Source organism: Rutidosis leptorrhynchoides, chromosome 1, assembly GCF_046630445.1.
Source record: "Rutidosis leptorrhynchoides isolate AG116_Rl617_1_P2 chromosome 1, CSIRO_AGI_Rlap_v1, whole genome shotgun sequence".
Lineage (NCBI taxonomy): Eukaryota > Viridiplantae > Streptophyta > Magnoliopsida > Asterales > Asteraceae > Rutidosis > Rutidosis leptorrhynchoides.
In genome coordinates, this window is record NC_092333.1 from 119,715,450 (window position 1) to 119,859,628 (window position 144,179).

The following is a 144,179-nucleotide window of genomic DNA, read 5'->3' on the forward strand; positions in this document are numbered from 1 at the left end:
CCTATAATCGAATCGTTTTATACATATTATTAAATAGTGATAAAACTTTATTTTTCAACTCATATTCATCATTAAGATATTCTTGTTGTAAACAATGATAATCTCTATCAAATTTCATGAATATGATTTCACGAACTCCTCTCTGTCTTATCTGCCCCAATATTCATTGAGTATACGTATATAATATATCATATTAACAATAATCATTCAATAATTAACCAGCATCACTACCAGTACCAACAACATCACCACCAACAGCATCAGCTTCACCAACAACAAACACCATAATCTGTACCTCGGATATCAACATCATACGCCCCATAGATACCAAGGAATATTAGTAATAATGAGTTAAGATGTATTGACTCATTCTTCCTGAAAATTATATATGTATACTTTATATATATATATGGTTTGGAACAATAATAAATCTTTTCGTATTAAGCTATTACGTGTGAATCTTAACTAGTATGTACAACTTGGTTAATTCATATCACTAATATGCTTTGATGTACATCCCTCGTTAATGACTTAACAATCGTTAATCACTGTTTCATCACAATAAACTCCATTTCATAATAAACTAAGTGTATTATTCAAATACATGTTTGGTTTTACACTTTCATTTTCGATGTACTCAAAACTCTTTAGAAAACATCATTCGTGCCTTGTGAATTTCACAAGAATTCCACGAGCATCAACATCATATACCGAGATATATCAATAATAATGAACGATGAAGTATTGATTCATAACTTCATTAGAGAAATATTTCGCGACAATTATTAAATCTCTAAGGTTTTGGAGATTATTAATTCTCATTTCAACCGTAAATCAAATGAGTTTAATATTATATTAACTCATTAAATCCATGATTACATCTGAAAGAAAATATATATGTACGTATATTTTCATAAAGATTGTAACTAAATATTCTGTTGTACAAACTGTTGACGGTGAAAATATTTTAACGGGTAGGTAATACCCGAGAAATATTTATATCTCACATTAATATGTTACACCGTACATTCTTCAATTCTGATTCAACAGTCATTAACTATACTACTTACATCCACATATGTATCCGTTCACTAAAGAACAACCATTTTCATACAAATTTAATTACCTATTCTGATTTGGACATATCGGAATCCAAGTAAAGCTTTAGCAAGTGTAATCTTCCTAAAGATCACTACATTCATGAATTATATTCATTCGTATTCTATGATGAATTATCACATCAAACCACCGAAATTATCGTTCATTACTTTTGAAATCAACAACGCCTATTCGTCAACCATTAGATCCGTTGACGATTACAATCAGCGTTCAATCATCTAAAAATGAAATTTATTGAAACCATCTTGGATTGATAACCGATGAATCAAATATGGCTGCATTAAATGCAGAGGAAACAGCAAAATTGTAGATGGTCTCAATGGCCAAAAGTTTGATAATAAAGAATGGTACGTTGGAAAAGCTCAAAAGAAAATTTGGAACTGAAAAACGGATTGAGCTAACCTTGGAGGAGACCAAGGACAAATACAAGGACCAAACCCTATATTCAAAGAATCCAAGTAATTCTGGATCCGATGAAATCTTTAGAGAATATCTTGCTCCGAAGTTATGTTAAAAGCTTGCGGAAAATTTTTCTTCATCAACCTTCGAACTTAGAAATTCCAAAATGTCGTTATAAATATCCTCTATATTTCTGAAGATATTTTCATAACGATTCTTGTCCACAATTAAGTATCTCTTTGCGATATCTTTATAAAGGAAACTATTTTAGTTTCTATATTCAGTAAAATTCAAGTTTAAATTATAAATGTTTTGAAGAAATGTTGGAAATTGAAGCATGAGTTAGTATAATAAAATGACGTCAGGCCAACGTGATTATATTACAGTAAGTCATGCTAAATTTTTAATGGAAGATGATGATTCATAGACTTTATAATCATCATTTGCCATGTACCGACTCTTACATTCTACTTAATCTCTGAACATATCAAGAACATATATTCTTGATAGTTCTATCCTCAGTAATTCTGGTAATTTACCAAATCAAATCGTGATATTACACTTAGAACATTAGGTTCATTCGAAAATTCATACCTACAAATTCTAGACCATTACTCGCTTAACTTAGAGTCGAGAGCAGAATAAAAAGGTAAAGAGCTCCGACATATAAGGGAAAATACAAAGCCCGATAACAACACAGAAATTACAAATCGTGTATATCAATGCGTATAGCAACATAAAGACACGGGAGAATTAAAAATACTATAACCCCAAGAGCATAGCAGAAGTAAACAGATTCCTCTGGTGGTAAAAGAAAAAGAAGCATGACTGCATATATGGTCAATATAATAACAAGTATCAATACGGGATTGAGCATATTAACAAATCTTTTGGAAGTATGAATCTAGGAAGAAAGTATAGAAGTGGTGAAGATAATGAAACGGAAGAAGCTAATTTATAGCAAAATTTCTAAACACAGCAATCGAGGCAATTCACCGCATTTAATCAAAGAAATCCCAAAATTCCATAAATACCGGAGAATCAAATCTTATAGATTACGAAGATTTCCTTTAATCCCTTGAATTCCGGAAATCAATCGTGACTACATCAAAAGTTAAGGCGAACATTTAATTTACTCATTCACTCTTTTACGATAGCTTCGTTTATACTCTTCCTATAATCGAATCGTTTTATCCATATTATTCAATAGTGATAAAACTTTATTCTTTAACTTATATTCATCATTACAATATTCTTGTTGTAAACAATGATGATCTCTATCAAACTTCATGACTATAATTTTCATGAACTACTCTCTGCTTTGTCTACCCTAATATTGTGGCATAACCACTCAAGGTTTTAAATGAGCTCGATATTATTCATAACACATTTTATATATTCAATTTACTGAAATGACTTGTATAACATCATCATTTTGAATTATCTCCGCATTAATAATAAAATGCACTTCGTAGATGAACTTGTAGAAATTATGGTTTGTATGATTTTAATTCTTGAAACAGAACAATATTCTATCCGTTGGAATTCACGCAAGGCCACGAGCATACCTGGGAACGTGAAAACCAAATAAAACGTAGATATCCTCGTCTATGTACGAACAACGCCGATTAATGGCAACAACTAAATTTCGGGACGAAATTTCTTTTAACGGGTAGGTACTATAACAACCCTCATATTTCCATGCCTGAATTGACTAATTTGACTATAGGGTTGTTATCCATACGTAATATATAATTAAATTCGACGTTGATCAAATATTAATTTTTAGTCGACACTTTTTGTTAACTAAAGTTTACACTAATTATATAAAATAACTTTAGTTAATATTAATGCGTATTATATTTAAAACTATATGTAACATAATTATTAATTAAATGATAAGTTATTTTAATCATTATATATATTTTTAGCTTATAAAAAATAAAAATAAAAAGAAATAAGATTTTTTTTTATAAATTAAATAATGAGCCCATGAATTTTGACTAAATATTTTCAAAAACAAAAACTTATTAAAAACATTTTTAACATGTTTTTATTATTTTGTCAAAATTGGCACCTTTATTTTATTATTATTTTTTTCTTTTCACCAACCATTTTTTACCTATAAATACATGGATCCTCATTCATTTTTTCTTGCCAAACATAGAAACTTAAGTTATTCTCTCAAAACCTTGAAGAAAATTTGAGGTACTTTCTATTTTTATTAATTTTTTTCAATATTGTAATTTATATTTATATTTATTGTATATTCTTTGTAAAATTCGAAATTAATTATGTTTATATGTTAGAATTAGTATTATAAGTGTTATAATGCATAAAAATAATTTTGATAATTTATGGAATATTATTTATAATTAAATACGAATTATGTAGTGTTTAAAAGTAAAAACAATGTAAAATTCGTAATAAATACTTTTAACCAAAAATAAAATATATATAATTTTTTCTGAGTTTTTAAAACTTATATAGATCTGAAAAAATTATAAAAATAATTATTTGGGTTGAATTGGTATTTATTATATAATTAAACTCTATTATTATGTAATTCGAAGGTAAATTAAGAATAAATATAAAATAATAAAAAAATATTTTTTTAAATATTTTTCTACAGGTTATTAGACTGACAGAAACTTATCAAAATTATAAAAATAATTATTTGGGTTTATTTAGTAATTATGTAGAATTAAAATTGTTTTGTGAATACATTAATGGTAAAAACAAAAATAAATACAAAAATATAATAAAAACATTTTCTTAAATTTTTCTACTAATCTATATGATTAACTAAGACTATAAAAATTATGTATGTAATTTTTAGATATTTAATTTATTATTTAGACATTTTTGAATAATGTTCGATTAATAAAACACTATTATTTTTGAAGTAATTTAGGTATTTATTTAAAGGTAATTATATTTAATATATATAAGACATACTAAGGTATAATAACTAAATATTAAATAAAACTTAGGTTATATTATCACATATATAATTATTAAGTACATTAATAATTCGTTGTGTGTATACACCTAAAGTGAAGGTTAATCAAAGATAATGTATAATTCATGTGAACTTCATCGCTACTCATGGTCGTAAGTGAATGATGTCTAGGTTTCCATTTATGGGTAAGCTTGTGGATCTCGAATGCCATGACTTAGATTCTGGCCAAGAATCCTGGGCCCCCGGTTACATCTGGTCATTCCTGACTTATTTGATAGCAACGAAGTTTGAGTAAAGTTATACAACGTCTTGCTAAAGATTAACCCGAACTTTCTAAAATTAGAAAATTACTATAAGTGAAAACTTTCTATAAATAGTAACCTTCCGAAAATGGAAATTCTTTAGTGAACCACTACTATCAATATAGTACTATATACTATTGTCTGTTAGGCAATGTCTGATCATACGTTCTATCTCTAGGTTGAGATCTCGGTCACATCCTTCCGTTCAATTCTTTCGTGGAATACTCTTTTGTGCTACTAAGGTGAACTTCATAGCCCCACTTTTTACTGTTTCATAACTGTTTTATAACTTTAGGGGTGAGATACATTCTTGTTTTATAACTATTTTACGCTTAGACACAAGTACTAAATTGTTAACTATGCTGTCATGCTTTGATTCATGCTAAATCCCTACCGTAATATCGTTAATTGCTACGTTTAAATGCAAACTTAATTATTGTGAGTAGGCCTATTGAGAGTAACGTCTCTAACCATTCGACCGTTGGTCTTTGGTTACATAATAATGATTCCACGACACTGACAGTACAAGGTGTCATAGGGTAAACTTGTTTAGTAGCGATATTACAAAATGCAGCAACACTTTTAGATTGATATTTCTATATTAATCAACTTTAAACTAAATCTTGTGGTCTAAAACTTTGGATATTATTTATAAACCTATGAATTTCACTCAACCTTTTTGGTTGACACTTTAAGCGTGTTTTGTCTCCGGTGATGATTGAGCTAGCTGCTACTTGCTACTAGATGATTGATGTATGCTTTGCTGCTTGCATGGAGTCCATCATTCATATTTATCATTTTGTTTAAAACATTTTCCATTTACTGTACTCTTATGATGTAAAACTTTGAATAATGCTTCCGTTGTTTATTTAATAAATAAAACGTCTCATTAAGAGTCGTTCTCGCTTATACAACGATACCAATCTGTCACACCCCCAAATATGGACCAGGGGTAATTATGACCAATCATATCATAACACAGTTGTATAAGCGAGAACGACTCTAAATGAGACGTTTTATTTATTAAATAAACAACGAAAGCATTATTCAAAGTTTTACATCATAAGAGTACAGTAAATGGAAAATGTTTTAAACAAAATGATAAATATGAATGATGGACTTCATGCAAGCAGCAAAGCATACATCAATCATCTAGTAGCAAGTAGCAGCTAGCTCAATCATCACCTGAGACAAAACACGCTTAAAGTGTCAACCAAAAAGGTTGAGTGAAATTCATAGGTTTATAAATAATATCCAAAGTTTTAGACCATAAGATTTAGTTTAAAGTTGATTGATATAGAAATATCAATCTAAAAGTGTTGCTGCATTTTGTAATATCGCTACTAAACAAGTTTACCCTATGACACCTTGTACTATCAGTGTCGTGGAATCATTATTATGTAACCAAAGACCAACGGTCGAATGGTTAGAGACGTTACTCTCAATAGGCCTACTCACAATAATTAAGTTTGCATTTAAACGTAGCAATTATCGATATTACGGTAGGGATTTAGCATGAATCAAAGCATGACAGCATAGTTAACAATTTAGTACTTGTGTCTAAGCGTAAAACAGTTATAAAACAAGCATGTATCTCACCCCAAAAGTTATAAAACAGTTATGAAACAGTAAAAAGTGGGGCTATGAAGTTCACCTTTGTAGCACACGAAAGAATTGAACGGAAGGACGTGACCGAGATCTCAACCTAGAGATAGAATGTATGATCAGACATTGCCTAACAGACAATAGTATATAGTACTATATTGATAGTAATGGTTCACTAAAGAATTTCCATTTTCGGAAGGTTATTATTTATGAAAAGTTTCCACTTATAGTAATTTTCCAATTTTAGAAAGTTCGGGTTATTCTTTAGCAAGATGTTGTACAACTCTACTCAAACTTATAACACAGTTGTATAAACGAGAACGACTCTATATGAGACTTTTTAAATAAAACCTTTGTTAATAAAATAGCGGAAGCAGTAATATATGTTTACATTATTATTAAAACGTAAAATAAATGTTTATGAACTAAAATATAATATGCGATGTGGACTCCATGCAAGCATCAAATCTATCATCACAAAGTTGCAAACAGCTAGCTCAATCATCACCTGAGACAAAACACGCTTAAAGTGTCAACCAAAAAGGTTGAGTGAAATTCACAGGTTTATAAATAATATCCAAAGTTTTAGACCACAAGATTTAGTTTAAAGTTTATTGATATAGAAATATCAATCTAAAAGTGTTGCTGCATTTTGTAATATCGCTACTAAACAAGTTTACCCTATGACACCTTGTACTGTCAGTGTCGTGGAATCATTATTATGTAACCAAAGACCAACGGTCGAATGGTTAGAGACGTTACTCTCAATAGGCCTACTCACAATAATTAAGTTTGCATTTAAACGTAGCAATTGACGATATTATGGTAGGGATTTAGCATGAATCAAAGCATGACAGCACAGTTCACAATTTAGTACTTGTGTCTAAGTGTAAAACAGTTACAAAGCAAGCATGTGTCTCACCCCAAAAGTTGTAAAACAGTTATGAAATAGTAAAAAGTGGGGCTATGAAGTTATTTAGTTTAAAGTTGATTGATATAGAAATATCAATCTAAAAGTGTTCCTGCATTTTATAATATCGCTACTAAACAAGTTTACCCTATGACACCTTGTACTGTCAGTGTCGTGGAATCATTATTATGTAACCAAAGACCAACGGTCGAATGGTTAGAGACGTTACTCTCAATAGATCTACTCACAATAATTAAGTTTGCATTTAAACGTAGCAATTAACGATATTACGGTCGGGATTTAGCATGAATCAAAGCATGACAGCATAGTTAACAATTTAGTACTTGTGTCTAAGCGTAAAACAGTTATAAAGCAAGCATGTGTCTCACCCCAAAAGTTATAAAACAGTTATGAAACAGTAAAAAGTGGGGCTATGAAGTTCACCTTAGTAGCACACGAAAGAATTGAACGGAAGGACGTGACCGAGATCTCAACCTAGAGATAGAACGTATGATCAGACATTGCCTAACAGACAATAGTATATAGTACTATATTGATGGTAATGGTTCACTAAAGAATTTCCATATTCGGAAGGTTACTATTGGCCGTGTCTCTGATATAATGCCAGCGAAGCGGAAAATTGCGATTCTCCATTGGTAGGGATTTAGCATGAATCAAAGCATGATAGCATAGTTAACAATTTAGTACTTGTGTCTAAGCGTAAAACAGTTATAAAGCAAGCATGTGTCTCACCCCAAAAGTTATAAAACAGTTATGAAACAATAAAAAGTGGGGCTATGAAGTTCACCTTTATAGCACACGAAAGAATTGAACGGAAGGACGTGACCGAGATCTCAACCTAGAGATATAACGTATGATCAGACATTGCCTAACAGACAATAGTATATAGTACTATATTGATAGTAATGGTTCACTAAAGAATTTCCATTTTCGGAAGGTTACTATTTATGGAAAGTTTACACTTATAGTAATTTTCCAAATTTAGAAAGTTCGGGTTAATCTTTAGCAAGACGTTGTATAACTTTACTCAATCTTCGTTGCTATCAAATAAGTCAGGAATGACCAGATGTAACCGGGGGCCCAGGATTCTTGACCAGAATCTAAGTCATGGCATTCGAGATCCACAAGCTTACCCATAAATGGAAACCTAGACATCATTCACTTACGACCGTGAGTAGCGATGAAGTTCACATGAATTATACATTATCTTTGATTAACCTTCACTTTAGGTGTATACACATAACGAATTATTAATGTACTTAATAATTATATATGTGATAATATAACCTAAGTTTTATTTAATATTTAGTTATTATACCTTAGTATGTCTTATATATATTAAATATAATTACCTTTAAATAAATACCTAAATTACTTCAAAAATAATAGTGTTTTATTAATCGAACATTATTCAAAAATGTCTAAATAATAAATTAAATATCTAAAAATTACATACATAATTTTTATAGTCTTAGTTAATCATATAGATTAGTAGAAAAATTTAAGAAAACATTTTTATTATATTTTTGTATTTATTTTTGTTTTTACCCTTAATGTATTCACAAAACAATTTTAATTCTACATAATTACTAAATAAACCCAAATAATTATTTTTATAATTTTTATAAGTTTCTATCAGTCTAATAACCTGTAGAAAAATATTTAAAAAAATATTTTTTTATTATTTTATATTTATTCTTAATTTACCTTCTAATTACATAATAATAGAGTTTAATTATATAATAAATACCAATTCGACCCAGGTAATTATTTTTATAATTTTTTCAGATCTATATAAGTTTTAAAAACTTAGAAAAAATTATATATATTTTATTTTTGGTAAAAAGTATTTATTACGAATTTTACATTGTTTTTACTTTTAAACACTACATAATTCGTATTTAATTATAAATAATATTCCATAAATTATCAAAATTATTTTTATGCATCATAACACTTATAATACTAATTATAACATATAAACATAATTAATTTCGAATTTTACAAAGAATATACAATAAATATAAATATAAATGACAATATTGAAAAAAATTAATAAAAATAGAAAGTACCTCAAATTTTCTTCAAGGTTTTGAGAGAATAACTTAAATTTTTGTGTTTGGCAAGAAAAAATGAATGAGGAGCCATGTATTTATAGGTAAAAAATGGTTGGTGAAAAGAAAAAAAAATAATAAAATAAAGGTGCCAATTTTGACAAAATAATAAAAACATGTTAAAAATGTTTTTAATAAGTTTTTGTTTTTGAAAATATTTAGTCAAAATTCATGGGCTCATTATTTAATTTATAAAAAAAATCTTATTTCATTTTATTTTTATTTTTTTTTATAAGCTAAAAATATATATAATGATTAAAATAACTTATCATTTAATTAATAATTATGTTACATATAGTTTTAAATATAATACTCATTAATATTAACTAAAGTTATTTTATATAATTAGTGTAAACTTTAGCTAACAGAACATGTCGACTAAAAATAAATATTTGATCAACGTCGAATTTAATTACGTATGGATAACAGCCCTATAGTCAAATTAGTCAATTCAGGTATGAAAATATGAGGGTTGTTATAGTACCTACCCGTTAAAAGAAATTTCGTCCCGAAATTTAGTTGTTGCCATTAATCGGTGTTGTTCGTACATAGACGAGGATATTTACGTTTTATTTGGTTTTCACGTTCCCAGGTATGCTCGGGGCCTTGCGTGAATTCCAACGGATAGAATATTGTTCTGTTTCAGGAATTAAAATCATGCATACCATAATTTCTACAAGTTCTTCTACGAAGTGCATTTTATTATTAATGCGAAGATCATTCAAAATGATGATGTTATACAAGTCATTTCAGTAAATTGGATATATAAAATGTGTTATGAATAATATTGAGCTCATTTAAACGTTGAGCGTTTATGCCACAATGTTAGGGTAGACAAAACAGAGAGTAGTCCATGAAAATTATGAAGTTTGATAGAGATCATCATTGTTTACAACAAGAATATTGTAATGATGAATATAAGTTGAAGAATAGAGTTTTATCACTATTGAATAATATGGATAGAACGATTCGATTATAGAAAGAGTATAAACGAAGCTATCGTAAAAGAGTGAATGAGTAAATTAAATGTTCGCCTTAACTTTTGACGTAGTCACGATTGATTTCCGGAATTCAAGGGATTAAAGGAAATCTTCGTAATCTATAAGATTTAATTATCCGGTATTTACATAATTTTGGGATTTCTTTGATTAAATGCGGTGAATTGCCTCGATTGCTGTGTTTGGAAATTTTACTATAAATTAGCTTCTTCCGTTTCATTATCTTCACCACTTCTATACTTTCTTCCTAGATTCATACTTCTAAAAGATTTATTAATATGCTCAATCCCGTATTGATATTTGTTATTATATTGACCATATATGCAGTCATGCTTCTTTTTCTTTTACCACCAGATGAATCTGTTTACTTCTACTATGCTCTTGGGGTTATAGTGTTTTTAATTCTCCCGTGTCTTTATGTTGCTATACGCATTAATATACACGATTTGTAATTTTCGTGTTGTTATCGGGCTTTGTATTTTCCCTTATATGTCGGAGCTCTTTACCTTTTTATTCTGCTCTCGACTCTAAGTTAAGCGAGTAATGGTCCAGAATTTGTAGGTATGAAGTTTCGAATGAACCTAATGTTCTAAGCGTAATATCATGATTTGATTTGGTAAATTACCAGAATTACTGAGGATAGAACTATCAAGAATATATGTTCTTGATATGTTCAGAGATTAAGTAGAATGTAAGAGTCGTGTAACATGGCAAATAATGATTATAAAGTCTATGAATCATCATCTTCCATTAAAAATTTAGCATGACTTACTGTAATATAATCATGTTGGCCTGACGTCATTATATTATACTAACTCATGCTTCAATTTCCAACATTTCTTCAAAACATTTATAATTTAAACTTGAATTTTACTGAATATAGAAACTAAAATAGTTTCCTTTATAAAGATATCGCAAAGAGATACTTAATTGTGGACACATCATATCTTTATATACTATAATCTTTATGTATGTACATTAGTATATGGATATGAGTAACATAAGATTTACTCATATCAATAATAATTATGTAATATATATTATTATTTAGATATTTTTGAATAATGTTAGATTAATAAAACACTATTATTTTTGAAGAAATTTAGGTATTTATTTAAAGGTAATTATATTTAATATATATAAGACATACTAAGGTATAATAACTAAATATTAAATAAAACTTAGGTTATATTATCACATATATAATTATTAAGTACATTAATAATTCGTTGTGTGTATACACCTAAAGTGAAGGTTAATCAAAGATAATGTATAATTCATGTGAACTTCATCGCTACTCACGGTCGTAAGTGAATGATGTCTAGGTTGCCATTTATGGGTAAGCTTGTGGATCTCGAATGCCATGACTTAGATTCTGGTCAAGAATCCTGGGCCCCCGGTTACATCTGGTCATTCCTGACTTATTTGATAGCAACGAAGTTTGAGTAGAGTTGTACAACATCTTGCTAAAGATTAACCCAAACTTTCTAAAATTGGAAAATTACTATAAGTGGAAACTTTCCATAAATAGTAACCTTCCGAAAATGGAAATTCTTTAGTGAACCATTACCATCAATATAGTACTATATACTATTGTCTGTTAGGCAATGTCTGATCATACGTTCTATCTCTAGGTTGAGATCTCGGTCACGTCCTTCCGTTCAATTCTTTCGTGTGCTACTAAGGTGAACTTCATAGCCCCACTTTTTACTGTTTCATAACTGTTTTATAACTTTTGGGGTGAGACACATGCTTGCTTTATAACTGTTTTACGCTTAGACACAAGTACTAAATTGTTAACTATGCTGTCATGCTTTGATTCATGCTAAATCCCTACCGTAATATCGTCAATTGCTACGTTTAAATGCAAACTTAATTATTGTGAGTAGGCCTATTGAGAGTAACGACTCTAACCATTCGACCATTGGTCTTTGGTTACATAATAATGATTCCACGACACTGACAGTACAAGATGTCATAGGGTAAATTGTTTAGTAGCGATATTACAAACTGCAGCAACACTTTTAGATTGATATATCTATATTGATCAACTTTAAACTAAATCTTGCGGTCTAAAACTTAAGTTATATTATCACATATATAATTATTAAGTACATTAATAATTCGTTGTGTGTATACACCTAAAGTGAAGGTTAATCAAAGATAATGTATAATTTATGTGAACTTCATCGCTACTCACGGTCGTAAGTGAATGATGTCTAGGTTGCCATTTATGGGTAAGCTTGTGGATCTCGAATGCCATGATTTAGATTCTGGTCAAGAATCCTGGGCCCCCGGTTACATCTGGTCATTCCTAACTTATTTGATAGCAACGAAGTTTGAGTAGAGTTGTACAACATCTTGCTAAAGATTAACCCGAACTTTCTAAAATTGGAAAATTACTATAAGTGGAAACTTTTCATAAATAGTAACCTTCCGAAAATGGAAATTCTTTAGTGAACCATTACTATCAATATAGTACTATATACTATTGTCTATTAGGCAATGTTTGATCATACGTTCTATCTCTAGGTTGAGATTTCGGTCACGTCCTTCCGTTCAATTCTTTCGTGTGCTACTAAGGTGAACTTCATAGCCCCACTTTTTACTGTTTCATAACTGTTTTATAACTTTTGGGGTGAGACACATGCTTGCTTTATAACAGTTTTACGCTTAGACACAAGTACTAAATTGTTAACTATGCTGTCATGCTTTGATTCATGCTAAATCCCTACCGTAATATCGTTAATTGCTACGTTTAAATGCAAACTTAATTATTGTGAGTAGGCCTATTGAGAGTAACGTCTCTAACCATTCGACCGTTGGTCTTTGGTTACATAATAATGATTTCACGACACTGACAGTACAAGGTGTCATAGGGTAAACTTGTTTAGTAGCGATATTACAAAATGCAGCAACACTTTTAGATTGATATTTCTATATCAATCAACTTTAAACTAAATCTTGTGGTCTAAAACTTTGGATATTATTTATAAACCTATGAATTTCACTCAACCTTTTTGGTTGACACTTTAAGCGTGTTTTGTCTCAGGTGATGATTGAGCTAGCTGCTACTTGCTACTAGATGATTGATGTATGCTTTGCTGCTTGCATGGAGTCCATCATTCATATTTATCATTTTGTTTAAGACATTTTCCATTTACTGTACTCTTATGATGTAAAACTTTGAATAATGCTTCCGCTGTTTATTTAATAAATAAAACGTCTCATTTAGAGTCGTTCTCGCTTATACAACTGTGTTATGATATGATTGGTCACAATTACCCCTGGTCCATTTTGGGGGTGTGACAGATCTATCACACCCCCCAAAAAAGATCAGGGGTAATTGTGACCAATCATATCATAACACAGTTGTATAAACGAGAACGACTCTATATGAGACTTTTTAAATAAAACTTTTGTTAATAAAACAGCGGAAGCAGTAATACATGTTTACATTATTATTAAAACGTAAAATAAATGTTTATGAACTAAAATATAATATGCGATGTGGACTCCATGCAAGCATCAAATCTATCATCACAAAGTTGCAAACAGCTAGCTCAATCATCACCTGAGACAAAACATGCTTAAAGTGTCAACTAAAAAGGTTGAGTGAAATTCACAGGTTTATAAATAATATCCAAAGTTTTAGACCACAAGATTTAGTTTAAAGTTGATTGATATAGAAATATCAATCTAAAAGTGTTGTTGCATTTTGTAATATCGCTACTAAACAAGTTTACCCTATGACACCTTGTACTGTCAGTGTCGTGGAATCATTATTATGTAACCAAAGACCAACGGTCGAATGGTTAGAGACATTACTCTCAATAGGCCTACTCACAATAATTAAGTTTGCATTTAAACGTAGCAATTGACGATATTACGGTAGGGATTTAGCATGAATCAAAGCATGACAGCATAGTTAACAATTTAGTACTTGTGTCTAAGTGTCAAACAGTTATAAAGCAAGCATGTGTCTCACCCCAAAAGTTGTAAAACAGTTATGAAACAGTAAAAAGTGGGGCTATGAAGTTCACCTTAGTAGCACACGAAAGAATTGAACGGAAGGACGTGACCGAGATCTCAACCTAGAGATAGAACGTATGATCAGACATTGCCTAACAGACAATAGTATATAGTACTATATTGATAGTAATGGTTCACTAAAGAATTTCCATTTTGGAAGGTTACTATTTATGGAAAGTTTTCACTTATATTAATTTTTCAATTTTAGAAAGTTCGGGTTAATCTTTAGCAAGATGTTGTACAACTCTACTCAAACTTCGTTGCTATCAAATAAGTCAGGAATGACCAGATGTAACCGGGGGCCCAGGATTCTTGACCAGAATCTAAGTCATGGCATTCGAGATCCACAAGCTTACCCATAAATGGCAACCTAGACATCATTCACTTACGACCGTGAGTAGCGATGAAGTTCACATGAATTATACATTATCTTTGATTAACCTTCACTTTAGGTGTATACACACAACGAATTATTAATGTACTTAATAATTATATATGTGATAATATAACCTAAGTTTTATTTAATATTTAGTTACTATACCTTAGTATGTCTTATATATATTAAATATAATTACCTTTAAATAAATACCTAAATTACTTCAAAAATAATAGTGTTTTATTAATCGAACATTATTCAAAAATGTCTAAATAATAAATTAAATATCTAAAAATTACATACATAATTTTTATAGTCTTAGTTAATTATATAGATTAGTAGAAAAATTTAAGAAAATGTTTTTATTATATTTTTGTATTTATTTTTCTTTTTACCCTTAATGTATTCACAAAACAATTTTAATTCTACGTAATTATTAAATAAAATCAAATAATTATTTTTATAATTTTTATAAGTTTCTATCAGTCTAATAACCTGTAAAAAATATTTAAAAAAATATTTTTTATTATTTTTGTATTTATTCTTAATTTACCTTCGAATTACATAATAATAGAGTTTATTTATATAATAAATACCAATTCGACCCAAGTAATTATTTTTATAATTTTTTCAGATCTATATAAGTTTTAAAAACTTAGAAAAAAATTATATATATTTTATTTTTGGTTAAAAGTATTTATTACGAATTTTACATTATTTTTACGTTTAAACACTACATAATTCGTATTTAATTATAAATAATATTCCATAAATTATCAAAATTATTTTTATGCATCGTAACACTTATAATACTAATTATAACATATAAATATAATTAATTTCAAATTTTACAAAGAATATACAATAATACAGGTTATTAGACTGATAGAAACTTATAAAAATTATAAAAATAATTATTTGGGTTTATTTAGTAATTATGTAGAATTAAAATTGTTTTGTGAATACATTAAGGGTAAAAATAAAAATAAATATAAAAATATAATACAAACATTTTCTTAAATTTTTCTACTAATCTATATGATTAACTAAGACTATAAAAATTATGTATGTAATTTTTAGATATTTAATTTATTATTTAGACATTTTTGAATAATGTTTGATTAATAAAACACTATTATTTTTGAAGTAATTTAGGTATTTATTTAAAGGTAATTATATTTAATATATATAAGACATACTAAGGTATAATAACTAAATATTAAATAAAACTTAGGTTATATTATCACATATATATTTATTAAGTACATTAATAATTTGTTGTGTGTATACACCTAAAGTGAAGATTAATCAAAGATAATGTATAATTCATGTGAACTTCATCGCTACTCACGGTCGTAAATGAATGATGTCTAGGTTGCCATTTATGGGTAAGCTTGTGGATCTCGAATGCCATGACTTAGATTCTGGTCAAGAATCCTGGGCCCCCGGGTACATCTGGTCATTCCTGACTTATTTGATAGCAACGAAGTTTGAGTAGAGTTGTACAACATCTTGCTAAAGATTAACCCGAACTTTCTAAAATTAAAAAATTACTATAAGTGGAAACTTTCCATAAATAGTAACCTTCCGAAAATAGAAATTCTTTAGTGAACCATTACTATCAATATAGTACTATATACTATTGTCTGTTAGGCAATGTCTGATCATACGTTCTATCTCTAGGTTGAGATCTTGGTCACGTCCTTCCGTTCAATTCTTTCGTGTGCTACTAAGGTGAACTTCATAGCCCCACTTTTTACTATTTCATAACTGTTTTATAACTTTTGGGGTGAGACACATGCTTGCTTTATAACTGTTTTACGCTTAGACACAAGTACTAAATTGTTAACTATGCTGTCATGCTTTAATTCATGCTAAATCCCTATCGTAATATCATTAATTGCTACATTTAAATGCAAACTTAATTATTGTGAGTAGGCCTATTGAGAGTAACGTCTCTAACCATTCGACCGTTGGTCTTTGGTTACATAATAATGATTCCACGACACTGACAGTACAAGGTGTCATAGGGTAAACTTGTTTAGTAGCGATATTACAAAATGCAGCAACACTTTTAGATTGATATTTCTATATCAATCAATTTTAAACTAAATCTTGTGGTCTAAAACTTTGGATATTATTTATAAACCTATGAATTTCACTCAACCTTTTTGGTTGACACTTTAAGCGTGTTTTGTCTCAGGTGATGATTGAGCTAGCTGCTACTTGCTACTAGATAATTGATGTATGCTTTGCTGCTTGCATGGAGTCCATCATTCATATTTATCATTTTGTTTAAAACATTTTCCATTTATTGTACTCTTATGATGTAAAACTTTGAATAATGCTTCCGTTGTTTATTTAATAAATAAAACGTCTCATTTAGAGTCGTTCTGGCTTCTTGACCAGAATCTAAGTCATGGCATTCGAGATCCACAAGCTTACCCATAAATGGCAACCTAGACATCATTCACTTACGACCGTGAGTAGCGATGAAGTTCACATGAATTATACATTTTCTTTGATTAACCTTCACTTTAGGTGTATACACACAACGAATTTTTAATGTACTTAATAATTATATATGTGATAATATAACCTAAGTTTTATTTAATATTTAGTTATTATACCTTAGTATGTCTTATATATATTAAATATAATTACCTTTAAATAAATACCAAAATTACTTCAAAAATAATAGTGTTTTATTAATCGAACATTATTCAAAAAATGTCTAAATAATAAATTAAATATCTAAAAATTACATACATAATTTTTATAGTCTTAGTTAATCATATAGATTAGTAGAAAAATTTAAGAAAATGTTTTTATTATATTTTTGTATTTATTTTTGTTTTTACCCTTAATGTATTCACAAAACAATTTTAATTCTACATAATTACTAAATAAACCCAAATAATTATTTTTATAATTTTTATAAGTTTCTATCAGTCTAATAACCTGTAGAAAAATATTTAATTTTTTTTATTATTTTATATTTATTCTTAATTTACCTTCGAATTACACAATAATAGAGTTTAATTATATAATAAATACCAATTCGACCCAAGTAATTATTTTTATAATTTTTTCAGATCTATATAAGTTTTAAAAACTCAGAAAAAATTATATATATTTTATTTTTGGATAAAAGTATTTATTACGAATTTTACATTGTTTTTACGTTTAAACACTACATAATTCGTATTTAATTATAAATAATATTCCATTAATTATCAAAATTATTTTTATGTATCATAACACTTATAATACTAATTATAACATATAAACATAATTAATTTCGAATTTTACAAAGAATATACAATAAATATAAATATAAATGACAATATTGAAAAAAATTAATAAAAATAGAAAGTATATAAATAATATCCAAAGTTTTAGACCGCAAGATTTAGTTTAAAGCTGATCAATATAGATATATCAATCTAAAAGTATTGCTGCAGTTTGTAATATCGCTACTAAACAATTTACCCTATGACACCTTGTACTGTCAGTGTCATGGAATCATTATTATGTAACCAAAGACCAACGGTCGAATGGTTAGAGACGTTACTCTCAATAGGCCTACTCACAATAATTAAGTTTGCATTTAAACGAAGCAATTGACGATATTACGGTAGGGATTTAGCATGAATCAAAGCATGACAGCATAGTTAACAATTTAGTACTTGTGTCTAAGCGTAAAACAGTTATAAAGCAAGCATGTGTCTCACCCCAAAAGTTATAAAACAGTTATGAAACAGTAAAAATTGGGGCTATGAAGTTCACCTTAGTAGCACACTAAAGAATTGAACGGAAGGTCGTGACCGAGATCTCAACCTAGAGATAGAACGTATGATCGGACATTGCCTAACAGACAATAGTATATAGTACTATATTGATAGTAATGGTTCACTAAAGAATTTCCATTTTCGGAAGGTTACTATTTATGGAAAGTTTCCACTTATAGTAATTTTTCAATTTTAGAAAGTTCGGGTTAATCTTTAGCAAGACGTTGTATAACTCTACTCAAACTTCGTTGCTATCAAATAAGTCAGGAATGACCAGATGTAACCGGGGGCCCAGGATTCTTGACCAGAATCTAAGTCATGGCATTCGAGATCCACAAGCTTACCCATAAATGGCAACCTAGACATCATTCACTTACGACCGTGAGTAGCGATGAAGTTCACATGAATTATACATTATCTTTGATTAACCTTCACTTTAGGTGTATACACACAACGAATTATTAATGTACTTAATAATTATATATGTGATGATATAACCAAAGTTTTATTTAATATTTAGTTATTATACCTTAGTATGTCTTATATATATTAAATATAATTACCTTTAAATAAATACCTAAATTACTTCAAAAATAATAGTGTTTTATTAATCGAACATTATTCAAAAATGTCTAAATAATAAATTAAATATCTAAAAATTACATACATAATTTTTATAGTCTTAGTTAATCATATAGATTAGTAGAAAAATTGTAATTCGAAGGTAAATTAAGAATAAATATAAAATAATAAAAAATATGTTTTTATATATTTTTCTACAGGTTATTAGACTGATAGAAACTTATAAAAATTATAAAAATAATTATTTGGGTTTATTTAGTAATTACGTAGAATTAAAATTGTTTTGTGAATACATTAAGGGTAAAAACAAAAATAAATACAAAAATATAATAAAAACATTTTCTTAAATTTTTCTACTAATCTATATGATTAACTAAGACTATAAAAATTATGTATGTAATTTTTAGATATTTAATTTATTATTTAGACATTTTTGAATAATGTTCGATTAATAAAACACTATTATTTTTGAAGTAATTTAGGTATTTATTTAAAGGTAATTATATTTAATATATATAAGACATACTAAGGTATAATAACTAAATATTAAATAAAACTTAGGTTATATTATCACATATATAATTATTAAGTACATTAATAATTCGTTGTGTGTATACACCTAAAGTGAAGGTTAATCAAAGATAATGTATAATTCATGTGAACTTCATCGCTACTCACGGTCGTAAGTGAATGATGTCTAGGTTGCCATTTATGGGTAAGCTTGTGGATCTCGAATGCCATGACTTAGATTCTGGTCAAGAATCCTGGGCCCCCGGTTACATCTGGTCATTCCTGACTTATTTGATAGCAACGAAGTTTGAGTAGAGTTGTACAACATCTTGCTAAAGATTAACCCGAACTTTCTAAAATTGAAAAATTACTATAAGTGGAAACTTTCCATAAATAGTAACCTTCCGAAAATGGAAATTCTTTAGTGAACCATTACTATCAATATAGTACTATATATACTGTTGTCTGTTAGACAATGTCTGATCATACGTTCTATCTCTAGGTTGAGATCCCGGTCACGTCCTTCCGTTCAATTCTTTCGTGTGCTACTAAGGCAAACTTCATAGCCCCACTTTTTACTGTTTCATAACTGTTTTACAACTTTTGGGGTGAGACGCATGCTTGCTTTATAACTGTTTTACACTTAGACACAAGAACTAAATTGTTAACTATGCTGTCATGCTTTGATTCATGCTAAATCCCTAGCGTAATATCGTCAATTGCTACGTTTAAATGCAAACTTAATTATTGTGAGTAGGCCTATTGAGAGTAACGTCTCTAACCATTCGACCGTTGGTATTTGGTTACATAATAATGATTCCACGAGACTGACAGTACAAGGTGTCATAGGGTAAACTTGTTTAGTAGCGATATTACAAAATGCAGCAACACTTTTAGATTGATATTTCTATATCAATCAACTTTAAACTAAATCTTGTGGTCTAAAACTTTGGATATTATTTATAAACCTATGAATTTCACTCAACCTTTTTGGTTGGCACTCTAAACGTGTTTTGTCTCAGGTGATGATTAAGCTAGCTGCTACTTGCTACTAGATGATTGATGTATGCCTTGCTGCTTGCATGGAGTCCATCATTCATATTTATCATTTTGTTTAAGAAATTTTCCATTTACTGTACTCTTATGATGTAAAACTTTGAATAATGCTTCCGCTGTTTATTTAATAAATAAAACGTCTCATTTAGAGTCGTTCTCGCTTATACAACTGTTATGATATGATTGGTCACAATTACCCCTGGGTCATTTTGGGGACACTTAAAATGCAATCCTGGTTCTCTACAACAGCACTGCTCTGATACCAATCTGTCACACCTCCCAAAATGGACCAGGGATAATTGTGACCAATCATATCATAACACAGTTGTATAAGCGAGAATGACTCTAAATGAGAAGTTTTATTTATTAAATAAACAGCGGAAGCATTATTCAAAGTTTTACATCATAAGAGTACACACAGTTGTATAAACGAGAACGACTCTATATGAGACTTTTTAAATAAAACCTTTGTTAATAAAACAGCGGAAGCAGTAATACATGTTTACATTATTATTAAAACGTAAAATAAATGTTTATGAACTAAAATATAATATGCGATGTGGACTCCATGCAAGCATCAAATCTATCATCACAAAGTTGTAAACAGCTAGCTCAATCATCACCTGAGACAAAACATGCTTAAAGTGTCAACCAAAAAGGTTGAGTGAAATTCACAGGTTTATAAATAATATCCAAAGTTTTAGACCACAAGATTTAGTTTAAAGTTGATTGATATAGAAATATCAATCTAAAAGTGTTGCTGCATTTTGTAATATCGCTACTAAACAAGTTTACCCTATGACACCTTGTACTGTCAGTCTCGTGGAATCATTATTATGTAACCAAATACCAACGGTCGAATGGTTAGAGACGTTACTCTCAATAGGCCTACTCACAATAATTAAGTTTGCATTTAAACGTAGCAATTGACGATATTACGGTAGGGATTTAGCATGAATCAAAGGATGACAGCATAGTTAACAATTTAGTACTTGTGTCTAAGTGTAAAACAGTTATAAAGCAAGCATGTGTCTCACCCCAAAAGTTGTAAAACAGTTATGAAACAGTAAAAAGTGGGGCTATGAAGTTCACCTTAGTAGCACACGAAAGAATTGAACGGAAGGACGTGACCAAGATCTCAACCTAGAGATAGAACGTATGATCAGACATTGCCTAACAGACAATAGTATATAGTACTATATTGATAGTAATGGTTCACTAAAGAATTTCCATTTTCGGAAGGTTACTATTTATGGAAAGTTTCCACTTATAGTAATTTTCCAATTTTAGAAAGTTCGGGTTAATCTTTAGCAAGACGTTGTATAACTTTACTCAAACTTCGTTGCTATCAAATAAGTCAGGAATGACCAGATGTAACCGGGGGCCCAGGATTCTTGACCAGAATCTAAGTCATGGCATTCGAGATCCACAATCTTACCCATAAATGGCAACCTAGACATCATTCACTTACGACCGTGAGTAGCGATGAAGTTTACATGAATTATACATTATCTTTGATTAACCTTCACTTTAGGTGTATATGTTATTATATATGTTATATTTTATTTATTAATGTATTAACAATTTGATTATCTTATATTATATACTATAAGTTATTATTATTAAATTAGTATAGTTATAAAATAAGTGTTTATTAATAATGTATTGTTATTAACTTACATTATAAGCATTATACTTTATTATATAGTATACTTAGTTATTAACCGTAAGTTATAATAATAATATTAATTTAGTATATGTAATATACTTTTGTTAATCAAAAATCATACTAATATATGTTAATTCGAATATTAATTCATTAAATATTATATTTATAATTTTTATAAACTTAGTTAATTATACAATTCAGTAGGATACTTTATAAAAATAATTTTATCAAGTTTTTGTATTTATTTCCCACTTTTCTTTATATATATATACTCGGTTTATATTAATCAAATTTAATTAGGTAATAAATATTAAATCGACCTAAATAAATAATTTTATATTTTTACAGGTTCTATATTATGTAAAAATGTTATAAAAATTATTAAATCAAATTTTATATCAAAATATTATTTATTTAATGTTTTCTAATTATTTAACCATTGTAATCAGCCTATAATTAAATAAATAGGAAAAATAATTTAAAATTAATTTTTATATTTTTTATAAAGTATATAGTAATGCTACTAATCATATAAAAATTTTATAAAAATATTTAATACATGTTTGTATTTATTTTGTATTTTCTTTATTATTTCTCTCGGTTTAGAATAATGCAAAAGTAAATTCTTTTTAAATACTAATCATCCCATTTATTTAATTTTTATAATTTTCGCTTGTTTATAAAAGTATAATAATCTCAAAAAATTTATTTTTATTACTGTTTAATATTTTATTACGAATTTTGTATTGTTTTTATATTTAAATACTACATAATTCGTATTTAATTATAAATAATATTCCATAAATTATCAAAATTATTTTTATACATCATAATACTTATAATACTAATTATAACATGTAAAAATAATTTATATATGTTAAATTCGAATTTTTAAAGAATATACCAAAAAATAAAAGCAATTCGATAAAAAATATAGAAAATACCTCAAGTACTTTCCCAAGTTTATGAGAGAGTTTTTCCAAAGATTTGATACAAGTTTTTATGAAATGGAAGTGGGTATTTATAGGAAAAAATGGTTGGTGAAAAGAAAAAAATATAAATAAAATAAAGGTGCCAATTTTGACAAAAAAATAAAAACATGTTAAAAATGTTTTTAATAAGTTTTTGTTTTTGAAAATATTTAGTCAAAATTCATGGGCTCATTATTTAATTTATAAAAAAAATCTCTTTTTTTATAAGATAAAAATATATATATAATGATTAAAATAACTTATCATTTAATTAATAATTATGTTTCATATAGTTTTAAATATAATACGCATTAATATTAATATTAACTAAAGTTATTTTATATAATTAGGGTAAACTTTAGTTAACAAAAAGTGTCACTAAAAATAAATATTTAATCAATGTCAAATTTAATTATATATTACGTATGGATAACAACCCTATAGGCAAATTGTAGTGACCCGAACTTTTCCATGTTTATATATATTAATTGATATTGATATTTACATGATTAAATGTTTCCAACATGTTAAGCAATCAAACTTGTTAAGACTTGATTAATTGAAATATGTTTCATATAGACAATTGACCACCCAAGTTGATCGGTGATTCACGAACGTTAAAACTTGTAAAAACTATATGATGACATATATATGGATATATATATATATAGTTAACATGATACTATGATAATAAAACATATCATAAAGTATATTAACAATGAACTACATATGTAAAAACAAGACTACTAACTTAATGATTTTTAAACGAGACATATATGTAACGATTATCGTTGTAAAGACATTTAATGTATATATATATCATATTAAAAGATATTCATACATGATAATATCATGATAATATAATATTTTAAAATCTCATTTGATATTATAAACATTGGGTTAACAACATTTAACAAGATCGTTAACCTAAAGGTTTCAAAACAACACTTACATGTAACGACTAACGATGACTTAACGACTCAGTTAAAATGTATATACATGTAGTGTTTTAATATGCATTTATACACTTTTGAAAGACTTCAATACACTTATCAAAATACTTCTACTTAACAAAAATGCTTACAATTACATCCTCGTTCAGTTTCATCAACAATTCTACTCGTATGCACCCGTATTCGTACTCGTACAATACACAGCTTTTAGATGTATGTACTATTGGTATATACACTCCAATGATCAGCTCTTAGCAGCCCATGTGAGTCACCTAACACATGTGGGAACCATCATTTGGCAACTAGCATGAAATATCTCATAAAATTACAAAAATATGAGTAATCATTCATGACTTATTTAAATGAAAACAAAATTACATATCCTTTATATCTAATCCATACACCAACGACCAAAAACACCTACAAACACTTTCATTCTTCAATTTTCTTCATCTAATTGATCTCTCTCAAGTTCTATCTTCAAGTTCTAAGTGTTCTTCATAAATTCCAAAAGTTCTAGTTTCATAAAATCAAGAATACTTTCAAGTTTGCTAGCTCACTTCCAATCTTGTAAGGTGATCATCCAACCTCAAGAAATCTTTGTTTCTTACAGTAGGTTATCATTCTAATACAAGGTAATAATCATATTCAAACTTTGGTTCAACTTCTATAACTATAACAATCTTATTTCAAGTGATGATCTTACTTGAACTTGTTTTCGTGTCATGATTCTGCTTCAAGAACTTCGAGCCATCCAAGGATCCATTGAAGCTAGATCCATTTTTCTCTTTTCCAGTAGGTTTATCCAAGGAAATTAAGGTAGTAATGATGTTCATAACATCATTCGGTTCATACATATAAAACTATCTTATTCGAAGGTTTAAACTTGTAATCACTAGAACATAGTTTAGTTAATTCTAAACTTGTTTGCAAACAAAAGTTAATCCTTCTAACTTGACTTTTAAAATCAACTAAACACATGTTCTATATCTATATGATATGCTAACTTAATGATTTAAAACCTGGAAACACGAAAAACACCGTAAAACCGGATTTACGCCGTCGTAGTAACACCGCGGGCTGTTTTGGGTTAGTTAATTAAAAACTATGATAAACTTTGATTTAAAAGTTGTTATTCTGAGAAAATGATTTTTATTATGAACATGAAACTATATCCAAAAATTATGGTTAAACTCAAAGTGGAAGTATGTTTTCTAAAATGGTCATCTAGACGTCGTTCTTTCGACTGAAATGACTACCTTTACAAAAACGACTTGTAACTTATTTTTCCGACTATAAACCTATACTTTTTCTGTTTAGATTCATAAAATAGAGTTCAATATGTAACCATAGCAATTTGATTCACTCAAAACGGATTTAAAATGAAGAAGTTATGGGTAAAACAAGATTGGATAATTTTTCTCATTTTAGCTACGTGAAAATTGGTAACAAATCTATTCCAACCATAACTTAATCAACTTGTATTGTATATTATGTAATCTTGAGATACCATAGACACGTATACAATGTTTCGACCTATCATGTCGACACATCTATATATATTTCGGAACAACCATAGACACTCTATATGTGAATGTTGGAGTTAGCTATACAGGGTTGAGGTTGATTCCAAAATATATATAGTTTGAGTTGTGATCAATACTGAGATACGTATACACTGGGTCGTGGATTGATTCAAGATAATATTTATCGATTTATTTCTGTACATCTAACTGTGGACAACTAGTTATAGGTTACTAACGAGGACATCTGACTTAATAAACTTAAAACATCAAAATATATTAAAAGTGTTGTAAATATATTTTGAACATACTTTGATATATATGTATATATTGTTATAGGTTCGTGAATCAACCAGTGGCCAAGTCTTACTTCCCGACGAAGTAAAAATCTGTGAAAGTGAGTTATAGTCCCACTTTTAAAATCTAATATTTTGGGATGAGAATACATGCAGGTTTTATAAATGATTTACAAAATAGACACAAGTACGTGAAACTACATTCTATGGTTGAATTATCGAAATCGAATATGCCCCTTTTTATTAAGTCTGGTAATCTAAGAATTAGGGAACAGACACCCTAATTGACGCGAATCCTAAAGATAGATCTATTGGGTCTAACAAACCCCATCCAAAGTACCGGATGCTTTAGTACTTCGAAATTTATATCATATCCGAAGGGTGTCCCGGAATGATGGGGATATTCTTATATATGCAACTTGTTAATGTCGGTTACCAGGTGTTCACCATATGAATGATTTTTATCTCTATGTATGGGATGTGTATTGAAATATGAAATCTTGTGGTCTATTATTATGATTTGATATATATAGGTTAAACCTATAACTCACCAACATTTTTGTTGACATTTTAAGCATGTTTATTCTCAGGTGATTATTAAGAGCTTCCGCTGTCGCATACTTAAATAAGGACGAGATTTGGAGTCCATGCTTGTATGATATTGTGTAAAAACTGCATTCAAGAAACTTATTTTGTTGTAACATATTTGTATTGTAAACCATTATGTAATGGTCGTGTGTAAACAGGATATTTTAGATTATCATTATTTGATAATCTACGTAAAGCTTTTTAAACCTTTATTGATGAAATAAAGGTTATGGTTTGTTTTAAAAATGAATGCAGTCTTTGAAAAATGTCTCATATAGAGGTCAAAACCTCGCAACGAAATCAATTAATATGGAACGTTTTTAATCAATAAGAACGGGACATTTCAGTTGGTATCCGAGCGTTGGTCTTAGAGAACCAGAAAATTTGCATTAGTGTGTCTTATCGAGTTTGTTAGGATGCATTAGTGAGTCTGGACTTCGACCGTGTTTTCTTTAAAAATGATTGCTTAACATTTTTGTTGGAAACTATATATTTTTAACATATGAATATTATGTGATATATTAATCTCTTAACGTGTTTGATATTATGTGATAGATGTCTACCTCTAGAACAAGTCCCATTGACTCACCTAATAATAATGAAGAGTCAAATGTAAATTGGAATGATTTGTGGACTGATTCACAAGTTCCCGAAGAGGAACCGGAAGAAGAGTCGGAACCGGAAGAAGAATCGGAACCGGAAGAAGAATCGGAACCGGATGAAGAAATAGAACCGGTGGGGGAAATAATAAAACAGTTAAGTAAAAGAAAATCCTCAACCAACCGACCAAAGTTAATTATGGTCAATGGTGTTTCCGCCAAGGAAGCAAAATATTGGGAGGATTACCAATCCTCCGATGAATCGGATTCCGACGAGAATTCCGATGATGTTATAGAAATTACCCCAACTGAATTTAAAAAGGCAAAAGAAAATAATAAGGGAAAGGGCATAAAAATAGAGAAATCTAATTCCAACCCCGATGAACTTTATATGTATCGTCAACCCCCGAAGTCCTTAAGTTGTAACAATGACCCGGGAACCTCTAAACCACCAGGTTTTTCTAAACCAATGTGGACAACGACGGCTTGTATTAGGGGAACATCATATATCCCTAGAAACTTGGCAAAACGAACCAAAACCGAAGAAGAAGAAACGAGCAAGTCGGAATAAGATATTTGTATTCGTGTGGTGTAATATATGTAATATAGTGTTCTTATGCTTTATGATATATGTAAAAATTGCTTGTATTAATAAGTATTTTTTTTATGAATCTAACTCTTGTCTATTTTACAGTTTAAAAACACAAAATGGATAGACAACCCAATATTTTAAGAGACCTACCCGGAGACATGATTGATGAAATCTTGTCTAGAGTCGGCCAGAATTCTTCGGCACAACTATTTAAGGCGAGATCAGTTTGTAATACATTCGAAGAACGTTCCAAGAATGTCTTGGTTTATAAGAGACTTTCGTTTGAAAGATGGGGGATATCACATTGGGAAACCCATAAGTTACGATGTGTTTACTTTGACGCATATATTGCTGGGAACCCAAATGCTATTTTACGCAACGGGTTAAGAAATTATTTTGACTCAATATATCCGAATATTGGACTTCGTGATTTAGAAAAAGCGGCTAACATGCAACATAAAGAAGCATGTTATGCTTACGGATTAGTAATGTTCGCTTCTCACCAAAGTGAGAACAAGAACATCGGGCTACAACTATTAAACAAAACGTTTCCACAAGTGACGGAGTCGGTAATTGGGGTAAGAAATGAGGTTTTTAGATTATTACGGGACTGTTGGACATTACGTAACCCTCGTTCCTTTGATGACGTTACAACACGCTGTCTTATCAACGGCCATAACGGTTATGTTGCACAAGACCAAGGATGGGAAGTAGTCCTAGTAAAACCAGAATGCATGACTTGTTTCTGGACGTATGAATTACGTGTCTTTATTGCCTTTGCTGAACGACTTGTGTACTAGCTAGAATTGTCTTCACAACTATCTTGTATCAAAGTTATTGTGTGCTATATTTCATGCTTTATGTAAAATAAGCGGTATTGTAAGTTTGTAAAATATTGTATAAAAGTTTGAACGCGAAATATTATTATAATCAGTTTTTCATATAGAATTGTAGTAGTTGAATTGTATATTAGCTACTAAGTATGAACTTAACGGGTAGGTACTACCCGAATTTAAACTTATAAAACGCTAATATGAAGAAAAAGCTTTTATAAATGAGTTCATATTATGCTACGAAATACTTTTAACTACTCTTAATATTCTGTATGATTAACTTGTTCCATTTAACTATTTTGAAGGAAATGGCACCGACTACTCGACACACCGTGAATATGAATGAAGAGGAATTCTGTACTTTTCTAGCTTCAAACATAGCCGCAGTACAGGCTGCGCTACATACCAACAATAACCTTGGATCTAGCAGTACAGGAAATCGTGTAGGATGCACCTACAAAGAATTCACTGCCTGCAAACCTTTGGAATTTGATGGAACCAAAGGACCGATCGGATTGAAACGGTGGACCGAGAAGGTTGAATCGGTGTTTGCCATAAGTAAGTGTACTGAAGAGGACAAAGTGAAGTACGCTACGCATACCTTCACAGGTTCTGCGTTAACATGGTGGAATACCTATCTAGAGCAAGTGGGACAAGATGATGCGTACGCACTACCGTGGTCAGCATTCAAGCACTTGATGAACGAGAAGTACCATCCCAGAACCGAGGTCAATAAGCTCAAGACAGAACTTAGAGGGTTACGAACCCAAGGATTTGATATTACCACGTACGAAAGACGATTCACAGAATTGTGCCTATTGTGTCCGGGAGCATTCGAAGATGAGGAAGAGAAGATCGACGCGTTTGTGAAAGGATTACCAGAAAGAATCCAAGAAGATATAAGTTCACACGAGCGCGCCTCCATACAACAGGCATGTAGAATGGCTCACAAACTAGTGAACCAAATTGAAGAAAGAATTAAAGAACAGACTGCTGAAGAGGCCAATGTGAAGCAAGTCAAAAGAAAGTGGGAGGAAAACGGTGATAAGAATCACCAATACAACAACAACAGCAATTACAACAATAATCGTAACAATTATCCCAACAATCGCAACATCAATCGCAACTACAACAAACGGCTCAACAACAACAACAACAACAACAACAGCAACTACAACAATCATCCCAACAACAATAATAACCGCAACAACAACAACAATCAGAAGCAGCTATGCCAAAGGTGTGAAAAGAATCACTCGGGGTTCTGCACCAAATTTTGCAACAAGTGTAAAAGAAATGGTCATAGCGCGGCGAAGTGTGAGGTCTACGGACCAGGGGTTAATAGAACGAAAGGAACAAATGGTGTCGGAACGAGTAATGGCGGAGCAAGTAGTGTCGGAGCAAGTTATGCCAATGTAGTTTGTTATAAATGTGGAAAACCAGGCCACATTATTAGAAATTGCCCGAACCAGGAGAACACGAATGGACAAGGCCGTGGAAGAGTTTTCAATATTAATGCGGTAGAGGCACAGGAAGACCCGGAGCTTGTTACGGGTACGTTTCTTATTGACAATAAATCTGCTTACGTTTTATTTGATTCGGGTGCAGATAGAAGCTATATGAGTAGAGATTTTTGTGCTAAATTAAGTTGTCCATTGACGCCTTTGGATAGTAAATTTTTACTCGAATTAGCAAATGGTAAATTAATTTCAGCAGATAATATATGTCGGAATCGAGAAATTAAACTGGTTAGCGAAACATTTAAGATTGATTTGATACCAGTAGAGTTAGGGAGTTTTGATGTGATAATCGGTATGGACTGGTTGAAAGAAGTGAAAGCGGAGATCGTTTGTTACAAAAATGCAATTCGCATTATACGAGAAAAAGGAAAACCCTTAATGGTGTACAGAGAAAAGGGCAACACGAAGCTACATCTTATTAGTAATTTGAAGGCACAAAAACTAATAAGAAAAGGTTTCTATGCTGTTCTAGCACACGTCGAGAAAGTACAAACTGAAGAAAAGAGCATCAATGATGTTCCCATTGCAAAAGAATTTCCCGATGTATTTCCGAAAGAATTACCGGGATTACCCCCACATCGATCCGTTGAATTTCAAATAGATCTTGTACCAGGAGCTGCACCAATAGCTCGTGCTCCTTACAGACTCGCACCCAGCGAGATGAAAGAACTGCAAAGCCAATTACAAGAACTTTTAGAGCGTGGTTTCATTCGACCAAGCACATCACCGTGGGGAGCTCCTGTTTTGTTTGTCAAGAAGAAAGATGGTACATTCAGGTTGTGTATCGACTACCGAGAGTTGAACAAACTTACCATCAAGAACCGCTACCCACTACCGAGAATCGACGACTTATTTGATCAACTACAAGGCTCGTCTGTTTATTCAAAGATTGACTTACGTTCCGGGTATCATCAAATGCGGGTGAAAGAAGATGATATTCCAAAGACTGCTTTCAGAACACGTTACGATCATTACGAGTTTATGGTCATGCCGTTTGGTTTAACTAATGCACCAGCTGTGTTCATGGACCTTATGAACTGAGTGTGTGGACCATACCTTGACAAGTTTTTCATTGTTTTCATTGATGACATACTTATTTACTCAAAGAATGACCAAGAACACGGTGAACATTTGAGAAAGGTGTTAGAAGTATTGAGGAAGGAAGAATTGTACGCTAAGTTTTCAAAGTGTGCATTTTGGTTGGAAGAAATTCAATTCCTCGGTCACATAGTGAACAAAGAAGGTATTAAGGTGGATCCGGCAAAGATAGAAACTGTTGAAAAGTGGGAAACCCCGAAAACTCCGAAACACATACGCCAGTTTTTAGGACTAGCTGGTTACTACAGAAGGTTCATCCAAGACTTTTCCAGAATAGCAAAACCCTTGACTGCATTAACGCATAAAGGGAAGAAATTTGAATGGAATGATGAACAAGAGAAAGCGTTTCAGTTATTGAAGAAAAAGCTAACTACGGCACCTATATTGTCATTGCCTGAAGGGAATGATGATTTTGTGATTTATTGTGATGCATCAAAGCAAGGTCTAGGTTGTGTATTAATGCAACGAACGAAGGTGATTGCTTATGCGTCTAGACAATTGAAGATTCACGAACAAAATTATACGACGCATGATTTGGAATTAGGCGCGGTTGTTTTTGCATTAAAGACTTGGAGGCACTACTTATATGGGGTCAAAAGTATTATATATACCGACCACAAAAGTCTTCAACACATACTTAATCAGAAACAACTGAATATGAGGCAGCGTAGGTGGATTGAATTATTGAATGATTACGACTTTGAGATTCGTTACCACCCGGGGAAGGCAAATGTGGTAGCCGATGCCTTGAGCAGGAAGGACAGAGAACCCATTCGAGTAAAATCTATGAATATAATGATTCATAATAACATTACTACTCAAATAAAGGAGGCGCAACAAGGAGTTTTAAAAGAGGAAAATTTAAAGGATGAAATACCCAAAGGATCGGAGAAGCATCTTAATATTCGGGAAGACGGAACCCGGTATAGGGCTGAAAGGATTTGGGTACCAAAATTTGGAGATATGAGAGAAATGGTACTTAGAGAAGCTCATAAAACCAGATACTCAATACATCCTGGAACGGGGAAGATGTACAAGGATCTCAAGAAACATTTTTGGTGGCCGGGTACGAAAGCCGATGTTGCTAAATACGTAGGAGAATGTTTGACGTGTTCTAAGGTCAAAGCTGAGCATCAGAAACCATCAGGTCTACTTCAACAACCCGAAATCCCGGAATGGAAATGGGAAAACATTACCATGGATTTCATCACTAAATTGCCAAGGACTGCAAGTGGTTTTGATACTATTTGGGTAATAGTTGATCGTCTCACCAAATCAGCACACTTCCTACCAATAAGAGAAGATGACAAGATGGAGAAGTTAGCACGACTGTATTTGAAGGAAGTCGTCTCCAGACATGGAATACCAATCTCTATTATCTCTGATAGGGATGGCAGATTTATTTCAAGATTCTGGCAGACATTACAGCAAGCATTAGGAACTCGTCTAGACATGAGTACTGCCTATCATCCACAAACTGATGGGCAGAGCGAAAGGACGATACAAATGCTTGAAGACATGCTACGAGCATGTGTTATTGATTTCGGAAACAGTTGGGATCGACATCTACCGTTAGCAGAATTTTCCTACAACAACAGCTACCATTCAAGCATTGAGATGGCGCCGTTTGAAGCACTTTATGGTAGAAAGTGCAGGTCTCCGATTTGTTGGAGTGAAGTGGGGGATAGACAGATTACGGGTCCGGAGATTATACAAGAAACTACCGAGAAGATCATCCAGATTCAACAACGGTTGAAAACCGCCCAAAGTCGACAAAAGAGCTACGCTGACATTAAAAGAAAAGATATAGAATTTGAAATTGGAGAGATGGTCATGCTTAAAGTTGCACCTTGGAAAGGCGTTGTTCGATTTGGTAAACGAGGGAAATTAAATCCAAGGTATATTGGACCATTCAAGATTATTGATCGTGTCGGACCAGTAGCTTACCGACTAGAGTTACCTCAACAACTCGCGGCTGTACATAACACTTTCCACGTCTCGAATTTAAAGAAATGTTTTGCTAAAGAAGATCTCACTATTCCGTTAGATGAAATCCAAATCAACGAAAAACTTCAATTCATCGAAGAACCCGTCGAAATAATGGATCGTGAGGTTAAAAGACTTAAGCAAAACAAGATACCAATTGTTAAGTTTCGATGGAATGCTCGTAGAGGACCCGAGTTCACCTGGGAGTGTGAAGCTTAGATGAAGAAGAAATACCCGCATCTTTTTCCAGAAGATTCGTCAACACCTTCAACAGCTTAAAATTTCGGGACGAAATTTATTTAACGGGTAGGTACTGTAGTGACCAGAACTTTTCCATGTTTATATATATTAATTGATATTGATATTTACATGATTAAATGTTTCCAACATGTTAAGCAATCAAACTTGTTAAGACTTGATTAATTGAAATATGTTTCATATAGACAATTGACCACCCAAGTTGATCGGTGATTCACGAACGTTAAAACTTGTAAAAACTATATGATGACATATATATGGATATATATATATAGTTAACATGATACTTTGATAATAAAACATATCATAAAGTATATTAACAATGAACTACATATGTAAAAACAAGACTACTAACTTAATGATTTTTAAACGAGACATATATGTAACGATTATCGTTGTAAAGACATTTAATGTATATATATCATATTAAGAGATATTCATACATGATAATATCATGATAATATAATAATTTAAAATCTCATTTGATATTATAAACATTGGGTTAACAACATTTAACAAGATCGTTAACCTAAAGGTTTCAAAACAACACTTACATGTAACGACTAACGATGACTTAACGACTTAGTTAAAATGTATATACATGTAGTGTTTTAATATGTATTTATACACTTTTGAAAGACTTCAATACACTTATCAAAATACTTCTACTTAATAAAAATGCTTACAATTACATCCTCGTTCAGTTTCATCAACAATTCTACTCGTATGCACCCGTATTCGTACTCGTACAATACACAGCTTTTAGATGTATGTACTATTGGTATATACACTCCAATGATCAGCTCTTAGCAGCCCATGTGAGTCACCTAACACATGTGGGAACCATCATTTGGCAACTAGCATGAAATATCTCATAAAATTACAAAAATATGAGTAATCATTCATGACTTATTTACATGAAAACAAAATTACATATCCTTTATATCTAATCCATACACCAACGACCAAAAACACCTACAAACACTTTCATTCTTCAATTTTCTTCATCTAATTGATCTCTCTCAAGTTCTATCTTCAAGTTCTAAGTGTTCTTCATAAATTCCAAAAGTTCTAGTTTCATAAAATCAAGAATACTTTCAAGTTTGCTAGCTCACTTCCAATCTTGTAAGGTGATCATCCAACCTCAAGAAATCTTTGTTTCTTACAGTAGGTTATCATTCTAATACAAGGTAATAATCATATTCAAACTTTGGTTCAATTTCTATAACTATAACAATCTTATTTCAAGTGATGATCTTACTTGAACTTGTTTTCGTGTCATGATTCTGCTTCAAGAACTTCGAGCCATCCAAGGATCCATTGAAGCTAGATCCATTTTTCTCTTTTCCAGTAGGTTTATCCAAGGAAATTAAGGTAGTAATGATGTTCATAACATCATTCGGTTCATACATATAAAACTATCTTATTCGAAGGTTTAACCTTGTAATCACTAGAACATAGTTTAGTTAATTCTAAACTTGTTCGCAAACAAAAGTTAATCCTTCTAACTTGACTTTTAAAATCAACTAAACACATGTTCTATATCTATATGATATGCTAACTTAATGATTTAAAACCTGGAAACACGAAAAACACCGTAAAACCGGATTTACGCCGTCGTAGTAACACCGCGGGCTGTTTTGGGTTAGTTAATTATAAACTATGATAAACTTTGATTTAAAAGTTGTTATTCTGAGAAAATGATTTTTATTATGAACATGAAACTATATCCAAAAATTATGATTAAACTCAAAGTGGAAGTATGTTTTCTAAAATGGTCATCTAGACGTCGTTCTTTCGACTGAAATGACTACCTTTACAAAAACGACTTGTAACTTATTTTTCCGACTATAAACCTATACTTTTTCTGTTTAGATTCATAAAATAGAGTTCAATATGAAACCATAGCAATTTGATTCACTCAAAACGGATTTAAAATGAAGAAGTTATGGGTAAAACAAGATTGGATAATTTTTCTCATTTTAGCTACGTGAAAATTGGTAACAAATCTATTCCAACCATAACTTAATCAGCTTGTATTGTATATTATGTAATCTTGAGATACCATAGACACGTATACAATGTTTCGACCTATCATGTCGACACATCTATATATATTTCGGAACAACCATAGACACTCTATATGTGAATGTTGGAGTTAGCTATACAGGGTTGAGGTTGATTCCAAAATATATATAGTTTGAGTTGTGATCATTACTGAGATACGTATACACTGGGTCGTGGATTGATTCAAGATAATATTTATCGATTTATTTCTGTACATCTAACTGTGGACAACTAGTTATAGGTTACTAACGAGGACAGCTGACTTAATAAACTTAAAACATCAAAATATATTAAAAGTGTTGTAAATATATTTTGAACATACTTTGATATATATGTATATATTGTTATAGGTTCGTGAATCAACCAGTGGCCAAGTCTTACTTCCCGACGAAGTAAAAATCTGTGAAAGTGAGTTATAGTCCCACTTTTAAAATCTAATATTTTGGGATGAGAATACATGCAGGTTTTATAAATGATTTACAAAATAGACACAAGTACGTGAAACTACATTCTATGGTTGAATTATCGAAATCGAATATGCCCCTTTTTATTAAGTCTGGTAATCTAAGAATTAGGGAACAGACACCCTAATTGACGCGAATCCTAAAGATAGATCTATTGGGTCTAACAAACCCCATCCAAAGTACCGGATGCTTTAGTACTTCGAAATTTATATCATATCCGAAGGGTGTCCCGGAATGATGGGGATATTCTTATATATGCATCTTGTTAATGTCGGTTACCAGGTGTTCACCATATGAATGATTTTTATCTCTATGTATGGGATGTGTATTGAAATATGAAATCTTGTGGTCTATTATTATGATTTGATATATATAGGTTAAACCTATAACTCACCAACATTTTTGTTGACGTTTTAAGCATGTTTATTCTCAGGTGATTATTAAGAGCTTCCGCTATCGCATACTTAAATAAGGACGAGATTTGGAGTCCATGCTTGTATGATATTGTGTAAAAACTGCATTCAAGAAACTTATTTTGTTGTAACATATTTGTATTGTAAACCATTATGTAATGGTCGTGTGTAAACAGGATATTTTAGATTATCATTATTTGATAATCTACGTAAAGCTTTTTAAACCTTTATTGATGAAATAAAGGTTATGGTTTGTTTTAAAAATGAATGCAGTCTTTGAAAAATGTCTCATATAGAGGTCAAAACCTCGCAACGAAATCAATTAATATGGAACGTTTTTAATCAATAAGAACGGGACATTTCACAAATTAGTCAATTCAAGTATGGAAATATGAGGGTTGTTATAGATTACGAAGATTTCCTTTAATCCCTTGAATTCCGGAAATCAATCGTAACTACGTCAAAAGTTAAGGCAAACTGATATTTCCTTATTTCAAACTTTTAAGATAACTTCATTTATACTCTTCCTATAATCGAATCGTTTTATCCATATTACCCAATGTTGATAAAACAATATTTTCAACTCATATTCATCATTCTTGTTGTAAAGAATGACAATCTCTATCAAATTTCACGACTATGATTTTCATGAACTCCTTTCTATTTTGTCTACCCTAGCGTGGTGGCATAAACGCTCAAGGTTTAAATGAGCTCGATATTATTCATAACACATTTTATATATCCAATTTACTGAAATGACCTGTATAACATCATCATTTTGAATGATCTCCGCATTAATAATAAAATGCACTTCATAGAAGAACTTGTAGAAATTATGGTATGTATGATTTTAATTCCTGAAACAGAACAATATTCTATCCGTTGGAATTCACGCAAGGCCCCGAGCATACCTGGGAACGTGAAAACCAAATAAAACGTAAATATCCTCGTCTATGTACGAACAACACCGATTAATGGCAACAACTAAATTTCGGGACGAAATTTCTTTTAACGGGTAGGTACTATAACAACCCTCATATTTTCATACATGAATTGACTAATTTGACTATAGGGTTGTTATCCATACGTAATTAAATTCGACGTTGATCAAATATTTATTTTTAGTCGACATATTCTGTTAACTAAAGTTTACCCTAATTATATAAAATAACTTTAGTTAATATTAATGAGTATTATATTTAAAACTATATGTAACATAATTATTAATTAAATGATAAGTTATTTTAATCATTATATATATTTTTAGCTTATAAAAAAAATAAAAATAAAAAGAAATAAGATTTTTTTTTTATAAATTAAATAATGAACCCATGAATTTTGACTAAATATTTTCAAAAGCAAAAACTTATTAAAAACATTTTTAACATATTTTTATTATTTTGTCAAAATTGGCACCTTTATTTTATTATTTTTTTTTCTTTTCACCAACCATTTTTTACCTATAAATACATGGCTCCTCATTCATTTTTTTATTGCCAAACACAAAAACTTAAGTTATTCTCTCAAAACCTTGAAGAAAATTTGAGGTACTTTCTATTTTTATTAATTTTTTTCAATATTGTCATTTATATTTATTGTATATTCTTTGTAAAATTCGAAATTAATTATGTTTATATGTTATAATTAGTATTATAAGTGTTATGATGCACAAAAATAATTTTGATAATCTATGGAATATTATTTATAATTAAATATGAATTATGTAGTGTTTAAAAGTAAAAACAATGTAAAATTCGTAATAAATACTTTTAACCAAAAATAAAATATATATAATTTTTTCTGAGTTTTTAAAATTTATATAGATCTGAAAGAATTATAAAAATAATTACCTGGGTCGAATTGGTATTTATTATATAATTAAACTCTATTATTATGTAATTCAAAGGTAAATTAAGAATAAATATAAAAAAATAAAAAAATATTTTTTTAAATATTTTTTACAGGTTATTAGACTGTTAGAAAATTATAAAAATAATTATTTGGGTTTATTTAGTAATTATGTAGAATTAAAATTGTTTTGTGAATACATTAAGGGTAAAAACAAAAATAAAAACAAAAATATAATAAAAACGTTTTCTTAAATTTTTCTACTAATATATATGATTAACTAAGACTATAAAAATTATGTATGTAATTTTTAGATATTTAATTTATTATTTAGACATTTTTGAATAATATTCGATTAATAAAACACTATTATTTTTGAAGTAATTTAGGTATTTATTTAAAGGTAATTATATTTAATATATATAAGACATACTAAGGTATAATAACTAAATATTAAATAAAATTTAGGTTATATTATCACATATATAATTATTAAGTACATTAATAATTCGTTGTGTGTATACACCTAAAGTGAAGGTTAATCAAAGATAAGGGAATAATTAATGTGAACTTCATCGCTACTCACGGTCGTAAGTGAATGATGTCTAGGTTGCCATTTATGGGTAAGCTTGTGGATCTCGAATGCCATGACTTAGATTCTGGTCAAGAATCCTGGGCCCCCGGTTACATCTGGTCATTCCTGACTTATTTGATAGCAACGAAGTTTGAGTAAGTTATACAACGTCTTGCTAAAGATTAACCCGAACTTTCTAAAATTGGAAAATTACTATAAGTGAAAACTTTCCATAAATAGTAACCTTCCGAAAATGGAAATTCTTTAGTGAACCATTACTATCAATATAGTGCTATATACTATTGTCTGTTAGGCAATGTCTGATCATACGTTATATCTCTAGGTTGAGATCTCGGTCACGTTCTTCCGTTCAATTCTTTCGTGTGCTATTAAGGTGAACTTCATAGCCCCACTTTTTACTGTTTCATAACTGTTTTATAACTTTTGAGGTGAGACACATGCTTGCTTTATAACTGTTTTACGCTTAGACACAAGTACTAAATTGTTAACTATGCTGTCATGCTTTGATTCATGCTAAATCCCTACCGTAATATCGTTAATTGCTACGTTTAAATGCAAACTTAATTATTGTGAGTAGGCCTATTCAGAGTAACGTCTCTAACCATTCGACCGTTGGTCTTTGGTTACATAATAATGATTCCACGACACTGACAGTACAAGGTGTCATAGGGTAAACTTGTTTAGTAGCGATATTACAAAATGCAGCAACACTTTTAGATTGATATTTCTATATCAATCAACTTTAAACTAAATCTTGTGGTCTAAAACTTTGGATATTATTTATAAACCTATGAATTTCACTCAACCTTTTTGGTTGACACTTTAAGCGTGTTTTGTCTCAAGTGATGATTGAGCTAGCTGCTACTTGCTACTAGATGATTGATGTATGCTTTGCTGCTTGCATGGAGTCCATCATTCATATTTATCATTTTGTTTAAGACATTTTCCATTTACTGTACTCTTATGATGTAAAACTTTGAATAATGTTTCCGCTGTTTATTTAATAAATAAAACGTCTCATTTAGAGTCGTTCTCGCTTATACAATTGTGTTATGATATGATTGGTCACAATTACCCCTGGTCCATTTTGGGGGTGTGACAGTGTCAACCAAAAAGGTTGAGTGAAATTTACAGGTTTATAAATAATATCCAAAGTTTTAGACCACAAGATTTAGTTTAAAGTTGATTGATATAGAAATATCAATCTAAAAGTGTTGCTGCATTTTGTAATATCGCTACTAAACAAGTTTACCCTATGACACCTTGTACTGTCAGTGTCGTGGAATCATTATTATGTAACCAAAGACCAACGGTCGAATGGTTAGAGACGTTACTCTCAATAGGCCTACTCACAATAATTAAGTTTGCATTTAAACGTAGCAATTAACGATATTACGGTAGGAATTTAGCATGAATCAAAGCATGACAGCATAGTTAACAATTTAGTACTTGTGTCTAAGTGTGAAACAGTTATAAAGCAAGCATGTGTCTCACCCCAAAAGTTATAAATAGTTAAGTAAATAGTAAAAGTGGGGCTATGAAAATCACCTTAGCAGCACAAAAGAGTATTTCATGAAAGAATTGAACGGAAGGACGTGACCGAGATCTCAACCTAGAGATAGAACGTATGATCAGACATTGCCTAACAGACAATAGTATATAGTACTATATTGATAGTAATGGTTCACTAAAAAATTTCCATTTTCGAAAGGTTACTATTTATGGAAAGTTTCCACTTATAGTAATTTTCCAATTTTAGAAAGTTCGGGTTAATCTTTAGCAAGACGTTGTATAACTTTACTCAAACTTCGTTGCTATCAAATAAGTCAGGAATGACCAGATGTAACGGGGGGCCCAGGACTCTTGACCAGAATCTAAGTCATGGCATTCGAGATCCACAAGCTTACCCATAAATGGCAACCTAGACATCATTCACTTACGACCGTGAGTAGCGATGAAGTTCACATGAATTGTACATTATCTTTGATTAACCTTCACTTTAGGTTTATATGTTATATTATATTTATTAATGTATTAACAATTTGATTATCTTATATTATATACTATAAGTTATTATTATTAAATTAGTATAGTTATAAAATAAGTGTTTATTAATAATGTATTGTTATTAACTTACATTATAAGCATTATACTTTATTATATAGTATACTTAGTTATTAACCGTAAGTTATAATAATAATAATATTAATTTAGTATATGTAATATACTTATGTTAATCGAAAATCATACTAATATATGTTAATTCGAATATTAATTCATTAAATATTATATTTATAATTTTTATAAACTTAGTTAATTATACAATTCAGTAGGATATTTTATAAAAATAATTTTATCAAGTTTTTGTATTTATTTCCCACTTTTCTTTATATATATATACTCGATTTATATTAATCAAATTTAATTAGGTAATAAATATTAAATTGACCTAAATAAATAATTTTATATTTTTTACAGGTTCTATATTATGTAAAAATGTTATAAAAATTATTAAATCAAATTTTATATCAAAATATTATTTATTTAATGTTTTCTAATTATTTAACCATTGTAATCGGCCTATAATTAAATAAATAAGAAAAGTAATTTAAAATTAATTTTTATATTTTTTTTAAAGTATCTAGTGATGCTACTAATCATATAAAAATTTTATAAAAATATTTAATACACGTTTGTATTTATTTTGTATTTTCTTTCTTATTTCTCTCGGTTTAGAATAATGCAAAAGTAAATTCTTTTTAAATACTAATCATCCCATTTATTTAATTTTTATAATTTTTGCTTGTTTATAAAAGTATAATAATCTCAAAAAAAATTATAATTATTTTTATTACTGTTTAATATTTTATTATAAATTTTATATTGTTTTTATGTTTAAATACTACATAATTCGTATTTAATTATAATAATATTCCATAAATTATAAAAATTATTTTTATACATCATAATACTTATAATACTAATTATAACATGTAAAAATAATTTATATATATTAAATTCTAATTTTTAATGAATATACAAAAAATAAAAGCAATTCGATAAAAAATATAGAAAATACCTCAAGTACTTTCCCAAGTTTGTGAGAGAGTTTTTCCAAAGATTTGATACAAGTTTTTATGAAATGGAAGTGGGTATTTATAGGAAAAAAATGGTTGGTGAAAAGAAAAAATATAAATAAAATAAAGGTGCCAATTTTGACAAAAAATAAAAACATGTTAAAAATGTTTTTAATAAGTTTTTGTTTTTAAAAATATTTAGTCAAAATTCATGGGCTCATTATTTAATTTATAAAAAAAATCTCTTTTTTTATAAGCTAAAAATATATATATAATGATTAAAATAACTTATCATTTAATTAATAATTATGTTTCATATAGTTTTAAATATAATACGCATTAATATTAATATTAATTAAAGTTATTTTATATAATTAGTGTAAACTTTAGTTAACAAAAAGGGTCGACTAAAAATAAATATTTGATCAATGTCAAATTTAATTATATATTACGTATGGATAACAACCCTATAGTCAAATTAGTCAATTCAGGTATGGAAATATGAGGGTTGTTATAGTACCTACCCGTTAAAAGAAATTTCGTCCCGAAATTTAGTTGTTGCCATTAATCGGTGTTGTTCGTACATAGACGAGGATATTTATGTTTTATTTGATTTTCACGTTCCCAGGTATGCTCGGGGCCTTGCGTGAATTCCAACGGATAGAATATTGTTCTGTTTCAAGAATTAGAATCATACAAACCATAATTTCTACAAGTTCTTCTACGAAGTGTATTTTATTATTAATGCGGAGATCATTCAAAATGATGATGTTATACAAGTCATTTCAGTAAATTGGATATATAAAATGTGTTATGAATAATATCGAGCTCATTTAAACCTTGAGTATTTATGCCACCACGCTAGGGTAGACAAAATAGAGAGGAGTTCATGAAAATCATAGTCGTGAAAGTTGATAGAGATTGTCATTCTTTACAACAAGAATGATGAATATGAGTTGAAAATATTGTTTTATCAATATTGGGTAATATGGATAAAACGATTCGATTATAGGAAGAGTATAAATGAAGTTATCTTAAAAGAGCGAATGAGAAAATTAAATGTTCGCCTTAACTTTTGACGTAGTCACGATTGATTTCCGGAATTCAAGGGATTAAAGGAAATCTTCGTAATCTATAAGATTTGATTCTCCGGTATTTACGGAATTTTGAGATTTCTTTGATTAAATGCGGTGAATTGCCTCGATTGATGTGTTTGGAAATTTTGCTATAAATTAGCTTCTTCCGTTTCATTATCTTTATCACTTCTATACTTTCTTCCTCAAATCAAACTTCCAAAAGATTTGTTAATATGCTCAATTCCGTATTGATACTTGTTATTATATTGACCATATATGCAGTCATTCTTCTTTTTCTTTTACCACCAGAGGAATCTGTTTACTTCTACTATGCCTTTGGGGTTATAGTGTTTTTAATTATCCCGTGTCTTTATATTGCTATACGCACTGATATACACGGTTTGTAATTTCGGAGTCGTTATCGGGCTTTATATTTTCCCTTATATGTCGGAGCTTTATGCTTTTGTAAAGCAAGTAATGGTCCAGAATTCGTAGGTATGAAGTTTCGAATGATCATAATATATAAAGTAGAAAGGAAAGGTAATAGCACGATTTGATTTGTCATATTACCAGAATATCCGAAAAAGACCGAATCGTCAAGAAAAATATTTTCTTGATATGTTTAGAGGTTAAATAGAATGTAAGAGTCGTGTAACATGGCAAATGATGATTATAAAGTCTATGAATCATCATCTTCCACTAAAAATTTAGCATGACTTACTGTAATATAATCACGTTGGCCTGACGTCATTATATTATACTAACTCATGCTTCAATTCTCAACACTTCTTTAAAACATTTATAATTTAAACTTGAATTTTACAGAATATAGAAACTAATACAGTTTCCTTTATGATGTATTAAAGATATCGCAAAGAGATAATTAATTGCGGACAAAAATCGTTATGAAAATATCTTCAGAAATATAGAGGATATTTATAATGACATTTTGGAATTTCTAAGTTCGAAAGTTGATGAAGAAAAAATTTCCGCAAGCTTTTAACATAACTTCGGAGCAAGATATTCTCTAAAGATTTCACCAGATCCAGAATTACCTGGATTCTTTGAATATAGGGTTTGGCCCTTGTGTTTGTCCTTGGTCTCCTCCATGGTTAGGTCAATCCGTTTTTCAGTTCCAAATTTTCTTTTGAGCTTTTCCAACGTACCATTCTTTATTATCAAACTGTTGGCCCTTAAGACCATCTACAATTTTTCTATTTCCTCTGCATTTAATGCAGCCATATTTGAATCATCGGTTATCAATCCGAGATGGTTTCAAAAAATTTCGTTTTTAGATGATTAAACGCTGATTGTGATTGTCAAGATTCAAAGGATGTTTTCAAGAATTTTGAATTTGAAGTGTTTAAGCGTAAGTTGCATCCATCAATGGATCTAATGGTTGACAAAGAAATATTGTGATTTTCAAAAGTAAGGAATGGTAAGTTCGGTGGTTTGGTGTGATAATTCATCATAGAATACGAATGAATATAATTCATGAATTTAGTAATCTTTAGGAAGATAACACTTGCTAAAGCTTTACTTGGATTCTGATATGTCAAAATTAGAATATGTAATTGAATTTGTACGAAAATGGTTGTTCTTTAGTGAACGGATACATATATCTTGTGAATGTAAGTAGTATAGTTACTGATTATTGAATCAGAATTGAAGAATGTACAATGCAACATATTAATGTGAGATATAAATATTTCTCGGGTATTACCTACCCGTTAAAATATTTTCACAATTAACAGTTTGTACAAAAGAACTTTAATTAAAATCTTTATGGAGATATACGTTCATATATGTATTCTTCAAATATAATATAGATTTAATGAGTTAATATAATATTAAAATCATTTGATTTGTGGTTGGAACAAGAATAAATAATCTTCAAAACTTGAGAGATTACATAATCGTCGCGGAATATTTCTTTAATGGAGTTATGAATCAATACTTCATCGTTCATTGTTATTGATATACCTCGGTATATGATGTTGGTGCTCGTGAAATTCTTGCGAAATTCACAAGACACGAATAATGTTTTCTAAAAAGTTTCGAGTACATCGAAAATGGAAGTGTAAAATCAGACATGTATTTGAATAATACACTTGTTTTATTATGGAATGGAGTTTATTGTGCTGAAGCAGTGATTAACGATCATTAAGTCATTAACGAAGGATGTACATTATAGCATATTAGTGATATGAATTAACCAAGTAGTACATACTAGTTAAGATTCACACGTAATAGTTTAGTACGAAAAGATTTATTAGTGTTCCAAACCATATATATAAAGTATACATATATAATTCTTCAGGAAGAATGAGTCAATACATCTTAACTCATTATTACTAATATTCCTTGGTATCTATGGAGCGTATGATGTTGATATCCGAGGTACTGAGTGTGATGTTGAGGCGTGGGATGCAGATGTTGTTGGTGGTGAAGCAGATGTTGTTGGTGGTGATGCTGATGGTACTGGTTATGCTACTGGTGCTACTGCTGGTGTTCATAGGTTTCGCACCATATTCTCCAGAGCCACCACTCGAGCGCGAAGCTCGTTGACTTCTTCTATTATTCCGGGATGATTGGCGGTTCGGACAAGTGGATGAATAAGATCTAGAATTTTAGATATTATATATTCAAGACTGGATATCCTGGAAATGAGGGTGAAAATAGTGTTCCGAACGGGTTCGCCGGTAAGTGCTTCAGGTTCTTCACCAAGAGGTGAATTCGGTTGGTGGAAGGGATTACCTTCTTCTTGTCTCCATTGATTAAGTTTACTACGAACCCATCCCCAATTCATCCAAAATAGATGATGGCTGATTGGTTCATTTGTTCCGGTTACGCTGCCATTGGAGCTCGAGGAATCAGTTGAGAAATCCATATTATGTGATTTGAATTAGGATTTGATATGAGATTAGTGTTGAATACTGGATGATATATTCATCTCCTTGAATATGTATATGTAGCAAAAAGATTTCCGTAATTTACGGAGGAAATTTAAGAAAAGTGTTAGACAAAGATTATTGGGATAGATACGATAAGATATAATAAGATATGATGTGTCTATACTCTAATAATGGCAGTATGACGTGTCTAGATGATAAGTTTGTAATCTGATAATCTTTTGATTAAAGATTTTCAAAAACAAAAACTTATTAAAAATATTTTTAACATGTTTTTATTATTTTGTCAAAATTGGCACCTTTATTTTATTATTTTTTTTCTTTTCACCAACCATTTTTTACCTATAAATACATGGCTTCTCATTCATTTTTTCTTGCCAAACACAAAAACTTAAGTTATTCTCTCAAAACCTTGAAGAAAATTTGAGGTACTTTCTATTTTTATTAATTTTTTTCAATATTGTCATTTATATTTATATTTAATGTAGATTCTTTGTAAAATTTGAAATTAATTATGTTTATATGTTATAATTAGTATTATAAGTGTTATGATGCATAAAAATAATTTTGATAATTTATGGAATATTATTTATAATTAAATACGAATTATGTAGTGTTTAAACGTAAAAACAATGTAAAATTCGTAATAAATACTTTTAATCAAAAATAAAATATATATAAATTTTTTCTGAGTTTTTAAAACTTATATAGATCTGAAAAAATTATAAAAATAGTTACTTGGGTCAAATTGATATTTATTATATAATTAAACTCTATTATTATGTAATTCGAAGGTAAATTAAGAATAAATATAAAATAATAAAAACAAATTTTTTAAATATTTTTCTATAGGTTATTAGACTGATAGAAACCTATAAAAATTATAAAAATAATTATTTGGGTTTATTTAGTAATTATATAGAATTAAAATTGTTTTGTGAATACATTAAGGGTAAAAACAAAAATAAATACAAAAATATAATAAAAATGTTTTCTTAAATTTTTCTACTAATCTATATGATTAACTAAGACTATAAAAATTATGTATGTAATTTTTAGAGATTTAATTTATTATTTAGACATTTGTGAATAATGTTCGATTAATAAAATACTATTATTTTTGAAGTAATTTAAAGGTAATTATATTTAATATATATAAGACATACTAAGGTATAATAACTAAATATTAAATAAAACTTAGGTTATATTATCACATATATAATTATTAACTACATTAATAATTCGTTGTGTGTATACACCTAAAGTGAAGATTAATCAAAGATAATGTATAATTCATGTGAACTTCATTGCTACTCACGGTCGTAAGTGAATGATGTCTAGGTTGCCATTTATGGGTAACCTTGTGGATCTCTAATGCCATGACTTAGATTCTGGTCAAGAATCCTGGGCCTCCGGTTACATCTTGTCATTCCTGACTTATTTGATAGCAACGAAGTTTGAGTAGAGTTGTACAACATCTTGCTAAAGATTAACCCAAACTTTCTAAAATTGGAAAATTACTATAAGTGGAAACTTTCCATAAATAGTAACCTTCCGAAAATGGAAATTCTTTAGTGAACCATTACTATCAATATAGTACTATATACTATTGTCTGTTAGGCAATGTCTGATCATACGTTCTATCTCTAGGTTGAGATCTCGGTCACGTCCTTCCGTTCAATTCTTTCGTGTGCTACTAAGGTGAACTTCATAGCCCCACTTTTTACTGTTTCATAACTGTTTTATAACTTTTGGGGTGAGACACATGCTTGCTTTATAACTGTATTACACTTAGACACAAGTAATAAATTGTTAACTATGCTGTCATGCTTTGATTCATGCTAAATCCCTACCGTAATATCGTCAATTGCTACGTTTAAATGCAAACTTAATTATTGTGAGTAGGCCTATTGAGAGTAACGTCTCTAACCATTCGACCGTTGGTCTTTGGTTACATAATAATGATTCCACGACACTGACAGTACAAGGTGTCATAGGGTAAACTTGTTTAGTAGCGATATTACAAAATGCAGCAACACTTTTAGATTGATATTTCTATATCAATCAACTTTAAACTAAATCTTGTGGTCTAAAACTTTGGATATTATTTATAAACCTGTGAATTTCACTCAACCTTTTTGGTTGACACTTTAAGCATGTTTTGTCTCAGGTGATGATTGAGCTAGCTGTTTGGAACTTTGTGATGATAGATTTGATGCTTGCATGGAGTCCACATCGCATATTATATTTTAGTTCATAAACATTTATTTTACGTTTTAATAATAATGTAAACATGTATTACTGCTTCCGCTGTCACACCCCCCAAAATGGACCAGGGGTAATTGTGACCAATCATATCATAACACAGTTGTATAAACGAGAACTACTCTATATGAGACTTTTTAAATAAAACCTTTGTTAATAAAATAGCGGAAGCAGTAATACATGTTTACATTATTATTAAAACGTAAAATAAATATTTATGAACTAAAATATAATATGCGATGTGGACTCCATGCAAGCATCAAATCTATCATCACAAAGTTGCAAACAGCTAGCTCAATCATCACCTGAGACAAAACATGCTTAAAGTGTCAACCAAAAAGGTTGAGTGAAATTCACAGGTTTATAAATAATATCCAAAGTTTTAGACCACAAGATTTAGTTTAAAGTTGATTGATATAGAAATATCAATCTAAAAGTGTTGCTGCATTTTGTAATATCGCTACTAAACAAGTTTGTAGTGACCCGAACTTTTCCATGTTTATATATATTAATTGAGATTGATATTTACATGATTAAATGTTTCCAACATGTTAAGCAATCAAACTTGTTAAGACTTGATTAATTGAAATAGGTTTCATATAGACAATTGACCACCCAAGTTGACCGGTGATTCACGAACGTTAAAACTTGTAAAAAAACTATATGATGACAAATATATGGTTATATGTATAGTTAACATGATATTATGATAAGTAAACATATCATTAATTATATTAACAATGAACTACATATGTAAAAACAAGACTACTAACTTAATGATTTTGAAACGAGACATATATGTAACGTTTATCGTTGTAACGACATTTAATGTATATATATCATATTAAGAGATATTCGTACATCATAATATCATGATAATATAATAATTTAAAATCTCTTTTGATATTATAAACATTGGGTTAACAACATTTAACAAGATCGTTAACCTAAAGGTTTCAAAACAACACTTACATGTAACGACTAACGATGACTTAACGACTCAGTTAAAATGTATATACATGTAGTGTTTTAATATGTATTTATACACTTTTGAAAGACTTCAATACACTTATCAAAATACTTCTACTTAACAAAAATGCTTACAATTACATTCTCGTTCAGTTTCATCAACAATTCTACTCGTATGCACCTGTATTCGTACTCGTACAATACACAGCTTTTAGATGTATGTACTATTGGTATATACACTCCAATGATCAGCTCTTAGCAGCCCATTTGAGTCACCTAACACATGTGGGAACCATCATTTGGCAACTAGCATGAAATATCTCATAAGATTACAAAAATATGAGTAATCATTCATGACTTATTTACATGAAAACAAAATTACATATCCTTTATATCTAATCCATACACCAACGACCAAAAACACCTACAAACACTTTCATTCTTCAATTTTCTTCATCTAATTGAACTCTCTCAAGTTCTATCTTCAAGTTCTAAGTGTTCTTCATAAATTCCAAAAGTTCTAGTTTCATAAAATCAAGAATACTTTCAAGTTTGCTAGCTCACTTCCAATCTTGTAAGGTGATCATCCAACCTCAAGAAATCTTTGTTTCTTACAGTAGGTTATCATTCTAATACAAGGTAATAATCATATTCAAACTTTGGTTCAATTTCTATAACTATAACAATCTTATTTCAAGTGATGATCTTACTTGAACTTGTTTTCGTGTCATGATTTTGCTTCAAGAACTTTGAGCCATCCAAGGATCCATTGAAGCTAGATCCATTTTTCTCTTTTCCAGTAGGTTCATCCAAGGAACTTAAGGTAGTAATGATGTTCATAACATCATTCGATTCATACATATAAAGCTATCTTATTCGAAGGTTTAAACTTGTAATCACTAGAACATAGTTTAGTTAATTCTAAACTTGTTCGCAAACAAAAGTTAATCCTTCTAACTTGACTTTTAAAATCAACTAAACACATGTTCTATATCTATATGATATGCCAACTTAATGATTTAAAACCTGGAAACACGAAAAACACCGTAAAACCGGATTTACGCCGTCGTAGTAACACCGCGGGCTGTTTTGGGTTAGTTAATTAAAAACTATGATAAACTTTGATTTAAAAGTTGTTATTCTGAGAAAATGATTTTTATTATGAACATGAAACTATATCCAAAAATTATGGTTAAACTCAAAGTGGAAGTATGTTTTCTAAAATGGTCATCTAGACGTCGTTCTTTCGACTGAAATGACTACCTTTACAAAAACGACTTGTAACTTATTTTTCCGACTAGAAACCTATACTTTTTTTGTTTAGATTCATAAAATAGAGTTCAATATGAAACCATAGCAATTTGATTCACTCAAAACGGATTTAAAATGAAGAAGTTATGGGTAAAACAAGATTGGATAATTTTTCTCATTTTAGCTACGTGAAAATTGGTAACAAATCTATTCCAACCATAACTTAATCAACTTGTATTATATATTATGTAATCTTGAGATACCATAGACACGTATACAATGTTTCGACCTATCATGTCGACACATCTATATATATTTCGGAACAACCATAGACACTCTATATGTGAATGTTGGAGTTAGCTATACAGGGTTGAGGTTGATTCCAAAATATATATAGTTTGAGTTGTGATCAATACTGAGATACGTATACACTGGGTCGTGGATTGATTCAAGATAATATTTATCGATTTATTTCTGTACATCTAACTGTGGACAACTAGTTGTAGGTTACTAACGAGGACAGCTGACTTAATAAACTTAAAACATCAAAATATATTAAAAGTGTTGTAAATATATTTTGAACATACTTTGATATATATGTATATATTGTTATAGGTTCGTGAATCAACCAGTGGCCAAGTCTTACTTCCCGACGAAGTAAAAATCTGTGAAAGTGAGTTATAGTCCCACTTTTAAAATCTAATATTTTTGGGATGAGAATACATGCAGGTTTTATAAATGATTTACAAAATAGACACAAGAACGTGAAACTACATTCTATGGTTGAATTATCGAAATCGAATATGCCCCTTTTTATTAAGTCTGGTAATCTAAGAATTAGGGAACAGACACCCTAATTGACGCGAATCCTAAAGATAGATCTATTGGGCCTAACAAACCCCATCCAAAGTACTGGATGCTTTAGTACTTCGAAATTTATATCATATCCGAAGGGTGTCCCGGAATGATGGGGATATTCTTATATATGCATCTTGTTATTGTCGGTTACCAGGTGTTCACCATATGAATGATTTTTATCTCTATGTATGGGATGTGTATTGAAATATGAAATCTTGTGGTCTATTGTTACGATTTGATATATATAGGTTAAACCTATAACTCACCAACATTTTTGTTGACGTTTTAAGCATGTTTATTCTCAGGTGATTATTAAGAGCTTCCGCTGTCGCATACTTAAATAAGGACAAGATTTGGAGTCCATGCTTGTATGATATTGTGTAAAAACTGCATTCAAGGAACTTATTTTGTTGTAACATATTTGTATTGTAAACCATTATGTAATGGTCGTGTGTAAACAGGATATTTTAGATTATCATTATTTGATAATCTACGTAAAGCTTTTTAAACCTTTATTGATGAAATAAAGGTTATGGGTTGTTTAAAAATGAATGCAGTCTTTGAAAAACGTCTCATATAGAGGTCAAAACCTCGCAACGAAATCAATTAATATGGAACGTTTTTAATCAATAAGAACTGGACATTTCAGTTGGTATCCGAGCGTTGGTCTTAGAGAACCAGAAAATTTGCATTAGTGTGTCTTATTGAGTTTGTTAGGATGCATTAGTGAGTCTGGACTTCGACCGTGTTTTCTTTAAAAATGATTGCTTAACATTTTTGTTGGAAACTATATATTTTTAACATATGAATATTATGTGATATATTAATCTCTTAACGTGTTTGATATTATGTGATAGATGTCTACCTCTAGAACAAGTCCCATTGACTCACCTAATAATAATGAAGAGTCAAATGTAAATTGGAATGATTTGTGGACTGATTCACAAGTTCCCGAAGAGGAACCGGAAGAAGAGTCGGAACCGGAAGAAGAATCGGAACCAGAAGAAGAATCGGAACCGGATGAAGAAATAGAACCGGTGGGGGAAATAATAAAACGGTTAAGTAAAAGAAAATCCTCAACCAACCGACCAAAGTTAATTATGGTCAATGGTGTTTCCGCCAAGGAAGCAAAATATTGGGAGGATTACCAATTCTCCGATGAATCGGATTCCGACGAGAATTCCGATGATGTTATAGAAATTACCCCAACTGAATTTAAAAAGGCAAAAGAAAATAATAAGGGAAAGGGCATAAAAATAGAGAAATCTAATTCCAACCCCGATGAACTTTATATGTATCGTCAACCCCCGAAGTCCTTAAGTTGTAACAATGACCCGGGAACCTCTAAACCACCAGGTTTTTCTAAACCAATGTGGACAACGACGGCTCGTATTAGGGGAACATCATATATCCCTAGAAACTTGGCAAAATGAACCAAAACCGAAGAAGAAGAAACGAGCGAGTCGGAATAAGATAGTTGTATTCGTGTGGTGTAATATATGGAATATAGTGTTCTTATGCTTTATGATATATGTAAAAATTGCTTGTATTAATAAGTATTTTTTTATGAATCTAACTCTTGTCTATTTTACAGTTTAAAAACACAAAATGGATAGACAACCCAATATTTTAAGAGACCTACCCGGAGACATGATTGATGAAATCTTGTCTAGAGTCGGCCAGAATTCTTCGGCACAACTATTTAAGGCGATATCAGTTTGTAAGACATTCGAAGAACGTTCCAAGAATGTCTTGGTTTATAAGAGACTTTCGTTTGAAAGATGGGGGATATCACATTGGGAAACCCATAAGTTACGATGTGTTTACTTTGACGCATATATTGCGGGGAACCCAAATGCTATTTTACGCAACGGGTTAAGAAATTATTTTGACTCAATATATCCGAATATTGGACTTCGTGATTTAGAAAAAGCGGCTAACATGCAACATAAAGAATCATGTTATGCTTACGGATTAGTAATGTTCGCTTCTCACCAAAGTGAGAACAAGAACATCGGGCTACAACTATTAAACAAAACGTTTCCACAAGTGACGAAGTCGGTAATTGGGGTAAGAAATGAGGTTTTTAGATTATTACGGGACTGTTGGACATTACGTAACCCTCGTCCCTTTGATGACGTTACAACACGCTGTCTTATCAACGGCCATAACGGTTATGTTGCACAAGACCAAGGATGGGAAGTAGTCCTAGTAAAACCAGAATGCATGACTTGTTTCTGGACGTATGAATTACGTGTCTTTATTGCCTTTGCTGAACGACTTGTGTACTAGCTAGAATTGTCTTCACAACTATCTTGTATCAAAGTTATTGTGTGCTATATTTCATGCTTTATGTAAAATAAGCGGTATTGTAAGTTTGTAAAATATTGTATAAAAGTTTGAACGCGAAATATTATTATAATCAGTTTTTCATATAGAATTGTAGTAGTTGAATTGTATATTAGCTACTAAGTATGAACTTAACGGGTAGGTACTACCCGAATTTAAACTTATAAAACGCTAATATGAAGAAAAAGCTTTTATAAATGAGTTCATATTATGCTACGAAATACTATTAACTACTCTTAATATTCTGTATGATTAACTTGTTCCATTTAACTATTTTGAAGGAAATGGCACCGACTACTCGACACACCGTGAATATGAATGAAGAGGAATTCCGTACTTTTCTAGCTTCAAACATAGCCGCAGTACAGGCTGCGCTACATACCAACAATAACCTTGGATCTAGCAGTACAGGAAATCGTGTAGGATGCACCTACAAAGAATTCACTGCCTGCAAACCTTTGGAATTTGATGGAACCGAAGGACCGATCGGATTGAAACGGTGGACCGAGAAGGTTGAATCGGTGTTTGCCATAAGTAAGTGTACTGAAGAGGACAAAGTGAAGTACGCTACGCATACCTTCACAGGTTCTGCGTTAACATGGTGGAATACCTATCTAGAGCAAGTGGGACAAGATGATGCGTACGCACTACCGTGGTCAGCATTCAAGCACTTGATGAACGAGAAGTACCGTCCCAGAACCGAGGTCAATAAGCTCAAGACAGAACTTAGAGGGTTACGAACCCAAGGATTTGATATTACCACGTACGAAAGACGATTCACCGAATTGTGCCTATTGTGTCCGGGAGCATTCGAAGATGAGGAAGAGAAGATCGACGCGTTTGTGAAAGGATTACCGGAAAGAATCCAAGAAGATATAAGTTCACACGAGCCCGCCTCCATACAACAGGCATGTAGAATGGCTCATAAACTAGTGAACCAGATTGAAGAAAGAATTAAAGAACAGACTGCTGAAGAGGCCAATGTGAAGCAAGTCAAAAGAAAGTGGGAGGAAAACGGTGATAAGAATCACCAATACAACAACAACAGCAATTACAACAATAATCGCAACAATTATCCCAACAATCGCAACATCAATCGCAACTACAACAAACGGCCCAACAACAACAACAACAACAACAACAACAGCAACTACAACAATCATCCCAACAACAATAATAACCGCAACAACAACAACAATCAGAAGCAACTATGCCAAAGGTGTGAAAAGAATCACTCGGGGTTCTGCACCAAATTTTGCAACAAGTGTAAAAGAAATGGTCATAGCACGGCGAAGTGTGAGGTCTACGGACCAGGGGTTAATAGAACGAAAGGAACAAATGGTGTCGGAACGAGTAATGGCGGAGCAAGTAGTGTCGGAGCAAGTTATGCCAATGTAGTTTGTTATAAATGTGGAAAACCAGGCCACATTATTAGAAATTGCCCGAACCAGGAGAACACGAATGGACAAGGCCGTGGAAGAGTTTTCAATATTAATACGGTAGAGGCACAGGAAGACCCGGAGCTTGTTACGGGTACGTTTCTTATTGACAATAAATCTGCTTACGTTTTATTTGATTCGGGTGCAGATAGAAGCTATATGAGTAGAGATTTTTGTGCTAAATTAAGTTGTCCATTGACGCCTTTGGATAGTAAATTTTTACTCGAATTAGCAAATGGTAAATTAATTTCAGCAGATAATATATGTCGGAATCGAGAAATTAAACTGGTTAGCGAAACATTTAAGATTGATTTGATACCAGTAGAGTTAGGGAGTTTTGATGTGATAATCGGTATGGACTGGTTGAAAGAAGTGAAAGCGGAGATCGTTTGTTACAAAAATGCAATTCGCATTATACGAGAAAAAGGAAAACCCTTAATGGTGTACGGAGAAAAGGGCAACACGAAGCTACATCTTATTAGTAATTTGAAGGCACAAAAACTAATAAGAAAAGGTTGCTATGCTGTTCTAGCACACGTCGAGAAAGTACAAACTGAAGAAAAGAGCATCAATGATGTTCCCATAGCAAAAGAATTTCCCGATGTATTTCCGAAAGAATTACCGGGATTACCCCCACATCGATCCGTTGAATTTCAAATAGATCTTGTACCAGGAGCTGCACCAATAGCTCGTGCTCCGTACAGACTCGCACCCAGCGAGATGAAAGAACTGCAAAGCCAATTACAAGAACTTTTAGAGCGTGGTTTCATTCGACCAAGCACATCACCGTGGGGAGCTCCTGTTTTGTTTGTCAAGAAGAAAGATGGTACATTCAGGTTGTGTATCGACTACCGAGAGTTAAACAAACTTACCATCAAGAACCGCTACCCACTACCGAGAATCGACGACTTATTTGATCAACTACAAGGCTCGTCTGTTTATTCAAAGATTGACTTACGTTCCGGGTATCATCAAATGCGGGTGAAAGAAGATGATATTCCAAAGACTGCTTTCAGAACACGTTACGGTCATTACGAGTTTATGGTCATGCCGTTTGGTTTAACTAATGCACCAGCTGTGTTCATGGACCTTATGAACCGAGTGTGTGGACTATACCTTGACAAGTTTGTCATTGTTTTCATTGATGACATACTTATTTACTCAAAGAATGACCAAGAACACGGTGAACATTTGAGAAAGGTGTTAGAAGTATTGAGGAAGGAAGTATTGTACGCTAAGTTTTCAAAGTGTGCATTTTGGTTGGAAGAAGTTCAATTCCTCGGTCACATAGTGAACAAAGAAGGTATTAAGGTGGATCCGGCAAAGATAGAAACTGTTGAAAAGTGGGAAACCCCGAAAACTCCGAAACACATACGCCAGTTTTTAGGACTAGCTGGTTACTACAGAAGGTTCATCCAAGACTTTTCCAGAATAGCAAAACCCTTGACTGCATTAACGCATAAAGGGAAGAAATTTGAATGGAATGATGAACAAGAGAAAGCGTTTCAGTTATTGAAGAAAAAGCTAACTACGGCACCTATATTGTCATTGCCTGAAGGGAATGATGATTTTGTGATTTATTGTGACGCATCAAAGCAAGGTCTCGGTTGTGTATTAATGCAACGAACGAAGGTGATTGCTTATGCGTCTAGACAATTGAAGATTCACGAACAAAATTATACGACGCATGATTTGGAATTAGGCGCGGTTGTTTTTGCATTAAAGACTTGGAGGCACTACTTATATGGGGTCAAAAGTATTATATATACCGACCACAAAAGTCTTCAACACATATTTAATCAGAAACAACTGAATATGAGGCAGCGTAGGTGGATTGAATTATTGAATGATTACGATTTTGAGATTCGTTACCACCCGGGGAAGGCAAATGTGGTAGCCGATGCCTTGAGCAGGAAGGATAGAGAACCCATTCGAGTAAAATCTATGAATATAATGATTCATAATAACATTACTACTCAAATAAAGGAGGCGCAACAAGGAGTTTTAAAAGAGGGAAATTTAAAGGATGAAATACCCAAAGGATCGGAGAATCATCTTAATATTCGGGAAGACAGAACCTGGTATAGGGCTGAAAGGATTTGGGTACCAAAATTTGGAGATATGAGAGAAATGGTACTTAGAGAAGCTCATAAAACTAGATACTCAATACATCCTGGAACGGGGAAGATGTACAAGGATCTCAAGAAACATTTTTGGTGGCCGGGTATGAAAGCCGATGTTGCTAAATACGTAGGAGAATGTTTGACGTGTTCTAAGGTCAAAGCTGAGCATCAGAAACCATCAGGTCTACTTCAACAACCCGAAATCCCGGAATGGAAATGGGAAAACATTACCATGGATTTCATCACTAAATTGCCAAGGACTGCAAGTGGATTTGATACTATTTGGGTAATAGTTGATCGTCTCACCAAATCAGCACACTTCCTACCAATAAGAGAAGATGACAAGATGGAGAAGTTAGCACGACTGTATTTGAAGGAAGTCATCTCCAGACATGGAATACCAATCTCTATTATCTCTGATAGGGATGGCAGATTTATTTCAAGATTCTGGCAGACATTACAGCAAGCATTAGGAACTCGTCTAGACATGAGTACTGCCTATCATCCACAAACTGATGGGCAGAGCAAAAGGACGATACAAACGCTTGAAGACATGCTACGAGCATGTGTTATTGATTTCGGAAATAGTTGGGATCGACATCTACCGTTAGCAGAATTTTCCTACAACAACAGCTACCATTCAAGCATTGAGATGGCGCCGTTTGAAGCACTTTATGGTAGAAAGTGCAGGTCTCCGATTTGTTGGAGTGAGGTGGGGGATAGACAGATTACGGGTCCGGAGATTATACAAGAAACTACCGAGAAGATCATCCAAATTCAACAACGGTTGAAAACCGCCCAAAGTCGACAAAAGAGCTACGCTGACATTAAAAGAAAAGATATAGAATTTGAAATTGGAGAGATGGTCATGCTTAAAGTTTCACCTTGGAAAGGCGTTGTTCGATTTGGTAAACGAGGGAAATTAAATCCAAGGTATATTGGACCATTCAAGATTATTGATCGTGTCGGACCAGTAGCTTACCGACTTGAGTTACCTCAACAACTCGTTGCTGTACATAACACTTTCCACGTCTCGAATTTGAAGAAATGTTTTGCTAAAGAAGATCTCACTATTCCGTTAGATGAAATCCAAATCAACGAAAAACTCCAATTCATCGAAGAACCCGTCGAAATAATGGATCGTGAGGTTAAAAGACTTAAGCAAAACAAGATACCAATTGTTAAGGTTCGATGGAATGCTCGTAGAGGACCCGAGTTCACCTGGGAGCGTGAAGATCAGATGAAGAAGAAATACCCGCATCTATTTCCAGAAGATTCGTCAACACCTTCAACAGCTTAAAATTTCGGGACGAAATTTATTTAACGGGTAGGTACTGTAGTGACCCGAACTTTTCCATGTTTATATATATTAATTGAGATTGATATTTACATGATTAAATGTTTCCAACATGTTAAGCAATCAAACTTGTTAAGACTTGATTAATTGAAATAGGTTTCATATAGACAATTGACCACCCAAGTTGACCGGTGATTCACGAACGTTAAAACTTGTAAAAAAACTATATGATGACAAATATATGGTTATATGTATAGTTAACATGATATTATGATAAGTAAACATATCATTAATTATATTAACAATGAACTACATATGTAAAAACAAAACTACTAACTTAATGATTTTGAAACGAGACATATATGTAACGTTTATCGTTGTAACGACATTTAATGTATATATATCATATTAAGAGATATTCGTACATCATAATATCATGATAATATAATAATTTAAAATCTCTTTTGATATTATAAACATTGGGTTAACAACATTTAACAAGATCGTTAACCTAAAGGTTTCAAAACAACACTTACATGTAACGACTAACGATGACTTAACGACTCAGTTAAAATGTATATACATGTAGTGTTTTAATATGTATTTATACACTTTTGAAAGACTTCAATACACTTATCAAAATACTTCTACTTAACAAAAATGCTTACAATTACATTCTCGTTCAGTTTCATCAACAATTCTACTCGTATGCACCCGTATTCGTACTCGTACAATACACAGCTTTTAGATGTATGTACTATTGGTATATACACTCCAATGATCAGCTCTTAGCAGCCCATGTGAGTCACCTAACACATGTGGGAACCATCATTTGGCAACTAGCATGAAATATCTCATAAGATTACAAAAATATGAGTAATCATTCATGACTTATTTACATGAAAACAAAATTACATATCCTTTATATCTAATCCATACACCAACGACCAAAAACACCTACAAACACTTTCATTCTTCAATTTTCTTCATCTAATTGAACTCTCTCAAGTTCTATCTTCAAGTTCTAAGTGTTCTTCATAAATTCCAAAAGTTCTAGTTTCATAAAATCAAGAATACTTTCAAGTTTGCTAGCTCACTTCCAATCTTGTAAGGTGATCATCCAACCTCAAGAAATCTTTGTTTCTTACAGTAGGTTATCATTCTAATACAAGGTAATAATCATATTCAAACTTTGGTTCAATTTCTATAACTATAACAATCTTATTTCAAGTGATGATCTTACTTGAACTTGTTTTCGTGTCATGATTTTGCTTCAAGAACTTTGAGCCATCCAAGGATCCATTGAAGCTAGATCCATTTTTCTCTTTTCCAGTAGGTTCATCCAAGGAACTTAAGGTAGTAATGATGTTCATAACATCATTCGATTCATACATATAAAGCTATCTTATTCGAAGGTTTAAACTTGTAATCACTAGAACATAGTTTAGTTAATTCTAAACTTGTTCGCAAACAAAAGTTAATCCTTCTAACTTGACTTTTAAAATCAACTAAACACATGTTCTATATCTATATGATATGCTAACTTAATGATTTAAAACCTGGAAACACGAAAAACACCGTAAAACCGGATTTACGCCGTCGTAGTAACACCGCGGGCTGTTTTGGGTTAGTTAATTAAAAACTATGATAAACTTTGATTTAAAAGTTGTTATTCTGAGAAAATGATTTTTATTATGAACATGAAACTATATCCAAAAATTATGGTTAAACTCAAAGTGGAAGTATGTTTTCTAAAATGGTCATCTAGACGTCGTTCTTTCGACTGAAATGACTACCTTTACAAAAACGACTTGTAACTTATTTTTCCGACTAGAAACCTATACTTTTTTTGTTTAGATTCATAAAATAGAGTTCAATATGAAACCATAGCAATTTGATTCACTCAAAACGGATTTAAAATGAAGAAGTTATGGGTAAAACAAGATTGGATAATTTTTCTCATTTTAGCTACGTGAAAATTGGTAACAAATCTATTCCAACCATAACTTAATCAACTTGTATTATATATTATGTAATCTTGAGATACCATAGACACGTATACAATGTTTCGACCTATCATGTCGACACATCTATATATATTTCGGAACAACCATAGACACTCTATATGTGAATGTTGGAGTTAGCTATACAGGGTTGAGGTTGATTCCAAAATATATATAGTTTGAGTTGTGATCAATACTGAGATACGTATACACTGGGTCGTGGATTGATTCAAGATAATATTTATCGATTTATTTCTGTACATCTAACTGTGGACAACTAGTTGTAGGTTACTAACGAGGACAGCTGACTTAATAAACTTAAAACATCAAAATATATTAAAAGTGTTGTAAATATATTTTGAACATACTTTGATATATATGTATATATTGTTATAGGTTCGTGAATCAACCAGTGGCCAAGTCTTACTTCCCGACGAAGTAAAAATCTGTGAAAGTGAGTTATAGTCCCACTTTTAAAATCTAATATTTTTGGGATGAGAATACATGCAGGTTTTATAAATGATTTACAAAATAGACACAAGAACGTGAAACTACATTCTATGGTTGAATTATCGAAATCGAATATGCCCCTTTTTATTAAGTCTGGTAATCTAAGAATTAGGGAACAGACACCCTAATTGACGCGAATCCTAAAGATAGATCTATTGGGCCTAACAAACCCCATCCAAAGTACTGGATGCTTTAGTACTTCGAAATTTATATCATATCCGAAGGGTGTCCCGGAATGATGGGGATATTCTTATATATGCATCTTGTTATTGTCGGTTACCAGGTGTTCACCATATGAATGATTTTTATCTCTATGTATGGGATGTGTATTGAAATATGAAATCTTGTGGTCTATTGTTACGATTTGATATATATAGGTTAAACCTATAACTCACCAACATTTTTGTTGACGTTTTAAGCATGTTTATTCTCAGGTGATTATTAAGAGCTTCCGCTGTCGCATACTTAAATAAGGACAAGATTTGGAGTCCATGCTTGTATGATATTGTGTAAAAACTGCATTCAAGGAACTTATTTTGTTGTAACATATTTGTATTGTAAACCATTATGTAATGGTCGTGTGTAAACAGGATATTTTAGATTATCATTATTTGATAATCTACGTAAAGCTTTTTAAACCTTTATTGATGAAATAAAGGTTATGGGTTGTTTAAAAATGAATGCAGTCTTTGAAAAACGTCTCATATAGAGGTCAAAACCTCGCAACGAAATCAATTAATATGGAACGTTTTTAATCAATAAGAACGGGACATTTCAAAGTTTACCCTATGACACCTTGTACTGTCAGTGTCGTGAAATCATTATTATGTAACCAAAGACCAATGGTTGAATGGTTAGAGACGTTACTCTCAATAGGCCTACTCACAATAATTAAGTTTGCATTTAAACGTAGCAATTGACGATATTACGGTAGGGGTTTAGCATGAATCAAAGCATGACAGCATAGTTAACAATTTAGTACTTGTGTCTAAGCGTAAAACAGTTATAAAGCAAGCATGTGTCTCACCCCAAAAGTTATAAAACAGTTATGAAACAGTAAAAAGTGGGGCTATGAAGTTCACCTTAGTAGCACACGAAAGAATTGAACGGAAGGACGTGACCGAGATCTCAACCTAGAGATAGAACGTATGATCAGACATTGCCTAACAGACAATAGCATATAGTACTATATTGATAGTAATGGTTCACTAAAGAATTTCCATTTTCGGAAGGTTACTATTTATGGAAAGTTTCCACTTATAGTAATTTTCCAATTTTAGAAAGTTCGGGTTAATCTTTAGCAAGATGTTGTACAACTCTACTCAAACTTCGTTGCTATCAAATAAGTCAGGAATGACCAGATGTAACCGGGGGCCCAGGATTCTTGACCAGAATCTAAGTCATGGCATTCGAGATCCACAAGCTTACCCATAAATGGCAACTTAGACATCATTCACTTACGACCGTGAGTAGCGATGAAGTTCACATGAATTATACATTATCTTCGATTAACCTTCACTCTAGGTGTATACACACAACGAATTATTAATGTACTTAGTAATTATATATGTGATAATATAACCTAAGTTTTATTTAATATTTAGTTATTATTCCTTAGTATGTCTTATATATATTAAATATAATTACCTTTAAATAAATACCTAAATTACTTCAAAAATAATAGTGTTTTATTAATCGAACATTATTCAAAAATGTCTAAATAATAAATTAAATATCTAAAAATTACATACATAATTTTTATAGTCTTAGTTAATCATATAGATTAGTAGAAAAATTTAAGAAAATGTTTTTATTATATTATGGATAAAACGATTCGATTATAGGAAGCGTATAAACGAAGCTATCGTAAAAGAGTGAATGAGAAAATTAAATGTTCGCCTTAAATTTTGACGTAGTCACGATTGATTTCCGGAATTCAAGGGATTAAAGGAAATCTTCGTAATCTATAAGATTTGATTCTTCGGTATTCACGGAATTTTGAGATTTCTTTGATTAAATGAGGTTAATTTCCTTGATTGACGTATTTGGAAATTTTGCTATAAATTAGCTTCTTCCGTTTCATTATCTTCACCACTTCTATACTTTCTTCCTAAATTCATACTTTCAAAAGATTTGTTAATATGCTCAATCCTGTATTGATACTTGTTATTATATTGACCATATATGCAGTCATTCTTCTTTTTCTTTTACCACCAGAGGAATCTGTTTACTTCTACTATGCTCTTGGGGTTATAGTGTTTTTAATTCTCCCGTGTCTTTATATTGCTATACGCATTGATATACACGGTTTGTAGTTTCGGAGTCGTTATCGGGCTTTATATTTTCCCTTATATGTCGGAGCTTTATGCTTTTGTTTCTTCTTCCTGACTTCAAGTCAAGCGAATAATGGTCCAGAACTAGTAGGTATGAAGTTTCGAATGATCATAATCTATAAAGTAGAAAGGAATGGTAATAGCACGATTTGATTTTTCAAATTACCAGAATATTCGGAAAAGACCGAATCATCAAGAAAAATATTTTCTTGATATGTTTAGAGGTTAAATAGAATGTAAGAGTCGTGTAACATGGCGAATGGTGATTTATACAGTCTATGAATCATCATCTTCCATTAAAAATTTAGCATGACTTACTGTAATATAATCACGCTGGCCTGACGTCATTATATTATACTAACTCATGCTTCAATTCCCAACACTTCTCCAAATCATTCATAATTTAAACTTGAATTTTACAGAATATAGAAACTAATACAGTTTCCTTTATGATGTGATAAAGATATCGCAAAGAGATAATTAATTGCGGACAAGAATCGTTATGATGATATCATCAGAAATATAGAGGATATTTATGATGATATTTTGGAATTTCTAAGTTCGAAAGTTGATGAAGAAAAATTTTCCGCAAGCTTTTAACATGACTTCGGAGCAAGATATTCTCTAAAGAATTCATCGGATCCAGAATTACCTGGATTCTTTGAATATAGGGTTTGGTCCTTGTATTTGTCCTTGGTCTCCTCAATGGTTAGCTCAATTCGTTTTTCAGTTCCAAATTTTCTTTTGAGCTTTTCCAACGTACCATTCTTTATTATAAAACTTTTGGCCATTGAGACCATCTACAATTTTGCTGTTTCCTCTGCATTTACTGCAGCCATATTTGAATCATTGGTTATCAATCCGAGATGGTTTCAAAAAATTTCATTTTTAGATGATTAAACGCTGATTGTAATCGTCAACGGATCTAATGGTTGATGAATAGGCGTTGTTGATTTCAAAAGAAATGAACGATAATTTCGGTGGTTTGATGTGATAATTCATCATAGAATACGAATGAATATATATATGAATTTAGTAATCTTTAGGAAGATAACACCTGCTAAAGCTTTATTTGGATTCTGATATGTCAAAATTAGAATATGTAATTGAATTTGTACGAAAATGGTTGTTCTTTAGTGAACGGATACATATATCTTGTGAACGTAAGTAGTATAGTTACTGATTATTGAATCAGAATTGAAGAATGTACAATGCAACATATTAATGTGAGATATAAATATTTCTCGGGTATTACCTACCCGTTAAAATATTTTCACAATTAACAGTTTGTACAAAAGAACTTTAATTACAATCTTTATGGGGATATACGTTCATATACGTATTCTTCAAATATAATATAGATTTAATGAGTTAATATAATATTAAAATCATTTGATTTGCTGTTGGAACAAGAATAAATAATCTTCAAAACTTGAGAGATTACATAATCGTCGCGGAATATTTCTTTAATGGAGTTATGAATCAATACTTCATCGTTCATTGTTATTGATATACCTCGGTATATGATGTTGGTGCTCGTGGAATTCTTGTGAAATTCACAAGACACGAATAATGTTTTCTAAAAAGTTTCGAGTACATCGAAAATGGAAGTGTAAAATCAGAAATGTATTTGAATAATACACTTAATTTATTATGAAATGGAGTTTATTGTGCTAAAGCAGTGATTAACGATCATTAAGTCATTAACGAAGGATGTACATTATAGCATATTAGTGATATGAATTAACCAAGTAGTACATACTAGTTAAGATTTACACGTAATAGCTTAGTACGAAAAGATTTATTATTGTTTCAAACCATATATATATAAAGTATACATATAAACACATCATACTCAATAGTAATCCATATATCATTTAATGAGTACGTTTGGTTACCTATAAATACATGGCTCCTCATTCATTTTTTCTTGCCAAACACAAAAACTTAAGTTATTCTCTCAAAACCTTGAAGAAAATTTGAGGTACTTTCTATTTTTATTAATTTTTTTCAATATTGTCATTTATATTTATATTTATTGTATATTCTTTGTAAAATTCGAAATTAATTATGTTTATATGTTATAATTAGTATTATAAGTGTTATGATGCATAAAAATAATTTTTATAATTTATGGGATATTATTTATAATTAAATACGAATTATGTAGTGTTTAAACGTAAAAACAATGTAAAATTCGTAATAAATACTTTTAACCAAAAATAAAATATATATAATTTTTTTCTGAGTTTTTAAAACTTATATAGATCTGAAAAAATTATAAAAAAGTTACTTGGGTCGAATTAGTATTTATTATATAATTAAACTCTATTATTATGTAATTCGAAGGTAAATTATGAATAAATATAAAATAATAATAAAAAAAAATTTAATATTTTTCTCCAGGTTATTAGACTGATAGAAACTTATAAAAATTATAAAAATAATTATTTGGGTTTATTTAGTAATTATGTAGAATTAAAATTGTTTTGTGAATACATTAAGTACAAAAACAAAAATAAATAAAAAAATATAATAAAAACATTTTCTTAAATTTTTCTACTAATCTATATGATTAACTAAGACTATAAAAATTATGTATGTAATTTTTAGATATTTAATTTATTATTTAGACATTTTTTGAATAATGTTCGATTAATAAAACACTATTATTTTTGAAGTAATTTAGGTATTTATTTAAAGGTAATTATATTTAATATATATAAGACATACTAAGGTATAATAACTAAATATTAAATAAAACTTAGGTTATATTATCACATATATAATTATTAAGTACATTAATAATTCGTTGTGTGTATACACCTAAAGTGAAGGTTAATCAAAGATAATGTATAATTCATGTGAACTTCATCGCTACTCACGGTCGTAAGTGAATGATGTCTAGGTTGCCATTTATGGGTAAGCTTGTGGATCTCGAATGCCATGACTTAGATTCTGGTCAAGAATCCTGGGCCCCCGGTTACATCTGGTCATTCCTGACTTATTTGATAGCAACGAAGTTTGAGTAGAGTTGTACAACATCTTGCTAAAGATTAACCCGAACTTTCTAAAATTGGAAAATTACTATAAGTGGAAACTTTTCATAAATAGTAACCTTCTGAAAATAAAAATTCTTTAGTGAACCATTACTATCAATATAGTACTATATACTATTGTCTGTTAGGCAATGTCTGATCATACGTTCTATCTCTAGGTTGAGATCTCGGTCACGTCCTTCCGTTCAATTCTTTCGTGTGCTACTAAGGTGAACTTCATAGCCCCACTTTTTACTATTTCATAACTGTTTTATAACTTTTGGGGTGAGACACATGCTTGCTTTATAACTGTTTTACGCTTAGACACAAGTACTAAATTGTTAACTATGCTGTCATGCTTTGATTCATGCTAAATCCCTACCGTAATATCGTTAATTGCTACGTTTAAATGCAAACTTAATTATTGTGAGTAGGCCTATTGAGAGATATAAAAATAATTACTTGGGTCGAATTGGTATTTATTATATAATTAAACTCTATTATTATGTAATTCGAAGGTAAATTAAGAATAAATATAAAATAATAAAAAATATTTTTTTTTATATTTTTCTACAGGTTATTAGACTGATAGAAACTTATAAAAATTATAAAAATAATTATTTGGGTTTATTTAGTAATTATGTAGAATTAAAATTGTTTTGTGAATACATTAAGGGTAAAAACAAAAATAAATACAAAAATATAATAAAAACATTTTCTTAAATTTTTCTACTAATCTATCTGATTAACTAAGACTATAAAAATTTTGTATGTAATTTTTAGATATTTAATTTATTATTTAGACATTTTTGAATAATGTTCGATTAATAAAACACTATTATTTTTGAAGTAATTTAGGTATTTATTTAAAGGTAATTATATTTAATATATATAAGACATACTAAGGTATAATAACTAAATATTAAATAAAACTTAGGTTATATTATCACATATATAATTATTAAGTACATTAATAATTCGTTGTGTGTATACACCTAAAGTGAAGGTTAATCAAAGATAATGTATAATTCATGTGAACTTCATCGCTACTCACGGTCGTAAGTGAATGATGTCTAGGTTGCCATTTATGGGTAAGCTTGTGGATCTCGAATGCCATGACTTAGATTCTGGTCAAGAATCCTGGGCCCCGGTTACATCTGGTCATTCCTGACTTATTTGATAGCAACGAAGTTTGAGTAGAGTTGTACAACATCTTGCTAAAGATTAACCCGAACTTTCTAAAATTGAAAAATTACTATAAGTGGAAACTTTCCATAAATAGTAACCTTCCGAAAATGGAAATTCTTTAGTGAACCATTACTATCAATATAGTACTATATACTATTGTCTGTTAGGCAATGTCTGATCATACGTTCTATCTCTAGGTTGAGATCTTGGTCACTTCCTTCCGTTCAATTCTTTCGTGTGCTACTAAGGTGAACTTCATAGCCCCACTTTTTACTGTTTCATAACTGTTTTACAACTTTTAGGGTGAGACACATGCTTGCTTTATAACTGTTTTACACTTAGACACAAGTACTAAATTGTTAACTATGCTGTCATGCTTTGATTCATGCTAAATCCCTACCGTAATATCGTCAATTGCTATGTTTAAATGCAAACTTAATTATTGTGAGTAGGCCTATTGAGAGTAACGTCTCTAACCATTCGACCGTTGGTCTTTGGTTACATAATAATGATTCCACGACACTGACAGTACAAGGTGTCATAGGGTAAACTTGTTTAGTAGCGATATTACAAAATGCAGCAACACTTTTAGATTGATATTTCTATATCAATCAACTTTAAACTAAATCTTGTGGTCTAAAACTTTGGATGTTATTTATAAACCTGTGAATTTCACTCAACCTTTTTGGTTGACACTTTAAGCATGTTTTATCTCAGGTGATGATTGAGCTAGCTGTTTGCAACTTTGTGATGATAGATTTGATGCTTGCATGGAGTCCACATCGCATATTATATTTTAGTTCATAAACATTTATTTTACGTTTTAATAATAATGTAAACATGTATTACTGCTTCCGCTGTTTTATTAACAAAGGTTTTATTTAAAAAGTCTCATATAGAGTCGTTCTCGTTTATACAACTGTGTTATGATATGATTGGTCACAATTACCCCTGGTCGATTTTGGGGGGTGTGACAGATTGGTATCAGAGCAGGCTGATGTAGAGAACTAGGATTGCATTTTATGTGTGCCTTATACAATTAGGTACCTTAGCAATGTAGGACTACAACTTTCCTTGACTATAGTGCCTTTAATTGTTGCCTTAAACTGTTAAATGCTACACTCTACTTTAGAAACTTTACTTATCTTAGAATGCCGAGCCAACCTAAGAACTCTGCTCACTTTCCTAAGTACTATTCAATTCCGCCACCACATTTAAATGCGACACCGTTCTCGACATTCCTATGTCATCTATCATAGTTTTGTGTATTACATATGTATTACATGAAATGTTATCCATGATTTTTGAAACTCCTATATTTGTTACTATTCATACTCAAACGTATATAACCTCCTTGTTATATCACGTACCTATATGCTTTATGTCTTTATGCATCGGTTTGTGAACCGGAAAATGTCATTGAGTTATCTCAAAGACATTATAATGTCATCACTACTCATATTCATTACTTTTAAATCTTTGATTTCTCGTTATTTTTTTATCATTGAATTTTCTTGACGGATGGTGTCTACGAAACTCTAGAATTGAAGGGTTTGGATTATCAATTTAAAGGATCCTATAGCTCAAGCCGTAGACCTGAATAGGCCATTACGAATTGAAAGTCTTTAATCGAAAGATTATCAGATTACATACTTATCATTTTATAATCTCGACACGTCATACTGCTATTATTGGAGTATAGACACATCATATCTTATTATATCTTATCATATCTATCTTAATAGACTTTGTCTAACACTTTTTCTAAATTTCCTCCGTAAATTACGGAAATCTTTTTGCTATATATACGTATATCAAGAAGACAAATATATCATTCAATATTCAACACTCATCTTATAACAAAAACCATTATTCCGATCAGATAATATGGATTTCTCACTTGATTCCTTGAACTCCTCAAGCTCTAATGGCAGTTTAACCGGAATGAACCAACCAATTAGTCATCACCTTTTCTGGATGAATTGGGGGTGGGTTTGTAGTCTACTTAATCAATGGAGAAGTGAAGAAGGTGATCCTTTTCACCCACCACATTGCCCTATTGGCGAAGAACCTGAAGCACTTACCGGCGAACCCGTTCAGAACACTATTTTCACCCTCATTTCCAGGATATCCCGTCACGAATATATAATATCTAGAATTTCAGATCTTATTCATCCCCTTGTCCGAACCGCCAATCATCCCGGAATAATAGAAGAAGTCAACGAGCTTCGCGCTCGAGTAGTGGCTTTGGAAAATATGGTGCAAAACCTACGAGCACCAGCAGCATAACCAGCACCACCAGTACCATCAGCATCACCGCCAACAGCATCAGCTTCACCAACAACAACATCTGCATTCCACGCCTCAACATCACACTCAGTACCTCAAACATTAACATCATACGCCCCATAGATACCACGGAATATTAGTAATAATGAGTTAAGATGTATTGAATCATTCTTTCTGAAGAATTATATATGTATACTTTATATATATATATATGGTTTGGAACAATAATAAATATTTTCGTACTAAGCTATTACGTGTGAATCTTAACTAGTAAATACTACTCGGATAATTCATATCACTAATATGCTATGATGTACATCCTTCGTTAATGACTTAACAATCATTAATCACTGCTTCAGCACACTAAACTCCATTTTCATAATAAATCAAGTGTATTATTCAAATACATGTTTGATTTTACACTTCCATTTTCGATGTACTCAAAACTTTCTAGAAAACATTATTCGTGCCTTGTGAATTTCACAAGAAATCCACTAGCACCAACATCATATACTGAGATATATCAATAACAATGAACAATGAAGTATTGATTCATAACTTCATTAGCGAAATATTTCACGACAATTATTAAATCTCTAAGGTTTTGGAGATTATTAATTCTCATTTCAACCGTAAATCAAATGAGTTTAATAATATATTAACTCATTAAATCCATGATTACATCTGAAAGAAAATATATATGTACGTATATTTTCATAAAGATTGTAATTAAATATTCTGTTGTACAAACTGTTGACGGTGAAAATATTTTAACGGGTAGGTAATACCCGAGAAATATTTATATCTCACATTAATATGTTACACCGTACATTCTTCAATTCTGATTCAACAGTCATTAACTATACTACTTACATCCACATATGTATCCGTTCACTAAAGAACAACCATTTTCATACAAATTCAAATACATATTCTGGTTTTGACATATCGGAATTTAAGTAAAACTTTAGCAAGTGTTATCTTCTTAAAGATCACTACATTCATGAATTATATTCATTCGTATTCTATGATGAATTATCACATCAAACCACCGAACTTACCATTCCTTACTTTTAAAAATCACAAACATTTCTTCGTCAACTGTTAGATCCATTGATGGATGCATTTTACGCTTAAACACTTCAAATTCAAAATTTTTGAAAACATACTTTGAATCTTGACGATCACAATCAGCGTTCAATCATCTAAAAACGAAATTTCTTGAAACCATCTCAGATTGATAACCGACGATTCAAATATGGCTGCATTAAATGCAGAGGAAACAGCAAAATTGTAGATGGCCTAAATGGCCAGGAGTTTGATGATAAAGAATGGGGTATTGGGAACGCTCGATAGAAAATTTGGTGCTGAAAAACGGATTGAGCAAACCATGAAGGAGACCGTGGACAAATCACAAGGATTAAACCTGTAATCAAAGAATCTAGATGATTCGATTTCTGATGAAAATCACAAAAGATCTCCTTACGCATTCTAAATCCTTACAGAAGAATTTTTCTCGTTATCATTTGATCTTAGAAAATTCTAAGATATCATCGTATCTTTCGTTATAAATATCCTCCATATTTCTGAAGATACATTCATAACTACTCTTGTCCGAAATTATTTATCACTTCGCACTTTCTGTGTTACATAATAAAGGAAACTGTTTTAGTTTCTATATTTCTATAACATACAAGTTTAAATTTTGAATGATTTGAGGTAGTGTTGGGAATTGAAGCATGAGTTAGTATAATATAATGATGTCAGGCCAACGTGATTATATTACAGTAAGTCATGCTAAATTTTTAATGGAAGATGATGATTCATAGACTTTATAATCATCATTTGCCATGTTACATGACTTTTACGTTCTACTTAACCTCTGAACATATCAAGAACATATATTCTTGATAGTTCTATCCTTAGTAATTCTAGTAATTTGACAAATCAAATCGTGCTATTACCTTTCCTTCTGCTTTGTATATTATGATCATTTGAAACTCCATACCTACGAATTCTAGACCATTATTCACTTGACTTGAAGTCGGGAAGAAAAAAAACAAGAGCATAGAGCTCCGACATATAAGGGAAAATATAAAGCCCGATAACAACACGGAAATTACAAACCGTGTATATCAATGCGTATAGCAACATAAAGACACGGGAGAATTAAAAACACTATAACCCCAAGGTAATTGTAGAAGTAAACAGATTCCTCTGGGTGTAAATGAAAAAGAAGAATGACATAAACGATAGTCAGAAAAATATCCAGGATAAGAACTGGATGGAGCATTTTCACAATCTTTGGAAGTATGAATCGAGAAAGAAAGTATAAAAGTGGTGAAGATAATGAAACAAAAGAAGCTAATTTATAGCAAAATTCTAGACACAACAATCAAGGCAATTTTAATTTCCTTAATTACCGGAGAATCAAATCTTATACAGATTATAAAGATTTCCTTTAAATCCCTTGAATTCCGGAAATCACCTTTAATTATGTCAAAAGTTAAGGCAAACTGATATTTCCTTATTTCAAACTTTTAAGATAACTTCATTTATACTCTTCCTATAATTGAACCGTTTTATCCATATTACCCAATGTTGATAAAACAATATTTTCAACTTATATTCATCATTCTTGTTGTAAAGAATGACAATCTCTATCAAATTTTACGACTATGATTTTCATGAACTCCTTTCTATTTTGTCTACCCTAGCGTGGTGGCATAAACGCTCAAAGTTTAAATGAGCTCGATATTATTCATAACACATTTTATATATCCAATTTACTGAAATGACTTGTATAACATCATCATTTTGAATGATCTCCGCATTAATAATAAAATGCACTTCGTAGAAGAACTTGTAGAAATTATGGTTTGTATGATTTTAATTCTTGAAACAGAACAATATTCTATTCGTTGGAATTCACGCAAGGCCCCGAGCATACCTGGGAACGTGAAAACCAAATAAAACGTAAATATCCTCGTCTATGTACGAACAACACCGATCAATGGCAACAACTAAATTTTGGGACGAAATTTCTTTTAACGGGTAGGTACTATAACAACCCTCATATTTCCATGCCTAAATTGACTAATTTGACTATAGGGTTGTTATCCATACGTAATATATAATTAAATTTGACATTGATCAAATATTTATTTTTAGTCGACACTTTTTGTTAACTAAAGTTTACACTAATTATATAAAATAACTTTAGTTAATATTAATGCGTATTATATTTAAAACTATATGTAACATAATTATTAATTAAATGATAAGTTATTTTAATCATTATATATATTTTTAGCTTATAAAAAATAAAAATAAAAAGAAATAAGATTTTTTTATAAATTAAATAATGAGCCCATGAATTTTGACTAAATATTTTCAAAAACAAAAACTTATTAAAAACATTTTTAACATATTTTTATTATTTTGTCAAAATTGGCACCTTTATTTTATTTTATTATTATTTTTTCTTTTCACCAACCATTTTATACCTATAAATACATGGCTCCTCATTCATTTTTTCTTGCCAAACACAAAAACTTAAGTTATTCTCTCAAAACCTTGAAGAAAATTTGAGGTACTTTCTATTTTTATTAATTTTTTTTTCAATATTGTCATTTATATTTATATTTATTGTATATTCTTTGTAAAATTCGAAATTAATTATGTTTATATGTTATAATTAGTATTATAAGTGTTATGATGCATAAAAATAATTTTGATAATTTATGGAATATTATTTATAATTAAATACGAATTATGTAGTGTTTAAAAGTAAAAACAATGTAAAATTCGTAATAAATACTTTTAACCAAAAATAAAATATATATAATTTTTTTCTGAGTTTTTAAAACTTATATAGATCTGAAAAAATTATAAAAATAATTACTTGGGTCGAATTGGTATTTATTATATAATTAAACTCTATTATTATGTAATTCAAAGGTAAATTAAGAATAAATATAAAATAATAAAAAATATTTTTTTATATATTTTTCTACAGGTTATTAGACTGATAGAAACTTATAAAAATTATAAAAATAATTATTTGGGTTTATTTAGTAATTATGTAGAATTAAAATTGTTTTGTGAATACATTAAGGGTAAAAACAAAAATAAATACAAAAATATAATAAAAACATTTTCTTAATTTTTTCTACTAATCTATATGATTAACTAAGACTATAAAAATTATGTATGTAATTTTTAGATATTTAATTTATTATTTAGACATTTTTGAATAATGTTTGATTAATAAAACACTATTATTTTTGAAGTAATTTAGGTATTTATTTAAAGGTAATTATATTTAATATATATAAGACATACTAAGGTATAATAACTAAATATTAAATAAAACTTAGGTTATATTATCACATATATAATTATTAAGTACATTAATAATTCGTTGTGTGTATACACCTAAAGTGAAGGTTAATCAAAGATAATGTATAATTCATGTGAACTTCATCGCTACTCACGGTCGTAAGTGAATGATGTCTAGGTTGCTATTTATGGGTAAGCTTGTGGATCTCGAATGCCATGACTTAGATTCTGGTCAAGAATCCTGGGCCCCGGTTACATCTGGTCATTCCTGACTTATTTGATAGCAACGAAGTTTGAGTAGAGTTGTACAACATCTTGCTAAAGATTAACACGAACTTTCTAAAATTGAAAAATTACTATAAGTGGAAACTTTCCATAAATAGTAACCTTCCGAAAATGGAAATTCTTTAGTGAACCATTACTATCAATATAGTACTATATACTATTGTCTGTTAGGCAATGTCTGATCATACGTTCTATCTCTAGGTTGAGATCTCGGTCACGTCCTTCCGTTCAATTCTTTCGTGTGCTACTAAGGTGAACTTCATAGCCCCACTTTTTACTGTTTCATAACTGTTTTACAACTTTTGGGGTGAGACACATGCTTGCTTTATAACTATTTTACACTTAGACACAAGTACTAAATTGTTAACTATGTTGTCATGCTTTGATTCATGCTAAATCCCTACCGTAATATCGTCAATTGCTACGTTTAAATGCAAACTTAATTATTGTGAGTAGGCCTATTGAGAGTAACGTCTCTAACCATTCGACCGTTGGTCTTTGGTTACATAATAATGATTCCACGACACTGACAGTACAAGGTGTCATAGGGTAAACTTGTTTAGTAGCGATATTACAAAATGCAGCAACACTTTTAGATTGATATTTCTATATCAATCAACTTTAAACTAAATCTTGTGGTCTAAAACTTTGGATATTATTTATAAACCTGTGAATTTCACTCAACCTTTTTGGTTGACACTTTAAGCATGTTTTGTCTCAGGTGATGATTGAGCTAGCTGTTTGCAACTTTGTGATAATAGATTTGATGCTTGCATGGAGTCCACATCGCATATTATATTTTAGTTCATAAACATTTATTTTACGTTTTAATAATAATGTAAACATGTATTACTGCTTCCGCTGTTTTATTAACAAAGGTTTTATTTAAAAAGTCTCATATAGAGTCGTTCTCGTTTATACAACTGTGTTATGATATGATTGGTCACAATTACCCCTGGTCGACCTTTTCACGCAAATTTCGGGACGAAATTTCTTTAACGGGTAGGTACTGTGACAACTCGAAAATTTCCAACCAAATTTAAACTTTAATCTTTATATGTTTCCGACACGATAAGCAATATTTGTTAAGTTAAATTTCAAGAATTTTAAACTATGTTCATACATTCATTCAACCTCGACCAAGTTCCAACGATTCACGAACCATTAAACGAATATGATTATATATGTATATATGTATATATATTATAACTTGAAAAGTAAACAAAATATTAGATTAAATACTTTATATGATTGTATCTGTTTCAAAATGTTTATCAATGGAATTAGAAGATAAGATCAAATGATTGAATTATCAGATATATTGAATTATGATTACAAGTCTCTGTTGAAAGGCCCACGTTGATTTGAGAAATCTTTCCATTTTAACAATATTCGGAAAATGGTAAAGTGATTTATAAATAAGAACAAATTGTCAATCATTGAGAACTAGACAAAGGATAGTGGAAGATTGAATCTCATAAAGATTCGATTGATCTATTTAGTTTCAAACGTACAAAACGTTTTTAGTTTAAAAAGAACTTTATTATTAAAACGTATATAACTTTTATAAATATCTAAAATCACTTTTGACAACTCATTACTTAACTAGTATGATAAAGATAACGATATTTATATTAAATATATATAACGATTTAAATTAATATTATATATATTTATACGCGTATTATACGTACATAGTTTTATACTTTTACTATACTTAAACTTTACCTTTACTTTATTTTTACTTTACTTTAACTTTAATAATTCACTTTAATAATTCATACTTTAATAATTCACTTTAATAATTCATACTTTAATAATTCACTTTAATAATTCATACTTTAATAATTCACTTTAATAATTCATACTTTAATAATTCACTTTAATAATTCATACTTTAATAATTCACTTTAATAATTCAAAAATCTATTATAAATAAAATTCAATAGGTTTCATTATTTCATAGAAACTTGAAAATATTTTTCTCTAAACTCTCTCAATCGATTTACATATATATATTTACTCCGTATTATTTCAAGATATTATTAGTATACATAAAATATTACGACGGAGTGCTGTCCGAGTGATTTCGAAGTTGTTTTTCGAGTGGGATAGGATTAAGGAAATTATGGGTTATAGCTATGGAGGTGATTGAGTATGGTTCATGGGTATGCTCGTGAGGTCAATATAGTGTTTATCATTTCCGTTGCGTCTACGTACCTTTCCTGCAATATTGAATCTCAATATTGATACGTGAGTACTCATAATTTAACTTTTACATACTAATAGTGTATCCCTGACTAGTGCTCGAGTATTTAGGATTATGCATGCTTGTACTTTTGATATTGCCCTTAAACAGGTTAGGTTGAATCTTGAATTAGTTACACTTGCGGTTGAGATAAGGTATAAGATATGCATGTCCTTGGAAAGCTAGAGAAAAATTAAGAATTTTTCCTTTAGATATCGAATGGTTTCGATGAACGGATTAGAAGTTATAATCAATTGAATTTTAGATATTTTTATTAAAAATGATTATTTTTATCGTTGTTCTAGTTTTATCTTATTATTATCATTATTATTATCTTTATCAATAAAAGGAATTTATCATTAAAAAAATGTTTTTTTATTATTACTATCGTTATTTTCGTTAAAGTTATAATTAGTATTATTATTATTATCCAATTATTATTATTATTATTATTATTATTATTATTATTATTATTATTATTATTATTGGTATTATTATTATTATTATTATTATCATTATTAATATATATATATATATATATATATATATATATATATATATATATATATATATATATATATATATATATCATTATTTAAAAATGGTTATTGTTATTGTTATTATTATTATTACTATATTATCATTAAGATAATTATTAGTATTATCGTTAATAATGTTATAGTAACTATCATTATTAATATTAGTGTAATTAAAACAAATATTTGTAACACCTAATTATTTTGATTACTATTATTATCATTATTATGAACACGATATAAAAGACGAGTAAAAGCTATTAAATGAAACGATTAGGAAATAATGGGTAAGAGTATCATGATGAAATTAAAATATTATAAGATATTGATTTAGATAAAATTATCGTTCTTATTATTTTTATCATTATTATTATTATTAAAAGTATCGTTAGTATTAAAACTATCATTTTAACAAAAATTATCATTTTAATTGATATGTCATTGTTACTATAAAATATCATTATTATTATTATTTTAAATAGAATTATTATTTTAAAGATAATATTAAAAATTATTGTAAATATTAAAGTTATCATAATTAGAATTATCGTTTTATCATAATGTCATCTTAGTAATTATAAATATTGATAATTTTATAATAATAATTATTATTACAAAATAATACAACTTTTACTTACTAACATTATAGATATTATTTTATCAAATAAATATGTGATACAAACATATTTTACTACGTTTAATAACTTACTTTAATAATACCTATCATATTATCTTTATGATATTAAATGAACCCTATAAATTTTATTACTTAATATATATAAAAGTATATTTTATTATATAAATTTAATATAAAATTTTATTTATTAATAAATAAATTATATTATTTACTCTAATAAATCTTTTAAAAATATTTAAAAATATAAAATGACGATATTTAAACTATATATTAATCATGTATAGATTTTTTGAAAATTATTTTGAGTCAAATTTACTTTTGTTGACTTTTGCATATTAGTCTCGGGCATTAGGATTGTGGTACTCTATGACTTGACCTAATTTGTTAGACAAATATTGACCAACACATAAATATATATAATTAATTTAGGTTCGTGAATTCGAGGCCAACCTTGCACTTGTTCAATGACGTTATATGTATTTTTACTACGAAATACAGTATGGTGAGTTTCATTTGCTCCCTTTTTACTCATTACATTTTTGGGCTGAGAATACATGCAAATGCTTTATTAACTGTTTTACAATATTTATATGCGTGAGTTCATTTGCTCCTTTTTACTCTTTATATTTTTGGGACTGAGAATACATGCACTGTTTTTACAACTGCTTTATTAAATGCTTTTGAAATATATTTTGAACTGAGAATACATGCAAATGCTTTATTAACTGTTTTACAATATTTATATGCGTGAGTTTCATTTGCCTTTTTACCCTTTATATTTTTGGGTTGAGAATGCATGCGCAACTTTTATAAATGTTTTACGAAATAGACACAAGTAATCGAAACTACATTATATGGTTGAATGATTGAAATCGAATATGCCCCTTTTTATTAAGTCTGGTAATCTAAGAATTAGGGAACAGACACCCTAATTGACGCGAATCCTAAAGATAGATCTATGGGTCCAACAAGCCCCATCCAAAGTATCGGATGCTTTAGTACTTCGAAATTTATATCATGTCTGAAGGAGGATCCCGGAATGATGGGGATATTCTTATATGCATATTGTGAATGTCGGTTACCAGGTGTTCAATCCATATGAATGATTATTTTTGTCTCTATGCATGGGACGTATATTTATGAGAACTGGAAATGAAATTCTTGTGGTCTATTAAAATGATGGAAATAAATGATTATGATAAACTAATGAACTCACCAACCTTTTGGTTGACACTTTAAAGCATGTTTATTCTCAGGTGTTAAAGAAATCTTCCGCTGTGCATTTGCTCATTTTAAAGATATTACTTGGAGTCTTTCATAGCATATTTTGAAGAACGTTGCATTCGAGTCATTGAGTTCATCAAAGATTATTATTAAATCAATTTATAGTTGGATAGTGGATATTATGAAATGGTATGCATGCCTGTCAATTTTCGATGTAAAGAAAGATTGTCTTTTAAAAACGAATGCAATGTTTGTAAAATGTATCATATAGAGGTCAAATACCTCGCAATGTAATCAACTATTGTGAATCGTTTATAATGTATATGAACGGGTCCTTTCAGAGAGGATGAACCAACCGCACTTCATCTACGGAAGAAAAGATTGATGCATATAGTTATGCACCTGAAAACACTCGGAACCTGAGTAAACGTTTAACACGTATATGTGCTAGCTCCTTGGCATTGTTATTACCGAAAATAACTTTACAATCTCTTTCCAAATTAGCCAATTTTGTCACAGCTCCAGCAAGACAACTTCGACTTTTCATCCAGAGTAGCCTTATTATAACCCTGATATATACGATTACCCTTTCCATCATCATTACCGGGTAACCTTTTACATTCCACCACATTATCAGCAGATGAACCGGCAATTTCGTTACCCTTTGGCTTAAGTCTCTCCGAAGAACCATTATATTTGTTCATTAAAACCCTATTATATACTCATTCACATCTTGTAACGAGAATGGCCATACCAATTATCGGGAATCATCAATCAGTATTTTGAATCTCACAACGTTAATACATCAACAGTTATATGCATACATATAACATTTATCTTCTAGAATTATGATCTTCAATACCGAAATTTTGAAAAGCACCCAGTCTTTGAATCAATACCGTGAATTTTGAAAAATGCTGATGAAGCAGCAAAACCTGTAAACGACTTTAACAGCCAAAAGTTTGATGATAAAGAATAGTATGTTGGTAAGGCTCGGAAAAGTTGGAACTGGAAAACGAATTGAGCAAACCATGAAGGAGGCTGTGGACAAATCACAAAGACTAAACCTGCCTTCAAAGAATCCAAATGATTCAGTATCTGCTGAAGTCATTAATAAATATCTTACTCCTGACTCTAAACCTTTACGGACAAATCTTCTTCATCATCCTTCGATATTAGAAATTCTAGAATATCTTTCATTATAAATATCCTCGATATTTCTGAAGATATCTTCATAACTATTATTATCTAAAATCATTTATCTATTCGCGATATCAGTGTTACATCAGAAAGGAAACTATATTCGTTTCTAAATTCTGAAAAATACGAATCTAAAATTTGAATGTTTTTGAAGTAATGTTGGGAACTGAAGCATGAGTTAGTATAATATAATGACACTTGATCAACGTGATTATATTACAGTAAGTCATGCTGAGTTTCTAATGAAACATGATGATTCACAGACCATACCATTATCAGGTGCCATGTTACAAGACTCTTACATTCTATCTAATCTCCAAACATATCAAGAATATAATTTCTTGATAGTTCTATCTTTTCTCGTGACTTCTGATAATTTGACAAGTCAGATCAAGCTATCACAATTTCTCTCTCAGAACATTAGTTATGTTCATTTCAAATCTCATACCTACGAATTTTGGACCATTATTCGCTTGACTTAAAGTCGAGAAGAGAAAACAAAAGGATGGAACTCCAAAATATAAAGGAAACAAAGGGAGTAGATTTACAGTGAAATATCCGACAGAACAATCGAGACAGATAATCGCATTTATCCAAAGAGGATTCTAAATTCCTTAATTTCCAAAGAATCAATTCTTATTACGAAGATTTTCTCTAAATTCCTTGAATTCCAGAAATCAACTATACCTACGTCAAAAGATATGACGAAACTTTGTTTTCTCATTTCACTCTTTTGTGAAACTTCACTTATACTCTTCTCGTAATTGAATTATTTTATCCATAATACTCAATGATAATAAAACTCTAATTCTCAACTCATATGAGTCATGAAAACATATTTATTGTCAACCATGACCATCCCAATCAAATTTCGGGACGAAATTTCTTTAACGGGTAGGTACTGTGATGACCCGGAAATTCTCGACCAAATTTAAACTTAATCTTTGAATGATTTAGACACGATAAGCAAAGCCTGTAATGTTGAGTCTCAAAATTTTTGAACTATTCATTTACCCTTTGACTATGCTCGACGATTTACGAACATTTGTTGTAAGTAAATATGTATATATATGTATATATAAATATAAAAATAAGTATATATAATGATTTGGAATTATAGAATGCAGTTTAATCATCTGAATTAAATAAGTAAAATAATATAATTAAGTTATTACTAAAATGAATCTATATATAAATATATATGATTTCTGTACATAATTATTATATGTACAATGTATATGCATTAAAATGTATAAGAAATTAATACTCAATATAAGTTATTACATAATAGATATTATATAGTTATATTACATAATCAATAAAATATAATACCAATATATTAAATTTAAATATAAATATAAGTTGTTATAATAATATTATTATTACTTTCAATACTAATATCAATACTAGTATTATTAATATTATTATTTTAAATATATAATCTATAGATATAATTTTGATATATATAAATTGTTATAGTATTATTATTACTCATATTATTATTATCATTAATAATGTAATATTATTATAATTATTATTATTATTATTGTTATTATTATTATTATTATTATTATCATTAATAATATTATTAATATCAATTTTTGTAAGACCCCAATTTTTATGGCACACAGAGTTTTAAATGATGTACGTGTAGTGGATGAAGCTTAGTGTAAAAGTTAAAAGGTCAGAATCTGCTCAGAAATGGGTGCGCGCCGCGCACCATAAGGTGTGCGCGCCGCGCACATGCCCAGCGACAGAATTCTGCCTTTTTTATTTTAAGTTTAATGAAGGGCATTTTGGTCTTTTTACTTGAGGCCGGATCTCAGGCCTTATCAGCTGGTTTGGATCCACTTTTGGATCATTTTCACATCCATTCATCACTCTCAACTATTCTAGAGAGAGAGGGAGAATTCTAGAGAGAGATTTGGGGTTTTGGAGAGGAAGAAGCTTGGTTTGATCAAAAGCTCAAGTGTTTAAGTTGTTCACCTCGTTCCTAGCTACATTTTGGTTGTTGTGGTAAGTTCTAACTCCGAATTTCATTATTGATTTTGATATTCAAAGTTAGGGTTTGAACTTGATTTGTAGAGAAACCCATTTAAACTCTTGAAGTGAGTTTGTTGATGCTAGTAATCGGGTTTATTGTTATTGATGGTAGATTTTGTGATGGTGAACAAATTGGTTATGATTAAGACTTGTAATTGGGTTTAATCACTAGGTTTAGTGATTATGGAAGTATTGGAACCCTTTTTGTGTGTTTGAAAGACTAATTTTGGAATTGAGTCAAAATAAGGTTTTTTGGGTTCATTGGCATATTAGAACCATGTTCACTTGTAATTAGTGATTATTGGTTAGTTTGGACGCGTTTTGTGTTTATGAGTGCAATTGGTCGAATTTGCACTAAGTGTCGAATTGAGTTGGTTGTAAATCCACTCTAAGTGTGTTGTTGTAATTGTGATAAAGGAATAGGTACTTTCCATTGACGAGTTGCGGATTACTTGGAAGCATTCATCAAGACGACAAGGTGAGTGTTAATATCCTATGTGCATATGTATGTGTAGGATGGGTGCGGGTCGAGTGAAGTGGTTCTCGGTTATAGAGCTCACTTCACATATAGGTGGATTTTTATGGACTTGTAATAGGTCCAATTGGCACGGTTGTGCGTTTTGGTTGACCACCGTTGGCGAGTTGCACACTTGTGTGTACGATATCACATGGATTGTGATTTGGAGTTATAACCCCGACAGCGTGGGTTATGGTGTGGGAAATGAATATCGGTTTGGTCGTATGCATAATATTTTGGGTAGTGAATCTCGGGTAGTGCGGATTCATGATGACTTGGGTTGTTCGGTCATCTTGTTGATGAGGTAGTGAATCTCGGGTTGTGCAAATTCACTAAGGCTCGGGTAGTTCGACCAACCTCGGTTGTTGAATTGGTGAAGAAGTGAATATCGGGTTTTGTGAATTCACTAAGGCTCGGGTTGTTCGGCCAATCTTCGTTGTGGTATTTGGTTTTCGGTATTGGGTTAAGGGGTTAATCTTGGGTGTTTATATATAAATTATTATATATACTGATGTATTGTTGTGATGTTGCTAACCCTCCGGGTGTAGCTATTTTGGCGTTGTTCACATCGTCGTTGGTGAACTTATGTTTGTTGATGTATTTTAGCTTGTTGCTTAGTGATCGTACGGTATGCTTAGATTAGCTTGCCTTTATGCTTGGATGCTCCGGTATGCGGTATTTGATTATTTGTGTGGCGTGTCCATTTTATGCATATATATGTATGTAGTACATTTTCACTCACTAAGCGTTAGCTTACCCTCTCGTTGTTTATAATTTTATAGATTTGCATGGATGCGGTGGCTCGGGTAAGCGTGGGGACTAGTGGACTTGCGTAGTTGCTTAGAAGATCTTGCTTTTGGATTTGATTAGGATTGGATAGCATATTCCCAATCGCCATGCTCGGTCTTTATTTTGTGTTAAAAATAATGTGGTTGAAAATTTGTATTTTGTACGAAAGTCGTAAAACGGCCGATGTGGGCTCGGTCTCGTAAAACTCATTTTATTATTGGAACGTGTTAGTTTTAACTATTATAATATGTTGTGAAAAGCCTTTGGTCTAAATGTGTCGGGAAGTCGAAGATCTTTTCGCGTAAAATGGAAAAAGTTGACAGAAGCTGCCAGGCACCAGTGCGCGCCGCGCACTTGGTGTGGTGCGCTCGGCGCACCCTTCTGCCCAGTTTTAATTATTATTTTTTTATGTTGCGTTTTTGGTTGGTTAACGGGTTGGGTTGTTACAAGTGGTATCAGAGCATGGTCTAAGGTATTTAGGTGACTTGAGATAGGTGCCTAGACTTAGACTTTTGTGTGTGCTTATTTGTTGCGGAACTTGTAGGTGTACGGGTCGGAATGGGAAATGTGGTTTGTGCCTTAATTGGTAGGTGGACTAACAATTATATTAATCTGTGGATATTATTAATATACGATTGCGTTATGTTTGTATTTATGTTGCGTTGCGAATATCATCGAGCAAGATAGTCATTGTACTAACAAGTTGATATGGCGTGTGTGCGTAATAAGGACTTGCAAACCTTATTACGGGTGCAAATCGTGTCAAACAAGTGATGTACGACGGGTGTTGAGCAAGATGGGGCGGTGTTGTGCGTATGGTTTTATACGTTCGTGGACTAATCATTTTGCATTCTTTAGAATGGCGACGCGAAACGAGATCGAGATGAATGACGAGGAGTTTAATACTAGAGTTGCGGCCGCCGTTGCGGAGCAAATGAGTGCTTTGGAAGAAAGAATGGATAGGAGGTATTCCGAATTTCGGGGTAGTAGTGAAATGGAGCGGTGTCTTAAGAGTTTCATGAGGACTAAACCTCCGATGTACGATGGGAAACCGGATCCCTTAGTAAGAACCACTTGGATCTCGGATGTTGAAGGGTGTTTTCGCACGATTGAATGTCCTCCCGAGAAGAGGACAAGGCTCGCTACTAGCTTGTTGCGGGGTAGAGCAAAGGATTGGTTGGATGGTAAGATTGATCTTGTCGGTGGTGAACTGTTTATGGTGTTATCATGGGACGAGTTTAAGAGGGAATTCTTCGAGGAGTTCCGGACTTCAGCCGATTTGTCAGAAATGCGAAATGAGTTGCGAAATTTGCAACAAGGGTCGATGGACTTGAATACTCTAAAGACGACCTTTATGTCGAAGGCTCGTTTATGCCCGGAGTATATTGGGAATGATCGGATGTTAATGGAAGATTTCTATCGGACTTTGAATGATGAGTTGCAGGGCAAAATTAGCGTCGGCCAAGTGAACTCGTTTGCGGAGTTATTTAACATGGCTAGGGGTTTCGAATCACATTCGCGATCGAAAGCTAGGGAGCTTTCAAATAAGAGAAGGGTTGATTCGTAAAGTAAGAAAACTAAGGGCGCAGGTGCGAGTATGGATAATGTGGAGAAAGGTTCGACGAGTTCTCGTGCGCCTAGATGTTTTAATTGTGGTGTTAGGGGCCACAAGTTGTGGGAATGCACAATGCCGAAGAGTGATGATGGAATGTGCTACTATTGTCATAAAGAGGGACATCGCAAGCCGGATTGTCCCGAGTTGGCGGTGGCGAATGCCGCAAGGAGACGTCGAGGTACGTTTCATTTTAATAAATATGCCCTTTAAATATTTATTTATGTGTCGATGCGTTCGGGTTTGTGGGTTACATAGTGTTTTGCATGTTATTGTTATGGGTGACGTTCCTAATGGAAGTACCCTATGGTGACGTTTTGATTAATGGGCAAAGGGTGTAAGACTTGGTGTAACCAAGCATTCCTTAGTATTGAGAAATGTTCTACCAAGCCTTGGGAATGGGCTTTGGTGTTCGGATGTTAGAGTGTGTTCGCTCTCGTGTTGAAATTGATGAACCGTGAGGTTCGTCGGGTGGTTGGAACCTTTGAGATCGAGTGTTTTGGATCTCGATGTATGTTGGTAATGGAGGGTACATAACGTGACATTAGGTGCCTCTTTCATACCTACTAGCGTAGTGTTCGACTCCGATGGTGTTGCGGTTACATTGTGCTTAGGGTACCGGAGAGAAACCCTTAGGTACATAAGTGACTGGGTGAAATTTGACAACCTAAAGCAATTGGATGATTGCGAGAGTATGGTTTGTGTAATCGTGGTACACTTTAAGTTCAAGTGTTTAAGGATTGGTTAAAATCCTTCGTATGCTCAAGGTTTGGAGCAAGATATGGTAATGGGTCGTGTGAACCCAATTGTTGGTAAAGTCTACCTTTGGTAGCATTGTACAATTGTCCCTGTTGGTTGGACTCAAAGTTTGAGGTAGTGAATGTCGGGTAGTTCGAATTCACTAAGGCTCGGGTTGTACGGCCATCCTCGGTTATACTATGTGGCGGAGCTAGTGAATATCGGTTTGCACATATTCACGATGACTCGGGTTGTGCGGTCATTTCATTGTGGGATAATGGATTGGGTTGGTGAATTTTGGGTTGTGCGAATTCACTAAGGTTCGGGTTGTTTCAACCATCCTCCATATGTGTTTAGGCTCGGGTTGTTTCGGCCATGTTGTGTTGTGAACTATTGGTTGTTTATACACCAATGGTAGGGTCGCAAGGACCATGTCGTGCGATTAGTAATGCGATAGCCGTGTTTCACTCACATGTTGTTACGGGTGTGACAATAGTCGATTTTGTACACCTTGGGATTTGCGTTGCCATAGTCGTTTGGGGCGCTATCGGTTTTAGCCGTTGCTTGTGATGTTACGACAGTTGCGTATTGGTCATATTGCGCACTACAAGGGGTGTTTAGTGATTGGTATTATCCGTAAGGATTTGTTTGGTTCGGTCTTCATCATTTTGGGTTGTTGACCTTAGGTTGAGACTTGATTTCTTTTAGCATTATACTCGGTAAGGGTACGCTAAGGGATTGATATCTGGGTAAGAGATTGATTGAGTTTTTCCCGATGTGAGGGATTGAGCAAGTTTTAATGCTCGGATTTGCGGATTTGTTAAATCATGGATGACGATTTAGTGTTAAGGGCGGTCCATTGGGGAGGATTGCCTAGAGAAATTGGAAGAAAACATGATGTTTCCGCGAATGTTAAGCGATTGTAGTAGTTTTCGGATGTCGTGTACATTGCATGTCTCAAAATGCGTGCACGTGTGTAATTGGTAAGTGGTTTAATCTTCGAGTTTATGATAATTATGGTAGAGGTCGGTTTGGAACGTATGTTTGAGGATCGTGGAATGTGGTCCGTTTGGTTAAGTGATGAGGATCACGAGGACGTGATCGATTCTAAGTGGGGGAGAGTTGTAAGACCCCGATTTGTATGGCACACAGAGTTTTAAATGATGTACATGTAGTGGATGAAGCTTAGTGTAAAAGTTAAAAGGTCAGAATCTGCTCCGACATGGGTGCGCGCCGCGCACATGCCCAGCCACAAAATTCTGTCTTTTGCTATTTTAAGTTAATGAAGGGCTTTTTGGTCTTTTCACTAGAAGCTGGATCTCAGGCCTTATCAGCTGGTTTGGATCCACTTTTGGATCATTTTCACATCCATTCATCACTCTCAACTATTCTAGAGAGAGGGAGAATTCTAGAGAGAGATTTGGGGTTTTGGAGAAGAAGAAGCTTGGTTTGATCAAAAGCTCAAGTGTTTAAGTTGTTCACCTCGTTCCTAGCTACGTTTTGGTTGTTATGGTAAGTTCTAACTCCGAATTTCATTGTTGATTTTGATATTCAAAGTTAGGGTTTGAACTTGATTTGTAGAGAAACCCATTTAAACTCTTGAAGTGAGTTTGTTGATGCTAGTAATCGGGTTTATTGTTATTGATGGTGGATTTTGGGTTGGTGAACAAATTGGTTATGATTAGGACTTGTAATTAGGTTTAATCACTAGGTTTAGTGATTATGGAAGTATTGAAACCCTTTTTGTGTGTTTGAAAGACTAATTTTGGAATTGAGTCAAAATTAGGGTTTTTGGGTTCATTCGCATATTAGAACCATGTTCACTTGTGATTAGTGATTATTGGTTAGTTTGGATGCGTTTTATGTTTATGAGTGCAATTGGTCGAATTTGCACTAAGTGTCGAATTGAGTTGGTTGTAAATCCACTCTAAGTGTGTTATTGTAATTGTGATAAAGGAATAGGTACTTTCCATTGACGAGTTGCGGATTACTTGAAAGCATTCATCAAGACGACAAGGTGAGTGTTAATATCCTATGTGCATATGTATGTGTAGGATGGGTGCGGGTCGGGTGAAGTGGTTCTCGGTTATAGAGCTCACTTCACATATAGGTGGATTTTTAGGAACTTGTAATAGGTCCAATTGGCATGGTTGTGCGTTTTGGTTGACCGCCATTGGCGAGTTGCACACTTGTGTGTACGATATCACATGGATTGTGATTTGGAGTTATAACCCCGACGGCGTGGGTTATGGTGTGGGAAATGAATATCGGTTTGCTCGTATGCATAATATTTTGGGTAGTGAATCTTGGGTAGTGCGGATTCATGATGACTTGGGTTGTTCGGTCATCTTGTTGATGAGGTAGTGAATCTCGGGTTGTGCAAATTCACTAAGGCTCGAGTAGTTCAGCTAACCTCGGTTGTTGAATTGGTGAAGAAGTGAATATCGGGTTGTGCGAATTCACTAAGGCTCGGGTTGTTCGGCCAATCTTTGTTGTGGTATTTGGTTTTCGGTATTGGGTTAAGGGGTTAACCTTGGGCGTTTATATATAAATTGTTATATATATTGATGTATTGTTGTGATGTAGCTAACCCTCCGGGTGTAGCTATTTTGGCGTTGTTCACATCGTCGTTGGTGAACTTATGTTTGTTGATGTATTTTAACTTGTTGCTTAGTGATCGTACGGTATGCTTAGATTATCTTGTCTTTATGCTTGGATGCTCCGGTATGCGGTATTTGATGATTTGTGTGGCGTGTCCATTTTATGCATATATGTATGTAGTATATTTTCACTCACTAAGCGTTAGCTTACCCTCTCGTTGTTTATATTTTTATAGATTTGCATGGATGCGGTGGCTCGGGTAAGCGTGGGGACTAGTGGATTTGCGTAGTTGCTTAGAAGATCTTGCTTTTGGATTTGATTAGGATTGGGTAGCATATTCCCAATCGCCATGCTCGGTCTTTATTTTGTGTTAAAAATAATGTGGTTGAAAATTTGTATTTTGTACGAAAGTCGTAAAACAGCTGATGTGGGCCCGGTCTCGTAAAACTCATTTTATTATTGGAACGTGTTAGTTTTAACTATTATAATATGTTGTGAAAAGCCTTTGGTCTAAATGTGTCGGGAAGTCGAAGATCTTTTCGCTTAAAACGGAAAAAGTGGACAGAAGATGCCAGGCACCAGTGCGTGCCGCGCACTTGGTGTGGTGCGCTCGGCGCACCCTTCTGCCCAGTTTTAAATTTTTTTTTATGTTGCGTTTTTGGTTGGTTAACGAGTTGGGTTGTTACAATTTTATAGTTATTATTATCATTATTAACATAATTACTAAAAATTATCATTTTTATTTAAAATTATTATTATTTTTATTACTTTTATCATTTCTTATTAGTAGTATTATTTTGTGATTAGTATTATTAACATTATTATTATTATTATTATTAGTATTTTTTTATATTAATGTATTATTATTATTAATATTAATTATTAATGTTAATTAATTAAATATAGAATATATAATCTGAATCAGTTTTGCATCACGATCTAATCCTATTTTTTTTTCTCTTCAATATTCATTTTTGTCTGCTAAAATCCAACTGGTCGACCCCTTTATCATTCTCAAACAAAATCAGTGGAGGTCTTTATCTGCCTTTTTAATTTTTTTATATTATTCTCTTCACTGATTAAAAATAATGACGACTATATCTGTATATATAACGATCAATTGCTCGAGGATATTAGACAAGTTATTCGATTTTTCCATCATCTTTATCACATTTCAATTACAACTAATTCAAATGGTTGAATTAATATATATATATATATATATATATATATATATATATATATATATATATACAAGCTGACCCAGTTCATGCTCTGTTCGTGTAGTGACCCGAACTTTTTCATGATTATATATTATATGAGATTAATATTTACATGAATAAATGTTTCCAACATGTTAAGCAATCAAACTTTTTAAGACTTGATTAATTGAAACGGATTTTGTGTTAACATTTGACCACCCAGTCTGTCCGATGATTTACGAACGTTATAACTTGTATATGACATGATATTATATATATGAACATATATATATATATGTTTCACATGATGAAATGATAAGTAAGTATCTTATTATGTATATTAACCATGAAGCTTATACATAAAACAAGACTACTAACCTAAGAAATTCAAAACGATATCTATACATAAAGATTATCGTTGTAATAATGTCTTTATATTTACATATCATATTAGTATATATTAGTATATCATGTTATCATAATAATGTAATAATTTAACATCTCATTAGATATAATAACAATGGGATTAATTACATTTAACGAAATCATTAACTTATAGGTTCCGAAACAAAATGTACATGTAACGACTAACGATGACTTAACGACTCAGTTAAAATGTATATACATGTAATGTATTAAGATGTATTGTTACACTTTTGAAAGACTTCATGACACATATCAAAGTACTTCTACTTAACAAAAATGCTTACAATTACATTCTCATTCATTTTCATCAACAATTCTACTCGTATGCACCCGTATTCGTACTCGTACAATACACAGTTCCTAGATGTACATACTATTGGTATATACACTTCAATGATCAGCTCTTAGCAGCCCTTAATGAGTCATCAAACATGTGGGAACCATTCTTTGTAATCTAGTATGAATTATTTAACAAGATTACAAAAATATTATTAATCATTCATGACTTATTTACAAGAAAACAAACTTACATATCCTTTATATCTAATCCATATATCACGACCTAAAACACATACAAACACCTTCATTCTTCAATTTTCTTCATCTAATTAATCTCTCTCAAGTTCTATCTTCAAGTTCTAAGTGTTCTTCATAAATTCTATAAGTTCTAGTTTAATAAAATCAAGAATACTTTCAAGTTTGCAAGTCTACTTCCAAGCTTCCTAATCCATTCCAAGTAATCATCTAAGATCAAGAAACCTTTGTTATTTACAGTAGTTTATCTCTCTAATTCAAGGTAATACTCATATTCAAACTTTGATTCAATTTATATAACTATAACAATCTTAATTCGAGTGATAATCATACTTGAACTTGTTTTCGTGTCATAATTCTACTTCAAGAACTTTCAAGCCATCCAAGATCCTATGAAGCTAGGTCATTTCTTGTCACTTCCAGTAGGTTTACCGACTATAATTGAGGTAGTAATTAATAATTCAATTCATATATATATATATATATATATATATATATATATATATATATATATATATATATATATATATATATATATATATATATATATATATATATATCTTATTCGAAGATTTAAACTTGTAATCACTAGAACATAGTTTAGTTAATTCTAAACTTGTTCGCAAACAAAGTTAATCCTTCTAACTTAACTTTTAAAATCAACTAAACACATTTTCTATATCTATATGATATGCTAATTTAATGATTTAAAATCTGGAAACACGAAGAACACCGTAAAACCGGACATACACCGTCGTAGTGAAACCAGGGGCTGTTTTGGGTTAGATAATTAAAAACTATGATTAAATTTGATTTAAAAGTTGTTCTTCTAGGAAAATGATTTTTCTTATGAACATGAAATTATATCCAAAAATCATGGTTAAACTCAAAGTGGAAGTATGTTTTTCAAAATGGTCATCAAGACGTCGTTCTTTCGACTGAAATGACTACCTCTTACAAAATTGACTTGTAACCTGTATTTCTGACTATAAACTTATACTTTTTCTGTTTAGTTTCATAAATTTTAGTTCATTATGAAACCATAGCAACTTGAATCTCTCAAAACGGATTTAAAACGAAGAAGTTATGGGTAAAACAAAATTGGATAATTTTTTTTGTTGTAGCTACGTGAAATTTGTAACAAATCTATACTAACCATAACTTAACTAACTTATATAGTATTATACATGTACTCTAACATATTATATAACCTTGATAGACCATAGACACGTATGCAATGTTTTGACATATCATATTGACGTCATCTATATATATTATTTGGAACAACCATAGACACTCTATATGCGGTAATGATCGAGCTAGCTATACAGGGTTGAGGTTGATTCCAAAATAATATATATACTTTGAGTTATGATCGAGTTTGAGACTTGTATACACTGGGTCGTGGATTGATTAGAGATAATATATATTGATTTATTTCTGTACTACTAACTGTGGACAATTATTTGTGGACTACAAACGTTGGACTATCAACTTAACAAACTTAAATCGTTAAAACATAATAAAATATGGTATAATTATATTTTGATCATACTTTGATATATATATATATATATATATATATATATATATATATATATATATATATATATATATATATATATATATATATATATATATATACATATTTGTTATAGGTTCGTGAATCGACCAGTGGCCAAGTGTTATTTTCCGACGAAGTGTTAATCTGTGAAAGTGAGTTATAGTCCCATTTTTACTATCTATTATTTTGGGATGAGAATACATGCAGTTTTGTAAATATTTTACAAAATAGACACAAGTACTTGAAATTACATTCTATGTTGGATTATGAATACCGAATATCACCCTTTTAGCTTGGTAACCTAAGAATTAGGGAACATACACCCTAATTGACTCGAATCCTAAAGGTAGATCTACGGGCACTAACTCCCTCCATACTGGAAAATGGTATGCTTTAGTACTTTGAGTTATTAATACAGATGGATTTCTGTTTTGGGGATATTCTATATATATTTTATTAATGTCGGTTACCAGGTGTTTAACATATGAATGGTTTTTATGCAGTTCGCATGTTATTGAAAAATGGAAATGGAAATCTTGTAGTCTATTATTACGATTTGATAAATATATAGGTTAAACCTATAACTCACCAACATTTTTGTTGACTTTTAAGCATGTTTATTCTCAGGTGATTATTAAGAGCTTCCGCTGTTACATGCTAATTAAAGACAAGAAATGGAGTCAGCATGCTTGTATAATATTGTTTAAAAACTGCATTCGAAGAACTTAAATTGTTGTATAATATTATTGTAAACCATTTTGTAATGGTCATGAGTAAACGCTATATTTTAGATTATCATTAGTTGATAATCTTCGTAATGCTTTTAAAACCTTTATCAATAAAATAAAGATTATGGTTGTTTTAAAAATTGAATGCAGTCTTTGGAAAACGTCTCATATAGAGTTCAAAATCTCCAACGAAATCAATTAATATGAAATGTTTATAATCGATATGAACGGGACATTTCAGTTGGTATCCGAGCGTTGTTCTTAGAGAACCAGAAAATTGCATTAGTGTGTCTTATCGAGATTGTTAGAATGCATTAGTGAGTCTGGACTTCGACCGTGTTTTCTTGAAAAACGATTGCTTAACACTTTTGTTGGAAACTACATATTTTTACATGTAAATATTATGTGATATATTAATCTCTTAACGTGTTTGATATTGTGTTATAGATGTCTACCTATAGTACAAATCCCATCGACTCACCTAATAATAATGAAGAGCCGAATGTATTTTGGGAAGATTCACAAATTCCCGAAGAGGAACCGGAAGAAGAGGAACCGGAAGAAGAAGAGGTTCTGGAGGAAGAAATATTAATAACTACAGAAAAACGGTTAAATAAAAGAAAATCCTCAACCAATGGACCAAAGTTAAAAATGATCAATGGTGTTTCCGTCGAGGAAGAAAAATATTGGGAAAATTACCAATTTTCTAATGAATCGGATCCCGACAAGGATTCCGATGATGTTATAGAAATTATCCCAGCTCAATTTAATAAGGCAAAAGAAAATAATAAAGGAAAATCTATCAAAATAGAAAAACTCGAGTCCAAAACAGATGAACTCTATGTTAACATGAAATATCCCGATGGGATATATCGTAAACACTCATATATCTTAAACTTTCACTATAACCCGGGAACATCTAAGCCACCAGGTTTTTTCTAGACCATTTGTGAAAAGGACGGCTCATATTATAGGAGCACCATCTATCCCTAGAAAATTAGCAAAACGAAATGAGTCTGAAGAAGAAGAAACAAGTGAGTCGGAATGAAGAGTAGTAACCATGATGTGTAATATATGTATTGAAGTGTGCTTGTGCTTTTATGTTATATGTAAAAATTGCTTGTATTTTTATTAATTATCTTTTATGAATCTAATCCTCGTCTATTTTACAGTATAAAAACACACAATGGACGTTAAGGATAGACAACCAAATATTTTAGAAGACTTACCAGGGGATATGATTGATGAAATCTTGTCTAAAGTCGGTCAGAATTCATCGGCACAATTACTTATGGCGAAATTAGTTTGTAGGACATTTGAAAGACGTTCCAGGCATGCCTTGGTTTATAAAAGGCTTTCCTTTAATAGATGGTGTATATCACATTGGGGAGAACCTAAGTTACGCCGTGTTTTCTTTAAGGCATTAAGTGCAGGAAACCCTACTGTAACTTTCCGCTACGGGTTGAGTGCCTATTTTGACTCCACATATCCCAACATAGGACTTCGTTCTTTAGAAAGAGCTTCAAACATGCAACATAAAGAAGCTTGTTATGTTTACGGGTTAGTGATGTTCGCTTCTCACCAAATTGAGAAAAAGAACATTGGGTTGCAACTTCTAAATAAAACATTCCCACAAGTGACGGATTCAGTAGTTGAAGTGAGAAATAAGGTTTATAGATTGTTACGGGGCTGTTGGGCATTACGTAACCCTCGTCCTTTTGATGACGTTACAACATGCTGCCTAGTCAACGGCCATAACGGTTATTTTTCACAAGACCAAGGATGGGAAATAGTATTAGTAAAACCCGAATGCATGACTTGCTTCTTGACCTATGAATTACGTATCTTTATTTCCTTCGCTGAACGACTTGCGTTAAACTAGAATCGTCTTCGCAATTGCCTTGTATCAAAGTTATTGTGTGCTATATTTCATGCTATATGTAAAATAGCGGTATTGTACGTTTGTAAATTATTGTATAAAAGTTTGAACGTGAAATTTATTGTAATCGGTTTTTCATATAGAATTGTAGTAGTTGAATTGTATGTTAGTTACTAAGTATGAACTTAACGGGTAGGTACTACCCGAATTAAAACTTATAAAACACTAATATGAAGAAAAAGCTTTTATAAATAAGTTCATATTATGTTATGTAATACTATTGACTACTCTTAATATTCTATATGATTAACTCAATTCTTTTGGCTATTTTTGAAGGAAATGGCACCGACGACTCGTCAGAACTTAAACATGAGCGAGGAAGACTTCCGTGCTTTTCTTGCTGCGAACATAGCCGTAGTGCAGGCTGCAATGCAAAATAACAACAATAACTCTGGATCTAGCAGGGGAATTAATTCCACAAGGAATCGTGTAGGATGCTCCTACAGAGAATTCACTGCCTGTAAACCTCTAGAATTTGATGGAACCAAAGGACCAATCGGATTGAAGTGGTGGACTGAGAAGGTCGAATCGGTGTTTGCCATAAGTAAGTGCACTGAAGAAGACAAAGTAAAGTACGCTACGCATACCTTCACAGGTACTGCGTTAACATGGTGGAACACCTATCTCGAGCAGGTGGGACAAGATGCTACTTACGCACTACCGTGGTCAGCATTCAAGCACTTGATGAACGAGCAGTATCGTCCCAGAAACGAGGTCAATAAGCTCAAGGTAGAGCTTAGAGAATTACGAACGCAAGGTTTCGACATCACCACGTACGAACGACGATTCACTGAGTTGTGCCTATTGTATCCTAGAGCGTTCGAAGATGAAGAAGAGAAGATCGACGCATTTGTAAAAGGGTTACCAGAAAGAATTCAAGAAGATGTGAGTTCGCACGAACCCGCTTCCATACAAAAGGCAAGTCGAATGGCTCACAAACTCATAAATCAGATTGAAGGATGGATTAAAGAATAGGAGGCTAAAGAGACCAACACGAAACAAGTCAAGAGAAAGTGGGAAGAAACCAGTGACAAGGGTCACCAATACAACAACGACAATAATCACAATCACAATCACAATCGCAACAACTATCCCAACAACCGTAACATCAACCGCAACAAAAAAAATCGCAACCCCAACAACAACTATAATAACCGATTCAACAACAACAACAACCACAACAACAAACATCCCAACAATAATAACAAAAGGCAGAAGCCATGCCAGAGGTGTGAAGGATACCATCCGACTGGGTTCTGCCCGACAACGTGTACTAAGTGTAATAGCATTGGTCATGGCGTGATGAAGTGTGAAGTCTACGGACCAGTGATTAACAAAAATAATGCGACAAATAATGTCGGGACAAATAATGCCGCCTTTATTTGTTACGGATGTGGAAAACGGGCCACATCAAGAGTAAATGCCCAAACCAAGGGAATACAAATGGGCAAAACAGTGGAAGAGTTTTCAACATCAATGTGGCAGAAGCGCAGGAAGACCCAGATCTTGTTACGGGTACGTTTCTTATTGATGAAAAACCTGCTTATGTTTTATTTGACTCGGGTGCGGATAGAAGCTATATGAGTAAAGATTTTTAAGCTAAATTAAGTGGTCCATTGACGCCTTTGGATAATAAATTTTTACTTGAATTAGCAAACGGTAAATTAATTTCAGCAGATAATATATGTCGGAATCGAGAAATTAAACTGGTTAGCGAAAAGATTGATTTGATACCAGTAGAGTTAGGGAGTTTTGATGTAATAATCGGCATGGACTGGTTGAAAGATGTAAAAGCAGATATCGTTTGTTATAAAAATGCAATTCCCATTGTACGAGAAAAAGGAAAACCCTTAATGGTGTACGGAGAAAAGAGCAACGCGAAGCTAAATCTTATTAGTAATTTAAAGGCGCAAAAGCTAATAAGAAAAGGTTGCTATGCTGTTCTAGCACACGTCGAGAAAGTACAAACTGAAGAAAAGAATATCAGTGATGTTCCCGTCGCAAAAGAATTTTCCGAAGTATTTCTGAAAAAATTACCGGAACTTCCTCCACACCGATCAGTTGAATTTCAAATAAATCTTGTTCCAGGAGCTGCACCGATAGCTCGTGCTCCATACAGACACGTACCCAGTGAAATGAAGGAACTCCAAAGCCAATTACAAGAACTCTTAGAACGTGGTTTCATTCGACCAAGCACATCACCGTGGGGAGCTCCTGTTTTGTTTGTCAAAAAGAAAGATGGTACATTCAGATTATGTATCGACTACCGAGAGTTGAACAAACTTACCATCAAAAACCATTATCCACTACCGAGAATCGACGACTTATTTGATCAATTACAAGGCTCGTCGGTTTATTCGAAGGTTGATTTACATTCCGAGTATTATCAAATGCGAGTGAAGGAAGATGATATTCCGAAGACTGCTTTTAGGACGCGTTACGGTCATTACGAGTTTATGGTTATGCCGTTTGGTTTGACTAATGCCCCAACTATGTTCATGGACCTCATGAACCGAGTGTGTGGACCATATCTTGACAAGTTTGTCATTGTGTTCATCGATGACATACTTATTTACTCAAAGAATGATCAAGAGCATGAAGAACATTTGAGAAAAGTGCTAGAATTGTTAAGGAAAGAAAAATTGTACGCTAAGTTTTCAAAGTGTGCATTTTGGTTGGAAGAAGTTCAATTCCTCGGACATGTAGTAAACAAAGAAGGTATTCAGGTTGATCCGTCAAAGATTGAAACCGTTGAAAACTGGGAAACCCCAAAAACTCCGAAGCATATACGCCAATTTTTAGGATTGGCTGGTTACTACAGAAGATTCATCCAAGATTTTTCTAAAATAGCAAAACCCTTGACTGCATTAACGCATAAAGGGAAGAAATTTGAATGGAAGGATGAACAAGAGAAAGTGTTTCAGTTGTTGAAGAAAAAGTTAACTACGGCACCTATATTGTCATTGCCTGAAGGGAATGATGATTTTGTGATATATTGTGATGCCTCAAAGCAAGGCCTCGGTTATGTATTGATGCAACGAACGAAGGTGATTGCCTATGCGTCCAGACAATTGAAGATTCACGAGCAAAATTATACGACTCATGATTTGGAATTGGGTGCTGTTGTTTTTGCATTAAAAACTTGGAGGCACTACTTATATGGGGTCAAAAGTATCATATATACCGACCACAAAAGTCTCCAACATATATTTGATCAGAAACAACTGAACATGAGGCACCATAGGTGGATTGAATTGTTAAATGATTACAATTTTGAGATTCGTTACCACCCGGAGAAGGCGAATGTGGTAGCCGACGCTTTGAGTAGAAAGGACAGAGAACCTGTACGGGTAAAAGCTATGAATATAATTATTCTTACTAACCTTACTACTCAAATAAAGGAGGCGCAACAAGGAGTTTTGAAAAAGGGAAATTTGAAGAATGAAATACCCAAAGGATCGGAGAAACATCTTAATATTCGGGAAGACAGAACCCGGTATAGAGCCGATAGAATTTGGGTACCAAAGTTTGGAGATGTGGGAGAATTGGTACTTAGGGAAGCGCATAAAACCAGATACTCAATACATCTCAGAGCGGGAAAGATGTACAAAGATCGCAAGGAACATTTTTGGTGGCTGGGTATGAAAGCCGACATTACTATATACGTAGGAGAATGTTTGACGTGTTCTAAGGTCAAAGCTGAACATCAGAAACCATCAGGTCTACTTCAACAACCCGAAATCCCGGAATGGAAATGGGAAAACATTACCATGGATTTCATTACTAAATTGCCAAGGACTGCAAGTGGTTATGATACTATCTGGGTAATAGTCGATCGTCTCACCGAATCAGCACACTTTCTGCAAATAAGAGAAGATGATAAAATGGAGAAGTTGGCCCGGTTATACTTGAAGGAAGTTGTCTCCAGACACGGAATACCAATCTCTATTATCTCTGATAGGGACGGTAGATTTGTTTCAAGGTTTTAGCAAACGTTACAACAAGCGTTGGGAACTCGTCTAGATATGAGTACTGCCTATCATCCACAAACCGATGGGCAGAGTGAGAGGATGATATAAACTCTCAAAGACATGCTACGAGCATGTGTTACTAATTTTGGAAATAGTTGGGATCGACATCTACCGTTAGCAGAATTTTCCTACAACAACAGTTACCACTCAAGTATTAAGATGGCACCGTTTAAGGCACTTTATGGCAGAAAGTGCAGGTCTCTGATTTGTTCGAATGAAGTGGGGGATAGAAAAATTACGGGTTCAGAAATTATCCAAGAAACTACCGAGAAAATCATTCAAATTCAACAACGGTTGAAAATCGCCCAAAGTCGACAAAAGAGCTATGTGGACAGTAAAAGAAGAGATATAGAATTTGAAATTGGTGACATGGTTATGCTTAAGGTATCACCTTGGAAAGGTGTTATTCGATTTGGTAAATGGGGGAAACTGAATCCAAGGTACATTGGACCATTTAAGATTATAGATCGTGTCGGACCAGTAGCTTACCGACTTGAATTACCTCAACAACTCGCCGGTGTACATGATACTTTTCACGTATCGAATCTGAAGAAATTCTTAGCCAAAGAAGATCTCACTATTCCTTTAGACGAAATTCAAATCAATGAAAAACTTCAATTCATTAAAGAACCTATCGAGATAATGGATCGTGAGGTTAAAGGACTTAAGCAAAACAAAATACCAATCGTTAAGGTTCGATGGAATGCTCGTAGAGGACCCGAGTTCACCTGGGAACATGAAGATCAGATGAAGAAAAAATACTCACACTTATTTCCAGATGATACGTCAACACCTCCAACTGCTTAAAATTTCGAGACGAAATTTATTTAACGGGTAGGTACTGTAGTGACCCGAACTTTTCCATGATTATATATTATATGAGATTAATATTTACATGAATAAATGTTTCCAATATGTTAAGCCATCAAACTTGTTAAGACTTGATTAATTGAAACGGATTTTGTGTTAACATTTCACCACACAGTTTGTCCGATGATTCACGAATGTTATAACTTGTATATGATATGATATTATATATATGAACATATATATATTTTTCACATGATGAAATTATAAGTAAGTATCTTATTATGTATATTAACCATGAAGTTTATACATAAAACAAGACTACTAACCTAAGAAATTCAAAACGATATCTATACGTAACGATTATCGTTGTAATAACGTCTTAATATTTACATATCATATTAAGATATATTAGTATATCATGTTATCATAATAATGTAATAATTTAACATCTCGTTAGATATAATAACAATGGGATTATTTACATTTAACGAAATCGTTAACTTATAGGTTCTGAAACAACAAGTACATGTAACGACTAACGATGACTTAACGACTCAGTTAAAATGTATATACATGTAATGTATTAAGATGTATTGTTACACTTTTGAAAGACTTCATGACACATATCAAAGTACTTGTACTTAACAAAAATGCTTACAATTACATTCTCATTCATTTTCATCAACAATTCTACTCGTATGCACCCATATTCGTACTCGTACAATACACAGCTCCTAGATGTACATACTATTGGTATATACACTTCAATGATCAGCTCTTAGCAGTCCTTAATGAGTTATAAAACATGTGGGAACCATTATTTGTAATCTAGTATGAATTATTTAGCAAGATTACAAAAATATTATTAATCATTCATGATTTATTTACAAGAAAACAAACTTACATATCCTTTATATCTAATCCATATATCACGACCTAAAACACATACAAACACCTTCATTCTTCAATTTTATTCATCTAATTGATCTCTCTCAAGTTCTATCTTCAAGTTCTAAGTGTTCTTCATAAATTCTATAAGTTCTAGTTTCATAAAATCAAGAATACTTTCAAGTTTGCAAGTCTACTTCCAAGCTTCCTAATCCATTCCAAGTAATCATCTAAGATCAAGAAACCTTTGTTATTTATATTAGGTTATCTCTCTAATTCAAGGTAATACTCATATTCAAACTTTGATTCAATTTCTATAACTATAAGTGATAATCTTACTTGAACTTGTTTTCGTGTCATGATTCTACTTCAAGAACTTTCAAGCCATCCAAGATCCTTTGAAGCTAGATCATTTCTTGTCACTTCCAGTAGGTTTACCTACTATAATTGAGATAGTAATGATGTTCATAACATCATTCAATTCATATATATATATATATATATATATATATATATATATATATATATATATATATATATATATATATATATATATATATATATATATATATATATATATATATATATATATATATATATAACTATCTTATTCGAAGATTTAAACTTGTAATCACTAGAACATAGTTTAGTTAATTCTAAACTTGTTCACAAACAAAGTTAATCCTTCTAACTTAACTTTTAAAATCAACTAAACACATGTTCTATATCTATATGATATGCTAACTTAATGATTTAAAACCTGAAAACACGAAGAACACCGTAAAACCGGACATACAACGTTGTAGTGAAACCGGAGGCTGTTTTGGGTTAGATAATTAAAAGCTATGATAAACTTTAATTTAAAAGTTGTTCTTCTGGGAAAATGATTTTTATTATGAACATGAAACTATATCCAAAACTCATGGTTAAACTTAAAGTGGAAGTATGTTTTTCAAAATGGTCATCAAGACGTCGTTCTTTCGACTGAAATGACTACCTCTTACAAAATTGACTTGTAACCTGTATTTCTGACTATAAACTTATACATTTTCTGTTTATTTTCATAAATTTTAGATCATTATGAAACCATAGCAACTTGAATCTCTCAAAATGGATTTAAAACGAAAAGTTATGAGTAAAACAAAATTGGATAATTTTTCTTGTTGTAGCTACGTGAAATTTGTAACAAATCTATACTAACCATAACTTAACTAAATTATATTGTATTATACATTACTCTACCATATTATATAACCTTGATAGACCATAGACACGTATGCAATGTTTTGACATATCATATTGACGTCATCTATATATATTATTTGGAACAACCATAGACATTCTATATGCGGTAATGATCGAGTTAGCTATACAAGGCTGAGGTTGATTCCAAAATAATATATATACTTTGAGTTGTGATCGAGTCTGAGACTTGTATGCACTGGGTCGTGGATTGATTCGAGATAATATATATTGATTTATTTTTGTACTACTAACTGTGGACAATTATTTGTGGACTAAAAACGTTGGACTATCAACTTAACAAACTTAAATCGTTAAAACATAATAAAATATGGTATAATTATATTTCGATCATACTTTGATATATATATATATATATATATATATATATATATATATATATATATATATATATATATATATATATACATATTTGTTATAGGTTCGTGAATCGACCAGTGGCCAAGTGTTATTTTCCGACGAAGTGTTAATTTGTGAAAGTGAGTTATAGTCCCATTTTTACTATATAATATTTTGGTATGAGAATACATGCAGTTTTATAAATGTTTTACAAAATAGACACGAGTACTTGAAATTACATTCTTTGTTGGATTATGAATACCGAATATCAGCCTTTTAGCTTGGTAACCTAAGAATTAGGGAACGGACACCCTAATTGACGCGAATTCTAAAGGTAGATCTACGGGCACTAACTCCCCCAATACTGGAAAATGGTATGCTTTAGTACTTCGAGTTATTAATACAGATGGATTTCTGTTTTGGGGATATTCTATATGCATTTTGTTAATGTCGGTTACCAGGTGTTCAACATATGAATGGTTTTTATGCAGTTCGCATGTTATTGAAAAAAGGAAATGGAAATCTTGTGGTCTATTATTACGATTTGATAAATATATAGGTTAAACATATAACTCACCAACATTTTTGTTGATTTTTAAGCATGTTTATTCTCAGGTGATTATTAAGAGCTTCCGCTGTTACATGCTAATTAAAGACAAGAAATGGAGTCAGCATGCTTGTATAATATTGTTTAAAAACTGCATTCGAAGAACTTAAATTGTTGTATAATATTATTGTAAACCATTATGTAATAGTCATGAGTAAACACTATATTTTAAATTATCATTATTTGATAATCTTCGTAATGCTTTTAAAACCTTTATCAATAAAATAAAGGTTATGGTTGTTTTAAAAATCAAATGCAGTATTTGAAAAACATCTCATATAGAGGTCAAAACCTCGCAACGAAATCAATTAATATGAAACGTTTATAATCGATATGAACGGGACATTTCAGTTCGTGTACACTTTTTACAAATAGTTCAAATTCGAACGATTTTTCAAAATCTATTAATACCATTGCATTAGTAATCGTCTAATTGATCTTTCTGCAAAGTCTTAACTTTCAATTCCTTTTATCAAGTTGGAATTTTGGAGTCAAAGTTTATAAATTAAAAAGTCAACAGTTTTGTTCATCATGAAATTCGTATTGGGTTTGATATTTCTGGATCAATGGATGATTCAAAAAGTTTCTAGGAGTGATTTACTATCTATTTCATGTTGAAACTTTTATATAAAACGATTTAGAATTCGAATTGTGATTTTTAGTTCATGTTCATGAACTTTGAAAAAGCAATGGCTCAGTTTCGAGTAAATTTTCAAAATCTAAAATTGTAGAAGTATTAGGAATCGTTTACTCTAACTAACTGCAAAATACCACGTCCCAATTCTTCATAACGAGTTAGAATTTTGAAGTCAAAGATAATTTCTAACAAAGTCAAAAGTTGTGTTCATCGCAAATTCTGTAATCGTTTCGACGTTTCTGTTGAAATTGATGATTCAGAAAGTTTATATGAACCATTTATAATCTAATTCATGTTGAAATAATCGTCCAAAACGTGCTCAATTTTGAAATCTTTAAAAAAAATTTAAAAAAAAAATGTGCGACAGCAGCAGCACTCTTGCTTTAGTTTTTTTTTTGTTGTTGTTTGATAATTAAAATCACTTTTTTTACAAATTGTTGATAATTCGTTTTCAAATTCGGAAACCAGTAATTCGATGTACAAAAACTCCTGGGTCGATTGAAATTAGAGAAGAAGAAGAAGGAATAATGGAAAAATGTACTAAATAAAAATTGATTTCAGGTTATATCAGAAAAACTAAAATGGAGAGTTGGTTAAGGGGTTGTGTTGGTGAGCGAGAGGTCTCGGGTTCGAGCCCGGTCTGGGGAGAATTTTTTTTAGAATAAGCTTTAAAAGGGGTATACTCTCTAATCTTATTTTTATAATTATTATTACTATTATTATTGTCATTATTATTATTGTTATAATTATTATCAATTGTATTATCATTAATTTGATTATTATCATTATTAGTAGTATTATAATTATTAGTATTATTAATTAACACTTATTATTATTAGTATGATTATTACTACTAAATATTATTATTATTGTTACTAGTATTGTTATTATTAGTAATATAATTATTATTATTATCATATTTACAATTATAAGTATTATAATTATTGTTATCATTGGTATTAATATATGTATCATGAATATTATTATCAATTTAGTATTATCCTTAAGTATTATTATTATTATCGTTAATTATTATAATTATTAATAATATTATTATTAGTAGTAAATTTATCATTTTAGTATTATTATCATCACTATGATTATGATTATGATTAACATTATTATTATTTTGAAAGTAATAAAAATATATTATTATTATCATTAATATTAGAATTTGTATCATTTTATAAATATTAGTATTATCAATATATTTATAATTATTAATATCATATTTATCATTATTATTATTATAAGTATTATAATTGATATTATCATTACTATCAATTTTACTGAAGTTATCATTAAAACTATCATTATTATTATCAATATTATTATTATTAAAATAATTTATGAATATAAAAATAAAACTCTTAATAACGTTGTTAAAATTATAGGTATAAAAATAAAGATTTTTATATACAAAAATATATTTAAATTACATAACTTAACTATAATAATATCTCTATATATATAAAATGGAAATGTATAAATAAATAATGAAACTTATAAATTATTAATATAACAAATACATTACTAATAATAAATAGAATTATTCGATTACGAGTATATGTTTTAATATATATACAAATGATATAGGTTCGTGAATCTGAGGTCAACCTTGCATTGTTCAATATCGCCATATGAATTTTTACTACAAAATACAGTATGGTGAGCTTCATTTGCTCCCTTTTGAAATGCTTTTGCAATATATATTTTTAGGACTGAGAATACATGCGCTATTTTTATAAATGTTTTATGAAATAGACACAAGTAATCGAAATTACATTCTATGGTTGGATTATCGAAATCGAATATCGCCCTTCAAGTCTGGTAACCTAAGAATTAGGGAAATGGCCCCTAATTGACTCGAATCCTAATGATAGATCTATTGGGCCTAACAACCCCCATTCATGTCTATGGATGGCTTTAGTACTTCGAGATTATTATTATACAGACGACGATGTCTGTGGGGATATTCTATGCATTATGGTTAATGTCGGTTACCAAGTGTTCAATCCATATGAATGATTTTTTTTATGCAGATGGCTATATGCATGCATAATGTTTATGAGAAATTGAAATATGAAATCTTGGGGTCTATTATATTATTGGAAATGATTGATATTAATAAACTAATGAACTCACCAACCTTTTGGTTGACACTTTAAAGCATGTTTATTCTCAGGTATTAAAAAAATCTTCCACTGTGCAATTGCTGATATTAGAGATATTACTTGGAGTCATTCAAGACATATTTCAAAAGACGTTGCATTCGAGTCATTGATTTCAACAAGATTATTATTAAGTAATTGATAGTTTGATATATTCTGAAATGGTATGCATGCCTGTCAACTTTCGTTGAAATGAAAGTTTTGTCTTTTTAAAACGAATGCAATGTTTGTAAAATGTAACATATAGAGGTCAGAACCTCGCGATGTAACCAACTATTTTGAATCGTTTATAATCGATATGAACGGGGCACTTCAGTTGGTATCCGAGCGGTGGTCTTAGCGAACCAGGTCTTGCATTAGTGTCTCTAACTGATAGTTGTTTAGATGCATTAGTGGGTCTGGACTTCGATCGTGTCTGCATGTCAAAAGTTTTGTTTATCATTTCGTGTCAAAAATTACTTGCTTATCATCCTTAATGTCTAGACACGTCTTATTGCCTCTACTGCATAGATAGTGTATGGATAAATTCTTATCTTAGCGTATCTATTACTGTAAACTTTGCCTGACAGCTTCCGAAAATTCCTCCGTAATCTACGGGAACTCCTGCACTATATATAGGTATTCTATGTAACTAGAATATCATCCAATATCTGAAAATCATTTCATATCGAAAAATCCTTTATCTAACCGTACAAGATGGAACTCGCAACTATTTCAAATTCCTCGGATTCCGACAGCTATTCCGATATGGATTTCCACTCGAACTCCGAAAGCAGTATAACCGGGATGGATTAACCAATTAGCCATCATCAATTCTGGATGAATTGGGGATGAGTTCGTAGTCGACTTAATCAATGGAGACGAGAAGAAGGAGATCCTTTCCACCAACCAAATTCACCTCTTGACGACGAACCCGAAGCACTTACCGGCGAACCAATCCGAAACACCATTTTCACCCGCATTTTCCGAATATCTCGCCACGATTATATTCTATCAAAATTTCTAAACCTTTTTCATCCGCTCGTTCTGACCAAAAATCATCCCGGAATAATAGAAGAAGTCAACGAACTTCACGCTTGAGTAATCAATTTGGAGAATATCGTGCAAAATTTACCAGCTTCAGCAACATCACCGGCACCAACAGTACCATCAGTAACAGCACCAGTACCATCAACAATCCATGCCTCAACATCTCATTGTGTACCACGAGTATAATCATCGTTCTACGTATCGTTCTACATCAATTATCTTCGTTCTTCATGACGATTATGTAATCTCTAATGTTTTAGAGATTATGTTTTCTAGTTCTAACGGTAAATCAAATGAGTTTAATATTATATTGACTCATAAAATCCATGATTACATCTGAAGAAAATATATATGTATATATACTTTCATAAAGATTGTAATCAAAAATTCTTTTGTCAAACTGTTAATGGTGAAAATATTTTAACGGGTAGGTAATACCCTAAAAATATTTAGATTTCACATTAATAAGTTACACTGTACATTCTTCCAATTTGAATCAACAGTCATTTACTATCCTACTTACATCCACAGATATACGAATCCGTTCACCACAGAATAACCATTTTCATTCAATTTCATATTTGGATTTTGACTTATTAGAATCCAACAAGTGGCATAATGAAGAAAACATTTGACAAAATAAAATTTATTAGAAACAAACAAATTAAATATGAGAAATTTTGTTAAGAATCCACGCTAACAAAATCCTAGCTAACTGTTCCTAGCTAACTGTTAATTCCCTATTACATTTTAATTATCGCAATTTAATTATCGCAATTTATTTATCGCAATTTTAATTCTCGCAACTTTATTTATCGTCATTTAAATACTGTTATTTACGCATTTTAGAAATCGGGACATGTATACTTTGAGTTGTGATCGAGTTTGAGACTTGTATACAATGGGTCACGACACGTATTAATTAATTCGAATATTATATATTAAACTATATATGAATTATTGAATTTCTAACTGTGGACTACTAACTATGGACTAATAACATTGGACAATTAAAATGAATTAAAATATTGATTATAACATATGAAACTAAACACTTCTTCAAGTTTGTCACTTGATTTCATCTTAAACCTTATTTGTATCTTGACGATTACAATCTGCATTCAAACCTTTCGTGATTCTTGAAAACATCTCAATCGAGAGGATGAAACAACCGCACTTCATCTACAGAAGAAAAGATTGATGCATATAGTTATGCACCTAAAAACACTCGAAACCTGAGTAAACGTTTAACACGTATCTGTGCTAGCTCCTTGGCATTGTTATTACCGAAAATAACTTTACAATCTCTCTCCAAATTAGCCAATTTTGTCACAGCTCCAGCAAGACAATTTCGACTTTTCATCCGGAGTAGCCTTATTATAACCCTGATATATACGATTACCCTTTCCATCATCGTTACCGGGTAACCTTTTACATTCCACCACATTATCAGCAGATGAACCGACAATTTTGTTACCCTTTGGCTTAAGTCTCTCCGAAGAACCAATATATTTGTTCATTAAAACCCTATTATATACTCATTCGCATCTTGTAACGAGAATGGCCATACCATTTATCGAGAATCAGCAATCAGTATTTTGAATCTCATAGCGTCAATACATCAACATTTATATGCATATATATAACATTTATCTTCTAGAATTATGATCTTCAATACTGAAATTTTGAAAAGCACCCAGTCTACGAATCAATACCGTGAATTTTGAAAAATGCTGATGAAGCAGCAAAAACTGTAAACGACTTTAACAGCCAAAAGTTTGATGATAAAGAATAGTATATTGGTAAGGCTCAGAAAAGTTAGAACTGGAAAACGAATTGAGCAAACCATGAAGGAGGCTGTAGACAAATCACAAAGACTAAACATGCCTTCCAAGAATCCAAATGATTCAGTATCTGCTGAAGTCATTAACAAATATCTTACTCCTGACTCTAAACCTTTATGGACAAATCTTCTTCATCATCCTTCGATATTAGAAATTCTAGAATATCATCGTATCTTTCATTATAAATATCCTCGATATTTCTGAAGATATCTTCATAAATATTCTTATCTAAAATCATTTATCTCTTCGCGATATCAGTGTTACATCAGAAAGGAAACTATATTAGTTTCTAAATTCTAAAAAATACGAATCTAAAATTTGAATGTTTTTGAAGTAATGTTGGGAACTGAAGCATGAGTTAGTATAATATAATGACACTTGATCAACGTGATTATATTACAGTAAGTCACGCTGAGTTTCTAATGAAACATGATGATTCACAGACCATACCGTCATTAGGTGTCATGTTACACGACTCTTAGATTCTATCTAATCTCCAAACATATCAAGAATATAATTTCTTGATAGTTCTATCTTTTCTCGTGACTTCTGATAATTTGACAAGTCAGATCAAGCTATCACAATTTCTCTCTCAAAACGTTAGTTATGTTCATTTCAAATCTCATACCTACGAATTCTGGACCATTATTCGCTTGACTTAAAGTCGGCAAGAGAAAACAAAAGGATGGAACTCCAAAATATAAAGAAAACAAAGGGAGTAGATTTATAGTGAAATATCCGACAGAACAATCGAGACAGATAATCACATTCTAAGGTTTTGTATTTTTTTACTAGCTCCTTGCTAGGTTTTTAATAAAATCTTTTGCAGTTTCAAAAAAATAAAAGCAACAAGCCGATGAGTACAAGATTAGATAAAACAAAACGTCTTGTGTAAAAGCTGTTGGTGTGCTACTATGATAATAAAACATCCTTCTTTTATATATATATATATATATATATATATATATATATATATATATATATATATATATATATATATATATATATATATATATATATATATATATATATATATATATATATATATATATATATATGTATGTGTGTGTGTGTGTATATATATATATATATGTATGTATATATATGTATATATATATATATATACATATATATATACATATATATACACACACATATATACATACCTATATATTATATATATATATATATATATACACATATATACACACATATATATTATATATATATATATACACATATATACACACATATTATATATATATATACACACACACACACACACACACACACACACACATATATATATATATATATTTGTGTGTGTGTGTGTATGTGTGTGTGCATATATATATATACACATATATACATACATATATATATATATATATATATATATACACACATATATACATATATATATTGTAACATCCCGTTTTCATCGTATATGACTTAAGGTACATATTTAATTGTTAGAACGTTATATCTTGTTCGTATATGTGCTTAAACGATTTAAAAGTGTAGGTTGATGCATACGTGTAGTCTAAGTGTATATGCAAAGCGAGAATGGGGTGTACGAGTCGGGTTATGACCTTTGGGTTTGTAAACCAAGAACTGGTCAAAAGTGGGCGTGGGGCCGCGCCACGACAAGCAGCTCTGCGCCGCGACTTTTAACGCAAAGCAAGATCAGGAGTGGGTTAAAACAGCTCGAATATTTAGTGTATTGCCGCGCCGCGGCAATTGAGGTCGCGCCGCGACCAACCTGCAGATCTGACCCGTTTTTCTGATTTAAAAAGGGGTGGTCCAAGGGTATTTTTGTCTTTTCACGTATGGATCTGATTGGGTCTCTAAATGCCAGCCACTTATCCATTTTTATTCATTTCTTTTCCATTTTCTTTCTCTATTTCTCTCTCAAACATAAAACCCATTTGAATTCAAAGCGAGATTTGAGAGTGAAGATTTGAGATTTGATCTTTGGAGCAAGAAGTAAAATTGTTCTCCTCGTTCTTGGCTATGAGTGGATAGTGTTGGTAAGTCTTAACTCCGTGTTTTGAGTTTTAGTTAATTTATGGCTAGGGTTTGGCCATTTGAAACTTGTAAGACCCATTTGGGGAATTAATGGGTGAATTTGGGTTAATTTGATGCAAAGAAACCCAAATGGTGTTAATCTAGGGTTTGGTCATGTAAATTGAGATTTGTAAGTATTAATTGTGTTGTAGTCACTAAATACACTTGCAAAATGATGAAAGATTGTTAATGGGTTAAGTTTGAGCAAAACTTGTAAGACTAAATGTTAAAATGGGTCAAGTGGGTAATGGTTGACCTAATTGGGTGAGATGGGTATGAAATACCCATAAATTGTGTTAGTTAGTGTTAGTAGACCCTAATCACTAGTTTTTAGTGATTTATGACGAGTCATAGCCATTAATGGGCAGTTTTGGTGGATGTGAGTCATTTAATCCTTTTAGGACATTAAATGCCTAAGGGAAAAGTGTTGGTGGTTAGTCCACTAGGTTTGTATGTTAATTAAATGCATAATGTGATAGGTGCATTACATTGAAGGTTGCGAGCTTGATTCCTAGTTCACCAAAGGCGATAAGGTGAGTGGAATAATTATATTGTATATATATGATTTATTTGCTTGTGGGATATGGGGTTTAAGTTCGATGTTGACGATACCATATCCTAGAGTATATTATTTGTTGGATGAGGGTTTAAAGTTCGATGTTAACGATACCTCATGTATGGAGTTAAAGTTCGATGTTGACGATGCCATAACACTATTGTAGTAAATCGATGAGGGGTTAATGTTCGGTGTTGACGATACCTCATATGTGAAATGTCCCGTTCATATTGATTATAAACGTTCCATATTAATTGATTTCGTTGCGAGGTTTTGACCTCTATATGAGACGTTTTTCAAAGACTGCATTCATTTTTAAAACAACCATAACCTTTATTTTATCAATAAAGGTTTCAAAAGCATTACGTAGATTATCAAATAATGATAATCTAAAATATACTGTTTACACACGACTATTACATAATGGTTTACAATAGAAATATATTACATCGACATATGTTTCTTGAATGCAGTTTTTACATAATATCATACAAACATGGACTCCAAATCTTGTCCTTATTTTAGTATGCAACAGCGAAAGCTCTTAATATTAACCTGAGAATAAACATGCTTTAAACGTCAACAAAAATGTTGGTGAGTTATAGGTTTAACCTATATATATCAAATCGTAACAATAGACCACAAGATTTCATATTTCAATATACATCCCATACATAGAGATAAAAATCATTCATATGGTGAACACCTGGTAACCGACATTAACAAGATGCATATATAAGAATATCCCCATCATTCCGGGACACCCTTCGGATATGACATAAATTTTGAAGTACTAAAGCATCCGGTACTTTGGATGGGGTTTGTTATGCCCAATAGATCTATCTTTAGGATTCGCGTCAATTAGGGTGTCTGTTCCCTAATTCTTAGATTACCAGACTTAATAAAAAGGGGCATATTCGATTTCTATAATTCAACCATAGAATGTAGTTTCACGTACTTGTGTCTATTTTGTAAATCATTTATAAAACCTGCATGTATTCTCATCCCAAAAATATTAGATTTTAAAAGTGGGACTATAACTCACTTTCACAGATTTTTACTTCGTCGGGAAGTAAGACTTGGCCACTGGTCGATTCACGAACCTATAACAAATATGTACATATATATCAAAGTATATTCAAAATATATTTACAACACTTTTAATACATTTTGATGTTTTAAGTTTATTACGTCAGCTGTCCTCGTTAGTAACCTACAACTAGTTGTCCAAAGTTAGATGTACAGAAAAAAATTGATATATATTATCTTGAATCAATCCACGACCCAGTGTATACACGTCTCAGGCTAGATCACAAATCAAAGTATATACATTTTTGGAATCAACCTCAACCCTGTATAGCTAACTCCCACATTACTGCATATAGAGTGTCTATGGTTGTTCCAAATAATATATACACATGGGTCGATATGATATGTCAAAACATTTGCATACGTGTCTATGGTATCCCAAGATTACATAATATATTAGAATACATGTATAATACAATATAAGTTAGCTAGGATATGATTAATATAGATTTGTTACTAATTTTCACGTTGCTACAACAAGAAAAATTATCCAATCTTGTTTTACCCATAACTTCTTCATTTTAAATCCGTTTTGAGTGAATCAAATTGCTATGGTTTCATATTGAACTCTATTTTATGAATCTAAACAGAAAAAGTATAGGTTTATAGTCGGAAATATAAGTTACAAGTTTTTTTGTAAAGGTAATCATTTCAGTCGAAAGAACGACGTCTGGATGACCATTTTAGAAAACATACTTCCACTTTGAGTTTAACCATAATTTTTGGATATAGTTTCCTGTTCATAGGAAAAATCATTTTCCCAGAAGAACAACTTTTAAATCAAATTTATCATAGTTTTTAATTAACTAACCCAAAACAGCCCGCGGTGTTACTACGACGGCGTAAATCCAGTTTTACGGTGTTTTTCGTGTTTCCAGGTTTTAAATCATTAAGTTAGCATATCATATAGATATAGAAAATGTGTTTAGTTGATTTTAAAAGTCAAGTTAGAAGGATTAACTTTTGTTTGCGAACAAGTTTAGAATTAACTAAACTATGTTCTAGTGATTACAAGTTTAAACCTTCGAATAAGATAGCTTTATATGTATGAATCGAATTATGTTATGAACATCATTACTACCTCAAGTTTTCTGGATAAAGCTACTGGAAATGAGAAAAATAGATCTAGCTTCAAAGGATCCTTGGATTGCTTGAAAGTTCTTGAAGCAGAATCATGACACGAAAACAGTTCAAGTAAGATTTTCACTCGAAATAAGATTGTTATAGTTATAGAAATTGAATCAAAGTTTGAATATGAGTATTACCTTGTATTAGAAAGATATCTTACTGTAAATAAGAAAGATTTCTTGAGGTTGGATGATCACTCTACAAGATTGGAAGTAAGCTAGCAAACTTGGAAGTATTCTTGATTTTATGAAACTAGAACTTGTAGAATTTATGAAGAACACTTAGAACTTGAAGATAGAACTTGAGAGAGATCAATTAGATGAAGAAAATTGAAGAATGAAAGTGTTTGTAGGTGTTTTTGGTCGTTGGTGTATGGATTAGATATAAAGGATATGTAATTTTGTTTTCATGTAAATAAGTCATGACTGATTACTCATATTTTTGTAATTTTATGAGATATTTCATGCTAGTTGCCAAATGATGGTTCCCACATGTGTTATGTGACTCACATGGGCTGCTAAGAGCTGATCATTGGAGTGTATATACTAATAGTACATACATCTAAAAGCTGTGTATTGTACGAGTACGAATACGGGTGAATACGAGTAGAATTGTTGATGAAACTGAACGAGGATGTAATTGTAAGCATTTTTGTTAAGTAGAAGTATTTTTATAAGTGTCTTGAAGTCTTTCAAAAGTGTATGAATACATATTAAAACACTACATGTATATACATTTTAACTGAGTCGTTAAGTCATCGTTAGTCGTTACATGTAAGTGTTGTTTTGAAACCTTTAGGTTAACGATCTTGTTAAATGTTGTTAACCCAATGTTTATAATATCAAATGAGATTTTAAATTATTATATTATCATGATATTATGATGTACGAATATCTCTTAATATGATATATATACATTAAATGTCGTTACAACGATAATCGTTACATATATGTCTCGTTTCAAAATCATTAAGTTAGTAGTCTTGTTTTTACATATGTAGTTCATTATTACTATACTTAATGATATGTTTACTTATCATAATATCATGTTAACTATATATATAACCATATATATGTCATCATATAGTTTTTACAAGTTTTAACATCCGTGAATCACCGGTCAACTTGGGTGGTCAATTGTCTATATGAAACCTATTTCAATTAATCAAGTCTTAACAAGTTTGATTGCTTAATATGTAGGAAACACTTAATCATGTAAATAAAAATTTCATTTAATATATATATAAACATGGAAAAATTCGGGTCACTACAGTACCTACCAGTTAAATAAATTTCGTCCCGAAATTTTAAGTAGTTGGAGGTGTTGACGTATCTTCTGAAAATAAATGCGGGTATTTCTTCTTCATCTGATCTTCTCGTTCCCAGGTGAACTCGGGTCCTCTACGAGCATTCCATCGAACCTTAACAATTGGTATCTTGTTTTGCTTAAGTCTTTTAACCTCACGATCCATTATTTCGACAGGTTCTTCGATGAATTGAAGTTTTTCGTTGATTTGGATTTCATCTAACGGAATAGTGAGATCTTCTTTAGCAAAACATTTCTTCAAATTCGAGATGTGGAAAGTCTTATGTACAGCCGCGAGTTGTTGAGGTAACTCAAGTCGGTAAGCTACTGGTCCGACACGATCAATAATCTTGAATGGTCCGATATACCTTGGATTTAATTTCCCTCGTTTACCAAATCGAACAACACCTTTCCAAGGTGTAACTTTAAGCATGACCATCTCTCCAATTTCAAATTCTATATCTTTTCTTTTAATGTCAGCATAGCTCTTTTATCGACTTTGGGCGGTTTTCAACCGTTGTTGAATTTGGATGATCTTCTCGGTAGTTTCTTGTATTATCTCCGGACCCGTAATATGTCTATCCCCCACTTCACTCCAACAAATCAGAGACCTGCACTTTCTACCATAAAGTGCTTCAAACGGCTCCATCTCAATGCTTGAATGGTAGCTGTTGTTGTAGGATAATTCTGCTAACGGTAGATGTCAATCCCAACTGTTTTCGAAATCAATAACACATGCTCGTAGCATGTCTTCAAGCGTTTGTATCGTCCTTTCGCTCTGCCCATCAGTTTGTGGATGATAGGCAGTACTCATGTCTAGACGAGTTCCTAATGCTTGATGTAATGTCTAACAGAATCTTGAAATAAATCTGCCATCCCTATCAGAGATAATAGAGATTGGTATTCCATGTCTGGAGACGACTTCCTTCAAATACAGTCGTGCTAACTTCTCCATCTTGTCATCTTCTCTTATTGGCAGGAAGTGTGCTGATTTGGTGAGACGATCAACTATTACCCAAATAGTATCAAAACCACTTGCAGTCCTTGGCAATTTAGTGATGAAATCCATGGTAATGTTTTTCCATTTCCATTCCGGGATTTCGGGTTGTTGAAGTAGACCTGATAGTTTCTGATGCTTAGCTTTGACCTTAGAACACGTCAAACATTTTCCTACGTATTTAGCAACATCGGCTTTCATACCCGGCCACAAAAAATGTTTCTTGAGATCCTTGTACATCTTCCCCGTTCCAGGATGTATTGAGTATCTGGTTTTATGAGCTTCTCTAAGTACCATTTCTCTCATATTTCCAAATTTTGGTACCCAAATCCTTTCAGCCCTATACCGGGTTCCGTCTTCCTGAATATTAAGATGCTTCTCCGATCTTTTGGGTATTTCATCCTTTAAATTTCCCTCTTTTAAAACTCCTTGTTGCGCTTCCTTTATTTGTGTAGTAAGGACGATACAAACGCTTGAAGACATGCTACGAGCATGTGTTATTGATTTCGGAAACAGTTGGGATCGACATCTACCATTAGCAGAATTTTCCTACAACAACAGCTACCATTCAAGCATTGAGATGGCGCCGTTTGAAGCACTTTATGGTAGAAAGTGCAGGTCTCCGATTTGTTGGAGTGAAGTGGGGGATAGACAGATTACGGGTCCGGAGATTATACAAGAAACTACCGAGAAGATCATCCAAATTCAACAACGGTTGAAAACCGCCCAAAGTCGACAAAAGAGCTACGCTGACATTAAAAGAAAAGATATAGAATTTGAAATTGGAGAGATGGTCATGCTTAAAGTTGCACCTTGGAAAGGCGTTGTTCGATTTGGTAAACGAGGGAAATTAAATCCAAGGTATATTGGACCATTCAAGATTATTGATCGTGTCGGACCAGTAGCTTACCGACTAGAGTTACCTCAACAACTCGCGGCTGTACATAACACTTTCCACGTCTCGAATTTGAAGAAATGTTTTGCTAAAGAAGATCTCACTATTCCGTTAGATGAAATCCAAATCAACGAAAAACTTCAATTCATCGAAGAACCCGTCGAAATAATGGATCGTGAGGTTAAAAGACTTAAGCAAAACAAGATACCAATTGTTAAGGTTCGATGGAATGCTCGTAGAGGACCCGAGTTCACCTGGGAGCGTGAAGATCAGATGAAGAAATACCCACATCTATTTCCAGAAGATTCGTCAACACCTTCAACAGCTTAAAATTTCGGGACGAAATTTATTTAACGGGTAGGTACTGTAGTGACCCGAACTTTTCCATGTTTATATATATTAATTGAGATTGATATTTACATGATTAAATGTTTCCAACATGTTAAGCAATCAAACTTGTTAAGACTTGATTAATTGAAATATGTTTCATATAGACAATTGACCACCCAAGTTGACCGGTGATTCACGAACGTTAAAACTTGTAAAAACTATATGATGACATATATATGGATATATATATAGTTAACATGATACTATGATAAGTAAACATATCATTAAGTATATTAACAATGAACTACATATGTAAAAACAAGACTACTAACTTAATGATTTTTAAACTAGACATATATGTAACGATTATCGTTGTAAAGACATTTAATGTATATATATCATATTAAGAGATATTCATACATGATAATATCATGATAATATAATAATTTAAAATCTCATTTGATATTATAAACATTGGGTTAACAACATTTAACAAGACCGTTAACCTAAAGGTTTAAAAACAACACTTACATGTAACGACTAACGATGACTTAACGACTCAGTTAAAATGTATATACATGTAGTGTTTTAATATGTATTTATACACTTTTGAAAGACTTCAATACACTTATCAAAATACTTCTACTTAACAAAAATGCTTACAATTACATCCTCGTTCAGTTTCATCAACAATTCTACTCGTATGCACCCGTATTCGTACTCGTACAATACACAGCTTTTAGATGTATGTACTATTGGTATATACACTCCAATGATCAGCTCTTAGCAGCCCATGTGAGTCACCTAACACATGTGGGAACCATCATTTGGCAACTAGCATGAAATATCTCATAAAATTACAAAAATATGAGTAATCATTCATGACTTATTTACATGAAAACAAAATTACATATCCTTTATATCTAATCCATACACCAACGACCAAAAACACCTACAAACACTTTCATTCTTCAATTTTCTTCATCTAATTGATCTCTCTCAAGTTCTATCTTCAAGTTCTAAGTGTTCTTCATATATTCTACAAGTTCTAGTTACATAAAATCAAGAATACTTTCAAGTTTGCTAGCTCACTTCCAATCTTGTAAGGTGATCATCCAACCTCAAGAAATCTTTGTTTCTTACAGTAGGTTATCATTCTAATACAAGGTAATAATCATATTCAAACTTTGGTTCAATTTCTATAACTATAACAATCTTATTTCAAGTGATGATCTTACTTGAACTTGTTTTCGTGTCATGATTCTGCTTCAAGAACTTCGAGCCATCCAAAGATCCGTTGAAGCTAGATCCATTTTTCTCTTTTCCAGTAGGTTTATCCAAGGAAATTAAGGTAGTAATGATGTTCATAACATCATTCGATTCATACGTATAAAGCTATCTTATTTGAAGGTTTAAACTTGTAATCACTAGAACATAGTTTAGTTAATTCTAAACTTGTTCGCAAACAAAAGTTAATCCTTCTAACTTGACTTTTAAAATCAACTAAAAACATGTTCTATATCTATATGATATGCTAACTTAATGATTTAAAACCTGAAAACACGAAAAACACCGTAAAACCGGATTTACGCCGTCGTAGTAACACCGCGGGCTGTTTTGGGTTAGTTAATTAAAAACTATGATAAACTTTGATTTAAAAGTTGTTATTCTGAGAAAATGATTTTTATTATGAACATGAAACTATATCCAAAAATTATGGTTAAACTCAAAGTGGAAGTATGTTTTCTAAAATGGTCATCTAGACGTCGTTCTTTCGACTGAAATGACTACCTTTACAAAAACGACTTGTAACTTATTTTTCCGACTATAAACCATAGCAATTTGATTCACTCAAAACGGATTTAAAATGAAGAAGTTATGGGTAAAACAAGATTGGAAAATTTTTCTCATTTTAGCTACGTGAAAATTGGTAACAAATCTATTCCAACCATAACTTAATCAACTTGTATTGTATATTATGTAATCTTGAGATACCATAAACACGTATACAATGTTTCGACCTATCATGTCGACACATCTATATATATTTCGAAACAACCATAGACACTCTATATGTGAATGTTGGAGTTAGCTATACAGGGTTGAGGTTGATTCCAAAATATATATAGTTTGAGTTGTGATCAATACTGAGATATGTATACACTGGGTCGTGGATTGATTCAAGATAATATTTATCGATTTATTTCTGTACATCTAACTGTGGACAACTAGTTGTAGGTTACTAACGAGGACAGCTGACTTAAGAAACTTAAAACATCAAAATATATTAAAAGTGTTGTAAATATATTTTGAACATACTTTGATATATATATGTATATATTGTTATAGGTTCGTGAATCAACCAGTGGCCAAGTCTTACTTCCCGACGAAGTAAAAATCTGTGAAAGTGAGTTATAGTCCCACTTTTAAAATCTAATATTTTTGGGATGAGAATACATGCAGGTTTTATAAATGATTTACAAAATAGACACAAGTACGTGAAACTACATTCTATGGTTGAATTATCGAAATCGAATATGCCCCTTTTTATTAAGTCTGGTAATCTAAGAATTAGGGAACAGACACCCTAATTGACGCGAATCCTAAAGATAGATCTATTGGGCCTAACAAACCCCATTCAAAGTACCGGATGCTTTAGTACTTCGAAATTTATATCATATCCGAAGGGTGTCCCGGAATGATGGGGATATTCTTAAATATGCATCTTGTTAATGTCGGTTACTAGGTGTTCACCATATGAATGATTTTTATCTCTATGTATGGGATGTGTATTGAAATATGAAATCTTGTGGTCTATTATTATGATTTGATATATATAGGTTAAACCTATAACTCACCAACATTTTTGTTGACGTTTTAAGCATGTTTATTCTCAGGTGATTATTAAGAGCTTCCGCTGTCACATACTTAAATAAGGACAAGATTTGGAGTCCATGCTTGTATGATATTGTGTAAAAACTGCATTCAAGAAACTTATTTTGTTGTAACATATTTGTATTGTAAACCATTATGTAATGGTCGTGTGTAAACAGGATATTTTAGATTATCATTATTTGATAATCTACGTAAAGCTTTTTAAACCTTTATTGATGAAATAAAGGTTATGGTTTGTTTTTAAATGAATGCAGTCTTTGAAAAACGTCTCATATAGAGGTCAAAACCTCGCAACGAAATCAATTAATATGGAACGTTTTTAATCAATAAGAACGGGACATTTCAGTTGGTATCAGAGCGTTGGTCTTAGAGAACCAGAATTTTGCATTAGTGTGTCTTATCGAGTTTGTTAGGATGCATTAGTGAGCCTGGACTTCGACCGTGTTTACTTGAAAAATGATTGCTTAACAAATTTTGTTGGAAACTATATATTTTTAACATGTGAATATTATGTGATATATTAATCTCTTAACGCGTTTGATATTATGTGATAGATGTCTACCTCTAGAACAAGTCCCATTGACTCACCTAATAATAATGAAGAGTCAAATGTAAATTGGAATGATTCGTGGACTGATTCACAAGTTCCCGAAGAGGAACCGGAAGAAGAGTCGGAACCGGAAGAAGAATCGGAACCGGAAGAAGAATCGGAACCGGATGAAGAAATAGAACCGGTGGGGGAAATAATAAAACGGTTAAGTAAAAGAAAATCCTCAACCAACCGACCAAGGTTAATTATGGTCAATGGTGTTTCCGCCAAGGAAGCAAAATATTGGGAGGATTACCAATTCTCCGATGAATCGGATTCCGACGAGAATTCCGATGATGTTATAGAAATTACCCCAACTGAATTTAAAAAGGCAAAAGAAAATAATAAGGGAAAGGGCATAAAAATAGAGAAATCTAATTCCAACCCCGATGAACTTTATATGTATCGTCAACCCCCGAAGTCCTTAAGTTGTAACAATGACCCGGGAACCTCTAAACCACCAGGTTTTTCTAAACCAATGTGGATAACGACGGCTCGTATTAGGGGAAAATCATATATCCCTAGAAACTTGGCAAAACGAACCAAAACCGAAGAAGAAGAAACAAGCGAGTCGCAATAAGATAGTTTTATTCATGTGGTGTAATATATGTAATATAGTGTGCTTATGCTTTATGATATATGTAAAAATTGCTTGTATTAATAAGTATTTTTTTTATGAATCTAACTCTTGTCTATTTTACAGTATAAAAACGCAAAATGGATAGACAACCCAATATTTTAAGAGACCTACCCGGAGACATGATTGATGAAATCTTGTCTAGAGTCGGTCAGAATTCCTCGGCACAACTATTTAAGGCGAGATCAGTTTGTAAGACATTCGAAGAACGTTCCAAGAATGTCTTGGTTTATAAGAGACTTTCGTTTGAAAGATGGGGGATATCACATTGGGAAACCCATAAGTTACGATGTGTTTACTTTGACGCATATATTGCGGGGAACCCAAATGCTATTTTACGCAACGGGTTAAGAAATTATTTTGACTCAATGTATCCGAATATAGGACTTCATGATTTAGAAAAAGCGGCTAACATGCAACATAAAGAAGCATGCTATGCTTATGGGTTAGTAATGTTCGCTTCTCACCAAAGTGAGAAAAAGAACATCGGGCTACAGCTATTAAACAAAACGTTCCCACAAGTGACGGAGTCGGTAATTGGGGTAAGAAATGAGGTTTTTAGATTGTTACGGGACTGTTGGACATTACGTAACCCTCGTCCCTTTGACGACGTTACAACACGCTGTCTTATCAATGGCCATAACGGTTATGTTGCACAAGACCAAGGATGGGAAGTAGTCCTAGTAAAACCAGAATGCATGACTTGTTTCTGGACGTATGAATTACGTGTCTTTATTGCCTTTGCTGAACGACTTGTGTACTAGCTAGAATTATCTTCACAACTATCTTGTATCAAAGTTATTGTGTGCTATATTTCATGCTTTATGTAAAATAAGCGGTATTGTAAGTTTGTAAAATATTGTATAAACGTTTGAACGCGAAATATTATTATAATCAGTTTTTCATATAGAATTGTAGTAGTTGAATTGTATATTAGCTACTAAGTATGAACTTAACGGGTAGGTACTACCCGAATTTAAACTTATAAAACGCTAATATGAAGAAAAAGCTTTTATAAATGAGTTCATATTATGCTACGAAATACTATTAACTACTCTTAATATTCTGTATGATTAACTTGTTCCATTTGACTATTTTGAAGGAAATGGCACCGACTACTCGACACACCGTGAATATGAATGAAGAGGAATTCCGTACTTTTCTAGCTTCAAACATAGCCGCGGTACAGGCTGCGCTACATACCAACAATAACCTTGGATCTAGCAGTACAGGAAATCGTGTAGGATGCACCTACAAAGAATTCACTGCCTGCAAACCTTTGGAATTTGATGGAACCGAAGGACCGATCGGATTGAAACGGTGGACCGAGAAGGTTGAATCGGTGTTTGCCATAAGTAAGTGTACTGAAGAGGACAAAGTGAAGTACGCTACGCATACCTTCACAGGTTCTGCGTTAACATGGTGGAATACCTATCTAGAGCAAGTGGGACAAGACGATGCGTACGCACTACCGTGGTCAGCATTCAAGCACTTGATGAACGAGAAGTACCGTCCCAGAACCGAGGTTAATAAGCTCAAGACAGAACTTAGAGGGTTACGAACCCAAGGATTTGATATTACCACGTACGAAAGACGATTCACAGAATTGTGCCTATTGTGTCCGGGAGCATTCGAAGATGAGGAAGAGAAGATCGACGCGTTTGTGAAAGGATTACCGGAAAGAATCCAAGAAGATATAAGTTCACACGAGCCCGCCTCCATTCAACAGGCATGTAGAATGGCTCACAAACTAGTGAACCAAATTGAAGAAAGAATTAAAGAACAGACTGCTGAAGAGGCCAATGTGAAGCAAGTCAAAAGAAAGTGGAAGGAAAACGGTGATAAGAATCACCAATACAACAACAACAGCAATTATAACAATAATCGCAACAACTATCCTAACAATCGCAACATCAATCGCAACTACAACAAATGGCCCAACAACAACAACAACAACAGCAACCACAACAATCATCTTAACAACAATAATAACCGCAACAACAACAACAATCAGAAGCCGCTATGCCAAAGGTGTGAAAAGTATCACTCGGGGTTCTGCACCAAATTTTGCAACAAGTGTAAAAGAAATGGTCATAGCGCGGCGAAGTGTGATGTCTACAGACCAGGGGTTAACAGAACGAAAGGAACAAATGGTGTCGGAACGAGTAATGGCAGAGCAAGTAGTGTCGGAGCAAGTTATGCCAATGTATTTTGTTATAAATGTGGAAAACCGGGCCACATTATTAGAAATTGCCCGAACCAGGAGAACACGAATGGACAAGGCCGCGGAAGAGTTTTCAATATTAATGTGGCAGAGGCACAGGAAGACCCGGAGCTTGTTACGGGTACGTTTCTTATTGACAATAAATCTGCTTACGTTTTATTTGATTCGGGTGCGGATAGAAGCTATATGAGTAGAGATTTTTGTGCTAAATTAAGTTGTCCGTTGACGCCTTTGGATAGTAGATTTTTACTCGAATTAGCAAATGGTAAATTAATTTCAGCAGATAATATATGTCGGAATCGAGAAATTAAACTGGTTAGCGAAACATTTAAGATTGATTTGATACCAGTAGAGTTAGGGAGTTTTGATGTGATAATCGGTATGGACTGGTTGAAAGAAGTGAAAGCAGAGATCGTTTGTTACAAAAATGCAATTCGCATTATACGAGAAAAAGGAAAACCCTTAATGGTGTACGGAGAAAAGGGCAACACGAAGCTACATCTTATTAGTAATTTGAAGGCACAAAAACTAATAAGAAAAGGTTGCTATGCTGTTCTAGCACACGTCGAGAAAGTACAAACTGAAGAAAAGAGCATCAATGATGTTCCCATCGCAAAAGAATTTCCCGATGTATTTCCGAAAGAATTACCGGGATTACCCCCACATCGATCCGTTGAATTTCAAATAGATCTTGTACCAGGAGCTGCACCAATAGCTCGTGCTCCTTACAGACTAGCACCCAGCGAGATGAAAGAACTGCAAAGCCAATTACAAGAACTTTTAGAGCGTGGTTTCATTCGACCAAGCACATCACCGTGGGGAGCTCCTGTTTTGTTTGTCAAGAAGAAAGATGGTACATTCAGGTTGTGTATCGACTACCGAGAGTTGAACAAACTTACCATCAAGAACCGCTACCCACTACCGAGAATCGACGACTTATTTGATCAACTACAAGGCTCGTCTGTTTATTCAAAGATTGACTTACGTTCCGGGTATCATCAAATGCGGGTGAAAGAAGATGATATTCCAAAGACTGCTTTCAGAACACGTTACGGTCATTACGAGTTTATGGTCATGCCGTTTGGTTTAACTAATGCACCAGCTGTGTTCATGGACCTTATGAACCGAGTGTGTGGACCATACCTTGACAAGTTTGTCATTGTTTTCATTGATGACATACTTATTTACTCAAAGAATGACCAAGAACACGGTGAACATTTGAGAAAAGTGTTAGAAGTATTGAGGAAGGAAGAATTGTACGCTAAGTTTTCAAAGTGTGCATTTTGGTTGGAAGAAGTTCAATTCCTCGGTCACATAGTGAACAAAGAAGGTATTATGGTGGATTCGGCAAAGATAGACACTGTTGAAAAGTGGGAAACCCCGAAAACTCCGAAACACATACGCCAGTTTTTAGGACTAGCTGGTTACTACAGAAGGTTTATCCAAGACTTTTCCAGAATAGCAAAACCCTTGACTGCATTAACGCATAAAGGGAAGAAATTTGAATGGAATGATGAACAAGAGAAAGCGTTTCAATTATTGAAGAAAAAGCTAACTACGGCACCTATATTGTCATTGCCTGAAGGGAATGATGATTTTGTGATTTATTGTGACGCATCAAAGCAAGGTCTCGGTTGTGTATTAATGCAACGAACGAAGGTGATTGCTTATGCGTCTAGACAATTGAATATTCACGAACAAAATTATACGACGCATGATTTGGAATTAGGCGCGGTTGTTTTTGCATTAAAGACTTGGAGGCTCTACTTATATGGGGTCAAAAGTATTATATATACCGACCACAAAAGTCTTCAACACATATTTAATCAGAAACAACTGAATATGAGGCAGCGTAGGTGGATTGAATTATTGAATGATTACGACTTTGAGATTCGTTACCACCCGGGGAAGGCAAATGTGGTAGCCGATGCCTTGAGCAGGAAGGACAGAGAACCCATTCGAGTAAAATCTATGAATATAATGATTCATAATAACCTTACTACTCAAATAAAGGAGGCGCAACAAGGAGTTTTAAAAGAGGAAAATTTAAAGGATGAAATACCCAAAGGATCGGAGAAGCATCTTAATATTCAGGAAGACGGAACCCGGTATAGGGCTGAAAGGATTTGGGTACCAAAATTTGGAGATATGAGAGAAATGGTACTTAGAGAAGCTCATAAAACCAGATACTCAATACATCCTGGAACGGGGAAGATGTACAAGGATCTCAAGAAACATTTTTGGTGGCCGGGTATGAAAGCCGATGTTGCTAAATACGTAGGAGAATGTTTGACGTGTTCTAAGGTCAAAGCTGAGCATCAAAAACCATCAGGTCTACTTCAACAACCCGAAAATCCCAGAATGGAAATGGGAAAACATTACCATGGATTTCATCACTAAATTGCCAAGGACAGCAAGTGGTTTTGATACTATTTGGGTAATAGTTGATCGTCTCACCAAATCAGCACACTTCCTGCCAATAAGAGAAGATGACAAGATGGAGAAGTTAGCACGACTGTATTTGAAGGAAGTCGTCTCCAGACATGGAATACCAATCTCTATTATCTCTGATAGGGATGGCAGATTTATTTCAAGATTCTGGCAGACATTACAGCAAGCATTAGGAACTCGTCTAGACATGAGTACTGCCTATCATCCACAAACTGATGGGCAGAGCGAAAGGACGATACAAACGCTTGAAGACATGCTACGAGCATGTGTTATTGATTTCGGAAACAGTTGGGATCGACATCTACCATTAGCAGAATTTTCCTACAACAACAGCTACCATTCAAGCATTGAGATGGCGCCGTTTGAAGCACTTTATGGTAGAAAGTGCAGGTCTCCGATTTGTTGGAGTGAAGTGGGGGATAGACAGATTACGGGTCCGGAGATTATACAAGAAACTACCGAGAAGATCATCCAAATTCAACAACGGTTGAAAACCGCCCAAAGTCGACAAAAGAGCTACGCTGACATTAAAAGAAAAGATATAGAATTTGAAATTGGAGAGATGGTCATGCTTAAAGTTGCACCTTGGAAAGGCGTTGTTCGATTTGGTAAACGAGGGAAATTAAATCCAAGGTATATTGGACCATTCAAGATTATTGATCGTGTCGGACCAGTAGCTTACCGACTAGAGTTACCTCAACAACTCGCGGCTGTACATAACACTTTCCACGTCTCGAATTTGAAGAAATGTTTTGCTAAAGAAGATCTCACTATTCCGTTAGATGAAATCCAAATCAACGAAAAACTTCAATTCATCGAAGAACCCGTCGAAATAATGGATCGTGAGGTTAAAAGACTTAAGCAAAACAAGATACCAATTGTTAAGGTTCGATGGAATGCTCGTAGAGGACCCGAGTTCACCTGGGAGCGTGAAGATCAGATGAAGAAGAAATACCCACATCTATTTCCAGAAGATTCGTCAACACCTTCAACAGCTTAAAATTTCGGGACGAAATTTATTTAACGGGTAGGTACTGTAGTGACCCGAACTTTTCCATGTTTATATATATTAATTGAGATTGATATTTACATGATTAAATGTTTCCAACATGTTAAGCAATCAAACTTGTTAAGACTTGATTAATTGAAATATGTTTCATATAGACAATTGACCACCCAAGTTGACCGGTGATTCACGAACGTTAAAACTTGTAAAAACTATATGATGACATATATATGGATATATATATAGTTAACATGATACTATGATAAGTAAACATATCATTAAGTATATTAACAATGAACTACATATGTAAAAACAAGACTACTAACTTAATGATTTTTAAACTAGACATATATGTAACGATTATCGTTGTAAAGACATTTAATGTATATATATCATATTAAGAGATATTCATACATGATAATATCATGATAATATAATAATTTAAAATCTCATTTGATATTATAAACATTGGGTTAACAACATTTAACAAGACCGTTAACCTAAAGGTTTAAAAACAACACTTACATGTAACGACTAACGATGACTTAACGACTCAGTTAAAATGTATATACATGTAGTGTTTTAATATGTATTTATACACTTTTGAAAGACTTCAATACACTTATCAAAATACTTCTACTTAACAAAAATGCTTACAATTACATCCTCGTTCAGTTTCATCAACAATTCTACTCGTATGCACCCGTATTCGTACTCGTACAATACACAGCTTTTAGATGTATGTACTATTGGTATATACACTCCAATGATCAGCTCTTAGCAGCCCATGTGAGTCACCTAACACATGTGGGAACCATCATTTGGAAACTAGCATGAAATATCTCATAAAATTACAAAAATATGAGTAATCATTCATGACTTATTTACATGAAAACAAAATTACATATCCTTTATATCTAATCCATACACCAACGACCAAAAACACCTACAAACACTTTCATTCTTCAATTTTCTTCATCTAATTGATCTCTCTCAAGTTCTATCTTCAAGTTCTAAGTGTTCTTCATATATTCTACAAGTTCTAGTTACATAAAATCAAGAATACTTTCAAGTTTGCTAGCTCACTTCCAATCTTGTAAGGTGATCATCCAACCTCAAGAAATCTTTGTTTCTTACAGTAGGATATCATTCTAATACAAGGTAATAATCATATTCAAACTTTGGTTCAATTTCTATAACTATAACAATCTTATTTCAAGTGATGATCTTACTTGAACTTGTTTTCGTGTCATGATTCTGCTTCAAGAACTTCGAGCCATCCAAGGATCCGTTTAAGCTAGATCCATTTTTCTCTTTTCCAGTAGGTTTATCCAAGGAAATTAAGGTAGTAATGATGTTCATAACATCATTCGATTCATATGTATAAAGCTATCTTATTCGAAGGTTTAAACTTGTAATCACTAGAACATAGTTTAGTTAATTCTAAACTTGTTCGCAAACAAAAGTTAATCCTTCTAACTTGACTTTTAAAATCAACTAAAAACATGTTCTATATCTATATGATATGCTAACTTAATGATTTAAAACCTGAAAACACGAAAAACACCGTAAAACCGGATTTACGCCGTCGTAGTAACACCGCGGGCTGTTTTGGGTTAGTTAATTAAAAACTATGATAAACTTTGATTTAAAAGTTGTTATTCTGAGAAAATGATTTTTATTATGAACATGAAACTATATCCAAAAATTATGGTTAAACTCAAAGTGGAAGTATGTTTTCTAAAATGGTCATCTAGACGTCGTTCTTTCGACTGAAATGACTACCTTTACAAAAACGACTTGTAACTTATTTTTTCGACTATAAACCTATACTTTTTCTGTTTAGATTCATAAAATAGAGTTCAATATGAAACCATAGCAATTTGATTCACTCAAAACGGATTTAAAATGAAGAAGTTATGGGTAAAACAAGATTGGATAATTTTTCTCATTTTAGCTACGTGAAAATTGGTAACAAATCTATTCCAAACATAACTTAATCAACTTGTATTGTATATTATGTAATCTTGAGATACCATAGACACGTATACAATGTTTCGACCTATCATGTCGACACATCTATATATATTTCGGAACAACCATAGACACTCTATATGTGAATGTTGGAGTTAGCTATACAGGGTTGAGGTTGATTCCAAAATATATATAGTTTGAGTTGTGATCAATACTGAGATACGTATACACTGGGTCGTGGATTGATTCAAGATAATATTTATCGATTTATTTCTGTACATCTAACTGTGGACAACTAGTTGTAGGTTACTAACGAGGACAGCTGACTTAAGAAACTTAAAACATCAAAATATATTAAAAGTGTTGTAAATATATTTTGAACATACTTTGATATATATGTATATATTGTTATAGGTTCGTGAATCAACCAGTGGCCAAGTCTTACTTCCCGACGAAGTAAAAATCTGTGAAAGTGAGTTATAGTCCCACTTTTAAAATCTAATATTTTTGGGATGAGAATACATGCAGGTTTTATAAATGATTTACAAAATAGACACAAGTACGTGAAACTACATTCTATGGTTGAATTATCGAAATCGAATATGCCCCTTTTTATTAAGTCTGGTAATCTAAGAATTAGGGAACAGACACCCTAATTGACGCGAATCCTAAAGATAGATCTATTGGGCCTAACAAACCCCATCCAAAGTACCGGATGCTTTAGTACTTCGAAATTTATATCATATCCGAAGGGTGTCCCGGAATGATGGGGATATTCTTATATATGCATCTTGTTAATGTCGGTTACCAGGTGTTCACCATATGAATGATTTTTATCTCTATGTATGGGATGTGTATTGAAATATGAAATCTTGTGGTCTATTATTATGATTTGATATATATAGGTTAAACCTATAACTCACCAACATTTTTGTTGACGTTTTAAGCATGTTTATTCTCAGGTGATTATTAAGAGCTTCCGCTGTCACATACTTAAATAAGGACGAGATTTGGAGTCCATGCTTGTATGATATTGTGTAAAAACTGCATTCAAGAAACTTATTTTGTTGTAACATATTTGTATTGTAAAGCATTATGTAATGGTCGTGTGTAAACAGGATATTTTAGATTATCATTATTTGATAATCTACATAAAGCTTTTTAAACCTTTATTGATGAAATAAAGGTTATGGTTTGTTTTAAAATGAATGCAGTCTTTGAAAAACGTCTCATATAGAGGTCAAAACCTCGCAACGAAATCAATTAATATGGAACGTTTTTAATCAATAAGAACGGGACATTTCAGGAAGCTCTTAGTATTCACCTGAGAATAAACATGCTTTAAACGTCAACAAAAATGTTGGTGAGTTATAGGTTTAACCTATATATATCAAATCGTAACAATAGACCACAAGATTTCATATTTCAATACACATCCCATACATAGAGATAAAAATTATTCATATGGTGAACACCTGGTAACCGACATTAACAAGATGCATATATAAGAATATCCCCATCATTCCAGGACACCCTTCGGATATGACATAAATTTTGAAGTACTAAAGCATCCGGTACTTTGGATGGGGTTTGTTAGGCCCAATAGATCTATCTTTAGGATTCGCGTCAATTAGGGTGTCTGTTCCCTAATTCTTAGATTACCAGACTTAATAAAAAGGGGCATATTCGATTTCGATAATTCAACCATAGAATGTAGTTTCACGTACTTGTGTCTATTTTGTAAATCATTTATAAAACCTGCATGTATTCTCATCCCAAAAATATTAGATTTTAAAAGTGGGACTATAACTCACTTTCACAGATTTTTACTTCGTCGGGAAGTAAGACTTGACCACTGGTTGATTCACAAACCTATAACAATATATACATATATATCAAAGTATGTTCAAAATATATTTACAAAACTTTTAATACATTTTGATCTTTTAAGTTTATTAAGTCAGCTGTCCTCGTTAGTAACCTACAACTAGTTGTCCACAGTTAGATGTACAGAAATAAATCGATAAATATTATCTTGAATCAATCCACGACCCAGTGTATACGTATCTCAGTATTGATCACAACTCAAACTATATATATATTTTAGAATCAACCTCAACACTGTATAGCTAACTCCAACATTCACATATAGAGTGTCTATGGTTGTTCCGCAATATATATAGATGGGTCGACATGATAGGTCGAAACATTGTATACGTGTCTATGGTATCTCAAGATTACATAATATACAATATAAGTTGATTAGGTTATGGTTGGAATAGATTTATTACTAACTTTCACGTTAGGTAAAATGAGTAGTTTTTATCAATCTTGTTTTACTCGCCATTTCTTCGTTTCTAATCCGTTTTGAGTGATTCCAGTGGCCACGGTTTCGTATTGAACTTAAATTTATGAATCTAAACATAAAAAGTATAATTTTATAGTCAGAAATACAAGTTACAAGTCATTTTTGAAAGAGGTAGTCATTTCCGTCGAAAGAACGACATCTTGATGACCATTTTGAAAAACATACTTTCACTTTGAGTTTAACCATGATTTTTGGATATAGTTTCATGTTCATAAGAAAAAATCATTTTTCCATAAGTATAGCTTTTAAATCAAAGTTCTTCTTAGCTTTTAATTATCCCAACCAAAACAGCCCCCGGTTTTACTACGACGGCGTATATCCAGTTTTATGGTGTTTATCGTGTTTCCGGGTTTTAAATCGTTAAGTTAGCATATCATATAGATATAGAACATGTGTTTAGTTGATTTTAAAAGTCTAGTTAGAAGGATTAACTTTATTTGCAAACAAGTTTAGAATTAACTAAACTATGTTCTAGTGATTACAAGTTTATAACGTTGAATAAGACAGCTTTTTATGTATGAATCGAATGATGTTATGAACATCATTACAACCTCAATTTCCTTGGATAAACCTACTGGAAATGAGAAAAATAGATCTAGCTTCAAAGGATCCTTGGATGGCTTGAAAGTTCTTGAAGCAGAATCATGACACGAAAACAATTTCAAGTAAGATTTTCACTCGAAATAAGATTGTTATAGTTATAGAAATTGAATTAAAGTTTGATTATGATTATTACCTTGTATTAGAAATATAACCTACTGTAAGTAACAAAGGTTTCGTGATCTTGGATGATTACTTGGAATGGATTTAGAAAACTTAGAAGTAAACTTGCAATCTTGGAAGTATTCTTGATTTTATGAAACTATAACTTTTGGAATTTATGAAGAACACTTAGAACTTGAAGATAGAACTTGAGAGAGATCAATTAGATGAAGAAAATTGAAGAATGAAAGTGTTTGTAGGTGTTTTTGGTCGTTGGTGTATGGATTAGATATAAAGGATATGTAATTTTGTTTTCATGTAAATAAGTCATGAATGATTACTCATATTTTTGTAATTTTATGAGATATTTCATGCTAGTTGCCAAATGATGGTTCCCACATGTGTTAGGTGACTCACATGGGCTTCTAAGAGCGGATCATTGGAGTGTATATACCAATAGTACATACATCTAAAAGCTGTGTATTGTACGAGTACAAATACGGGTGCATACGAGTGGAATTGTTGATGAAACTGAACGAGGATGTAATTGTAAGCATTTTTGTTAAGTAGAAGTATTTTGATAAGTGTTTTGAAGTCTTTCAAAAGTGTATGAATACATATTAAAACACTACATGTATATACAATTTAACTGGGTCGTTAAGTCATCGTTAGTCGTTACATGTAAGTGTTGTTTTGAAACCTTTAGGTTAACGATCTTGTTAAGTGTTGTTAACCCAATGTTTATAATATCAAATGAGATTTTAAATTATTATATTATCATGATATTATGATGTATGAATATCTCTTAATATGATATATATACATTAAATGTCGTTACAACGATAATCGTTACATATATGTCTCGTTTCAAAATCATTAAGTTAGTAGTCTTGTTTTTACATATGTAGTTCATTGTTAATATACTTAATGATATGTTTACTTATCATAATATCATGTTAACTATATATATATATATATATATATATCCATATATATGTCATCATATAGTTTTTACAAGTTTTAACGTTCGTGAATCACCGGTCAACTTGGGTGGTCAATTGTCTATATGAAAACCTATTTCAATTAATCAAGTCTTAACAAGTTTAATTGCTTAACATGTTGGAAAAACTTAATCATGTAAATAACAATTTCATTTAATATATATATAAACATGGAAAAGTTCGGGTCACTACAGTACCTACCCGTTAAATAAATTTCGTCCCGAAATTTTAAGCAGTTGGAGGTGTTGACGTATCTTCTGGAAATAAATGCGGGTATTTCTTCTTCATCTGATCTTCTCGTTCCCAGGTGAACTCGGGTCCTCTACGAGCATTCCATCGAACCTTAACAATTGGTATCTTGTTTTGTTTAAGTCTTTTAACCTCACGATCCATTATTTCGACGGGTTCTTCGATAAATTGAAGCTTTTTGTTGATTTGGATTTCATCTAACGGAATAGTGAGATCTTCTTTAGCAAAACATTTTTTCAAATTCGAGACGTGGAAAGTGTTATGTACAGCCGCGAGTTGTTGAGGTAACTCAAGTCGGTAAGCTACTGGTCTGACACGATCAATAATCTTGAATGGTCCAATATACCTTGGATTTAATTTCCCTCGTTTACCAAATCGAAAAATGCCTTTCCAAGGTGCAACTTTAAGCATGACCATCTCTCTAATTTTGAATTCTATATCTTTTCTTTTAATGTCAGCGTAGCTCTTTTGTCGACTTTGGGCGGTTTTCAACCGTTGTTGAATTTGGATGATCTTCTCGGTAGTTTCTTATATTATCTTTGGACCCGTAATCTGTCTATCCCCCACTTCACTCCAACAAATCAGAGACCTGCACTTTCTACCATAAAGTGCTTCAAACGGCGCCATCTCAATGCTTGAATGGTAGCTGTTGTTGTAGGAAAATTCTGCTAACGGTAGATGTCGATCCCAACTGTTTACGAAATCAATAACACATACTCGTAGCATGTCTTCAAGCGATTGTATCATCCTTTCGCTCTGCCCATCAGTTTGTGGATGATAGGTAGTACTCATGTCTAGACGAGTTCCTAATGCTTGCTGTAATGTCTGCCAGAATCTTGAAATAAATCTGCCATCCCTATCAGAGATAATAGAGATTGGTATTCCATGTCTGGAAACGACTTCCTTCAAATACAGTCGTGCTAACTTCTCCATCTTGTCATCTTCTCTTATTGGCAGGAAGTGTGCTGATTTGGTGAGACGATCAACTATTACCCAAATAGTATCAAAACCACTTGCAGTCCTTGGCAATTTAGTGATGAAATCCATGGTAATGTTTTTCCATTTCCATTCCGGGATTTCGGGTTGTTGAAGTAGACCTGATAGTTTCTGATGCTTAGCTTTGACCTTAGAACACGTCAAACATTTTCCTACGTATTTAGCAACATCGGCTTTCATACCCGGCCACAAAAAATGTTTCTTGAGATCCTTGTACATCTTCCCCGTTCCAGGATGTATTGAGTATCTGGTTTTATGAGCTTCTCTAAGTACCATTTCTCTCATATTTCCAAATTTTGGTACCCAAATCCTTTCAGCCCTATACCGGGTTCCGTCTTCCTGAATATTAAGATGCTTCTCCGATCTTTTGGGTATTTCATCCTTTAAATTTCCCTCTTTTAAAACTCCTTGTTGCGCTTCCTTTATTTGTGTAGTAAGGTTATTGTGAATCATTATATTCATAGATTTTACTCGAATGGCTTCTCTGTCCTTCCTGCTCAAGGCGTCGGCTACCACATTTGCCTTTCCAGGGTGGTAACGAATCTCAAAGTCGTAATCATTCAAAAATTCAATCCACCTACGCTGCCTCATATTCAGTTGTTTCTGATTAAATATGTGTTGAAGACTTTTGTGGTCGGTATATATAATACTTTTGACCCCATATAAGTAGTGCCTCCAAGTCTTTAATGCAAAAACAACCGCACCTAATTCCAAATCATGCGTCGTATAATTTTGTTCATGAATCTTCAATTGTCTAGACGCATAAGCAATCACCTTCGTTCGTTTTATTAATACACAACAGAGACCTTGATTTGATGCGTCACAATAAATCACAAAATCATCATTCCCTTCAGGCAATGACAATATAGGTGCCGTAGTTAGCTTTTTCTTCAATAACTGGAAAGCTTTCTCTTATTCATCCTTCCATTCAAATTTCTTCCCTTTATGAGTTAATGCAGTCAATTGTTTTGCTATTCTGGAAAAGTCTTGGATGAACCTTCTGTAGTAACCAGCTAGTCCTAATAACTGGCGTATGTGTTTCGGAGTTTTCGGGGTTTCCCACTTTTCAACAGTTTCTATCTTTGCCGGATCCACCTTAATACCTTCTTTGTTCACTAAGTGACCGAGGAATTGAACTTCTTCCAGCCAAAATGCACACTTTGAAAACTTAGCGTACAATTCTTCCTTCCTCAATACTTCTAACACCTTTCTCAAATGTTCACCGTGTTCTTGGTCATTCTTTGAGTAAATAAGTATGTCATCAATGAAAACAATGACAAACTTGTCAAGGTATGGTCCACACACTCGGTTCATAAGGTCCATGAACACAGCTGGTGCATTAGTTAAACCAAACGGCATGACCATAAACTCGTAATGACCGTAACGTGTTCTGAAAGCAGTCTTTGGAATATCATCTTCTTTCACCCGCATTTGATGATACCCGGAACATAAGTCAATCTTTAAATAAACAGACGAGCCTTGTAGTTGATCAAATAAGTCGTCGATTCTCGGTAGTGGGTAGCGGTTCTTGATGGTAAGTTTGTTCAACTCTCGGTAGTCGATACACAACCTGAATGTACCATCTTTCTTCTTGACAAACAAAACAGGAGCTCCCCACGGTGATGTGCTTGGTCGAATGAAACCACGCTCTAAAAGTTCTTGTAATTGGCTTTGCAGTTCTTTCATCTCGCTGGGTGCGAGTCTGTAAGGAGCACGAGCTATTGGTGCAGCTCCTGGTACTAGATCTATTTAAAATTCAACGGATCGATGTGGGGCTAATCCTGGTAATTCTTTCGAAAATACATCGGGAAATTCTTTTGCGACGGGAACATCATTGATGCTCTTTTCTTCAGTTTGTACTTTCTCGACGTGTGCTAGAACAGCATAGCAACCTTTTCTTATTAGTTTTTGTGCCTTCAAATTACTAATAAGATGTAGCTTCGTGTTGCCTTTTTCTCTGTACACCATTAAGGGTTTTCCTTTTTCTCGTATAATGTGAATTGCATTTTTGTAACAAACGATCTCTGCTTTCACTTCTTTCAATCAGTCCATACCGATTATCACATCAAAACTCCCTAACTCTACTGGTATCAAGACAATCTTAAATTTTTCGCTAACCAGTTTAATTTCTCGATTCTGACATATATTATCTGCTGAAATTAATTTACCATTTGCTAATTCGAGTAAAAATTTACTATCCAAAGGCGTCAATGGACAACTTAATTTAGCACAAAAATCTCTACTGATAGAGCTTCTATCCGCACCCGAATCAAATAAAACTTAAGCAGATTTATTGTCAATAAGAAACGTACCCGTAACAAGCTCCGGGTCTTCCTGTGCCTCTGCCGCATTAATATTGAAAACTCTTCCGCGGCCTTATCCATTCGTGTTCTCCTGGTTCGTGCAATTTCTAATAATGTGTCCCAGTTTTCCACATTTATAACAGACTACATTGGCATAACTTGCTCCGACACTACTTGCTCCGCCATTACTCATTCCGACACCATTTGTTCCTTTCGTTCTGTTAACCCCTGGTCCGTAGACCTCACACTTCGACGCGCTATGACCATTTCTTCTACACTTGTTGCAAAATTTGGTGCAGAACCCCGAGTGATACTTTTCACACCTTTGGCATAGCTGCTTCTGATTGTTGTTGTTTTTGTTGCGGTTATTATTGTTGTTGGGATGATTGTTGTAGTTGCTGTTGCTGTTGCTGTTGCTGTTGTTGTTGTTGTTGTTGTTATTGTTGGGCTGTTTATTGTAGTTGCGATTGATGTTGCAATTGTTGGGATAGTTGTTGCGATTATTGTTGTAATTGCTGTTGTTGTTGTATTGGTGATTCTTATCACCGTTTTCCTCCCACTTTCTTTTGACTTGCTTCACATTGGCCTCTTCAGCAGTCTGTTCTTTAATTCTTTCCTCAATCTGGTTCACTAGTTTGTGAGCCATTCTACATGCCTTTTGTATGGAGGCGGGCTCGTGTGAACTTATATCTTCTTGGATTCTTTCCAGTAATCCTTTCACAAACGCGTCGATCTTCTCTTCCTCATCTTCGAACGCTCCCGGACACAATAGGCATAATTCTGTGAATCGACTTTCGTACGTGGTAATATCAAATCCTTGGGTTCGTAACCCTCTAAGTTCTGTCTTGAGCTTATTGACCTCGGTTCTGGGACGGTACTTCTCGTTCATCAAGTGCTTGAATGCTGACCACGGTAGTGCGTAAGCATCATTTTGTCCCACTTGCTCTAGATAGGTATTCCACCATGTTAACGCAGAACCTGTGAAGGTATGCGTAGCGTACTTCACTTTGTCCTCTTCAGTACACTTACTTATGGCAAACACCGATTCGAAATTCTCGGTCCACCGTTTCAATCCGATCGATCCTTCGATTCCATCAAATTCCAAAGGTTTGCAGGCAGTGAATTCTTTGTAGGTGCATCCTACACGATTTCCTGTACTGCTAGATCCAAGGTTATTATTGGTATGTAGCGCAGCCTATACTGTGGCTATGTTTGAAGCAAGAAAGGCACGTAATTCCTCTTCGCTCATATTCAAGGTATGTCGAGTAGTCGGTGCCATTTCTTTCAAAATAGTCAAATGAAACGAGTTAATCATATAGAATATCAAGAGTAGTCACTAGTATTTCGTAGCGTAATATGAACTTATTTATAAAAGTTCTTTCTTCATATTAGTGTTTTATACTCTTTAATTCGGGTAGTACCTACCCATTAAGTTCATACTTAGTAGCTAACATACTATTTCAACTACTACAATTCTATATGAAAAACTAATCACAAAAAAAAAATATATCATATTCAAACCTTTATACAATAACTTGCAAACTTACAATACCGCTTTTTTTACATATAGCATGAAATATAGTACATAAAACTTTGATACAAAGTAGTTGCGAAGATAATTCTAGTTAATAAATAAGGCGTTCAGCAAAGGCAATAAAGACACGTAATTCATACGTCCAGAAACAAGTCATGCATTCTGGTTTTACTAATACCACTTCCCATCCTTGGTCTTGTGGAACGTAACCGTTGTGACCGATAGTACGACAATGTGTTGTAACGTTGTCAAAAGGATGAAGGTTACGTAATGACCAACAGTCTCGTAATAACCTAAAAACCTCATTTCTTACCCCAATTACCGACTCCGTCACTTGTGGGAATGTTTTGCTTAATAGTTGTATCCCGATGTTCTTGTTTTCACTTTGGTAAGAAGCGAACATTACTAACCCGTAAGCATAACATGCTTCTTTATGTTGCATGTTAGCCGCTTTTTCTAAATCACGAAGTCCTATATTCGGATATATTGAGTCAAAATAATTTCTTAACCCGTTGCGTAAAATAGCATTTGGGTTCCCCAAAATATATGCGTCAAAGTAAACACATCGTAACTTATGGATTTCCCAATGTGATATCCCCCGTCTTTCGAACGAAAGCCTTTTATAAACCAAGGCATTCTTGGAACGTTCTTCGAATGTCTTACAAACTGATCTCGCCTTAAATAGTTGTGCCGAGGAATTCTGACCGACTCTAGACAAGATTTCATCAATCATGTCTCCGGGTAGGTCTCTTAAAATATTGAGTTGTCTATCCATTTTGTGTTTTTATAATGTAAAATAGACAAGAGTTAGATTCATAAAAAAAATACTTATTAATACAAGCAATTTTTACATATATCATAAAGCATAAGCACACTATATTACATATATTACACCACATGTTCGGTTTTCGCTCGTTTCTTCTTCTTCGGTTTTGGTTCGTTTTGCCAAGTTTCTAGGGATATATGATGTTCCCCTAAAACGAGCCGTCATTTTCCACATTGGTTTAGAAAAACCTGGTGGTTTAGAGGTTCCCGGGTTATTGTCACAACTTAAGAAATACGGGTGTTGACGATACATATAAAGTTCATCGGGTTTGGAATCAAATTTCTCTATTTTTATGCCCTTTCCCTTATTGTTCTCTTTTGCCTTATTAATTTGTGTTGGGGTAATTTCTATAACATCATCGGAATCCTTGTCGGGATCCGATTCATCGGAGAATTGGTAATCCTCCCAATACTTTGCTTCCTTGGCGGAAACACCATTGACCATAATTAAATTTGGTCGGTTGGTTGAGGATTTTCTTCTACTTAACCGTTTTATTATTTCCCCCACTGGTTCTATTACTTCTTCCGGTTCCGATTCTTCTTCCGGTTCCGATTCTTCTTCCGGTTCCGACTCTTCTTCCGGTTCCTCTTCGGGAACTTGTGAATCAGTCCACGAATCATTCCAATTTACATTTGACTCTTCATTATTATTAGGTGAGTCAATGGGACTTGTTCTAGAGGTAGACATCTATCACATAATATCAAACGCGTTAAGAGATTAATATATCACATAATATTCACATGTTAAAAATATATAGTTTCCAACAAAATTTGTTAAGCAATCATTTTTCAAGTAAACACGGTCGAAGTCCAGACTCACTAATGCATCCTAACAAACTCGATAAGACACACTAATGCAAAATTCTGGTTCTCTAAGACCAACGCTCGGATACCAACTGAAATGTCCCGTTCATATTGATTATAAACGTTCCATATTAATTGATTTCGCTGCGAGGTTTTGACCTCTATATGAGATGTTTTTCAAAGACAGCATTCATTTTTAAAACAACCATAACCTTTATTTTATCAATAAAGGTTTCAACAGTATTACGTAGATTATCAAATAATGATAATCTAAAATATACTGTTTACACACGACTATTACATAATGGTTTACAATAGAAATATATTACATCGACATATGTTTCTTGAATGCAGTTTTTACATAATATCATACAAACATGGACTCCAAATCTTGTCCTTATTTTAGTATGCAACAGCGGAAGCTCTTAATATTCACCTGAGAATAAACATGCTTTAAACGTCAACAAAAATGTTGGTGAGTTATAGGTTTAACCTATATATATCAAATCGTAACAATAGACCACAAGATTTCATATTTCAATATACATCCCATACATAGAGATAAAAATCATTCATATGGTGAACACCTGGTAACCGACATTAACAAGATGCATATATAAGAATATCCCCATCATTCCGGGACACCCTTCGGATATGAAATAAATTTCGAAGTACTAAAGCATCCGGTACTTTGGATGGGGTTTGTTAGGCCCAATAGATCTATCTTTAGGATTCGCGTCAATTAGGGTGTCTGTTCCCTAATTCTTAGATTACCAGACTTAATAAAAAGGGGCATATTCGATTTCGATAATTCAACCATAGAATGTAGTTTCACGTACTTGTGTCTATTTTGTAAATCATTTATAAAACCTGCATGTATTCTCATCCCAAAAATATTAGATTTTAAAAGTGGGACTATAACTCACTTTCACAGATTTTTACTTCGTCGGGAAGTAAGACTTGACCACTGGTTGATTCACAAACCTATAACAATATATACATATATATCAAAGTATGTTCAAAATATATTTACAAAACTTTTAATACATTTTGATGTTTTAAGTTTATTAAGTCAGCTGTCCTCGTTAGTAACCTACAACTAGTTGTCCACAGTTAGATGTACAGAAATAAATCGATAAATATTATCTTGAATCAATACACGACCCAGTGTATACACGTCTCAGTCTAGATCACAAATCAAAGTATATACATTTTTGGAATCAACCTCAACCCTGTATAGCTAACTCCCACATTACTGCATATAGAGTGTCTATGGTTGTTCCAAATAATATATACACATGGGTCCATATGATATGTCAAAACATTTGCATACGTGTCTATGGTATCCCAAGATTACATAATATATTAGAATACATGTATAATATAATATAAGTTAGTTAGGATATGATTAATATAGATTTGTTACCAATTTTCACGTTGCTACAACAAGAAAAATTATCCAATCTTGTTTTACCCATAACTTCTTCATTTTAAATCCGTTTTGAGTGAATCAAATTGCTATGGTTTCATATTGAACTCTATTTTATGAATCTAAACAGAAAAAGTATAGGTTTATAGTCAGAAATATAAGTTACAAGTTGTTTTTGTAAAGGTAGTCATTTCAGTCGAAAGAACGACGTCTAGATGACCATTTTAGAAAACATACTTCCACTATGAGTTTAACCATGATTTTTGGATATAGTTTCATGTTCATAAGAAAAATCATTTTCCCAGAATAACAACTTTTAAATCAAAGTTTATCATAGTTTTTAATTAACTAACCCAAAACAGCCCGCGGTGTTACTACGACGGCGTAAATCCGGTTTTACGGTGTTTTTCGTGTTTCCAGGTTTTAAATCATTAAGTTAGCATATCATATAGATATAGAACATGTGTTTAGTTGATTTTAAAAGTCAAGTTAGAAGGATTAACTTTTGTTTGCGAACAAGTTTAGAATTAACTAAACTATGTTCTAGTGATTACAAGTTTAAACCTTCGAATAAGATAGCTTTATATGTATGAATTGAATGATGTTATGAACATCATTACTACCTCAAGTTTTCTGGATAAAGCTACTGGAAATGAGAAAAATGGATCTAGCTTCAAAGGATCCTTGGATGGCTTGAAAGTTCTTGAAGCAGAATCATGACACGAAAACAGTTCAAGTAAGATTTTCACTCGAAATAAGATTGTTATAGTTATAGAAATTGAATCAAAGTTTGAATATGAGTATTACCTTGTATTATAAAGATATCTTACTGTAAATAAGAAATATTTCTTGAGGTTGGATGATCACTCTACAAGATTGGAAGTAAGCTAGCAAACTTGGAAGTATTCTTGATTTTATGAAACTAGAACTTGTAGAATTTATGAAGAACACTTAGAAATTGAAGATAGAACTTGAGAGAGATCAATTAGATGAAGAAAATTGAAGAATGAAAGTGTTTGTAGATGTTTTTGGTCGTTGGTGTATGGATTAGATATAAAGGATATGTAATTTTGTTTTCATGTAAATAAGTCATGAATGATTACTCATATTTTTGTAATTTTATGAGATATTTCATGCTAGTTGCCAAATGATGGTTCCCAAATGTGTTAGGTGACTCACATGGGCTTCTAAGAGCTGATCATTGGAGTGTATATACCAATAGTACATACATCTAAAAGCTGTGTATTGTACGAGTACGAATACGGGTGAATACGAGTAGAATTGTTGATGAAACTGAACGAGGATGTAATTTTAAGCATTTTTGTTAAGTAGAAGTATTTTGATAAGTGTCTTGAAGTCTTTCAAAAGTGTATGAATACATATTAAAACACTACATGTATATACATTTTAACTGAGTCGTTAAGTCATCGTTAGTCGTTACATGTAAGTGTTGTTTTGAAACCTTTAGGTTAACGATCTTGTTAAATGTTGTTAACCCAATGTTTATAATATAAAATGAGATTTTAAATTATTATATTATCATGATATAATGATGGACGAATATCTCTTAATATGATATATATACATTAAATGTCGTTACAACGATAATCGTTACATATATGTCTCGTTTCAAAATCATTAAGTTAGTAGTCTTGTTTTTACATATGTAGTTCATTATTAATATACTTAATAATATGTTTACTTATCATAATATCATGTTAACTATATATATAACCATATATATGTCATCATATAGTTTTTACAAGTTTTAACGTTCGTGAATCACCGGTCAACTTGGGTGGAAAATTGTCTATATGAAACCTATTTCAATTAATCAAGTCTTAACAAGTTTGATTGCTTAATATGTTGGAAACACTTAATCATGTAAATAACAATTTCATTTAATATATATATATATATATATATATAAACATGGAAAATTTCGGGTCACTACAATATGTGGGTTTAAAGTTCGATGTTGACGATACCACATTATTTGGGATGGATGGGGTTTAAGTTCGATGTTGACGATACCATTCGTAGGGCTAGCCTTGGGATTTGAATACTAATGGATGTTGTGAACATCAATGGTTGTGTATTTGTGTTGTACCATATTGTATTGTTTGCGTTATATGCTATTGCTAGACTAGCTTATGTTATTGAGGATTTAGCGCTATACTTTATGAAGGTATGCTAATTATATTGCTAGTATGTATGCGGATTTGGTATAAGTGTTTGCAAGTAAGTAAGTTATATATGTATGTGTATAATTATTGCATTCACTAAGCGTTTTGATTACCCTCTCGTTATATATCTTTTTAGATTCAGGTGCGCAGAGATGGAAAGGGGTTGTTAGGCACTAGTTTCCTTGGTTGGATGCTTGATGAAACCTTTTGGAAGTCGACCTAGTGTTTTGGGTAGTTTAGCCCCAAACCATGCTCAAGTGTCGTTTGGATTAAAACTATCATTTTGAATGGGTCGAACTTGTATTACATTTGTTAAGGGCCTTTGTGTCGTTTGTAATCATTAAACTTGTGATATTGTTTAAAAGGGTTATATGTAACCGTTTAATTGGGCGCTAATGGTTAATTTAAAAAAAAATTGTCGTATTGATTACTGGTTGGGTTGTTTCAAGTGGTATCAGGGCATGGTCTAAGGGATTTAGGTGACTTGAGATAGGTGCCTAAACTTACACTTTATTGTGTATGCGTGTTATGCGGGACTTGTAGGAGACGGGTCGGACCAGGGATTGGTTAGTGCCTAGGTTTAGGTGAACTAACTATGCGCTAATTGTTTTGTGTTGTGTTTTGCATTCATCAAGCGAGATAGACGTTGTACTAGGGAGTTAATGCGATGTGCTCACGTAACAATGATTAGCTACCATTGTCACTGGTTCAAATTGTGTCAAACAAGCGATGTACGACGATTGTTGATCAAGATGGGGCGGTGAGGTGTACATGAATATTATGTTGTATCCTTTCGTTTCATTGTTTAATCTATTTCCGTTTTATAGTA